This window comes from Mobula hypostoma, chromosome 16 (assembly GCF_963921235.1).
Source record: "Mobula hypostoma chromosome 16, sMobHyp1.1, whole genome shotgun sequence".
Classification (NCBI taxonomy): Eukaryota; Metazoa; Chordata; class Chondrichthyes; order Myliobatiformes; family Myliobatidae; genus Mobula; species Mobula hypostoma.
The window spans coordinates 69,489,347-69,633,525 of NC_086112.1; the positions used below are offsets into that span (position 1 = coordinate 69,489,347).

The window sequence follows — 144,179 nt, forward strand, 5'->3', positions numbered from 1 at the left end:
AGCCCTGTACTCAGCCTCATCTCCCTTGCTGATGCATCCAACTATGACAGAGTCATCCGAAAACTTCTGAAGATGACAAGACTCTGTGCAGTAGTTGAAGTCCGAGGTGTAAATGGTGAAGAGAAAGGGAGACAAGGTAGTCCCCTGTGGAGCCCCAGTGCTGCTGATCACTCTGTCGGACACACAGTGTTGCAAGCACACGTACTGTGGTCTGCCAGTCAGGTAATCAAGAATCCACGATACCAGGGAAGCATCCACCTGCATTGCTGTCAGCTTCTCCCCCAGCAGAGCAGGGCGGATGGTGTTGAACGCACTGGAAAAGTCAAAAAACATGACCCTCACAGTGCTTGCTGGCTTGTCCAAGTGGGTGTAGACATGGTTCAGCAGGAAGACGATGGCATCCTCAACTCTTAGTCGGGGCTGGTAGGCGAACTGGAGGGGATCTAACTGTGGCCTGACCATAGGCTGGAGCAGCTCCAGAACAAGTCTCTCCTGGGTCTTCATGACGTGGGAGGTCAATGCCACCGGTCTGTAGTCATTGAGGCCGCTGGGGCGCGGCGTCTTCGGCACAGGGATGAGGCAGGACGTCTTCCACAATACAGGAACCCTCCGGAGCCTCAGGCTCAGGTTGGATACATGGCAAAGTACTCCACATAGCTGAGGGGCACAGGCTTTGAGCACTCTGGTAGTGACACCATCCGGTCCTGCAGCCTTGCTTGGGTTGAGACGTTTCAGCTGTCTTCTCACCTGTTCAGCTGTGAAGCCCACCGTGGTGGTTTCGTGTGGGGAAGGGGTATAGTCATGAGAGCAGGGTGGGGGACTGTGAGGAGGGGTAGGAGGAGAGGGTGGAATATGTGTTGGTTGGGGGCCGACATCAGATGGCTCATGTGTGGGATGGACAAGGGCCACACTGTCAAATCTGTTAAAGAACAGGTTAAGTTCATTGGCCCTGTCCTCACTGATCAATGATTTGACTATGGAGCTCAATGCTGTGGGAGGAAGGAGAGGCAGAAGAATGTTTTAAATGGAAGGGAGAAGGATCCACTCTTTCTTCATCCTGAACTAAGTGGCAGCAAGGACTCTCACACTAACCATTCGACTTAAATATGGAGTTGAACTTCATCTAAGTCAACGTCTAGATATGACAAATTTATCTTGCTGAAAGAACTTAACACCAGCATTGGAAGGAAGAGCAGTGAGTGGGTCGGTGTGATGAGATTATATGGAGCAGGGCAGATGAAGAGTAATAGGATCCCTCTGGGGATAACTTTTGTAGAACAGTTTGCTCATCAGTACCAACAGTATTACACAAAATATCAAATACGATCGAGCAAGGATGAACTCACAATCCAGACGATGGCACCCAGGCAACCGCATTGTCATCTGCCATCAAGACAGCCACTTTGTCACAATTACCAACAGCATGTACAATGTAAAATTCTACAGAACAAGGGCTGTTAAGAAAACATTAAAGCTGCATATTGCTCCCACACAGCAAATTGCTCAAGATTAGCAGAGCTGCTTCTATCATCGAGAAACCTAGTAGACAACGCAGTGGCACAGCTATTACAAGTAAAGGTCATTACGGGTTCCAATGACCTCGGCACGTCCAAAGTGCTGATTGCGCAAACTCCAACTCCGACTCCAGCTTTCACCTCCAGGCCGGGTCTTGATGCACTGCCGCTGGAACCCACGTCTCCCCTTCCTCCACCACCATTCCACAATCCCGTCTCTCTCAGGTCACACCACCAGCTCTTGGGTCCTCGGAGACTCCATCTTCCTCTCACCCCACCATCCATGAACACCCCAAACCTCCCTTCTCCTCAGACACTACCAACCCCATTCCCCCCTCTGATCTCAGCTCTCCTCCGTGCCCTTCGCCTCTGACCTCCCCTCTCTGAGGCAGAACATTCTGTCCTCTGTAAGGGCTTCACCTTTGTCCCCCAGCGCCTACCTCTGTGTCTGTCGTGATGCAGAGCTCTTCTTCCACTGTCTCTGACTCCGAGGCCTATTTTGTTGGCGAGGACTCTCCACCCCGCACTAATGACCCCTTCTCCCATCTTCAACCCTCAACCCTTCTCCTCTTCCTGGGTATCCTACCCTGATCTTCTGCCTGCTTCATTGCCAATTGCCAATGGGACATTAATTGTCTAGACTTTAACACTCCTCTCTCCTATTCCAACCTCACTCCTTCCAAACGCTCTGCTCTCCACTCCCTCTGTACTAATCCTAACCTCACCATCAAACCCACAGATGAGGGGGCTGCTGTAGTAGTCTGGCATACTGACTTCTACCTTGCTGGTGCCCAGCGACAATTCTCAGACACACATCCTCTTACTTATCCTTCAAATAGGACCGCACTAAGGAACACCAGGCCATTGTCTCCCACACCATCACTAACCTTATCAACTCTGGGGATCATCCATCCACCGCCACCAACCTCATAGTTCTCACACCTGACACCTCCCGTTTTTACCTCCTACCCAAGATCAACCACCTGGCTTGTCTAGGTAGACCTATTGTTTCAGCTTGTTCCTGCCCCACTGAATTATCTGCATACTCCAACTCTGTTTTATTCCCCCCCCCCGCCCCAGTTCAGTCCCTTCCTACCTACGTCCATGACACTTCACACGCTCTGGATCTTTTCAATGATTTCTCTGCATAGTGGAACTTGTCCTCACTCTAAATAATTTCTCCTTTGGCTCCTCCCACTTCTATCAAACAGGAGATATAGCCATGGGCACTCACATGGGTCCCAGCTATGCCTGCCTGTTTGTGAGCTACATGGAACAGCCTATGTTCCAAGCCTACACTGGTGACTGTCCTGCACTTTTCCAATGCTACATCGATGACTGCACTGTTGCTGCCTCCTGCACCCATGCAGAACTCATCGACTTCATCCACTTTGCCTCCAATTTCCACCCTGCCCTCAAATTCACCTGGTCCATTTTCAACACCTCCCTCCCCTTTCTCGATCTCACTGTCTCTCTCTCCGGAAACAGCTTATCCACCGATGTCTATTACAGACCCAGAGACTCTCACAGCTAACTGGACTACACCTCCTTCATCCTGTTACTTGTAAAAACGCCATCCTCTTCTCTCAATTCCTCCATTTCTACCGCATCTGCTCTCAGGATGAGGCTTTTTATTCCAGATCGAAGGAGGTGTCCTCCTTCTTCAAAGAAAGGGGCTTCTCTTCCTCCACCATCAACACTGCCCTCAACTGCATCTCTTCCATTTCATGTATGTCTGCTCCCACCCTATCCTCCCACCACCCCGCCAGGGATAGGGTTCCTCTTGTCCTCACCTACCACCCACCAGGCTCCGCATCTAGCACATAATTCCCTGAAACTTCTGCCATCTCCAACGGGGTCCCGCCACCAAGTGCAGCTTCCCCCACCCCCCACTTCCTGCTTTCCACAGGGATTGTTCTCTATGTGGCCCCCTTGTCCATTCGTCCCTCCCCACTGATCTCCCTCCTGGCACTTATCCTGTAACACTTACTCCTACACTTCCTCCCTCACTACCATTCAGGCCATAAACGGATGTTCCAGGTGAGGCGACACTTCAACTGTGAGTCATATACTGTTTATTGTCATTTAGTAATGCATGCATTAAGAAATGATACAATGTTCCTCCAGAATGATATCACAGAAACACAAGACAGACCAAGACTAAAGAACTGACAAAAACCACATAATTGTAACATATAGTTACAACAGTGCAAAGCAAAACCGTAATTTGATAAAGAACAGACCATGGGCACGGTAAAGAAAAGTCTCAAGTCCCAACATTTCATTGCAATGGATGATGTTTAATATTGGCAATGTTTACAGGTTAGCCAGTTGTTAGTTTTTGGAGTTTGGCCTGTGCAGACTTCAGTCAGTGTGTGGTGTTTTTAAAGTCTTCTCTCTGTGGTAGTCCTGTTTGGCTGTCAGCCATTGGTGATTTCTAAGAACAATGTTTTTGTCACTGGGCATCAGGAGGTTTAGTTCATGATAGCACAGAAAGTTATTTGAGTTCAGTGCTGTCATTGTCACCGTCATGGCTATCCCTCGAGGTCGAGGATAACGGTCTTCATACTGTTGATCTACTTATGGGCTCTCAAGTGGCTTATGAGTCCAATCTTGGCTTTGAAAGTTCTTCTGCATTCAGGACAGGTAGTTCCAGTTGGCAAATCGGGCTTTGGTTGTTGTTGCCTCTCTTTCCATTTTCTTCTCTTTTCTTCTAATTCTTCACATCTGTTGGCTTCGAAAGTTGCTGTTCCTTCTCGGCTGATGGCTTGCAAGAGATTCCTGTCCTTGGCATTGGTTTCCCAATTGTTGATGTCGATGTTACATTTCTTCATGTTGGCTTTGAATCTCTTCTGTTGTCCGCCTTTTTACGTTTGCCTTCTTTAAGCTGGGAGTAGAAGATTTGTTTTGGTAGATGTTCATCTTTCATCTGAACAACATGACCGCTCCATCTTAGTTGGTTCTTGATGATGTAGGCTTCAGTGCTGTAGAGATGACTGTCACAGCTTCCTAGTGAGGGATGTCTACTGAGGTAGCATGCAACTGTATTTTACAGTTGTGTAGGCCAGGATATAAAATTGTCTCTGCTGTCCTGGGTGAGACTCACTGTTTGCGAATGAGCTTTACTCTTGTCTTGACTTAACTCCCATGTTGTAGAGATATTGTTGATAAGACAGTGTGTGGTCAAGAGTGAAGCCAAGGTATTTTGGTGTTAGGGTGAATGGCCAGAACTGTAAGTGCTTCCCTAGATTTCAGGTTATTCAGATGGATTAATTTGGTAGTGTTTGGTTAAGTTTCCATTTTCTACATTGGGTTTTCAAAGTATACTGAGTGATTTCATTCAATCCGGGAGGAGAAGATGGCAGTACGACAGCAGTGCGCGCGGTCTCTCCGGTGAATATTATCTGTAATCTGTCAAGTAGGGGACCGTGCACAAGTCTGATTTGATGGAGACGGACGTGAGGGTACGGAGGAACATCTGGAAAACTTCTGAAATGCCCGCTTCGCTGCAGCAGCTACTGTGTAGTAACCGGAACCTCCGGAGCAGAGGGCCCCGAATCCTTGGCTTTGCTTGTTTCAGCGGCTGGGGCTAGGTCGAAGGCGCTCGGCAGAGGATGGCGCTCGGGAGGCTGTACCGGAGGGGCTGGTCGGAGGCTCGAAGTTTTCGGACGGACGGACTCAGTGTTGGCTGTGGTCAGCTGCTTCCAAGGCATCGGCAAGTTGACGGTGCCTGGAGGTTTATGGCAGAGAGAGTTTCTCCCTTTTGCCGCCTGCTATTGGGGACTCGGGGCCTTTGAGACTATTTTTACCGTGCTCATAGTTTGTTCTTCATCAAATTATGATATTGCTTTGCACTGCTGTAACTATATGTTATAATTATGTGGTACTGTCAGTGTTAGTCTTTGGTTTGTCCTGTTTTCTGTGATATCACTCCAGAGAAACATTGTATCATTTCTTGATGCATGTATGCATTTCTATATGACAATAAAAGAGGACTGAGTGTTCTCATTATCTAATCTAATATTCTGGAATTCCTTTACTCGTCATCTTGTGTGAGGAGCCATGACTCTGGGTGTTTAAGTTGTCAATATCTAGTGCCAGGATTGATTTCATAACTGTGTGTGGGTGACTGATTTTATCTTCAGGATGCACAGAGATCAGACAGCTGCTGCTGATGGAATAAATTGGGTTGAGCATGGTAGGCAAATAATTTTGTTGGATTTCATAGATTATTTGTGTTTTATACTATGTCATAGACAGAGAACAAGTCAGTACATGTCGACTCTGTCCTCAGGACTTCCATCCTGATTGTGAGTGGTCAATGATGGAACCTAAAAAGCAAAACAAATTGCAGACACTGGAAATATGAAATTGAAGTAAATTGGGGCAGCCCAGCGAGATTCAGGAAAAAAACTCCTGTCAAGGTGAAAGTTGTGGTTGTAAGAGGTGACTCACCCAAGGCAGAAGATAGAGCAAAGAAGCACTTAGTCAGATGGTTTGAAATGTGTTGATTTTAATGGAAGGTGGATGCACTTAGAACGTGGATCAATACATGGAACTATGATGTTGTGGCCATGATAGAGACTTGGATGTCTCAGGAGCAGGAATGGTTGCTGAGTGTGCCAGGCTTTAGATGTTTCAAAAAGAACATAGAGGGAGGTAAAAGAGGTGGGGGAGTGGCATTGCTAATCAGGGATAGTATCACGGCTGCAGAAAAGGAGGAAGTCATGGAGGGATTGTCTACAGAGTCATTGTGGCTGGAAGTCAGAAACAGGAAGAAGGCAATAACTCTTCTGGGTGATTTTTATGTACAATAGTAACAGAGACATCGAGGAGCAGATAGAGAGGCAGATTCTGGAATGGTGCAATAATAATAGGGTTGTAGTGATGGGTGATTTTAACTTTCCGAATATTGACTAGCATCTCCTTAGAGGAAAGTCTTTAGATGGGGTGGAGTTTGTTAGGGGTGTTCAGGAAGGTTTCCTGACACAATATCCAGATTAGCCAACTAGAGGAGAGGCCATACTTGATCTGGCATTGGGAAATGAACCTGGTCAGGTGTCAGATCTCTTAGTGGGAGAGTATTTTGGAGGTATTGATCACAACTCTATCTCCTCTACCATAGCACTGGAGTGGGATAGGAGCAGACAATTTGGGAAAATATTTAATTGAGGTAGGGGGAAATATGATGCTATTAGGCAGGAACCTGGGAGCATAAATTAGGAGCAGATGTTCTCATCCTCCATCGCTCCAAAGACAAAAGGCCAAGTTCACTCAACCTATTCTCATAAGGCATGCTCTCCAATCCAGGCAACATCCTCATAAATCTCCTCTGCACTCTCTCTATAGTATCCACATCCTTCCTGTAGTGAGGTGACCAGAACTGAGCACAGTACTCCAAGTGGGGTCTGACTGGGGTCCTATATAGCTGTAACATTACCTCACGGCTCTTGAACTGAATCCCACAGTTGATGAAGGCCAACACACCATATGCCTTCTTAACAACGCTCAGCAGCTTTGAATGTCCTATGGACACGGATCCCAAGATCTCGCTGATCCTCTACACTGCCAAGAGTCTACAATTAATATTATATTCTGTCTTCAAATTTGACCTATCGAAATGAACCACTTCGGTTGAACTCCATCTACCACTTCTCAGCCTAGTTCTGCATTCTATTGATGTTCTGCTGTAATCTCTGACAACCCTCCAGACTATCCACAACACTTTTGCGTCATCAGCAAACTTACGATCCCACCCTTCTAGTTCCTCATGCAGGCCATTTATAAAAATCACAAAGAGGAGAGGTCCCAGAACAGATCCCTGCAGAACCCCCATGTAGAATTCGAACCATCCACAACTGCCCTTTGACTTCTGTGAGCAACTCAATTTTGGATCCACAAAAGCAAGGTCTTCTTAGATCCCATGTCTCATTTCTTTCTGAATGAGTCTCGCATGGGGAACCTTATCAAATGCCTTACTGAAATCCATATACACTACATCCACTGCTCTACCTTCATCAATATGTTTTGCTACATCCTCAAAGTATTCAATCAGGTTCGTAAGGCACGACCTGCAGTTGACAAAGCCATACTGACTATCCCTAATCAGATTATGTCTCTCCAAATGCTCATAAGTCCTGCCTTTCAGGATCTTCTCCAACAACTTGCCCACCATTGAAGTAAGACTCACTGGTCTATAATTTCTTGGGTTATCTCTACTCCCTTTCTTGAACAAGGGAACAACATTTACAGCCTTCCAATCCTCTGGTACTTCTTCCATCCCTATTGATGATGCAAAGATCAATGCCAGAGGCTCAGCAATCTCCTCCCTTGCTTCCCACAGTAGCCTAGTAGCTTGGGGTATATCTCATCTGCTCTAGGCAACTTATCTAACTTAATACCTTTCAAAAGCTCCGGCACATTCTGTTTCTTAATATTTATACACTCAAGGTTTTCAGTCGGCTGTAAGTCATCTCCACAGTTGCCAAGGTCTTTTTCACTGTTGAATACTGAAGGACAGTATTAATTAAGTACCTCCACTACCTCCTCTAGCTCCATGCACATGTTTCTGCTCTTACTCCTATTCTCACACGGGTCATCCCCTTGCTCTTCACATACTTGTAGAATGCCTTGGGGTTTTCCTTAATCCTGGACACCAAGGCCTTCTCATGGCCCCTTCTGGCTCTCCTAATTTCTCCACATTCTTAAGTTCCTTCCTGGCAACCTTGTCATTTTCTAGAACTCTATCAGTATCTGATTTCTTGAACTTCATAAGCTTTTCTTTTTTTTGCAACAAGACCTTCTACATCATTTGTACATCATGGTTCTTTTACCCTACCATCCTTTCCCTGCCTCAATGGAACATACCTATGCAGAATGCCATGCAAGTGTTCCGTGAACATTTGCCACATTTCTTCCATGAGAGATGACCTGATAAAGGTGTACAAGATGATGAGAGGCATTGATCATGTGGATAGCCAGAAGCTTTTTCCCAGTGCTGAAATAGCTAGCATGAGAGGGCACAGTTTTAAGGTGTTTGGAAGGAGGTACAAGGGGGATGTCAGAGGTAAGTTTTTCACACAGTGAGTGGTGGGTGTATGGAATGCACTGTCAGCGAAGGTGGTGGATGGTGGATACAATAAGGTCCTCTAAGAGACTTTTAGATAGGTACATGGAGTTTAGAAAAATAGAAGGATATGCGGTAGGAAATTCTAGGCAGTTTCTAGAGCAGGTTACATGGTTGGCACCACCATGTTAAGTGGAGGTGTTTACTGATCACTACATAATGTTCAATCTCACTCAGCAGAAGAAGAGGTCTATACTGAGCATGAACCAGGCAGCATTCAGACATAGGCAAATAAGTGACAAATAATATTTCCAACTGAAAAACTCCTGAGCATTTGCAACAGGAATGTGTCTGAGCACTGCCCTCGACGTTCAGCATTGATTTCCCTTCAATGAACAGCTCAGAGGTCAGCATTGACCACAATCTCAGCAGGATCAGCCACATAAATATCATGGCAACAAGAGAAGTCAGAGTTTGGTCTATTCTTTAGCAAATTATTTACGTCCTTGCATCACACAGCCTTTAGATCCACTTGAATGTACAAGCCAGGAGTGTGAAGGAATACTCCTCACTGACCTGGAAGAGTGCAGCACCAGCAACTCTTACAAAGGGTGAAGCTATCCAGGATAAAGCAATTCTCCCAAATGGATAAGAGTAATGGAGAACCAAAACATGGAAGGTGTAATAAAACCAATACATAAACAGAAAACACTGGACTAGTCAGCAGATCAGGAAAACAGAGGTTTGTTCTTCTCAGAGGATGGTGATTTTTTAAAATGTAAACTGAAAAGACTGGGTCCCATAAAATATTGAATTCATTAAGCTCTGATGGGTCAGAAATGTTCCATGATGCGACAAGAGATGCTGTTTTCTGTTCTCCCGCCAAACCTTATTAGTACATTTTAAGAGAACAAAGGCAGAGAATTCAGTGGGAATGGATGGAAATTAAGGTGACAGGCGAATGGAATTACAAGATCACACCTGCAGACTAAATGTAAGTGTTTTGCTTCTGCAATTTATTCTTGGCCAGGGAAGAATATGCTGCATGTTATCGTTATAAGAATAAGCAGACCTCATTTGGAACGGTAGCCAAGTCAACATGAAAGGATGCCTGTGACCCGGGTAAACTGTATCACTGGGTAGCTCCTTGTATTTGCACATTCCCACGTATGTCAGGCAGGAATCCCTTCCCTCCTTCTCTGGTGCTGTTAACTGAGTGAACTGTGCTTCCCTCCTTCCCCCTGATGTTTCTGCCCTCCTCTTTCAAGGATGCACGCTAAGTAAAATGACATGTGATGATCCTCTGTGCATTGGTTAGCATAACTATGAGAGGGAGCTGAGGGTGTGTGGAAGAAATTTGCTTAATTGTACCTGCAAGGAAATTGAGTGAGGGAGCATCATGTGGAATAGATATGACAAAACATTGACATGATGAGTTGGTGTTGTAAGTGTGCTGCCATCTTCAAGTACTTGACCTGGTACGGTTACTTAACTACTTTTTTCTTTAAATCTTTTTATTGAATAAGTATACAAAAAGGTAAGCCATATAGGCACTTAATACACTGTTAGAATATAATAAAATTACAGAAGATATTAATACAAAAAAAATACTACAAACAATGTAATTTAAACATAACGTACCAAGGTAACATAATAGTATACTAATTTATATATATATATCAATAGAGAAAAGGAAAAAAAAAACCCCCAAAAAAACCCACCGTGCAACTAACTAAAAGCAAAGCAAAGCAATGGGCTAACTTGAAACCAAACAGAGTTAAAAAACTTAAAATCACGTCCTCAATCCCGACCTCCATTAAAAACAGTAAAAAAAAACAAAAAAGGTATATATTACATTAAATGAAAATATTGAATAAAAGATCTCCAGGTCTGTTCAAATTTAAATGAGGAGTCATAAAGATTGCTTCTAATTTTCTCCAAATTCAAGCATAATATCGTCTGAGAAAACCAAAAAAAGGTAGATGGAGCATTGAGCTCTTTCCAATGTTGTAAGATACATCTTTTCGCCATTAAAGTAAGAAATGCAATCATTCTACGAAGGGGAAAGATTACTGGAAATTTTAGGTAGTCCAAAGATAGCAGTAATAGGGTGAGGAGGGATATCTATAGTCAATACCTTGGAGATAATATTAAAAATGTCTCTCCAAAAAGTTTCCAGAGTAGGGCAAGACCAAAACATATGAGTTAAAGAGGCTATCTGCCCTGGACATCTATCACAAAAAGGATTAATATGAGAATAAAAGCGCGCTAATTTATCTTTGGACATATGTGCTCTATGAACAACTTTAAATTGAATTAGGGAATGTTTAGCACAGATAGAGGAAGTATTGACTAATTGTAAAATCTGTCCCCAGTCATCCTCAGAAATGATAAACCCCAATTCCTGTTCCCAATATACCCTAATCTTATCAAATGGAGCTTTCCTAAGTTTCATAATAATATTATAAATCATAGCCGATGCACCTTTCTGACATGGATTAAGGTTAATTATAGTATCTAAAATGTATGTAGGAGGAAGCATTGGAAAGGAAGAAAGTATAGTACTTAGGAAATTTCTAACTTGTAGATATCTAAAAAAATGTATTCTTGATAAGTTATATTTATTAGATAATTGTTCAAAAGACATAAGGGAACCATCTAAAAATAAATCCAAAAACCGTGAAATACCCTTAGTCTTCCAAATTTGAAAAGCACGATCCGTAAAAGAGGGAGGAAAATATGTGTTACCTAAAATAGGAATCGCTAACCCAAATTGATTAAGATCAAAAAATTTTCTGAATTGAAACCAAATACGTAAGGTATATTTAACTATCGGGTTAGACACCTGTTTAAGGCGTTTCAAATCAAAAGGAAGAGAGGAACCTAAAATAGAGCCAAGCGTATAACCCTGAACAGATTGTAATTCCAATGCTACCCATTTAGGAATGGATAGTATATCCTGGTCAAGTAACCAGAATTTCATATGTCGAATATTAATTGCCCAATAATAAAATCTAAAGTTAGGTAATGCTAAGCCTCCATCTCTCTTAGCTTTCTGTAAATGTATTTCACCCAGTCTCGGGTTTTTATTTTGCCAAATAAATGAAGAAATTTTAGAGTCGACTTTGTCAAAAAAAGATTTTGGAACAAAGATTGGTAATGCCTGAAATATATATAAAAATTTTGGCAAAAGAAACATCTTAACTGCATTAATACGACCAATCAAAGTTAAATATAAAGGAAACCATTTAGATGAAAGTTGAATAATATGGTAAAAAGTTAATCTTAAATAAATCTTTGTATTTACAAGTAATTTTAATCCCAAGATATGAAAAATAGTTGAATAATATGGTAAAAAGTTAATCTTAAATAAATCCTTGTACTTACAAGTAATTTTAATCCCAAGATATGAAAAATAATTATTAATCAATTTAAATGAAAAGTTATGATATAAGGGAAGTTGTTTATTAATCGGGAAAAGTTCACTCTTACTAAGATTTAATTTATAACCTGAAAAAAGACCAAATTGTGCACTTAACTACTTTTAATACAGGTCGACCTTCACTAATCTGACTACCTGCAATTCGGTTCCTTTGATAATCTGGCACTGATTATGCTTAATGTGATCCTTCTGTAATTCGGCATTTTCACTAATCTGGCACTCCTCAGGTCCCAATGGTGCCGGATTAGTGAAGGTCGACCTGTACATGGAATCTAGGTGCGTGGAGCCAATTAAATTTGACATTAAATTTAATTCCCTGGAAATTCTCAAGCAACACAAATAAACTAAATTTTGCAACTAGATGTTCAAGCAGGCAGTTTGTTCATTCATTTCCAGTTTGGAATACATCTGTAGATTCATACCTTAGGTATTTCACTCCATAATACTGGCAGAACTTTGTAAAAGTTTGTGTGTTCATGCTCAGCTATAACATAATCTGAACTATGTAAAAGATGTGCATCAATTACACGAATAATTAATGAATTCTGACGGTTCAATCACCGGCAGGAACAGGCCACGGTGACAAGGTTTCTTGCAGGTCGGCGACGCTTGTTTAAAAGTCCAGAAGGGACAAACGGAGCGGCCAGTGGTGAGAGTAGGAGTGTCAGGCTTCTGCTCAGAAGTGGCGTTGGCTCTGGGTAAGCTTCTGCTGAGATTCCTTTTTTTGTCTCTTACTGTACCTAGTGTAGTAAATGGACATTGCGTGTTCTTCATGCCAGATGGTAGAGACCTGGGAGACCCAGAGTCTCCCAGGGAATTACATTTGCATGTAGTGCATCCAGCTGCAGCTCCATGAAGTCTGTGTTAGGGATCTAATTTCTGGATTGTTGCCCGTGCCACGTGCCAGTGAGGGTAGAAACAGGATGATTTAGGAAAGGCAGGCAGATGACAGGAAAAATATTGCAGCCAGGGTGAGTATCAGTGCATTAGGGATGTAGAATCAAAAATGGCAAAAAAATACAGTGCTCAAAGTGTTACATTTCAATGCACAAAGTATAAGGTGGATGATTTTGTTGCACTATTATAAATTGTCAAGTATGATGTTGTGGCCATCACTGAATCATGGCTGAAGGGTGGTTGTAGTTGAGAGCTGAATGTCCAAGGTTATATGTTGTACTGGAGAGACAGAAAGATAGGCAGAGGGGGTGCTGTAGCTCTGCTGGTAAAGAATGGCATCAAATCAGTAGAAAGATGTGACATAGGATTGAAAGATGTTGAATACTTGTGGGTTGAGTTACGAAACTGCAAAGGTAAAAGGACCACGATGGCAGTAATATACAGGCCTCCCAACAGTAGCTGGGATGAGGATCACAGATTTCTTTCCAATATTTTTATTAGTTTTTACATAGAAGAATACAGAGTACAAGAATATATAAAAGGTCAAAAAAGATTTTTAAAAACTACCAATTACATTATATCTATTCATAATAACAATCTCATTACCCCGCATTCTTGTAAGTTAATCACATAGTTATATTGAAGTACATTAATTTATTACAAAAAAAAGAATCTAACCCCTACCAAGACCAAAGCTGTTTATTAAGGAGAAAAAAAGGTAAAATACCTTCTCATATAATAAAAAATAATAATAGCCAACATCTGAATCTAAACAATGAATTGAAGGTTTTGAAAATAATTCAGAATAGGTCCCCACAATGTTTGAAAGTCTTGATGAGATTCAGAAATTGAACAACGAATCTTCTCTAAATCTAAGCATGACATAACATCACATAACCGTTGACATGAGTAGGAGGAAAAACATCTTTCCATTTAAACAAAAGCGCCCTCCTTGGTATAAGAGAGCTAAAAACCAAAATATGTAAATCAAATGTCTTCAGCTTGATGTCTTGTCCTGCAGCAATACCAAATAGGGCCGACAGAGGATTAGGCTTAAAATTGACTTTGAAAAGTAAAGAGAAAGTTTTAAAAACTTCTTTCCAATATTTTCAAGACTCGGACAAGTCCAAAACATATGAATTAATGAAACTTCTCCATTACTACATCTGTCACAGTAGGGAGATATATCCGAATAAAAACGAGATAGCTTATCCTTAGTCATATGAGCTCTATGTACCACCTTAAATTGTATGAGGGAATGGCAAGCACATAATGATGAAATATTAACCAGTTTAAAAATTTCATTCCAAGTTCCCTCAGATATTGATGCCTGTAAACCTTGTTCTCAGAGATTCTTAATTTTGTCGAAAGGAACGTTCCTCGTCTCCAGTAACGTGCCATAAATATTAGATATTGAACCATTATGAAAAGGCGTCAAATTAAAAATTACGTCTAGTAAGTTCTTATCGTAGCTTATAGGAAATGTGCATAACTGAGATTTTAGAAAGTCTCTGATTTGTAAATATCTAAAAAAGTGAGTTTTAGGTAAGCTATATTTAGCTGACAATTCCTCCAACAAACAAATCCCAAAAGCATTTAATATCCAACCTGTCCCATTCTTTAAAAACTAAATCAGTCATGGAGGGTTTAAAATGAAGTTAGAATAAATGGGACTTGAAAGGGAAAATCTCAATAAACCAAAGTGTTTTCTAAATTGTATCCAGATCCTCAGAGTATGTTTAACTATTAAATTATCAGTTAGTTTGCTTACAAATAAAGGAAGTGAGGATCCAAGAAGAGAAATAATAGAAAATTTATTAACAGAGTTAGCTTCTAAAGAAACCCATACCAGACAGTCTACACGATTAATATAATATAGCCAAAATGTAAGATATCATATATTAACTGCCCAGTAGTAAAACCTAAAATTAGGTAAGGCTAAACCTCCAGACTCTTTAGATATTTGAAGATGAGCTTTGTTTAATGGAGAACGTTTATTTTTCCACCTATAAAGGATAAAAAAGAATCAATAGAGTCAAAAAAGGATTTAGGAACAAAATCCAGTAAAGCCTGAAAAAGATATATAAATCTAGGTAGAATATTCATTTTAATAGAATTAATTTGTCCAATCAATGATATTGAAAGAGGTGACCAATTTAAGGATCACAGATTTCAACAGGAAATAGAAAAGTTGTGTCAAAAGGGCAATGCTCTGATAGTCATGGGAGACTTCAACATGCAGGTCGATTGGGAAAATGAGGTTGGATCAGCTATACTGGATTGGGTGTTATGTAATGAACCAGAGGTGATTAGGGAGCTTAAGGTAAAAGAATTCTTAGGAGATGGTGATCATGATATGACTGAATTCAATGTGAAATTTGATAGGGAGAAAGTAAAGTGTGATGTAGCAGTATTTCAGTGGAGTTAAGGGAATTGCAGTGGTATGAGAGAGGAGTTGGCCAAAGTAAACTGGAAGGAGATGCTGACAGGGGTGACAGCAGAGCAGCAATGGCGTGAGTTTCTGGGAAAAATGAGGAAGATGTAGGACAGATGTATTCCAAAAAATGAAGAAATACTCAAATGGCAAAATAGTACAACTGTGGCTGACAAGTGAAGTCAAAGATAATGTAAAAACAAAGGAGCGGGCATACAACAAAGCAAAAATTAGCAGGAATATAGAGGATTGGGAAGCTTTTAAAAGCCTAAAGAGAGTAACTAAAATAATTATTAGCAGGGAAAAGATGAAATATGAAAGCAAGATAGTAAACAATATCAAAGTAGATAGTAAAAGCTTTTACAAGTATGTAAAAAATAAAAGAGATAAGAGTTCTTATAGGACTGCTAGAAAATGAGGCTAGAGAAATAATAACAGGGGCCAAGGAGATGGCAGATGAACTGAATAAGTATTTTGCAACAGTCTTCATTGTGGAAGACACTAGCAGTGTTCCTGGTTTTGAAGGGTGTGAGGGAAGAGAAGTGAGTGCAGTTACTATACAAGAGAGATGATCCTCAAAAAGCTGAAGGACCTAAGGGTACATAAGTCACCCAGACCAGATCAGTTGCACCCTAGGGTTCTGAAAGAGGTAGCGGTAGTGATTGTAGAGGCTTTAGTAACAATCTTCCAAAAAAAAAATCACTGGACTCTGGCATGGTGCCAGAGGACTGAAAAATTGCAAATGTCATTCCACTCTTTAAGAAAGGAAGAAGGTAGCAGAAAGGGAATTATAGACCAGTTAGTCTGACCTCAGTGGTCGGAAAGATGTTGGAGTTAATTGTTAAGGATGAAGTTATGGAGTACTTGGTGACACAGGACAAGATAGCACAAAGTCAGTATTGTTTCCTTAAGGGAAAATCTTGCCTGACGAACCTGTTGGAATTCTTTGAGGAGATTACATGTAGGATAGATCAAGAGGATGCAATGGATGTTGTATATTTGGACTTACAGATGTCATAGTCCAGTCCGTTAACTACTCATTCCAGTTAATTTCCTTTTCCCTGTGTTCCACTGGGCTCCTTGATTAGGGCACCTGATCCTCATTCGAACAAGCAGCTTAAAGAATCCAGTTTTCACCTACTCGCTGCTGGTTTGTCACCATAGCCAGTGTTGCTATACTCGTCCCGCGGCAGCCAAGAATCGTGGACTCTAGTTGCTTCGGTGCCTGTCGCTGCTTAGTGAATTCAGTCATTTTCGTGTCCAGCTGAGTTGCCAGCTGTTTTGCCGTTACTCTGAGCTAAGATGCAAATTCTGTCATTTCATGTTCGGCTGAGATTTGCTGACCGATTGATGACAGTCTGAGCCGCCAGGAATAAGGGACCATCTTCCGAGCTGTCAAGAATAAGGGACCATCTTCCGAGCCACCAAGAATAAGGGATCATCTTCACGAGCTTCTCCGTGTCTTGATACAAATGGACTGTCATTGTTTGGTTTCTGTCATCTCATTTCCAGCTGAGTAAGTCCGGCTGTTTGCTGCTACTCCGAGTTGGGAATTCTGTCTCTTCATTTCCAGCTAAGTGATTGCCGGCCATTTGCCGCTTCATGGGCTACTCTGTGTCAAGATTCACATTGTCAGTCATTGGTTGTTTTAGTCGTCTCATTCCCAGCTGAGTAGGTCCAGCTGTTTGCTGCTACTCCGAGTCAGGAATTCTGTCTCTTCGTGTCTAGCTAAGGATTGCTAAGGAATGAATCATGTGTCTTTGTTTGGTGTTGTCATCTCCGTATTCCAGTTCTAGGCTCTGAGTCCCAGGTCCAAGTCAAGGCTCTGAGTCCAGTCAAGGCTTTGAGTCCAGTTCAGGCTCAGAGCCCAAGTCAAGTCCAAGTCCTGGTTCTGAGTTCCAAGTCAAGTCCAGGTCCTGGTTCCGAGTTCCAAGTCAAGTCCAGGTCCTGGTTCCGAGTTCCAAGTCAAGTCCAAGTCTGTTTCCGTGCCTGCGTCCTGCACTTGGGTTTGCTCCTGTCCAATGCCCCTTGTAACAACAGAAGGCCTTTGACAAGGTGCCACACATGAGGCTGGTTACCAAGTTAAGAGCCCATGGTATTACAGCAAAGTTACTGGCATGGTTAGAGCATTGGCTGATTGGTAGGAGGCAGTGAGTGAAAATAAAGGGATCCTTTTCTGATTGGCTGCAGTGACTAGTGATGTTCTGCAGGGGTTGGTGTTGGGACCGCTTCTTTTTATGCTGTATATCCATGTTTTAGATGATGGAGTAGATGGCTTTGCTGCCAAATTTGCAGATGGTATGAAGATTTGTTAAGGGACAGGTACACTGCAGAAGGACTTTGATGGATTAAAAGAAAAGGCAAGAGAGTGGCAAATGAAATACAATGTTGGAAAATGCATGGCCATGCACTTTGGCCGTAGAAATAAATGTGCAGACTATTTACTAAATGGGGAGAAAATCCAAAATTGTGAGATGCAAAGGACTTGGAAGTTCTTGTGCAGAATACCTTCAAGGTTAACTTGCAGGTAGAGTTGGTGTGAGGAAGGCAAATGCAATGTTAGCGTTCATTTCAAGAGGTCATGAATACAAGAGCAGGGATGTGATGCTGAGGCTTTATAAGGCACTGGTGAAGCCTCACCTGAGTATTGTGAACAGTTTTGTGTTTCTCCTTTAAGAAAAGATGTACTGGCATTGGAGAGGGTCCAGAGGTGGTTCACAAGGATGATTCCAGGAATTAAAGGGTTCTCATACAAGGAAAGTTGGATTGCTCTGGATCTGTACTTGTTGGAATTTAGAAGGATGGGGGGGGGATCTCATTGAAACCTTTCGAATGTTGAAAGGCCTAGACAGAGGAGATATGGAAAGGATGTTTCCCATGGTGGGGGAGTCTAGGACAAGAGGACACAACCTCAGGATAGAGGGGCGTCCATTTAAAACAGAGATGTGGAGAAATTTCTTTAGCCAGAGGGTGGTGAATTTATGGAATTTATTGCCACAGGCAGCTGTGGAAGCCAGGTCGTTGGGTGTATTGAAGGCAGAGCTTGATAGGTTCTTGTTTGGACATGGCATCAAAGGTGACGGGGAGAAGGCTGGGGAGTGGGGTTGAGGAGGAGAATGAAGGATCAGCCATGATTGAATGGCGGAGCAGACTCAATGGGCCAAATGGCCTCATTCTTCTCCTATGTCTTTTGTTCTACCAAAAATCAGCTGAAGTTACAACAGTGTAAAAGGGCCCCATATAACTGACTCCTCATATGTTCCTTTTGTGACCGGACACTTGTGCGCATCAGTACCACATCCAGATTCTAGTTGAGATTCCAGATGGGCTATAAATGGATCAAGAGTTGGTTTCAGAAAGTCCTTCTGCGTTTAAAATGCATGAAACACATGGTGCAGTTGAGATGCATGCTTGGGAAACAACAGAAGAAACTGCAGAAGATCTGTAGTGGGAACAGTTTTCAAAACAATCTCTTATTTTTCATCTCATTGTTTAAGCATTCTTGTTTCTTTTTCCCACTTGTACCTTCTGCATTTCACTGTCATTCTCATCCATCTCTTTCTCTACCTGCATCTAGCAATGCCAGAAGACTGATGCAACAAGGTCCCACGAACAGAACTGAGTTGACGATTAAGTAAATTTTGTTGTAATTGATGACGCTGGGTGAGGAACGAACGTTAGGAGAGGAGAACCCTCCCTGTTCTTAGATGCACATGGAGCAGCAGATGGAACCTTGCTGTAAAATCTCACCAAAAAATGACCTGGATTGTTTCTTTAAGATCTTGGAGTTGGAATAGAATCCCAACAAGTGAACTGAAAGATGAGAGTTAAACAATTCTTCAAGGTTGACTGTTGCACAGTGAGTTCTGGGTTTCCCAGTAGGACTCTGTTTGCTATAATGATGAGGACAACAAGATTTCAGGCTTGGAGTAAGGCTGAGCAGAAGAGCTTCTGCCTCCTACATGATTAGATCCTTACCCAATCTTCTCTGTACTTAATTTACTCATTTTTCCTACATAATCTTTCTTTTATTGGGTTAAGCAGCATTGGTGGAGGGACAGGAATTGTCCACATTTTGGGTCAAAACCCTGCATGGATGTAGTGTTTTGACTTGATGCACTGACAATTCTTTTCTCTCCACAGATGATGACTGTGAAATTCTTGAAATTTGCCTTATTTGGAGTTACCACATACTGAAATTCACAACCTTTGATATTTTAATTGTTCCAGATAATTGGTTTTATTCTCATTATATAGTATACTTAAAATCATGCTAAAAATATCTTTGAAACACATATTAACATATATTAAGATCACACTTTTCACATTTTGTCACATAAACAATACTGAAGGACATAAATTCATTAACCACAATAATAATGATTTACAGTAAAGAATGTACATCATTACTTCTCTGTTCATATTACATGAATTAAATATTGTAAGCTGTAAAAAAATCTAATCCTTTGGGTGGTAATAACTTTCAATACACACAACATTGCAAGTTAATGACCCCATTCAAATACATTTAAAATTGAAGTATTTTAGATTACGTTACAATTATGCTCCACATAGATTAATTAGTAAAATGAATTAGAAAAATCTGAAAAAAAAACTCAATATACCAAGCACACTCTGTGGAGAAACAACACTCGACTTCTCAAGTCTTTGTCCTTTTGTGAAGACTCTGAGATGTCATAGATTCAGAAAATAGCAAGTGAAACGGCAGTGCTGGGTGATAGGAGAAAGAATTGGAAGACTTATGTAATGCTTCTGTAAAGGACAGGAGATAATTGAATGGCAGAATAGAAGTGACAAGGGAAAATAAATACATCTGCACAACACCAAGCATTCAATGGTAGAATATGGGAATCAGAAACATGCAATATTAGTAAAGCAGGGCACAGATGTTCAGGATAGGGTCAACTAAACTGAACTTGAATTTGCCACTGTACAGATCTCATGAACAGTGAATATAGTGGGTCAGCTGAGGTGATGTCTCAGCAAGGTGTTGCCTCCAGTACCTTGATTTGGACCTTCCTACCACCCTGTTGTATTTATTCTGTTGAGTAATACAGATTTCTACATAACTCCACAGGTGCAGCATCAGAATCATAACTCTCACCTGCTCAAGGACTGATGAAGGCTAAGAATTTGCTGAGAAAGAAGTCAAAATTGCTAGCTTCATCTTAACATGAAGACCACCAACTCTCTGTGATGATGAAGCCTAGCATGAACTGAAATGATCAACATAAAATGGAGTGAATAGGCCATCCACCCTGAAAGAAAGAAATAATTTCAACAAAGTACTGGAAAATTGTTTGCTTCTGTCTAAATAGATAATAACAGTAAAACCACTGAACTATCCATCAGACTCCAAAAAGAACAATGACTGTCTCATGGTGTGACTGTCTGTAAAAAATAGAATTTTGCAAAGTTTGGAAGCTTCAGTTTAAATATATTCAGCGTGTGGTCACAAGGACATCAATGCTGCGCACAGCTGATTAGTATCAGCACCTCTGCATGTTGTGGGAATGGAAGGGGCGAGGATATGCAGAAGTGGACTGTGCTGAGGAGGTGATTAGTGTTTCTGATAACGTTCATTACTCTCATTTTACAACTAGGGAGAATTTTTGCCACACAGCTGGGGATGGTAGCCTTTGCTATTCAGAAAACTTGATTTTAGAGAACACTTTAGTTACTTATTGAGAAATCCACTAGCCATCTAATAAAGCATTTTTTTCCAACTTGCCATCTAATTGGGAACAATGAAACTTCAGCCTTTCAGGTTTTTATTGCTTTGATTTGCTTAGACAAACACATTGGGAAACAGAGACCACCCCCCCATGGACTTGAAAGTACAACAATCAAGTCGGAATGCACCTGACAGCATTGATATAAATTCTACATACCCATTTCCAAATGACAGTCTATATATTTAATTTCATGAACTACTGATCACATGACATGTTATGTGTTGAAAAGGAGTGGTCAGTAATATGTAATGTGATGGCTGATGTGCTCATTAGGGTTCAGTAGTGAATGGAATTTATTTCACTGAGATATGGATACCTTAAAGAAAGTACCGTAGAACAGAAGAGTCTGTACCTTTGTCAGTAAATTAGTTTGTGCAATAAACACAAGTCCAAATCTCAAAGTTGCTCATTTAAAAACTTGAATTTTAGGATACTAGCCTATAAAACCTGCTGAATAATGAAGACTTCTGACAGATTAGCATGATTAACCTGAAATCCTTACATAATAACAGGAGATGTAACTGCAGTTCCAACAACGTGCTTGAATCTCGACTACCTTAATGAAATAGGCTGGTAAGACATTGAGTTCCATTAAAAACCATTCATAAATGTAACAGTTCATAAAAACTGTTACGTCTCTGAGAAACCATAGATAGACAATATGTAGCTACTTTCTTTTGAAAACAAAATCTAATATCTTTGAAATGTTCATAAATTTGCAGCATGATACATAAAACTGCAAATACAACAATTATTGTCTTTGGCTTTTCTGTCTTCCATAAGCAATGATCAGATTTGTCCTGCTTTTATATAACATGATATGCTGTCATGATGACCCAGTTATGATGGGATAGGGAAAAGACAGTAATATAAGATCTTCTACAGCTTTGGGCATTATTTTGTATGGCCTTTTAAACCTTAACTGATTAAAGTTCAATGTCACTCAGTAATAAATAGAAACAAATTGTATGCTATCATGAATATCCTCATTTAAGATCTAATTCTAATATCTTGCACAGAATGGCTAAATATGCAGTGAGACTATTGGGTCATATTAAAAGTCATATGACTACAGGTCATATTAAAGATCTCTCAGTGCCTTAGGGAGCTGGCAATGTCTGTTAGTCACTATGAGCACTGAACAACTTCTGACTCTTATAGTTGCTGATGTGTCATCACTAACACTTTAATTAGCTGCTTTGTACAACAGACAAAATCCTCCTGTCTTCACTTCAGAAGGTCATTTTGAAATATTGGACTTACTACACAATTAATAAATGCTTTTTTTCCTTTTTTGATAACTTATTTCTTCTTTTTCTCTACTTCAAATGCTGTATGTTTTCTCTAAAATACACTTAAGGAACCACAAGCCTAGGGAACTTAGCAGAAAAACTTTCATTCTCCCATTAGTAAAGCTCAAATGGGGTGAATGAATCTAATAATTACTTGTGAAATGCAAAGATCAGTCTAGTAGACAATAAACTGTTGCACATATCACATTTCCATTTATACATTTACTCTTAAATATGTTTAATGAACAAGTAAAAACAATATAATTTTAAAAGCCAACATGTTTCTATTTTAACAAAAAAATACTGTATGTACAGTCTTGGTAGTGAGAGAACAGAAATAGCACATGACACACATCCACCTTTTACTGAGCACTCCACGAGGTATCCAGGATTCCTTGGCCCTGTTTTCTCGTTCCTTACTTTTTTTGGGTCAGGAAAAGAACAACTGTGAAATTTGACAGCACTTTACATTCTGTACTTTCAACCTCCTGGCTTCAGTTAATTACTTTCTAAGTATCGTTACTGCCCTTTTATTTGGGAAAGATGACAAAACTGTGGACAGCAGTTTGCCAGAAATAGTAAGTGCCCATCTAATCTACTTGTTGGTTGATAGCTTATTATTAATCAAGCTAACTCTTTATGCAGGTCTTTATGGAGTATTGGCTTGACAATTCTACACATGGGCTCAATCCCATTTCTAGTTGCTTTCCTAAAAATCCTGCACTTCCAAACAGCAATGGAGACCAATTTGCAGAATCAAGAATGAACCGTAGCAGTGCGGTTGTGCAGCAGGCTGGAATCAGCAGTGTGAAATGGAGCTCTGCTTGCTCCCTGTGGAGGCTATCAGAACTGGGCCCATGTCCTTACACAAATGATACCAATGTAGCAAAAGCTATGCTCACTTCTCCAGAATGAAATGGGATTGAACTCAAGACTATGAGTCTGAGGAAGGGAGAGTTCCACCAACTAAGCCAAAGTGACATTAGAGAAACTGCCTCCATGTTGAACAAAACCAACTGAGCAAGCCCAGGTGACTTATGAGACAATGCATTATGTTACTCTATAAGTATTCATCCAAAGATGTGTTCGTCTGGATGAAGGAGCTCGAACTTCTGGAAGTGTTTTTGGAATTATTTCAAGAGTGTCCATTGAAATTCATGTTTCGTAATTCCTTTTTCCTGTGTGCCTCGGCACCATCACTTTCAGATGTGTCAACCTCCACTGTCATGTTGGATTCCATGCGGGTGACTGTGTAAGCGCTGTTCTGTCGGGTGGGGTGAAATCTGTTCATTTCTAGTTCAAGTTCATCATAGTTGGAAAATTGAATGAAGGGACACCACTGGAAAGCTTTTTTGAACCCTGCTCGAAATCTGCAAGCACAGAAACAGTGAAAATAATGTAGCCGTTAATGCATTTTGAGCTTCGTGCTTAAAAATGTAATGATTGGTTACCAAAAAAGGCTATAGAACCAGACAATACCCCAGTGAGCTTCAAGCTGTTCCAGTTCAGTTATAACACTGGCATCTATCTGCCAATGTGAAAACCTGGCTAGGTAATGTCCTGCTCATAAAAACACAGAACAAATCCATTGCTAATACTGCACAATCCTTCTACTCTCATCATCATCAACAGTCATCAACACTTCCATCAAGCAATATTTACTCACCAGTAGTCTCTTCACTAATGCCCAGTTTGGCATTTTGCAGGTCCAACAGTTCAGACCTTATCCCCTCATTACTCATCTAAAAAGCTGAACTTCAGAGGTGAGTTGGGAAGGATTGCCCTTGTCATAGAGTGACAAAAAACTACAGCACAGAAACAGGCCCTTCAGTCCAACTAGTCCATGCCAAACCATTTCAACTGCCTAATTCATCGACCTGCACCATAACCGTAGCCCTCCATACTCCTACTATCCATGTTCCCATCCAAACTTCTCTTAAACATTGCAATTGAAATCATATCCACCACTTGTGCTGGCAGCTCGTTCCACACTCTTACCAACCTCTGAGTAAAGAAGTTCGCCCTTATAGTCCCCTTAAACATTTCTCCTTTCACCCTTAATCCATGACCTCTAGCCATTGTCTTACTCAACCTCAGAAGAAATACCCTATCTATACCACTCATAATTTTATATAGCTCTATCAAATCTCCCCTCAATATGTTCTAGGGAATGAAGTTCTAACCTATTCAATCTTTCCTTATAACTCAGGTCCTCCAGACCCAGCAACATCCTTGAAAAATTTCTCTGTATTCTTTCAATCTTATTTACATCTTTCCTGTAGGTAGGTGACCAAAACTAAATCAATATTCCAAATTAGGGCTCACTGTTTCAAGGATGTCTGTGGAGAGTAAGAATTTCAGGTTGTATACTGTATACATTCTCTGATATTAAATGGAACAATTAAACCAGTGTCTTATACAACTTCAACATAACATCCCAACTCCTGTAACAATACTTTGATTTATGAAGGCCAGGGTGTCAAAAGCTTTCTTTATGAACCTATCTACCTGTGATGACACATTCAATGAACTATGGATCTGTAATCCCAGATCCCTTTGTTCTAGCATAATCCTCAATATCCTAGCAATGTAAGACCTACCGCGATTGGTCTTAGCAAAGTGCAACACCTCACACATATCTACATTAAATTCCACCCGTTATTCTTCGATCCATTTTTACAGCTGGTCTAGATCCCGCTACAAACTTTAATAGTCTTCCTTGCTGTCCACTACACCACCAGTCTTGGTGTCATCCGCAAACTTGCTGATCCAGTTATAATAAGGGCATCCGTTAGTCTTGCAAGACCATGGATCTGTACCTGGAAAGTCTTCACTCTCCAGGGCACAGGCCTGGGCAAGGTTGTATGGAAGACTGGCAGTTGCCCATGCTGCAAGTCTCCCCTCTCCACGACACCGATGTTGTCCAAGGGAAGGGCATTAGGACCCATACAGCTTGGCACCAGTGTCATCGCAGAGCACTGTGTGATTAAGTGCCTTGCTCAAGGACACAACACATGTTTCCTTGGCTGGGGCTCGAACTCACGACCTTCAGATTGCTAGTCGAACGCCTTAACCACTTGGCCACATGCCCACTGATCCAGTTAAGCACGATTATTCAGATTGTTGATAGAGATGACAAACAACAATGGACCAAGCATCGATCCCTGTGGCACTCTACTGGTCACAGGCCTCCAATTAGAGGCAACCACCTACTACCACCATCTGGCTTCTGCTGCAATGCCAATATCTAATCCAATTTTCTACCTCAATGCCAAGTGACTGAACCTTCTTGACCAACCTCCCATACGGGACCTTGTCAAATGCCTTGCTGAAGTCCATGTAGACAACATCCACTGTCTCGCCTTCATCAAATTTCAATAGGTTTCATTAGGTTCAATCGGTACATTTAATGTCAGAGAATTGTATACAATATAATGCTTTAGTATTCACTATGGAAAAGGATCTTTGTGATTGTAGGGATGACTTACAATAGATTGAAAAGCTTGAGCATGTAGACATTAAGAAAGAGGATGTGCTGGAGCTTTTGGGAAGCATCAAGTTAGATATCTCTGGGACTGGATGAGATGTATCCGAAGCTACTGTGAGAGGCAAGGGAGAAGACTGCTGAGCCTCTGGCAATGATCTTTGCATCATCAATAGGGACGGGAGAGATTCCATAGGATTGGAGGGTTGCAGATGTTATTCCTTTATTCAAGAAAGGAAGTAGAGATAGCCCAGGAAATTATAGACCGGTGAGTCTTACTTCATTGGTTAGTAAGTTGATGGAAAAGATCTTGAGAGGCAGGATTTATGAACCTTTGGAGAAGCATAATATGATTAGGAATGGTCATCATGGCTTTGTCAAAGGCAGGTCGTGCCTTACAAGCCTGATTGAAGTTTTTGAGGATGTGACTAAACACGTTGATGAAGGTAGAGCAGTAGATGTAGTGTATATGGATCTCAGCAAGGCATTTGATAAGGTACCCCATGCAGGGTTTATTGAGAAAATAAGGAGGCATATGATCCAAGGGGACCTTGCTTTGTGGATCCAGAATTGGCTTGCCCACAGAAGGCAAAGAGTGGTTGCAGATGAGTCATATTCTGCATGGAGGTCAATTACCAGTGGAGTGCCTCAGGGATCTGTTCTGGGACCCCTTTTCTTGTGATTTTTGTAAATGACGTGGATGCGGAAGTGGAGGGATGGGTTAGTAAATTTGCTGATGACACAAAGGTTGTGGGTGTTGTGGATAGTGTGGAGGGCTATCAAAGGTTACAGCGGGACATTGATAGGATGCAAAACTGGGCTGAGAAGTGGCAGATAGAGTTCAACCCAGATAAGTGGGAGGTGGTTCATCTTGGTAGGTCAAAATGGTCAAAATAGAGGCTTTTTCCCAGGGCTGAAATGGCTAACATGAGAGGGCACAGTTTTAAGGTGCTTGAAAGTAGATACAGAGGAGATGTCAGGGGTAAGTTTTTTTTACGCAGAGAGTGGTGAGTGCGTGGAATAGGCTGCTGGCGAATGTGGTGAAGGAGGACACAATAGAGTCTTTTAAGAGACTCATGGATAGGTGCATGGAGCTTAGAAAAATAGAGGGCTATGGGTAACCCTAGGTAAGTCCTAAAGAAAGTAAATGTTCGGCATAGCATTGTGGGCTGACGGGCCTGTAATGTGCTGTAGGTTTGTTATGTTTCTATATGCCTTGAATTTTTTTTCCTGGTAACTTCATTGAAAAACTCTACAAGTCATAAGTAGAGTAGAGCAGGGGCTAAGCACACAGTCATGGGTGTACAGAGGGTCGAGCAGTGGGCTAAGCACACAGTGATGGGTGTACAGAGGGTCGAGCAGTGGGATAAGCACACAGTGATGGGTGTACAGAGGGTCGAGCAGTGGGATAAGCACACAGTGATGGGTGTACAGAGGGTCGAGCAGTGGGCTAAGCACACAGTGATGGGTGTACAGAGGGTCGAGCAGTGGGATAAGCACACAGTGATGGGTGTACAGAGGGTCGAGCAGTGGGATAAGCACACAGTGATGGGTGTACAGAGGGTCGAGCAGTGGGATAAGCACACAGTCATGGGTGTACAGAGGGTCGAGCAGTGGGATAAGCACACAGTGATGGGTGTACAGAGGGTCGAGCAGTGGGATAAGCACACAGTGATGGGTGTACAGAGGGTCGAGCAGTGGGATAAGCACACAGTGATGGGTGTACAGAGGGTCGAGCAGTGGGCTAAGCACACAGTCATGGGTGTACAGAGGGTCGAGCAGTGGGCTAAGCACACAGTGATGGGTGTACAGAGGGTCGAGCAGTGGGCTAAGCACACAGTGATGGGTGTACAGAGGGTCGAGCAGTGGGATAAGCACACAGTCATGGGTGTACAGAGGGTCGAGCAGTGGGATAAGCACACAGTGATGGGTGTACAGAGGGTCGAGCAGTGGGATAAGCACACAGTGATGGGTGTACAGAGGGTCGAGCAGTGGGCTAAGCACACAGTGATGGGTGTACAGAGGGTCGAGCAGTGGGATAAGCACACAGTGATGGGTGTACAGAGGGTCGAGCAGTGGGATAAGCACACAGTGATGGGTGTACAGAGGGTCGAGCAGTGGGATAAGCACACAGTGATGGGTGTACAGAGGGTCGAGCAGTGGGATAAGCACACAGTGATGGGTGTACAGAGGGTCGAGCAGTGGGATAAGCACACAGTGATGGGTGTACAGAGGGTCGAGCAGTGGGATAAGCACACAGTCATGGGTGTACAGAGGGTCGAGCAGTGGGATAAGCACACAGTGATGGGTGTACAGAGGGTCGAGCAGTGGGATAAGCACACAGTGATGGGTGTACAGAGGGTCGAGCAGTGGGATAAGCACACAGTGATGGGTGTACAGAGGGTCGAGCAGTGGGATAAGCACACAGTGATGGGTGTACAGAGGGTCGAGCAGTGGGATAAGCACACAGTGATGGGTGTACAGAGGGTCGAGCAGTGGGATAAGCACACAGTGATGGGTGTACAGAGGGTCGAGCAGTGGGCTAAGCACACAGTGATGGGTGTACAGAGGGTCGAGCAGTGGGATAAGCACACAGTGATGGGTGTACAGAGGGTCGAGCAGTGGGATAAGCACACAGTGATGGGTGTACAGAGGGTCGAGCAGTGGGCTAAGCACACAGTGATGGGTGTACAGAGGGTCGAGCAGTGGGATAAGCACACAGTGATGGGTGTACAGAGGGTCGAGCAGTGGGATAAGCACACAGTGATGGGTGTACAGAGGGTCGAGCAGTGGGATAAGCACACAGTGATGGGTGTACAGAGGGTCGAGCAGTGGGCTAAGCACACAGTCATGGGTGTACAGAGGGTCGAGCAGTGGGCTAAGCACACAGTGATGGGTGTACAGAGGGTCGAGCAGTGGGATAAGCACACAGTCATGGGTGTACAGAGGGTCGAGCAGTGGGATAAGCACACAGTGATGGGTGTACAGAGGGTCGAGCAGTGGGATAAGCACACAGTGATGGGTGTACAGAGGGTCGAGCAGTGGGCTAAGCACACAGTGATGGGTGTACAGAGGGTCGAGCAGTGGGATAAGCACACAGTGATGGGTGTACAGAGGGTCGAGCAGTGGGATAAGCACACAGTGATGGGTGTACAGAGGGTCGAGCAGTGGGATAAGCACACAGTGATGGGTGTACAGAGGGTCGAGCAGTGGGATAAGCACACAGTGATGGGTGTACAGAGGGTCGAGCAGTGGGATAAGCACACAGTGATGGGTGTACAGAGGGTCGAGCAGTGGGATAAGCACACAGTGATGGGTGTACAGAGGGTCGAGCAGTGGGCTAAGCACACAGTCATGGGTGTACAGAGGGTCGAGCAGTGGGATAAGCACACAGTGATGGGTGTACAGAGGGTCGAGCAGTGGGATAAGCACACAGTGATGGGTGTACAGAGGGTCGAGCAGTGGGATAAGCACACAGTCATGGGTGTACAGAGGGTCGAGCAGTGGGATAAGCACACAGTGATGGGTGTACAGAGGGTCGAGCAGTGGGATAAGCACACAGTGATGGGTGTACAGAGGGTCGAGCAGTGGGCTAAGCACACAGTGATGGGTGTACAGAGGGTCGAGCAGTGGGATAAGCACACAGTGATGGGTGTACAGAGGGTCGAGCAGTGGGCTAAGCACACAGTCATGGGTGTACAGAGGGTCGAGCAGTGGGATAAGCACACAGTGATGGGTGTACAGAGGGTCGAGCAGTGGGCTAAGCACACAGTCATGGGTGTACAGAGGGTCGAGCAGTGGGATAAGCACACAGTGATGGGTGTACAGAGGGTCGAGCAGTGGGATAAGCACACAGTGATGGGTGTACAGAGGGTCGAGCAGTGGGATAAGCACACAGTCATGGGTGTACAGAGGGTCGAGCAGTGGGATAAGCACACAGTCATGGGTGTACAGAGGGTCGAGCAGTGGGATAAGCACACAGTGATGGGTGTACAGAGGGTCGAGCAGTGGGCTAAGCACACAGTGATGGGTGTACAGAGGGTCGAGCAGTGGGATAAGCACACAGTCATGGGTGTACAGAGGGTCGAGCAGTGGGATAAGCACACAGTGATGGGTGTACAGAGGGTCGAGCAGTGGGATAAGCACACAGTGATGGGTGTACAGAGGGTCGAGCAGTGGGCTAAGCACACAGTGATGGGTGTACAGAGGGTCGAGCAGTGGGATAAGCACACAGTGATGGGTGTACAGAGGGTCGAGCAGTGGGATAAGCACACAGTGATGGGTGTACAGAGGGTCGAGCAGTGGGATAAGCACACAGTGATGGGTGTACAGAGGGTCGAGCAGTGGGATAAGCACACAGTGATGGGTGTACAGAGGGTCGAGCAGTGGGATAAGCACACAGTGATGGGTGTACAGAGGGTCGAGCAGTGGGCTAAGCACACAGTCATGGGTGTACAGAGGGTCGAGCAGTGGGATAAGCACACAGTCATGGGTGTACAGAGGGTCGAGCAGTGGGATAAGCACACAGTGATGGGTGTACAGAGGGTCGAGCAGTGGGATAAGCACACAGTCATGGGTGTACAGAGGGTCGAGCAGTGGGATAAGCACACAGTCATGGGTGTACAGAGGGTCGAGCAGTGGGATAAGCACACAGTGATGGGTGTACAGAGGGTCGAGCAGTGGGATAAGCACACAGTGATGGGTGTACAGAGGGTCGAGCAGTGGGATAAGCACACAGTGATGGGTGTACAGAGGGTCGAGCAGTGGGATAAGCACACAGTGATGGGTGTACAGAGGGTCGAGCAGTGGGATAAGCACACAGTGATGGGTGTACAGAGGGTCGAGCAGTGGGCTAAGCACACAGTGATGGGTGTACAGAGGGTCGAGCAGTGGGATAAGCACACAGTGATGGGTGTACAGAGGGTCGAGCAGTGGGCTAAGCACACAGTCATGGGTGTACAGAGGGTCGAGCAGTGGGATAAGCACACAGTGATGGGTGTACAGAGGGTCGAGCAGTGGGCTAAGCACACAGTCATGGGTGTACAGAGGGTCGAGCAGTGGGATAAGCACACAGTGATGGGTGTACAGAGGGTCGAGCAGTGGGCTAAGCACACAGTGATGGGTGTACAGAGGGTCGAGCAGTGGGATAAGCACACAGTGATGGGTGTACAGAGGGTCGAGCAGTGGGATAAGCACACAGTGATGGGTGTACAGAGGGTCGAGCAGTGGGATAAGCACACAGTGATGGGTGTACAGAGGGTCGAGCAGTGGGATAAGCACACAGTGATGGGTGTACAGAGGGTCGAGCAGTGGGATAAGCACACAGTGATGGGTGTACAGAGGGTCGAGCAGTGGGATAAGCACACAGTCATGGGTGTACAGAGGGTCGAGCAGTGGGATAAGCACACAGCCTTGTGGTGCACCTGTGCTGATGGAGATTGTGGTGGAGATGTTGGGTTGTGTAAGTGAGGAAATCAAAGATCCAGTTGCACGAGAATGTAGTGAGGCTTAGGGCTTGGAGTTTACTGATTAGTTTTGAAGGGATGGTGGTATTGAATGCCAAGCTATAGACGATAAAGAGCATCCTGATGTATGCACCTTCACTGTCCAGATGTTCTGGAGTCGAGTGAAGAGCCGATGAAATGGCATCTGCTGTTGACTTGTGATAGCAGGCAAACTGGAGCAGATCCAAGTGGGCTCTGAAGCAGGAGTTGAAATGTTCCACCACCAGCCTCAAAGCACTCCATCACAGTGGATGTACGTGCTACTGGACGATAGTCATTGAGGCAAGTTTAATTTATTATCCCCAGTTCAGATCAGTAGTTTCCTAGCCCTTTATATAGGCCAGAATTTCATGAGGCCTTTTGCTTGTTTTCTGTACCTTCCAGTAAGCCTCCTTGGATCTTTGTAGCTTCTCACCTTTCTTTGTTTTGGAAACACTCTTTTCTATTCCATTATTCTATTTAGGTCCAAAATGGATTACCTTGCTTTTGTTTGCAAAGAAATCTACTTGTAAGAGTTTTCTTTTTATCCTTTTGCTTAAATTACTGATAATTAAATGGGAAAATCTCTGGGAAATAGACTTCTGTGTGAACAAACGTAAGGCCATCTATTTTGTAATTTAATGCTTTCATCTATACTAGAGACAACATGTCAGCTCTTTGTGTTTGTGTACAGGTAGATATATGGTTTTCTCTCCCATGATCTGAATGAGTTATAAATGCAACAGTTCTGGATTTGACCAGGACTGACTTTGGTATGATGAGACAGAGATTATTCATGGTAAACAGGGCAAATCTGTTAATGGGTAAAATGATGGTGTAGTCATGGGAGATGTTCAAGAAAATACTTAATATGATAGGAAATCATTTTGAGCCCCTAAAGGGCAAGAACATTGCTTGAAATGGAAAACAATCACTGGTGACTAATGCTTTACATAAACCAAAATCAAGCATATAAAATGAAAAGAAAAAACTGGCACAATTCTGAGCATCAGGGAAGCAAAGAACAAGATAAAGGTAACAAAATTGATTGATCTACGAAAAGAGCAGGTAAATTTTGCAAAAGGTATTGAAATAATTGCAGAAGAGATCTTAAACTATTATTTACTGAGAAGGAAATGGTCAGGAGCAATGTAGGCACCTTAAAAACTAAAAAGTGATATTAAAAATGAAATTGTGAGTATAGCAGTGATCTTGAATAATCAATGTTACTAAGGGAAAGGACAGGATTCTCTACAATCTCAGGAAGCCAATATTGCGTGATGGATGGCATTTGCTACAATTTGTCACTAAAACATGACACAGGCCCTTAAAAAGATTCTACAACCTTTGGAGCTCTCTAATATTTCCAGTGTTATACTGAACATGATCAAACACTATATAAAAAGTTCACCACCCATTAGACTGATGGGTCCACCTAATATCCCATGTTATGTGGGTAATGAGTCAGATCATTAAATTCGACTCATTGCCAACATAACTTGTGATATGTAAGCTCGCTTCTCTTTCTGATATTGTAAAGAAAACCCTCTGGACCCTCAGCTATTAATCTGCTCAAACAAATCCTCAGCTTCTGTGCCACAGTTCCCACTAAACCATCGCATTCTGACATCCAGTACAGAACTCATCTTCACTGCCTTGTCCAAGGAATGCAGACCCAAACTACTTCCACAGGTTTGCTTCGTATTGGCACAACTGATTGGGTTATATCAAGCACTATTAGCCCTGCCATAATTCTGTACAACTTCAGGATTCACATGGAATTGGATATTCCTGCCTTCTTTTTTCAACTACAAAATCTTTCCTTGTCTCTTCAACATTCCCTTAACTGAAGGCAAACAATGTCATCTGGAGCCAAAGCTTCATAAACATGCTTTGACTTCCTTACTCCTGGAGTCATAGAGCTATAGGACCATAGTGCATTGAAATAAGCTCTTTACCCCACCAGGACTACGCTGACTATCAAGTGCCTATTAATGCTAATCCCATTCACCTACACATGGTCTGTACTCCTCTGTGTCTTGGCAATTCGAAGTGATCATATGCTGGCATTTATAGCGAGAGGATTCGAGTACAGGAGCAGGGAGGTACTACTGCAGTTGTACAAGGCCTTGGTGAGACCACACCTGGAGTATTGTGTGCAGTTTTGGTCCCCTAATCTGAGGAAAGACATCTTTGCCACAGAGGGAGTACAAAGAAGGTTCACCAGATTGATTCCTGGGATGGCAGGACTTTCATATGAAGAAAGACTGGATGAATTGGGCTTGTACTCGTTGGAATTTAGAAGATTGAGGGGGGATCTGATTGAAACGTATAAGATCCTAAAGGGATTGGACAGGCTAGATGCAGGAAGATTGTTCCCGATGTTGGGGAAGTCCAGAACGAGGGGTCACAGTTTGAGGATAGAGGGGAAGCCTTTTAGGACCGAGATTAGGAAAAACTTCTTCACACAGAGAGTGGTGAATCTGTGGAATTCTCTGCCACAGGAAACTGTTGAGGCCAGTTCATTGGCTATACTTAAGAGGGAGTTAGATATGGCCCTTGTGGCTACGGGGGTCAGGGGGTATGGAGGGAAGGCTGGGGCGGGGTTCTGAGTTGGATGATCAACCATGATCATAATAAATGGTGGTGCAGGCTCGAAGGGCCGAATGGCCTACTCCTGCACCTATTTTCTATGTTTCTATATTTCTATGCTTAAATATCGTGGGCATGCCACTTTCAAGAACATACGCGCATATACCTCGTTTGTTCTCTTTCTATGTCTCTTTGGGAATTGTGCCATATCATTGACAATATCACTCCTCCTTCTTAGCATTACTCAGCATTCTTCCAATCCATTTCACCACCCTATTGACATAGCCTTGAAGCCTTTTGCTATTCCCACTTTGGCTTTTTTTTGTTATGTTTGACCCAAAGGTGAAAATTTTAATTTAAATATTTGTGCCTTCATTAAGAACATCTGCTTGCTTTTCCATGACATTGTCCAGCTGCTGTTCATCTAGTGTTGACAACCACGTTTCACTTTCTTTTGTAACTCCCGTCTACCCATCACTTCTGTGCTCTCTGCAATAATAGTTTCTCATTAAGCAATCTAGCACTTCGTCCCTACCCACCCCACTTCTAAACTCCTCCAGGCGCGGAGACGTCCATTTCTCAATGTTTCGACTCAATGACTTTAAACGCTTATCATTGACTGAGGTGCAGTTTGCTGCTAAGGCCTTCAGTTTACAATTCAATTTCTATATCCGTCCATCACTCCCCATCTTACCCAAGCTTTTGTAAATCTGCTATGACACCTTTATAACAAATTTTGTTGAATAACACTCAGCAGAATGACTTAGGGTACAGTATTTTTGGTCTCATTATTACCTGCAGCTTAAATGTGAAGGTATTGTTTTGAGCAGTCTTCAAATTCATCACTAACCAATTAAAGCACCAGGGACTTGCTCACAAATCATTTGAATTTGAATGCTGAGCAGAGAGACATCTTCACCCTAGATGAGTTGACCTACCTGTTGTTGAGGCAGCAGTATATGACAGGGTTGTGCATGTTGGAACTCATTGCCAGTAAGAACACAGCCAAGAAAACTTGCTGTATGGGCTTCCATTGAGTCACATCTGGGTACTGTTTGGTGACAAGAAAGAAGATGTGGTAGGGAAGCCAGCAAATGGTGAAGGTGAAAACTACCACAATCATCATTTTAACAACCTATAGAAGAAAACAAATGAGCAGATGAATAACAATCAATGATGTCACCCATTCATTATTTCTAAACAGTGGCAAAGTGATGTAATACATTAAATACAGCTCTTTAGTACCTCAGGACATCACAAAGCACTTTACAGCTTTAGGAGTCACTCCTATTGTCAGAGAGAAGGAAACAGGAACAAATTTCACAGTCAGATCTCACAATAATACATAACAATAATCTCCAAAATACCCAGCAGAATTGAAACAGAGTTAGCAATTTAGATCAGTCACTTGGCATCAGGGCAGTCAAGCAATAACTGCATCAGGGCACCAATCGGTGTTACGGGTCATTTTACATCCAGCTCAGACTGCAGGTAGCACCATGATTTCTGCCACTTAAAACAAGTCCTGCACCAAACCTGATCTTTTTTCTTTTACAAGTTTTTTTAAATCTCCCCAAAAGCACCATGATAGCTTCTGTCATGACAAATACACAGAGCCTTTGACTACTGTGCTCTGAGTGACACACAAGCTGAAAACAAAATAAATATGCTGATTTGAAATGTGGTCATCGTTTAGAAATGGAATGAGGTAATGCAATGTTTAAGATAATCAGACAATGTGGGTCTGCTTTATGGGATTTCTTAAAGATATATATTCGATTTTCTGTGCTGACAGAGCAACAGCTGTACTATTGGAGCTGCTTGCATTAGGGAAGGATGAGGTTCTGAGGTTCTGCCCTCTCAAATACATCTCACAAACCAATGACAGAACAGGATACTCATTTGTTTTGGGTGATACTCATCACCGTGTGAACAATTCTAATGCTTAGGCAATCCAAGCAATAGTGCAATGTAAGTCATTGAAGCTTGCTGTACTGAAACTGATAGGCATGGCTCCTATGTTATTGCTAATAAGCACTTATGAAGTAGAAAGAGCTGTGTAACATCTGAAGTCCCTCAGAAGCATTGTAAGGAATTATTTATTTAAGGAATGCTTTATTTTCCATCCAATGGGGAAATTTCATTTCAAATATTGCACACACTCAACCTAACCAGAAAGCTGTTGCTACATTAACTCATACAAATCACCCCTCAGTTTGAAATGAATTCCGGTGAATAGAGGTCCTAGTGGACAGGGTTTTGTTCCAGTCTGTATGAACTTACCCATCTAGGGTTACTGGAATGGGCAGATCATATTGTGAGGAAAGATCGGAAAGACTAGGCTTGCATTTATTGAGTTTAGATAAGAGAAACTGATGGAAACACATGGGATATTGAGCGGTCTTGACAGGATATCTTGTAGGAGAATCTAGAACTAGAGGTCACTTCACTGTTCAAAATACGAAGTTGTCCATTTCGACAGGTGAATTTTTTTTCTCTCAGAGGGCAATGAGACTTTGGTACTTGCCTCCTGACAGGTCAGTGAAATAATCTGAATATTTGTAGGGAAAAGTCAGTACATACTAGATAAGAAAGGGAGGGAATTAAGGGGATGAGTTTACAATCAGATCAGCTCCGACTTTTTTTAAACAGAAGACCAGGGGAAGGGTCCCAGTATCCTACTCCTGTTTTTATCTCATAGGTTTGTATGTATCAGGCAATCAAAATATAGATTGAGGGAAGGCCAATGACCTCTTTACCTTTGGCCCAAATCACCTTACACTGCATCAGTTTGCACAGCAACCACTTGTGAAGTATCTGCAATGTCCAATTTCCTTACCAGATTGACCATGCTCTTAAGGTTTCAATCTGTAACTTGAGCATTACATCCATTCCAGCCTTCACCTGGGGCTTTACTCACCAACTCCTATGCTTGTTCCACTATAGGTTTCTTAATGAAACATGCGACCCTTGGTGATTTCAATGTTCTCCCTGGCCTCGTTAACCTTCCTGGATTCTCTGTGCCTAAGTGATTCTAATTTGAAATTCCCAAATTCACAATAATATCCCATCAGAACTCACCATTCCCCACATTCAATGCTCAACTCTAGACATCTCAAGAACTCTGGTTTGAGGTCCTGTGTTACTTCCCATCATTCTACTCCTCTGCCTGCATCAGCTGCCTATGCCCCACATTGAAATTCCAGTTCCATCAGGGATGATGCCATACCAGACCACCAGACTCAAAATAGTTACTTTCCCTAAGCAGTAATACTAATCAGCACCTCCACCCACTAACCCATGCCCGCACACCCCCAACCACCACTACTTTATCATTTCCTGTCAGTCACCTTATGTACAGACACTGTAGCCAATAATCCTGTGCCTAGTGTCAATTTATGGACAAACAAAAAATCTACGTATATAAGCTATCTTATGTATCTATATTTATTGTGATTTTTTTGAAAAATCTGTTCTTTATTGTGACATCAGATTGAGAAACAAGTATTTCATTCTCCTTTACACTTGTGTACTGAAAATTACATTTATCAATCTTGAATCGTGAATGAAGTGCCTCGAGACGCTGAATATAATGTTAAATGTCAGTGAAGTAAAATGGTGTAAATTACCTTCCATGTTTCCCTACAGTAGAGCAGTGACTCCACCGCATCAGCTGTGCTTCTGTGTCATTCAGCTGTCATTTTGACTAAGGATATCAACATCCAGATTAAGATCAAGTAAAGCTGTATATAAAACCCTAAAGTGTAGGAGTAAAATGGGGCTATTTGCCCTTCGACATATTTAAAGCAATGGTGAAATAGTGGAAAACAACACAGAAATTCAGCCAAGACCATTTTGGATATTCAAAGGCATGAGGATGTACTTTGCAGATCCATGCTTAACTTCAGATCTCAGATCTAATTATTTGAGATGTCAGGAGAAAGGTCACTGGTGGAGGGCTTCGGGCTTGGGTTATACTTTTGGTCTTCGTGTTAGAAAGATTGCAGACACAAAATTTTCAACGTCAGCATTGCGATAATATAAAATTTAATAATTATATCCAAGGATAATGGCTGTATGCTATAAGATCAAGTAATAAAATATGTCCACCTGTGTCTTATTCCAATGTGAAATTATTTGTCTCATCTTTAGGAACATTTCACACCATGTAAAGTTCAATGCTACATTAAATGTGACAAGTTCTGGCAGAGAAATGTAACATTATTTGCTTCAGAGCAGATCTTGTTATTACCTTTCGCTTAGCTTTGAGCTGCTCATGGTAGCTTTCTGATGTATCACCTGGAATTGCCCCGCCCCACAGCGTGATTCCAATGATGGCATACGTGATACCCATCACAACCAAAGGCAGCACGTATCCCAGGATCAACAAAGCAATTTGGTATCTATAAGTGAAAGTCAGATAATAAATAACACAAACTGATTACCAAAAGGACAGCAATTTCACATGAACGAATAACGCTCAGTGTATTTATACGAGTCACTTCTGGCAGTCTGACTATTGACCTACATGGCTACTCCGTCTAATTTCCTTAGCCATCTTACCTGTTGAAGTCATGTTGAATATTTAAAAGAAATAAGTTGTCTTCTTTCCTTCTTACTTACTATCATCTCCCTTTGACCTCCTTTCCCCTTGTCTCAGTGGGGTTTGAATCCTAGCCCAGACACTCTCTGCAGTCCTTCACTCTCATCGTGCTGACCGTTACCCTCAGGCTTGTGCTTATCCAAATGAACTCGAAATTCTTTCATGTCTTGCCCACCTTATTTAAGGTTTGCTGAATTTTGTATCCAACTCCACAGCTTTGATTCCCTGATATATTTTACACTGGTTCTCCACCTCTCGTGCTCTAACTTTGAATTTAATCATTCATTTACTGTCTTTATGTTATTTTTCCTACTAATACACTTCTTATTTTTGGTAAACCTCTGACAACATCATTGAGGCCCTTTGAAGTTCCTGCCTGGTGCCTGCATCTTGTCCCCACACTGTTCTCCCTGAAGTTAATATTACTTCAGTTGCCATGAATGGAAAAAGTTGTGCAAGACATTAAGAAACGGCAAACTTCAGCGGCCTGAGGCAATGTAAGGGTTCTCGTACAGTTAAGGTTCAAGATTCTCAACCAAAGCTATTGACAGGCTGAGGAACACCAGTCTCTCATGCTGCAGTAAGGACTATTCCTCCCTCTGATTTTTCTTTCTTTATCAGTGCTATAATGATTGAGCATATGCTAGCTAGAGATTAATAACCTACTGCAGGCTTCTGTTTAAAATATTCAGTTGTACTTGGTCTTTGCATATATCACTTATTTTTCTTGACTTGAGTTTAGAGAACTAAACAAAATTATTTGAGATGAAGGCAGAGGGGTGTCCATTAGGAAGTCTGTGGATCAAGTTACTCTCAAGAACCAGGGCACACAGAGAAGTTTAAAAATTCCTTCATTTTTTGATGTATTTTTTATCAGAGGAAATATCACACTGAGCTCCTCTTTGCATTCTCAAGTGAATATAAACAATCTCAGGAAAGTATTTCAAGGAAGAAATGGGGCACTTATTCCATTGTATACATGTTGACCAGGAACTCAACAAGCGACATACTAAATCAGATGACTGATCATAGGTGCCTCCTGCACTGCTCATATTGGTAGCTGTGCTGAAACATTACAATAATAAACAATTGGCTGTAAAGTGCTCTGTGTGTCAAACTGTTGCTGTGATGTATCTAGTGTGGTAGTGTAGTGAATAGCATTTGTCTCCCTCACTTTCAGCTTCCACTGCTGGCAAGCAGCCTCGCAAAAAGGAGAGCTGAATGTGCAAGTCTCTCCCTGCAAGTACACAGCCTCTCCAACAGCAAGCCTCATGTAGAGCCTCCTCGCTGGCAACACGGAAACTGAACTCGTTTTAGACTCAGGCTGAATTACAGAGGACAGGGAGGAGGTCTTGCCCCTGCACCCGTGGCACGCAAGCTCACCGGTGTGTGGACGTGCCCCGGTGCTCGTGAACCAGATCCCCAGCTACGGGTGAGTAGCCCCACTACCTTGTGGGCAGCCTTGGGAGAGGCGAAGGCTGAGGGAGTAAACCCAGACAGAAAGTCCAGAGCAGAGCCTCCAAGGCGGCTGGATGTCATTGAACATCCTTCCAGCAGCTCCTGCAACCAAGCTGGTGTCGAACGTATCGCTTTGCTTTCCTTTGGACTACGTCGGTGAGGCCGGAAGGGGGATCTTGATGACTGGGCATCTCAGGATCTCAATACCCTCCACCCAGGCTTCAGCTCTGGAGACGTCACTTCAGTGAAGCAGAGCCATTGTCGTTCAAGACTCACACATCAAAGTTGCTGGTGAACGCAGCAGGCCAGGCAGCATCTCTAGGAAGAGGTACAGTCGATGTTTTGGGCCGAGACCCTTTGTTAGGACTAACTTTGTTAGTCTTGGTCCGAAGCGTCGACTGTACCTCTTCCTAGAGATGCTGCCTGGCCTGCTGCGTTCACCAGTAACTTATATATGTGTTGCTTGAAATTCCAGCATCTGCAGATTTCCTCGTGTTTGTGTCGTTCAAGACTGACGGATGCCATCATCAAGCAATCAAAGTGCTCTACGAAAGACATCATATAAAAGTGCATATATCCTTTCTTTGAAAGTTAAAAGCTAAAAGCTACCTGCCCTCCATTTTAGGAGAGTATTTCCACTGGGTCCCATGATACCTGTTCTAGTAGAGCATCCTCTCTTATCCCTTTTGCCAATCAACTGTCCAGCTCTTGGCTCCTCCCTCCCCCTCCTGTCTTCTCCTATCATTTTGGATCTCCCCCTCCCACTTTCAAATCTCTTACTAGCTCTTCCTTCAGTTAGTCCTGACGAAGGGTCTCAGCCTGAAAGGTCGACTGTACCTCTTCCTAGAGATGCTGCCTAGCCTGCTGCGTTCACCAGCAACTTTGATGTGTGTTGCTTGATCTTCCATCGGAACTATTTAACACTTTGCTACCTTGCATTTCTCTGAACTACTGATATTTCAAAAACAATTCATGTTTAACATAAATAACAGTAACCTACTGATACACTGACTGATTAGAAAGAGTTGGCATAATTGTGGAATGCAGCACACAGCATGCAAAGCCCCTTGTGAACACTGGATGAGGAGGTCTATTATTTAAGGGAATAAAGTTTGCAAAAGAAACTCAAAGTTAATTTAAAAATTAAGAGATACTGGAGAATTCCTTCCAGTAGAGCTCACTAGGTCCCTATTTAATTAGTAGCATGTTTTGATGTTTCAATGTACATGTGACAAATAAAGCTAATCTTTACAGCTTTACCAAAAACTAACAGTGTTGATATAACAATGTTAATACTGTTGTTAGTCCTGATCTTGATGATTAACATAAATTCACTGAAAAGAAAGAAGATAGTTGTGTCTGGGATATGCCTTAATATACCTTCAGCAGTGTTCTAGGTTGAGGCCAAGGAACTGTGAGGATTCACTGCAGAAACAATTAAACTGGTAAATTGGAATTTTGAGGGAGGTGAATATCTCAAAGGATCCAACCTGCATGACTTTACCTGCAGGAAACATCAAACCTGCAAAATGGGACAGCCCTCTACAAATGGGAAAACTGCACCTAGAAATACTGGTGAGCAGCACCTGGAAAATCTGTGCAATGTCTTCAGACATAGGAATTTTTTGGTATGATGCTTTCAAAGATGCTCTATTATTTATATTACAGTATCTCTCAGCACAAATTTACCAGATTATGTTGTTGATTCAAAATAAAAGAATCACCAACAACTTCCTGCAATGAATAGTCTTGAAACCTACACTCATCTAGAGAACTGAGCTATCACAAACATTATCATCAATACTCAGGAATTTATAGACCTCAATGTGTAGCAAATGATTGATTTTGCCTTGGATTAAGGGTAGCACTCTTGCCTTTACAATGCAAGATCAAGCACTGCTCCAAGTATCTCAGTGCAGAACTTGACATCTAAGAGCAGTGCTGAGGGATTTCTACACAATCACATTGGACTGCAAAAGAGTGGCTAATGAAACTGGAATCTAGAACAAAACCAACCCAAAATCTGATTCACAGATGCTGCTGGACCACTGCTAAACTCCTCCAGCAGTTTTCTGCAACTTTGGACTAACTTACCAGACTATCTTGAGGATGTCAAGCATTATTGTAAAAAGAACAGGAGTTTTGGTTAATATGTAATTCTGGAGACGTTGAGACATTACTTTGCAAATAGCATTGTGACTTTTCAATATACCAACACTCCAAATGTATCACTGATCGAGCAAATCGATGTGGTGGGGTCCAGGCCCCGGAGCATTTTGAAGTGATTGAACCCGATGTCTGGATGACAATTCAGGCTCCAAGCCAGATTGAAAAGGTCAGGGTGTTGAGACGGGCTGGCTCAGTCTGCTGTTCTGCTCTGAATTAAGGGTTCGTGGGTTGACTCTCTTTGTGGACCTGTTCAGCACACTACTTGTTTGTATGATTTGTTTTTCTCCCCCTGCACATCGGGTGTTTGACAGTTTTCTTTTTTTAAAAAAGGATTCTTTTGTTTTGTTTCCTGGCTGCCTGTTAGGAGACAAACTCAAAGTTGCATAATGTATACATACTTTGATAATAAATGTACATTGGACCTTGATTGTAAAACACTTTGAAAGAAGGAAGCTTTAATTTATTGCTACTTTAACAACTCCAATTCACCCTAAAGTCTTCTACATTTTGAAACTTTAGTACTGCTGTAATGTAAGAAACAAGGCAGCTAATTAAGGGCTAAATGTTGATTAAATCATCAGAAATATCTTCCCTGATCTTTAAAATTCAATCCTTGAACTGCATTACATACACCTGTGTGTGGCTGGAGCCCCATCTTGATGTTTCACCCAACAGCTAGTTTCTTCAGCAGTATTATATTCAGTTAGTTACACCATGGGGTGACGGCCTAGATTTGTGCTTCTAGGTCAAATGAGAAAGAGTAACCAAAGATGAAGGTGAAAGTTTTCGTCTGCACATAAGGAATACATTTTCCCTCTGATCACTGAGGATGCACACACATGCTTAGTGAATCATTTTGAAGGCATTCAGCCAGCAAGCAGGAGTCTAAAACCAAACAGGGCAGTGGGTCAAATCGCTGAAGTACTGAGAGAGCTTGCTGAAATATTTGGGTCTGATCTTACATAAGCACACTTGTGAAAGTCATGACAAAGATCTCAGGTATGTGGGATTGGTATACATGGAGAGGTGGTAAATTGGATTAGACATTGGCTCAATGGAAGAAGACAAAGAGTGGTAGTAGATAATTGCTTCTCCGAGTGGAGGCCTGTGACTAGTGGTGTGCCACAGGGATCAGTGCTGGGTCCATTGTTATTTGTCATCTATATCAATGATCTGGATGATAATGTGGTAAACTGGATCAGCAAATTTGCTGATGATAAAAAGATTGGAGGTGTAGTAGACAGTGAGGAAGGTTTTCAGAGCCTGCAGAGGGACTTGGACCAGCTGGAAAAATGGGCTGAAAAATGGCAGATGGAGTTTAATACAGACAAGTGTAAGGTATTGCACGTTGGAAGGACAAACCAAGGTAGAACATACAGGGTTAATGGTAAGACACTGAGGAGTGCAGTGGAACAGAGGGATCTGGGAATACAGATACAAAATTCCCTAAAAGTGGCATCACAGGTAGATAGGGTCGTAAAGAGAGCTTTTGGTACATTGGCCTTTATTACTCAAAGTATTGAGTATAAGAGCTGGAATGTTATGATGAGGTTGTATAAGGCATTGGTGAGGCCGAATATGGAGTATTGTGTTCAGTTTTGGTCACCAAATTACAGGAAGGATATTAATAAGGTTGAAAGAGTGCAGAGAAGGTTTACAAGGATGTTGCCGGGACTTGAGAAACTCAGTTACAGAGAAAGGTTGAATAGGTTAGGACTTTATTCCCTGGAGCGTAGAAGAATGAGGGGAGATTTGATAGAGGTATATAAAATTATGATGGGTATAGACAGAGTGAATGCAAGCAGGCTTTTTCCACTGAGGCAAGGGGAGAAAAAAAACAGAGGACATGGGTTAAGGGTGAGGGGGGAAAAGTTTAAAGAGAACACTAGTGGGGGCTTCTTCACACAGAGAGTGGTGGGAGTATGGAATGAGCTGCCAGACGAGGTGGTAAATGCAGGTTCTTTTTTAACATTTAAGAATATATTGGACAGATACATGGATGGGAGGTGTATGGAGGGATATGGTCCGTGTGCAGGTCAGTGGGACTAGGCAGAAAATGGTTCGGCACAGCCAAGAAGGGCCAAAAGGCCTGTTTCTGTGCTGTAGTTTCTATGGTTCTATGGAAGTGCCTGAATTATTTTGATTCTGGTTACAGGTTCACTCCTAATCACACAGAACCAACTGTGAGGAGCTTTCTGTATCCATCCTTCTATTCTTCCCTGCAGCACTCTTTACCTGTCTTGTGCTTCTGTTCATCACTTTCTCCTCTAATATTTGATGGCAAGCATTCTTCCTCAGAGCAATGTAGCATCTCACCATAAGTTTCAAACTGGTTATTTCAGAAGCATGGTTCACTTCTAGAGTCAGAAATGCTTACAGTGTATGCAAATGTTTGGGCACCCATGGTCAAAATTTCTGTTACTGTGAATAGCTAAGCCAGTAAAAGATTAACTTTATGCCTTTTGGAAATCAGTTCAAGATGACACATTTCTTTAATATTTTAAGAAAACTTTTTTTATTTCCATCTTTTACAGTTTCAAAATAACAAAAAAGGAAAAGGGCCCGAAGCAAAAGTTAGAGCACCCTGCATGGCAGTACGTAGTAACACCCCCTTTGGCAAGTATCACAGCTTGTAAATGCTTTTTGTAGCCAGCTAAGAGTCTTTCAATTCTTGTTTGGGGGATTTTTGCCCATTCTTCCTTGCAAAAGGCTTCTAGTTCTGTGAGATTCTTGGGCCGTCTTGCATCTTGCATGCACTGCTCTTTTGAGGTCTATCCACAGATTTTCGATGATGTTTAGGTCAGGGGGCTGTGAGGGCCATGGCAAAACCTTCAGCTTGCACCTCTTGAGGTAGTCCATTGTGGATTTTGAGGTGTGTTTAGGATCACTATCCTGTTTTAGAAGCCATCCTCTTTTCATCTTCGGCTTTTTTACAGACAGTGTGATGTTTGCTTCCAGAATTTGCTGGTATTTAATTGAATTCATTCTTCCCTCTACAAGTAAATGTTTCCCGTGCCACTGGCTGCAACACAAAACCAAAGCATGATCGATCCATCCCCAAGCTTAACAGTTGGAGAGGGGTTCTTTTCATGAAACTCTGCACCCTTTTTTCTCCAAACATACCTTTGCTCATTACGGCCAGAAAGTTCTATTCAAAAGGTTCAAAGGAACATCTAAACAAGCCTGATGCATTTTGGAAACAAGTCCTGTGGACTGATGAAGTTAAAATAGAACTTTTTGGCCGCAATGAGCAAAGGTATGTTTGGAGAAAAAATGGTGCAGAATTTCATGAAAAGAACCCCTCTCCAACTGTTAAGCACGGGGGTTGATTGATCATGCTTTGGTTTTGTGTTGCAGCCAGCGGCATGGGGGACATTTACTGGTAGAGTGAAAAATGAATTCATTTAAATACCAGCAAATTCTGGAAGCAAACAACAAACCGTCTGTAAAAAAGCAGAAGATGAAAAGAAGATGGCTTCTACAACAGGATAATAAACCTAAATACACCTTAAAATCCACAATGGACTACCTCAAGAGGTGCAAGCTGAAGGTTTTGCCATGGGCCTCACAGTCCCCTGACCTAAACATCATCGAGAATCTGTGGCTCGACCTCAAAAGAGCAGTGCATGCAAGATGCAAGACGGCCCAAGAATCTTACAGAACTAGAAGCCTTTTGCAAGGAAGAATGTGTGAAAATCCCCCAAACAAGAATTGAAAGACACTTAGCTGGCTACAAAAAGTATTTACAAGCTGTGATACTTGCCAAAGGGGGTGTTTCTAAGTACTGCCATGCAGGGTGCCTAACTTTTGCTTCGGGCCCTTTTCCTTTTTTGTTATTTTGAAACTGTAAAAGATGGAAATAAAAAAGTTTTCTTGCTTAAAATATTAAAGAAATGTGTCATCTTTAACTTTATGCCTTTTGGAAATCAGGTCATCTTTTACTTGCGCCCACTGTATTATAGAACATCTTCAAACAACAGCATTGTTCAAGGATGTTCCTTACTGCACTATATAACCATATAACAATTACAGCATGGAAACAGGCCATCTCAGCCCTTTTAGTCCATGCCGAACTCTTACTCTCACCTAGTCCCACCGACCCGCACTCAGCCCATAACCCTCCATTCCTTTCCTGTCCATATAGTTGTCCAATTTAACTTTAAACAACATTGAATCTGCCTCAACCACTTCTGCTGGAAGCACGTTCCACACAGCTACCACTCTGAGTAAAGGACTTCCCCCACATGTTACCCCTAAACTTTTGCCCTTTAACTCTCAACTCATGTCCTCTTGTTTGAATCTCCCCCACTCTCAATGGAAAAAGCCTATCCACGTCAACTCTATCTATCCCCCTCATAATTTTAAATACCTCTATCAAGTCCCCCCTCAACCTTCTACACTCCAAAGAGTAAAGACCCAACTTGTTCAACCTTTCTCTGTAACTTAGGTGATGAAACCCAGGTAACATTCTAGTAAATCTTCTCTGTACTCTCTCTATTTTGTTGATATCTTTCCTATATTCGGTGACCAAAACTGTACACAATACTCCAAATTTGGCCTCACCAATGCCTTAAACAATTTCAACATTACATCCCAACTCCTATACTCAATGCTCTGATTTATAAAGGCCAGCATACCAAAAAGCTTTCTTCACCACCCTATCCACATGAGATTCCACCTTCAGGGAACTATGCACCATTATCCCTAGATCCCTCTGTTCTGCTGTATTCTTCAATGCCCTACCACTTACCACGTATGTCCTATTTTGATTAGTCCTACCAAAGTGTAGCAGCTCACATTTTTCAGCATTAAACTCCATCTGCCATCTTTCAGCCCACTCTTCTAACTGGCCTAAATCTCTCTGCAAGCTTTGAAAACCTACTTCATTATCCACAACTCCACCTATCTTAGTATCACCTGCATACTTACTCATCCAATTTACCACCCCATCATCCAGATCATTAATGTATATGACAAACAACATTGGACCCAGTACAGATCCCTGAGGCACACCACTAGTCACCGGCCTCCAATCTGACAAACAGTTATCCACCACTACTCTCTGGCATCTCCCATCCATTTTACTACTTCAATATTAATACCTAACGATTGAACCTTCCTAACTAACCTTCCATGTGGAACCTTGTCAAAGGCCTTACTGAAGTCCATATAGACAACATCCACTGCTTTACCCTCATTAACTTCCCTAGTAACCTCATCAAAAAATTCAATAAGATTTGTCAAACATGACCTTCTACGCACAAATCCATGTTGACTGTTCCTAATCAGTTCCAGGTAGCAGTGGCCCAAGATCCTAAATATTTATCTATGTCATGCCCAATTAGAAACATGCTCAGCATGACTCAGTTTAGCCTCCAACTTATAGATGACTAGAAGGCAATTATTAAAAAGGTACGTATCCTTCCATAAAAATTCTACACACGTATACAAAGTCAGTGTGATGACATTGTAGGATTAGAATTATACTTAGGGACATGATACCTTCTACCACAGGAGCTTCTGCCCATCCATCCCTGGTATCTATCTGCTCTCTTAGCAGAGTACTAGAACGGATGTCAAATTGTATGTGCCTCTCAATAATGGGACCTACTTACTTAGGTCAGCCTTTAGTAAATTTGCCATGCTTAGTAAAGTTGTCTCTGTGCCATGTGTCAACTGGTGTGGGGCTACAGGAAAGATCAGAAATTTAGGCCTTGCCAACAACAGCCCTAAGGAACCAATGATATTGATGACTTACACTTAGGAAAGGGAGCAAGTTTTAAATAAGTCTGCTGCTGAGTCTCTTGATACGAAGATAGATGGAGGGGAAGGTAGTATTGAGGAAGCAGGGAGTCTGCAGAAATACTTAAACAGGTTAGAAGACTGCACAAAGAAGTGGCAGATGGAATACACTGTCGGGAAGTATATGGTTATACACTTTGGTAGAAGGAATAAAAGTGTGGACTATTTTCAAAATGGGGACAAAGTTCAAAAAATGGAGGTGCAAAGTGATTTGGGAGTCCTTGTGCAGGATTCTCTTCAGGTTAACTTGCAGATTGAGTCAGTGGTGAGGAAGACAAATGCAATGTTAGTGTTCATTTTGAGAAGACTAGAATATAAAAGCAAGGATGCTATGCTGAGGCCTCACTTGGAGTATTGTGAACAGTTTTGGGCCTCTTATCTAAGAAAGGATGTGCTGACATTGGAGAGGGTTCAGAGGAGGTTTGTGAGAATGATTCCAGGAATGAAAGGGTTATTGTATGGGAAGCGATTGATGGTTCTGCATCTTTACTCACTGGAATTTAGAAGAATGGAAGGGGGTTGCGGGGGAGTCTCACTGAAACCTATTGAATGTTGAAAGGCCAAGATAGAGTGGATGTGGAGAAGGCGTTTCCTATAGTGGGGGAGCCTAGGACCAGAAGACACAATTTCAGAATAGAGGTACGTCCATTTAAAACAGAGATTGGGAGGAATTTCTTTAACCAAATGGTGGTAAATTTATGGATGTCTATGCCACAGGTGGCTGTGGAGGCCAGGTTATTGGATTTACTTAAGGCAGAGATTGATAGGTTCTTGATAATTCAGGGTGCGAAAGGTTATGGGGAGAAGACAGGAGAATAGAGCCTAGAGGGAAATGGATTAACCATGATCAAATGGTGGAGCAGACTAATTATGCTCTTATGGTCTTATAGATATAGCTTCCTATGTTCAGAAATAAATCTTTTTTGTTATTTTAATACATCTGTTAGGACATTAACATTGGTTATCCATTGGACTACTTCATGTATATATCTAGATGAATGTTTCTGATTGGAACCAAGCAAGTCATTTATCACACTGCTTGGTGCTGGCAAAATAACTTAAGGGAAATAAAATGGAGAAATATAGCATGTATGTTGTTACATAAAAGCAAATTGACAGAAAGACAACAGAAACCGAAACCTTAAATTGGTCATCCCAGACTTATGTCTCAAGGGTATCCAATGGGCCTTACAAAATGTACACAAGAGCTTTGGAAAAATGTAGTGGAAAAATGGGCATTGTAGTCAAGACCAACTTATTGGTCAGGTCTAGTTGTCCCGAGAGAAACCTTGAAGCACGGTAATCCTTGTGAAAGTGCTACCACAAAGCTGTTGGGAAGGGTCTTCTATGATGTTCACCCTGGAGAAGTGGAAGAATGACTAAATGTGCCCACACTGCAAAGGGCACCATGGTAGTGTAGCAGTTAACGCCATCACAACTTGGGGGATTACGGCGTTTGGAGTTCAATTCCAGCACCGTCTGTAAGGAGTTTGCAGAAGGAGTATGAATGTACGGGTTTTCTCCGGGTGCTTTAGTTTCCTCCCACTGGCTGGTAGATTAATTGGTCATTGTAAATTGTCCTGTGATTAGGCTAGTGTTATCTAGGTGGGTTGCTGGGCAGGGCAGAGGGCCTGATGCACGCTGTATCTCTAAATAAATAAATTAGAGTGTCTATTGGCCTGATCCATTGGCGAGACAAGATAGAGTTTTTATGGTAATATACTGATGTTGAGCCTGGCTAGTTGAACTGAAAATGTATTCTCTTCCTCATCATGTTTTTAATGATGATACTAAAAGTAAGTTCCAGCAGTCTTAGAACTTCTGGCATTCTATACTCGTGCAGAGATTAATGCCACTCACTCACTGTGTGATCCTAGATGTGCACATCATTTTCTCTTTGATTACTGCCTGCATGTTGTAAAGCAAAAGCTAATTCAATGCTGTTCTTATGGGAACCTCTGCTATAAAGATGGCTCACGCTTACATGAAATCTCCTGGCCAATTCAGTTGACAAAGAACACGTTTTGGCAGTTGCTTGATTTTGGAGTAATAGCACAGAGGGAATGCAAGAATGGTGGCCAGGCTCCAGATGCTTGCAATGATGACTTTCGTTACAGTTGATGACATTCTTGGTTGTAGAGGATGTATAATGGCCATGTACCTACAGGAGCAAAAATATAACCATTCTGTTACAAGCTTTCACCACAATTTTCCATATTACAGAGTTTATATTTATTCCATTCTCCGCAGTACTTTTAGTATGCCATTTAAATTCTCCTTTGAGCAACTATTCCATGGGGATAATCAGCATTTCCTGACTTTCTTCTTCATATAATTGAGCACAGAATTTTCCTTCAACAATTTCAAATAATCCTGCTTCTAAGAGTTTAAGAACCAGAAACCCTTCAAATCCATGTGACTAAATCGATGTTTCTCATGTGCAGAAACATCACAGTCTCTACCCCATATTCCTTGATTCCCTTAAAATCTAGTCATTTTGGTTATATCAGTAACTGAAATTCCACAGTGCTTTAGGGTAAAAGGAATCCAGAGTGAAATAAATCCAATAATACTGATGATATTTCTACTCTGTTCTCTGCTAATCAGTCTTCAACCAGACAACTACATTACCCCCTAAATAATTTTGTTTAATAATTTCATGTGACACTTTACCCGAGAATGCAAACACACCACAATAATTCACCCATAACTATTCTTCCAGTTAAAAACTCAAACATTTTAAATTCTTCTTCCATGGGTCCCTCTTCATGAATCCACCTCAACTCTGCTCCATCCCATTATCACTTCTTAATTATTCTAGAATTTCCCCGATTGGTATGTAGTTCCTGTTCCCCTCATATTGATCTTACTTGCCTGTGTGGAGTTTGCATGGTCTTCCAGTTTTCTTTACATGTCAAACACAGAGTTCACTTGACTTGTTTATGTGGAAGCCCCACTGTAAAATACCTCAAATGTGTACTGAGTGTTTGAATCAGGGAGTAACTCATGGGAACATAGAAAACAAAATGGGTTTTTAATAGAGGGTGGGTGGACGAAGCTGTTTCATACTGTGTGACTCTACTGTCCCATTACCCTTATTCCCTAAGCAATTACTCTCACACCTTTTTTTGTGTAACCTCTCCTTTTTTCCATCATGTCACTGGTCTTCCTTTTTCTCTCTCCTCTTCTTTTTCTTCCTGTTGCTTCTTAAAACTTCTCACTGATATTGCCAAACTGAGATGAAGAACGAGTCAACTGGAAACTTTTTCCACAGACGCTATCTGAGGTACTGAGCAAGTGCAGTATTGTGTTTTTTTTTTGAAATTCTGCTGGACTTATTTTCTCCTGCTTCAAATCATGTGAATTCTGACTAAGCAATTTTCACTGTTTTAATGTTGGTTCAGTCAATGCCCTCTCCACACCTGGAAACTGGATCAGAATTTTAATCCAGGAAGTCCTTCAGCACTGAGAATAAGCAAGTGCTTAGAGAATTGCTTAGAAGTGCAAGATCATGTGGTCACTGTTGCAGGCAAAAAGACCCAAGTGCTGCTGTTGCTGAGTAACCTCACTGAATTAGAGCCAGGAAAACATCGCTCCATCTTCTGTCTCATGTCACTTTGGACACAAGCAGTCACCTTCCAGCACCCCCAGTCCCCTCAATTGCAGACATCCTCAGGAAAATGTCAGAGGGAACAGAGATTAATAACACACAATTTTGTTCCCATCTTACTTTTCAGCTAGTGTACATGATTCCCTGCAATCACAACAGAGAAAAGTCAAATTTAATTAGCCTTCAAAATGATTTAATTACAGCAAAATTTGAATTAATGTTAATAACTCTTTATGGGTGATACAAGAAATTTCAAGTTGATCAGTTCATTAATAATCTCAAAATGTATTCCAAATTCAAGCAGGAGATATTTGCATTTCTAAACCATATTTGGTGACTTCAGCCAAAAGGGCATTACAACTAATAAAAGTAACTTCGAAGTGTACTCACTTTTCTTTCATGCAAGAAAACAGAAACCAATTTTCATAGACCAACGTCCCATGAAGTATCCCAGGAGTATTTTATTTCTTTGTTATTGGTTACTAGATAAATATTGTTAGACTATAGGAAGAATCTTCTGCTTTTTCAGCACTATGCCAAGAAATGACTTGTATTTACATAAAAAAAAACAGAATATGCCTAACATTTGCAGCAAAAGTCATTACCAATTTCTACCCACAAATTCACTTACAAACAGCTCAACCGTGCTGAACTAGATTCATTTCACACTCTTCCTCTAAAGTGTTATACACCAAGTCAAGGTCATTACCTCAGTACAACTTCCTATAAAGTGTTATACACCAAGTCAGAGTGATCATAACAGTAAACCTTCAGGCCAGAGTTAAAACAACTGAAGCAGCATTTTGTGTGTTGTCCTCGGATTTCCAGCATCTGCAGATTTTCTTGTTAGTGTTTTGAAAAGAGTCCACAATTCAGTTGTTCATATACAGTTACATAACTGTTTGAATGCTGACTGCCTACATAATAGCATCTGAAGAATTTTCCTTCGACAACTTCCTATTATAATGTTGGTGACACATGGATTCAATATGAGCTCAAGAATCAGAACCTAGATTTCTCCTCCACGGTGGCATTGTCTCAATACCGAATTGCCATCAATCAGCAGAGACATGTACTCTTCTAGTTGCCAAAGTACTACTAGAAGAAATCGTGGACAACTTTCTTCTGAACTTTAAAAAGGGCAAAATAAACTGGTCACTTTTATAGCGAACCTTCATATTTTATAATGATAAGTTAGCTTTCTGCTCACTCTCTGCGCCAGTGAGCAATCGACTTAGCTTTAGCAATACATGATAGATGTAGGATAGAAATTACAGGGAAACTTTACAAAAGCACTGTTGGTGCACGTTTCAAATGGCAGCTTATAGTAGTTATTCCATCCACTGAAAGCGAGAGTAAGTTTTAGTGCCACCACTGTAGCTGAGGAGGAAATATTAAACTTATTAAGCTTGAGGACGGTGAGGGAGAGGAATATTGGAAAAATCGTGGAGAGAACAAGATTATTTAAACAGGATGGGTCTATCTTCTTGGTACTAACAAACAATAGATTATGTTAACAATGAGGAACCGATTGTATAGGGGCTAATCATATGAGAGGCAATGTGATAAACGGCTTGTTTGGTACTCAGAGCAATGAGGAACTGATTGTATAGGATTGTTGTGTAAACTGCGGGAAAAGTGTCTGGAGACCGGCTGATCTTGTGTGATTGGATTTACAGTATAAACTGGAATTGTAACCTTGCGTTGGAGGAGACGTGCAGAACAGCTCCCTGAGAACTAACGAAATAGAGGTAGCAACTATCTTTATTCGTGTTCGATCAGTATGAAGTTCTCCCATAGAATCTGGCGACAAGGATGGAATCTCAACGAATTTATTATCATCAAGATCAGACCATGGTACCAACCCATGAGACTTGCTTGAAAGATAGAAGGCAAGACCGGGGTAGGGAGTGGAGCTGCCCATTCCGGCCTGTGACCACCATTGAATTCAGACTCAAAATAAGGCAGGGCTTGGGACGACTTCTTCTTCTTCTTCTTCGTTTCATGGCTGTTGGCAACTAGTTTTCAGTGCATTACCACCATCTGCTAGACTTGTGGTGTTCCAACTAAATATATCCTGGAGTTCTCTACTTTAGGCAACCTAGTTCAGCCTGCAGTTCTCTATTAGCCCCACTCTGTAGTTGCAATTCCTCGTGAATGCTTAATGCGCTCATTAGATAATGCTGCAAACTGCTATTCTTCCCTAATTATGTCACATGTTTTTGCGTAGTTGCATTACCTCAATTATATTGATTTCATCTACATCCCTTGTAAGACTAAAATCCTCTTGTTAAAGTATAGTAATTATCACACGTTATACTTTAAAAATTGCTGTTTTTCCAAGTCTATCTGCTTTTTCAGGTTTTCCTTTTCTCGGATCGTAGCCTGCAGTTGCTTACTGAGATCTCGGAGTTCTTCTTCATTTGCTTCCATATTTTCATTTCATAATCTGAATGTAGATAATTCACTTTGCAACAAATTCCTTTTCCTTTTGTATCCTTGTAATAATTTCCTCCATTTTCCAATCTCTTTCCAACTCACTGTTGTTCTTGTTGGATACTTCTATTTGTTGTTGGAGTTCTGCACATTTACCCTGGGTTTCAACCATAAAATCTGAGGATTTTCCTTAAGTTCTGAAACATTTCTTAAATTCTTGACCATTTGCGATAAATATACTGCCCATAAGATTCCATCTCCCCTGCCTGTGAACTGTTGGATCCTCCATTCAGCGTTTCTTTGATTTCTTCCCACCTAATCCCTTTACTACCAAGATACTTTTCTGCAAACTTGATGATAATTTTAATTTTCTCAGTTCTTTTGCTTGTTTGCGCTGAACAATTAATTGCATCCACCATAAAAAGCACGAACTCCTTTCTACTCATTAATAGTGTATCCTTATTTTTCATTTTACAAAACTCACAATTCACTGGCTTATTATTCCCTGTATTTGTTTGTTTGACAGCCTTTTTTTCACCAAATTCTTTCACTGCCTCTGCATAACTGATTCCTTGAGTTACTTTTACATACTGTATCTCAGCCGCCTTCTTGCTATAAATGCACCCTCGATAAGCTGCCTGTGTTTCTCGCCACAATTGCAGAATTTCAGCCTAGCTCCCGCTTCACATTTCCTATATTCGTGTTCTCCAGCACATCTCCCACATCTTTGTTTTCCTCTGCCGACTGCCACAATGTGCCCAAATTTCTGACGCTTATAGCATCTTAAAGGCGGTGGTATATATATCCTAACCACATAACACATATACCCTAAGTAAACATTAGTCGGCAATCTCTCTTCATCAAAGTTAATCATTACCGATAAACTATCACACTTTTTCCCGATTCTTGTAACTTTCAAACGCTTGGCCTCAATAATTTTTGTTCCTTTTATGTTCAGTTTAATCTCATCCTGTCACAATGGCAGGTATTGGGAGCAAGGGTGGACCCAAATGCAAGACACATCTTGTGAGGTTACTTAGATTTAGTTAATTGTTCGATACCAGGAGAGCAAGGCAGGAGCAGGAAATAGCGAACTGGACAAGGACTACGACTAGGCTGGAAACAAGGGTCTGGGCTTGGACTCAGAATCGGCTCCCAGAACTGGAGGAGACATGAAGAGGCTAGGGTATGGACTCCGAGCCAGAGACTGGGCAAGGACCCAGCACCTGGGTCTTGCCTCGAGCTCAGACCCCAGAACCAGGCAAGGACATAACATGGGCTAGGGAGAGGAGGAACATGGGAACACAGATCCTCGGTCTCAGGGAACAGATACATGGAACCATGGACACATACACAGAACACAGAGTCAGGACCCCTCCTTGGGTACAGGACATAGGGCCGGGACTCACACACAGAACAGAGAGCCGGGTCCCCTCCTTGGGTACAGGACATAGGGCCAGGAATCATAACCCTCTGCGGGGCAATGGCAAGACGGCCTGACTTACCCCACGGAGGCGAGGACAAGACATGACTCCCCGCGGGGCAACGGCAGGATGGCCAGATTTACCCCCACAGAGGTGAGGACCAGACAAGACAAGACATGACCCCTGGCAGAGCAACAGCAAGATGGCCTGATTTACTCCACGGAGGCGAGGACAAGACAAGACCAACATGAATGAACACCAGACAGTACCTATCTTGCTCCGGTGATGGAACTAGATCGAAGTGCAGGCGGGGGCTGCAGACAAGGGCTAGAGGCAAGAAGGGCAGAGAAGGGATTCAGACAAGGGGGTAGGACAGGAATCACAGACCACCAGGGCCAGGACTTGACTCAGAACTGGGAAGCCGCCAGGGACAGGACTTGACTTGGTCTCGAATGCCACCAGGGACAGTACTTGACTTGGTGCTCGAATGCCGCCAGGACCAGGACTTGACTTCGAACTTGAATGCTGCCGGAGCCAGGACTTGACTTGGAGCCTCCGAGTAGTGGCGAGCTCTTGACTCGGCCCGGGAACAGTAGACGGCGGTTCTTGATTCCCTCCGGCGGGTTAACTGATGGACCCACCTCGGTGAGGAAACTTCGCAGGCTCGCTTTGGCGAGGTAATTGGACAGGGTTGCTCCGGTGAGGAGAGGCGAATTACCGGCACTCACTTCGGCAGAGACAAAGCTTGCTCCGGCCAAATGACATCGGCACACCGTACCTGGGATGACTTTGCAAACGCTCCCACGCCGAACGGCTGAAAGCCGGAGACTATAAACTACCGGTTCAGCCGAGTGTTAATTGCCTCTAATCACCAAAGTCGAGGGAAACAGGAAAACAGGGAATCAACGGTCCGGATCGTAACATGAACAAGTTAAATTTAAGGGGACCCCAATCCGGACCATGACACATCCTTAGTAACTTTTGTTGGTATCCCCGAAATAACTCCTCTAGTCCACTTTCTATTGCTGGATATTGAGCGTTGTACTTCTTTGCCGTCTTATCACCTTACCTTGCTGAGCGCTGTCCCAACAAATCACTAATAGCGATCCATTTCGTAAAATCTTTGCTCCTTTAATGTCGCCTATAATTTTGTTGAGCATCTTCGTCAAACGAATCGGGTTCCAATCACCAAATGACGCCCCGTCTTCACTTAGTTTTATAATTGCTTTAATCTCATCTTCTTTCCATTGTTTTGCTGTCCTGTTTTGATCATCCGCTGACTGCTCAGGGTTTGATATCCCGTACCTCTGCTTTCTTTTCTTCCTCTTTCCATTCCGTTTTTCTTTCCCGCCAACCCCCATCTCTAGTTCACTTCCACTCTCACCAAAAACTTCCTTCAACAGCAAACAACAGGAATTCTGCAGATGCTGGAAATTCAAGCAACATACATCAAAGTTGCTGGTGAACGCAGCAGGCCAGGCAGCATCTATAGGAAGAAGCGCAGTCGACGTTTCAGTTAGTCCTGACGAAGGGTCTCGGCCTGAAACGTCGACTGTGCTTCTTCCTATAGATGCTGCCTGGCCTGCTGCGTTCACCAGCAACTTTGATGTATGTTACTTCCTTCAACAGCTTGGCTCTTTCCTTGATGTTCTCTCTCTCCGCCATTTTCCAGTCACAACTCGACTCTCTCTTTCCACAACCCTCAACTCTGGCCAGCACCGATCTAACTGTGTGTGTCTTCGCTCTTCGGCTTGAGAGTTCTGATTAAAAGACGGTATTAAAACGAAGGTAATTAAAACCTCCAGATTAGAACCTGTGCCACTGGCCAATGGAAAAGGGATATATAGAATATTATTTAGTACGTTTTAAGTGTTTACGTCCTTTGAGAGAATACTTAGCAGGTAATTAAGATGGGCAACAGGAACGGTAAACCCCGGAGAGGGAATCGGAAAAGCAATTCTGGGTCAACATTACATGCCAGGACTCGACCTGCTGGTCCCCAAACGACACACCCATGAACCGAACATCCAAAAGAAGACAGAAAAACATAGGAAGACGAAGCAGTTTTAGGAGACGCGTTGGTTCCCCCGGGGTCTCCCGCGGACAAGGTTTCGTTGGAAACGGGAGATAGCGGGTACTCTTTCTCGTGATCTCTACGGGTGGAGTTAAAGGGATTGGCTTTACGGCAGAGCCTTTGGTCTATAAAACAGATCAGTATTGGCGAAACGAAACAAACACTGGGGGCGGAAATCCTAATTGGGATTTAGTGTATATGATGTGGTGTTTTAACAAATAGGGAGAGGTGGCTAAATGATACCAACCTCCAAAGGTTAAACCCCAAAAAAGAGGAAGAACAAATTAAGCAAAATACCGAGGGGCCTCAGCTCCGGACTATATCCTCGGATAGCACCCCTCCCTCTTGTCTGGAACTTCCGGATGATATGGAAATATTGGACATGGCTCTTGGGGTGCCCCGGCATCGTGACCGCCAAAAGCAGCGGCAACAACCGCCGGTTCCCGGGAGGGGGAGGAGGAGGAGAGAGCGGGGATCGTGAAGGCACGACCCAGGGACTAATGGGGTAGAACCATCACAAACCGTGTCAAGAGAAGGACCTGTGACAAGATCACAACCACACTAGGACGTGGAGGTTAAACCGAACATGGGGGGGGGGGTGGTGGCGATTAGCTCAGACTCTCTCTTCCAGGCTCCTCGCATAATGGGGGGAATGTCCCGAGAGTTAAACCCTGCACCCCGGCTGAGGGCCCCATCATGATTAGCGAAGCCCTCAGTCCACTACCCAAACCAGTAGCCTTCAGTAGTTGCCTGGTCCAGACTTGCCAAATTTTTAGTTAATTATCTGGCGATGTCCAGGCATTGCTTAAGGTAGCCTATGGAACTTCCTGGCCAGGAGTTAGAGCAGATTTCCCAAGGACACAAGGGTACTGCCCCCCCCCCCCCACCGGGGAACGAGGAGAATTGTGATGGGCGTCCTGCTGGTGGAATGAATGATCGGCTGAACGGAGCAAAAAATGCCATTCTCGTAGCAGCCAGGTCTCACAGTGACTTTGGAGAAGTAACTAGATATCAGCAAGAGAAGGGGAAGACTATTGCTGATCGGTTTAAAGATATGTACGTGGGTATCTAGCGCAGGGCAGGAAACGACCCAATGATAGTGCAAACACTTATAAGTTGGCTCCAAGCAGAGATAGCACATCCTTTTAAATTGACCAATCTGGAGTGGCAAAATAAAAATTGGGAGAATGTCAGAACATTCCTCATTAATATGGATAGGAAGAGACTACTCACAAATCAAAGAGAAAAGGGACAGTATGTGCAGCAAAGAAGAGATTGTGATTCGAGAGAAGGGTCAAAGAGTTAGGCGGTGGGAAGAAAGGCTAACGAGTGCCCAACCAGACGGAGTGAAAGGGAAGAGACCCTGATAAAGACAAGAGAGGGGAATTAAGAGGAGCCTCCTTTATTATGCACGAACCATTTAATCGTTACCCCTTTAACCAACAATAGGGGGCCCGCTAGGGGACCCCATGTTAGACATAAAGTTAAAGTCTGTCCCAAGCCTTGTGGCCCATCAGGCCGGTGCTTAGACTTAGAGACAGATAATAGAAGAATACAAATCCTGATCGATTCCAGCACTACAGTATCGTCAGTACACCCTTCTGTGACACGAAAAGGCAGTAAAAGATTTACTGTAAGACTGTAGCCAAAGTTCCTATGATAGAACCCCTGTCCCAGCCGGTTGAAATAAAGACAGGGAGCAATTTGATTGATGAAAATTTTGTTACAGCTGAGAACTCACCTGTTAATTTGCTTGGACACCAAACTCTCTCTAAATTAAATGTACCTCATTGTAAATGTACCTCAGTGTAATTCATTGTACCTGCGAAGGATTGTATCTTGAAATCCCCGAAAGCAGACTGCCTGAACTCCACACTATGATGCTACAAAAAGCTGAACCAGCTGCTCTCTATAGCTGGCGTATTGTGGGAACTCTCTGGGGAAAATGGCTATGGCAGCAAATTGAAGCTGACATTAAAGGAGGGGAAATCCTGGACAATTTAATTGGAACTTATAAACTAGTAATGGCACTACATTGTACTGCGGCCTTCCGGGATCGAGATTCTAATGAAGATTATAGAAGCCAAACCAATCAACATGAAGGCAAGAGAGGCTAATATCCTTATAGTGTAGGGTAATTTTTGGCTTTGAGGGAATAGCGGCTGAGGTTCAGCTCAACAGAAAACAGGAGGAGCTCTTTCTCGAGGGCTCACATTCACTGCCGCATGTCTCACTGGCAGTGAAACCCCCTTTCCAGCCTAAAGATTTGGGAACTATGGTGAGACAGCTGCTGGAATAGAGAATGTCACCTAACCACAGAGGGGTGACTTATTATGGACCAGATACAGGGGTAATCACAGCAACTCTGTTCCATACCGACTGTGAATTCCATAGACAGAGACCCCCCCCCCCCGCACGCTAATTGAGCGATCCACAAGGTAATCGTGGGGTGGATCCAGTATTGTGGGCTCAGCATAAGTATCATGTAGGGTTAGTGGAATCCGTAGCTCCCCATCAGGTGACTCTTGAAACGTCCATCAGACAATGTTGCCGATCTCCAGGGACCGTCAGCGGCATTGAACCCGTCACAGAGACTCTTTTGCGACTAATTCAGAGCTCTTGCAATACACCGATATTACCCATCCCCAAGCCGGGTACACCAGGTGAGTGGCGGTGTGTTCAGGGATTGCGGGCGATAAATCAGATCACAAAACCCATTTCACCGGTGATTCCGGACACGAATGTGATACTGGCCTCTACCCCTTTCGGATTCCAGTTGGTATACGATGATTAATTTGCGCTCCGCCTTTGTCTCCGTACCACTGCATGAGGGCAGTCAGCATCAGTTTGCATTTGCATAAAATGAACAGCAATACACGTGGACAAGATTACCGCAGGGTTATACAGAAAGCCCGGCTGTCTACACAGCCGCTGTCCGGGGTGTTCTCGCACATTCACTACTGGCCGGAGGCAGCATGATTTTACAATATGCAGACGAGTTATTGTTGCCTCACAGACACTGACTGGTTGTAGAAAGACTCGCAGACGTTGCTGAATCATTTGGCCGCCAGAGGACACAGAGACTCCCTGTCAAAATTACAACTCTGCCAGCCTACAGTAACCTATCTGAGGAATGTACTGCATAAGGGAACCCGCCGATATGTGCCCGATTGTGTGACTGCCATTGCAGGCTCCCAGACCTGCAACCAAAAGCAGATGATGGCTTTCCTGGGAATGATAGATTACAGACATCCCACCTCTCCTGGAAGTTCCGGGAGTCTCCCGTATTTCGATAGTGGCTCCCTGATGCCCGGAAATTACATGCAATATCCCGGAAATAGATTTTTGTGAGAAAGAGCGGGAGAGGGAGAACGAGCATCCTGATTGGTCTCCCTTCGTGCTGAGAGTGGTCCCCATCCACCGGGCCGCGAGGAAACAATATGATTTGGCGATATGAGTCAGCTGCACCTTTCCTCATTCCCTGTCACGCACTGTTGGGCTTGAACGCACGCGAGGTCATTACCCGCGCGTCATCCATGTCAGCACAGGGAGAAGATCAACTCCTCGAGCTTGCAAATGACGGCGGGCTGAAAAGTATGTCTGACATAACATCTCTGCCGGCATTCTGGATCAAAGTCAAGGCTAAATATCCTGAGATAGCTATGTAAGCACTGAAACCGTTGCTTCCATTTCCAGCATCATATCGCTGCGAAGCAGAGTTGTCTGCAATGAATGCAACGAAAACTAAATTGCAGAATAGACTAAATTGCATAAGGAACCCCCTTCGAGTATCGCTGTCTCCCATCACCCCTCGATGGGACCGTCTTGTTGCAGGAAAACAAGCCCAGGGCTCCCACTGATTCAGCGATATTGGTGTGTTGCAGTGATCTTATATGTTCATACGGGGAAAATATGCGCTGTGTGTTTAATATCCAAATGTTGCTTAAAATGTTATGATGCTATTGATTTATCACCTATATTCCGGTCGTGATTAACACCACCCCCCGCCCACGGTCGGCCAGTCCGCAAGAATATTGTCAATATTAAACCGGTCTGCGGTGCAAAAAATGTTGGGGACCCCTGCTAAGTAGACCTATCAGTTTTCTGTGGGTGGGCTTTACAGTCGACCTAAAAAATAATGACAGTGTTGCTCGCTGCACTGTTTGCAACAGTGACTTTTCTATTGTTCATGGTGGGTTAAAATGTAAAAGACATGTTGAGGTGAGTTTAACAGGTGTCATTCGTTCATTAGCATAGCTAACGTTATTTAAGCTAGCTGGCTGGCTGCTAAGGAGCTACTCTATTGATGTCCGACGTAATGAGGCCAAACTCCCTGTAGACTTGCTTAAAGTTGTAATAGAATAAACATGATAATATAATATAATAGAAGCACATATTTTAATGTCACATTTTCTGCATATACCCAATTTGGTTTACAGATTAGACAAAATAACAAAATCAGTAAACAAAGTATTACATACAGCCTTGGAGGTCGATCGGGGAGGGGCGGGGGATATGGAGTTGCGGGGGGGGGGCGGGGTGCTACCTCCCTGAAATAGTGGTGATACCTCCCTGAAATGAGATTTTGCAGGGTGGGATGTCTGAGATTACTGCCGAGATTGGGTAGCTGAATGCCGTATCTATGACTCTGCCCTAGGAGTCACAGTAACCCAAGCTGGACCTGATACCATACAATGGGCTGAGGATATGGAGCAAGCTTACGAGGCAGTAACAGGTGCCCGAGTACCCCGCCATGGGATTGCCTGACAATAACCAGCCGTTCCGGCTGTATGTGAATGAAAAGGAGGGTTTCAAAGTGTAGTATTAACCCAAGAACATAGTGGCTTACGAAAACCAGTGGCACATTATTGCCTCCAGTGGTTGGAGGAACGCCAGGAAAAGTTTAAGGGCGGTGGCAGCGAGAGTGGTAATGGTTGAAAAGGCCGCACCGCTAATACCAGACCATGCCTGTACGGTACTGATACCTCATGTTGTAATGCTGCTCCTCAACTCATTGCGTCAGTGTGACCCATCCAGCATGCGAATCTCATTGAAAACCTGTTACCAGCACTGCAGTTGCCCAAACACATAGTTGTCGTTAAGTGTGACGCTGACACTAATGCCTCAGACTCCAAGACTAAAGGAGACGCTGTTGCTGGCACAGCTGCTGGAAATGCCGCTGATGTGGGGAAGTCTATGCTGGTACATATGGAGCTACAATGTACCCCTGTAACCCCTACCCCAAACCTGCAAGATCTAATTTCTACCCAAGATGGGACACCGGAAAAGGAGAAGGGAGTGTGGAAGAAAAAGCAGAGTTTTAGAGACTGGGGGGGTGGGGGGTGGGGGTGGGTGTGGAGGCATCAGGATAATCGCCCTGTGTGTTCTAGGAATCTCCTACAAGACCTTGTTTGTCTAGTACCTGGGAAAGGACATGTAGGAAAGGGAAGGGGGTATTGTACATCAAACACAACAGCAATGGTTTACAGTCATTGCGGGACAGACTGTGCGAAGCTGTGAGAATTTGCCAGAGAAACAATAGGAGTAAGCCGCCTGCTAAATTTGACCATTTGCCACCTACGGAGACTCCATTTGCTAAATTACAGATAGACTTTGTGCACATGCCTGTCAGTGGGTTTATAAATACCGATTAGTAATAGTGGACATGTTCTTCAAGTGGGTGGAGGCAATTCCTACTAGAAAAGATGATACTCCTATAAGACATTAATGAAATTATTCCCAGATTTGGGGTTCCATATACATTTAACAGTAACAGAGGAACATACTTTACAAGTAAATTAATTAAGGAATTGGGCCAGTTAGCATTTACCTGGAAACAACAGGAATTCTGCAGATGCTGGAAATTCAAGCAACACACATCAAAGTTGCTGGTGAACGCAGCAGGCCAGGCAGCATCTCTAGGAAGATGTGCAGTCGACGTTTCAGGCCGAGACCCTTCATCCTGACGATGGGTCTCGGCCTGAAACGTCGACTGCACCTCTTCCTAGAGATGCTGCCTGGCCTGCTGCGTTCACCATTTACCTGGGAATATCACTTTCCATATCAGCCCCAGTCCTCAGGACCAGTACGAAGAATGAATGGAGCATTATAAGATACATTGGTAAGGTATGTAGGGAAACTAGACTGAAATGGTCAGAGGTTCTTCCCATAACATTATACACTCTAAGAAATCAGGTGAGCCGGACAAATAAACTGACTCCCTTCGAGGTATTAATGGGAAGGCCGGTACCGATGGAGTCTCGGCTCCCTTTGACTCGTACACAAACGCCCTTGGTCTGGACTGGTGAGAAAACCATAGAAAGTGTTCAAACCTCAGGCGAAGCAATAAGAGCAGATCAAGGACGGGAATCTCAGCCGGGGAAGAAAACACTCTCCCCTTTAAACCTGGAGACTATGTATCTGTAAAGACGCTTAAGAAAGATTCTCTTTCTCCTGGGTGGAAAGGGCCCTGTCAGGTGATTCTGGGGATGAGGACTGCTGTGAATGTCCGGGGAAGCTGGACTGGATACACGGAACCAAGTGCAAGTTATCTTCTCCCGAAGAAGGGAAGAAGGAAAACTGAATAATGAAGAAATTACTTTTGTTGTGTGGACAATTGGGGTTTAATATGCTGGGGATAACCTATAATACTTACTTGGGCCTAGTTTACGAATATGTCACACGGACTATTGTAGTTAGTTGTTGGGTGTGTTTGGGGATTCCTATGCATGAAGCAGGAGGTGTAGCCTTGTGGCCAATTCTCTTCAATGAGAAGAAGCAAGAATGCTTCGATAAAATAACCAGCAGTTTTAAAAACTATTACCGGCCAGACAAAGGGAAGGAGTGGATACAGGAGGGAATAGATAATCAACAGAAGAACAAGGCTACATGGATGTCGATCGGATCGGTATTCTTTAAGGAAAGTGGCTTTGATAGATATAATTATACAGTAATTTAACGAATCATAATGTGCCTAGGTTGCAAGTAGCTACTCAAACAGTTGAAAAGTACTGGTGCCAGGAAAACAAGACAGGTTAGTTAATGGGAAGGAGTAGGTGCAGAGAAAGACTGATTTATGGCGGGGTATTCACAGCACCTCTGAAAGGTCCCCGCAGTTATTAAATGGCACATACTGGATATGTGGGGATTAAGCTTACCCCTGATTACCTCTCAACTGGACCGGATGCTGTTACCCTGGATTTGTCGTACGTCACTCTCATGAGTCATACCCCCTTACCCATCTGCGAGGGAGGAGGGCAATTACGGTTTCAGAAATGTTCTGGATGGTTATGTTTCCTATGTATGAGGCAGGCAAAGTGGCTCAAAAATTGACAGAACTTCAGCCCTCAAAGGTGGCTAATGACACTGCCTTAACCCCGGTGGGTACGCAATTCCAGATAAAAGAATTAGCCACTGAACTGTGGCTTTACAGAATCCTATGGTCCTAGATTTTGTGTTAGCTGAGAAAGGAGGCACTAGTGCCATCAAGGAACAGGAATGCTGTACTTCTATTCCTGACGAGTCTGAGAATATAATTAATCTATCAGGCCACATTAAGGAGAAAGTGGAAAAGATAATTCCCCAGGGTCTTGGAGTCACTGGGGAATATTCTTGGAGGATGGTGGGGATCGTTCTTACATTATGGGCTGATATTGGTGTTAATTGTAATAGTGATACTGGTAATCCGATGTACTGTGCCTTGATACTGAGGTCCCGACCCAGACCCATCAGGATGTTTCCTAAAATGAAACCAGAATAATTTGATCCTGAGAATGATGGAGATACTTGCTTAAACATGTGGCCCCTGCCCTCAGATTATGAAGCCCCATATCCGGACGATGAGGAGGAGTAGGGTTGATCTAGTGATCAAAAAGGAGGGGACTGTGGAGGAAAAATTAAGCTTGAGGACTGGGTGTTGGTAGAATTATGGGGAGAATATGATAAAAAAGAATAGGTCGGTCTGTCTTTGTACTAACAATAGATTATGTTGTACATGAGGAACTGATTGTATAGGTGCTAATTATCTGAGAGCCAATGTGATTAACAGATTTGAGCAACATGCACAAAATGCTGGAGGAACTCAGCTGAACAGGCAGCATCAATTTTGTGGGGGAGGGGAGTGAAGAAAAGTACAGTCAACATCTCGGGCCAGAACCCTTCGGCAGGACTGAAGTAAAGAAGCTGAGGAGTAGATTTAAAGGTGCGGAGAGGGGAGAGAGAAACACCAGGTGATAGGTAAAAGCAACACTCTCAACACGCTGGAGGAACCCAGCAGGTCGCGCAGCATCCGTGGAAATGATTGGTCGATGTTTCATCGTTTCCACGGATGCTGCCCGACCTGCTGGGTTCCTCCAGCATGTTGTGAATGTTGCTTTGACCCCAGCATCCGCAGAGTATTTTGTGTAGGTCATAGGTGAAATATGGAGGGGGAGGGACAAAGCAAAGAGCTGGGAAATTGATTGGTGAAAGAGACAGAAGTCCATGGAAGAAAGAAAAAGGAGTTGAGGAGCACCAGAGGGAGGTGATGGGCGGACAAGGAGATGAGGTGGGGGGGGGGAAGGGGATGGGAAATAGTGAAGGGGGAGGGGGTGGGGGTATTATTAGAAGTTAGAGAAATGGATGTTCATGCCATCAGGTTGGAGGCTGCCCAAAGAGAATATAAATTGGTGTTCCTCCAACCTAAGTGTGGCCTCATCACGACAGTGGAGGAGGCCATGGATGGGCATATCGGAATGGGAATGGGAAGTGGAATTAAAATGGGTGGCCACTGGGAGATCCCACTTGTTCTGGTGGATGGAGCGTAGATTCCCAGCGAAGCGTCTCCCAATCTATGTCGGGTCTCACCTTTGTACAGGAGGCCACATCGGGAGCACCGGACCTGAAAATGTGTAGCACTTGTTCTGTCTGCAAGGATAACTACCAGGAGGGAGTTCACTGGGGAGGGATGAATGGACAAGGGAGCTGCATAGGGAGCGATCCCTGTGGAAAGCAGAAAGTTTGTGGAGGGAGTTGTACTTGGTGGTGGGATCCCATTGGAGATGGCGGAAGTTTCAGAGAATTATGTGCTGGATGCGGAGGCTGGTGGGTGGTAGGTGAGGACAAGAGGAACCCTATCCCTGGTAGGGTGGTGGGAGGATGGAGTAAGAGCAGATGTACCTGAAATGGAAGAGATGTGGTTAAGGTATTGTTTGGGAACTGATTGTTTTGGTGCTAATGTGTAAATTGCAGAAACAGTGTCTGGAGACCGGCTGACCTAGTGAGATTAGATTTACTGTATACACTGAAATTGTAACTCTTGCATTGGACCAAGGATGTTGTGTGGAACGGCTCCCCTTGAATTCACGAAAGAAAGGCAGTAACTAGCCATGAGGTCTTTGCCTACTTTGTGTTTGAACGGTAAAAAATTCTCTAACACTGTCAATTATAATCATGAAAGTTTTCTCCTACCTTTTTTAAAATCTCCATTGTGTAGTCTTAAAGCTTACCCTCTTTCAGTCCTGATGTATATGCCAAGGTGTCTAGCTGGAGGGCAGACAGGAGCTCCAGTTTGCTGAAGCTGCTACGAAGTATTTCACATCAAATTGTTTACTTTGCTATTCTGCTAAATTCCATGATCTTCATTGAAGCCTTTTATACTTCTCCTTTTATCTGAATAGAAGTTTGGGTCCAATATCAATACTAAATATTTAATGTTATGCACCACAGATATTTTGATGGGGCTTTAGTCATAAAGGAAGAGTTATGAATCGTATGAACATATTAACAATATAATTTATTATTAATTGTCAACATATTGTGATCAAGGATGTGTGCAAGGATACTGTGACAATATTAAATAACTTAAATTCTTCAAAGGATTTCTTTTCAGCAGAGCTGTAAAAGCAATAGTGAAATTTCCACTGAAAAAGTATAATAATCTGGAATGTAAATAAGGGAAAGGAAGACCTTGGTGTCAAAACATTCAGACCAAAAAGATAGTCAAATCAATTAAGTTAGTGCCAGAGTGAGCTGAGCAACGTGGTACACACCAAACCCACTGTGAAGTTAAAAACAGGAAGGCTTACAACAATATTGCCTGAGGAGGAGGACCAGGAGAACTTGTTCACTTGTGAGCTGACTCATAAAGATAATGATGGACAGTGAACATTTGCAGTCTCCTTGAAATGGGGAAATTGAAGTGTTTTGCACAAAGGGGGAAAAGGCAGACAGTTGTCCTTCATACCAGTTTTGGCTTAACACCTCGACTAGCTCAAAAAGATGGAGGGCCAAGAGGAAGATCAGTGAGAGTAGCAGTTTACATCACACTTTATTGTGTTTTGTATTAATATATTGTATTGATCATGCTAAATTACATTTCTTTATAATCCAATAAGATCATTCCATTCGTTGACTTTTTGGGTCAGCGAATCCACAGCCACTTCCAGGACAGCGGCGATACGCGGCGCACGTGGAAGGGCATTCAGGACATCAGCAACTACAAGACAACATCACCTGCCTGCGCTGCTGATGCCTCCCTCCCAGATGCGTTGAATAACTGCTATGTTCGTTTTGAGGCAGAAAATGACATGGTGGCGAGGAAGACCACCCCTCCTCCAAACGACCAGGTACTGTGTCTTACTGTGGCCAATGTGAGGAGAACCCTGTGCAGGGTCAACCCACGGAAGGCTGCTGGACCAGACAATATTCCTGGCAGAGTGCTTACAGGATGTGCAGACCAGCTAGCTGAGATTCTCACTGACATCTTCAACATCTCCCTGAGCAGCGCCATCGTTCCTACGTGCTTCAAGGCTGCCACCATCATCCTCGTGCCGAAGAAGTCTTCAGTGTCCTGCCTCAACGACTACCGTCCTGTCGCACTCACATCCAACATCATGAAGTGTTTCAAGAGGCTCATCATGAGGCACATCAAGACCCTGCTGCCCCCCTCACTGGACCCCCTGCAGTTTGCGTACCGTCCCAACCGTTCAACAGACGACGCCATTGCCACCACCCTCCACCTGGCCCTAACCTACCTGGACAAAAAAGACACATACGTTCGAACGCTGTTCGTAGACTTCAGTTCAGCATTCAACACAATCATTCCTCGGAAACTGATTGGACAGCTGAGCCTACTGGGCCTGAACACCTCCCTCTGCAACTGGATCCTAGACTTCCTGACTGGGAGACCTCAGTCAGTCCGGATTGGAAGCAGCATCTCCAACACCATCACACTGAGCACGGGGGCCCCCCAGGGCTGTGTGCTCAGTCCACTGCTGTTCACTCTGCTGACCCACAACTGTGCTGCAACACACAGCTCGAACCACATCATCAAGTTCACTGATAACACGACCGTGGTGGGTCTCATCAGCAAGAACGATGAGTCAGCATACAGAGAGGAGGTGCAGTGGCTAACGGACTGGTGCAGAGCCAACAACCTGTCTCTGAATGTGAACAAAACAAAAGAGATGGTTGTTGACTTCAGGAGGACACGGAACGACCACTCTCCGCTGAACATTGACGACTCCTCCGTAGAGATCGTTAAGAGCATCAAATTTCTTGGTGTTCACCTGGCGGAGAATCTCACCTAGTCCCTCAACACAAGCACCATAGCAAAGAAGGCCCAGCAGCATCTCTACTTTCTGTGAAGGCTGAGAAAAGTTCATCTCCCACCCCCCGTCCTCACCACATTCTACAGAGATTGTATTGAGAGCATCCTGAGCAGCTGCATCACTGCCTGGTTCAGAAATTGGACCATCTTGGATCGCAAGACCCTGCAGCGGATAGTGAGGTCAGCTAAGAAGATCATTGGGGTCTCTCTTCTTGCCATTAGAGACATTTACGCCACACGCTGCATCCGTAAAGCAAACAGCATTATGAAGGACCTCATACAAACTCTTCTCCCTCCTGCCATCTGGCAAAAGGCACCAAAGTTTTTGGGCTCTCACAACCAGACTATGGAACAGTTTCTTCCCCCAAGCCATCAGACTCCTCAGTACCCAGAGCCTGGTCTGACACCAACCTACTACCCTCTACTGTGCATATTGTCTTGTTTATTATTTATTGTAATGCCTGCACTGTTTTGTGCACTTTATGCAGTCCTGGGTAGGTCCATAAGACCATAAGACAAAGGAGCAGAAGTAGGCTATTCGGCCCATCGAGTCTGCTCCGCCATTTTATCATGAGCTGATCCATTCTCCTATTTAGTCCCACTCCCTCGCCTTCTCACCATAACCTTTGATGCCCTGGCTACTCAGATACCTATCAATCTCTGCCTTAAATACACCCAATGACTTGGCCTTCACTGCTGCCCGTGGCAACAAATTCCATAGCTTCACCACCCTCTGACTAAAAAAATTTCTTCGCATTTCTGTTCAGAATGGGCGCCCTTCAATCCTTAAGTCATGCTCTCTTGTACTAGACTGCCCCATCATGGGAAACAACCTTGCCACATCCACTCTGTCCATGCCTTTTAACATTCAAAACATTTCTATGAGCTCTCCCCTCATTCTTCTAAACTCCAAGGAATATCGTCCAAGAGCGGACAAACGTTCCTCATATGTTAACCCTCTCATTCCCGGAATCATTCTAGTGAATCTTCTCTGTACCCTCTCCAACGTCAGCACATCCTTTCTTAAATAAGGAGACCAAAACTGCCCACAGTACTCCAAGTGAGGTCTCACCAGCGCCTTATAGAGCCTCAACATCACATCCCTGCTCCTATACTCTAATCCTCTAGAAATGAAATCCAACATTGCATTCGCCTTCTTCACCACTGACTCAACCTGGAGGTTAACTTTAAGGAAATCCTGTACGAGGACTCCCAAGTCCCGCTGCATCTCAGAACTTTGAATTCTTTCCCCATTTAAATAATAGTCTGCCCGTTTATTTTTTCTGCCAAAGTGCATAACCATACACTTTCCAACATTGTACTTCATTTGCCACTTCTCTGTCCATTCTTCCAATCTATCCATGTCTCTCTGCAGACACTCCATTTCCTCAGCACTACCAACCCCTCCACCTATCTTCGTATCGTCAGCAATCTTAGCCACAAAGCCATATATTCCATAATCCAAATCGTTGATGTACAATGTAAAAAGAAGCGGCCCCAACACGGACCCCTGTGGAACACCACTGGTAACTGGCAAACAACCAGAATAGGATCCCTTTTTTTTTTCTTTTTAAATCTTTTTATTGAGTAAGTATACAAAAAAGGTAAGCCATATAAACATTAATACAATGTTAAAGTATAATAAAATTCCAAAAGATAACAATGCCAAAAAGAAAATACTACAAACAATGTAATTTAAGCATAAGAAACCAAGATAACATAATAGTATACTAAATTTTATATATATCAATGGAAAAAAAGAAAAAAAAACCCCCCAAAAAAAAACCCACCGTGCAGCTAACTAAAAGCAAGGCAAAGCAATGGGCTAACTTGAAACCAAACAGAGTTAAACTTAAAATCACGTCCTCAATCCCGACCTCCATTAAAACAGTGAAAAAAAAACAAGAAGGGTAAATATTACATTAAATGAAAATATCGAATAAAAGGTCCCCAAATCTGTTCAAATTTAAATGAAGAATCATAAAGGTTACTTTGAATTTTCTCCAAATTCAAACATAAAATCGTCTGAGAAAACCAAAAAAAGGTAGTTGGAGCATTAAGCTCTTTCCAATGTTGTAAAATACATCTTTTCGCCATTAAAGTAAGAAATGCAATCATTCTACGGGCTGAAGGGGAAAGATTACTAGAAATTTTAGGTAGTCCAAAGATAGCAGTAATAGGGTGAGGAGAGATATCTATATTTAATACCTTAGAAATAATATTGAAAATATCTCTCCAAAAAGTTTCCAAAGTAGGGCAAGACCAAAGCATATGAGTTAAAGAGGCTATCTGCCCCGAACATCTATCACAGAAAGGATTAATATGCGAGTAAAAACGCGCTAACTTATCTTTGGACATATGTGCTCTATGAACCACTTTAAATTGAATTAGGGAATGTTTAGCACAAATAGAGGAAGTATTAACTAATTGTAAAATCTGCCCCCAATCATCCACAGAAATGGTAAGCCCCAATTCCTGTTCCCAATCTACCCTAATCTTATCAAATGGAGCTTTCCTAAGTTTCATAATAATATTATAAATCATAGCCGATGCACCTTTCTGACATGGATTAAGGTTAATTATCGAATCTAAAATATATATAGGAGGAAGCATTGGAAAGGAAGAAAGTATAGTACTTAGGAAATTTCTAACTTGTAAATATCTAAAAAAATGTATTCTTGATAAGTTATATTTATTAGATAATTGTTCAAAAGACATAAGGGAACCATCTAAAAAAAATCCAAAAACCGTAAAATACCCTTAGTCTTCCAAGTTTGAAAAGCGCGATCCGTAAAAGAGGGAGGAAAAAATATGTTACCTAAAATAGGAATCGCTAACCCGAATTGATTAAGATCAAAAAATTTTCTGAATTGAAACCAAATGCGCAAAGCATATTTAACTATCGGGTTAGAGACCTGCTTAAGGCGTTTCGAATCAAAAGGAAGAGAGGAACCTAAAATAGAACCAAGTGTATAACCCTGAACAGATTGTAATTCCAATGCTACCCATTTAGGAATAGATAGTATGTCCCGGTCAAGTAACCAAAATGTCATATGTCGAATATTAATAGCCCAATAATAAAATCTAAAGTTAGGTAATGCTAAATCTCCATCTCTCTTAGCTTTCTGTAAATGTATTTTACTCAGTCTCGGATTCTTATTCTGCCAAATAAATGAAGAAATTTTAGAGTCAACTTTATCAAAAAAAGATTTAGGAACGAAAATTGGTAATGCCTGAAACACATATAAAAATTTTGGCAAAAAAAACATCTTAACTGCATTAATACGACCAATCAAAGTTAAATATAAGTGAAACCATTTAGATGAAAGTTGAGTAATATGGTCTATTAATGGTAAAAAGTTAGTCTTAAATAAATCTTTATGTTTACAAGTAATTTTAATCCCAAGATATGAAAAGTAATTATTAATCAATTTAAATGGAAATTTATAATATAAGGGAAGATGTTTATTAATCGGAAAAAGTTCACTCTTACTAAGATTTAATTTATAACCTGAGAAAAGACCAAATTGTGCTAATAACTCTAAAACAGCAGGAATGGATCTCTCAGGATTAGAAATATATAAAAGTAAATCATCAGCATAGAGTGATAATTTATGGGACTTTAGTCCCCGAGTTATCCCAGTAATATTTGAAGATTCTTGAATAGCAATTGCAAGAGGTTCTAATGCAATATCAAATAATAGGGGACTAAGAGGACAGCCTTGTCGAGTACCACGAAAGAGAGGAAAAAAAGGTGAGTTTAAAGAGTTAGTACGAACCGAGGCTACAGGGGAGTGATATAACAGTTTAATCCAGGATATAAATTTCAAGCTAAAATTAAACATTTCAAGCACCTTAAATAAATAAGGCCATTCTACTCTATCAAAAGCTTTCTCGGCATCTAAAGAAATAACACACTCAGGAACATTTTGTGAGGGAGTATAAACGATCAACTTTCAACTTTCATCTTCAACATCTTAATTGCCTTTTTTAAATTATCTCCGTTGATCGGAGGCTGTGAATTGGTTGGTTTTAAATTTTCTGTGCCCTATTTGGGCAGAAAAGTTTACTTTTGGTTTCTTAATATGGCTGCTAAACTTTCTTTTTAACTGCGTCATTTCTTTCTTTTCCCAGGGGATTCTGGGTGGTTACTTCCCTTTTGTCATCTTAAATATTTCCTGTGCGGCCTTAAATTTTGTAGTTTTTTTAAAAATTTTATTCTGTTTTGCTTTTTATAATCACTTTATGTTAATAATCCTATTTTTTTTGTTGCTGTGTCTATTCATGAGTTTGAGGTTTATTGTGGTTTTTTTTAATATATATTTTCCGGCTTTTGTTCTGTTCTGTGTGTATTTTAATTGAGCTAACTTTTTTTTACTTATTTTTTTACTGTTTTACAATTAGCTGATCCTTTTCATATATATACCTTTTTTTTAGGGAGCGTATACCGGAAGTCATGGGGGTAGTTTTAGCGCTTGCTTCTTTCTGGCGGGTCTGCTTTAGATTTTGCCCTGGGGTCTTGGGGTGGCGGGTGGTGGGAGGGGCTTCACGTTTTAGTTTGTTTCTCTTTGGGCTATATACATTATTGAAGTATTGGTTGCGTCCTTTTCCCCGGTATCTTTTGTATGTTCTGTTTCCTCTCCGGGTTTGTGGGTCGCGCCTATTGTCAATCCTCCTTGTTGTGGGTTGACTTTAGGATTTATGGAGTCTATTATTAATTTTGTCTCCTGGAATACTAATGGTCTTAATCATCCTATTAAAAGGAAAAAAGTTTTTAAAGTGTTCCGGAGACTTAAAGCACAAATTTTATTTTTACAAGAGACCCATGTACGGAGGGGGGACAGACTACGTTTTTTCAAATTCTGGAAGGAACAACAATTTCATTCGAACTCCAATGCTAAGATTCGAGGCGTCTCTATTTTTATAGATTCCTCAGTTACTTTTATACAACAGGATATTATCTCTGATCCGAATGGTAGATTTTTATTGGTTAGTGGTTTACTATTTAATAAAAAAGTAGTTTTGGTTAATGTTTATGCTCCTAATATGGATTGTCCGGAATTTTATAAATCATTGTTTGATCAGTTTCCGAATTTGAACGAGTTTTCATTGATTTGGGGCGGAGATCTTAATACCTGTTTATCTCCAGCTTTGGACCGTTCGGCTCCTTTACGGACTTTACCTAATAAATCTGCAAATTTGATTAATTTTTTCCTTTCTGATTCTGGGTCGACGGACATTTGGCGTTTTCTGCATCCTCAGGAAAAAGATTTTTCCTTCTTTTCACATGTTCATCATTCCTATTCAAGAATTGATTATTTTTTCATTGATTCTCGTCTCATTCCTTCAGTGATTAAATGTGATTATGATTCTATAACCATTTCGGATCATGCTCCACTTAAGCTTTCTATTAAAATTATGGCCAATATACCAAACAATAGACAATGGCGTTTTAATTCGCTGTTGCTTCAGGACTCGGACTTTGTTAATTTTATGAATGAACAGATTGAGTTTTTTTTTACAATTAACCATACAGAAGATATTTCGGTTAACACTCTTTGGGACACTTTTAAAGCCTATATTCGGGGTCAGATTATTTCGTATTCCGTTGCTTTGAGGAAGAAACAGAAGCAGGAGGAGATGGCAATTGTGGACAAGATTAAAGAAATTGATAAGAAATATGTTATGGCTCCTTCTGAGGAGCTATACAAACAAAGAACTGAACTTCAAATGGAACACAGTTTACTACTCTCGTCCTCGATTGTAAACCAATTAAAGAAAACAAGAAGTGATTTTTATGTTCACAGTGATAAAATTGGCAAGCTGCTGGCTAATCAATTGAAATCTAATTATGTTAAATCTCAAATCAATCAGATTTATAACCAAAATGATCGATTGATATTGGATCATGTGGGGATTAATCAAACCTTTTGTGATTTTTATTCTTCTTTATATCAATCAGAGTCTCCTCGAGATTCTAAATATATGAATGATTTTTTAGATAAGTTAGACTTCCCTCAGATTTCACAGGATATGTCCTCTTTATTAGATACTTCCATTACAATGGATGAGATTAAGAATGTTATTTTTTCTATGAATCTGGGGAAAGCTCCTGGCCCTGATGGGTTTACCGTTGAATTTTATAAATGTTTTGCTTCTTTATTGATTCCTTGGCTCTATAAGGTTTTTGAGGCTTCTTTGAAACTTGGTAAACTTCCGGAATCCTTTAATAGAGCATCAATTTCTTTAATACTAAAGAAGGATAAAGACCCTGCTCAATGTGCATCTTATAGACCAATATCTTTATTAAATGTTGATTCTAAAGTTTTTTCTAAGTTATTAGCAAATAGACTAGAAAAAGTACTTCCTTCTATTATTTTGGAAGACCAAACGGGTTTTATTAAAGGTCGTTACTCTTTTTATAATATTCGTACATTGTTAAATATCGTTTATACTCCCTCACAAGGATCCCTTTATTCCCACTCTCTGTTTCCTGCCAATCAGCCAACGCTCTATCCACATATGTAACTTTCCCATAATTCCATGGGCTCTTATCTTGTTAAGTAGCCTCATGTGTGGCACCTTGTCAAAGGCCTTCTGAAAATCCAAATATACAACATCCGCTGCATCTCCCTTGTCTAGCCTACTGGTAATTTCCTCAAAAAATTGTAATAGGTTTGTCAGGCAGGATTTTCCTTTAAGGAATCCATGCTGAGTTCTGTCTATCTTGTCATATGCCTCCAGGTACTCTGTAACCTCATCCTTGACAATCGACTCCAACAACTTCCCAATCATCGATGTCAAGCTAACAGGTCTATAATTTCCTTTTTGCTTCCTTGCCCCCTTCCTTAAATAGCGGAGTGACATTTGCAATCTTCCAGTCTTCCGGAACCATGCCAGAATCTATCGACTTTTGAAAGATCATCGCTAATGCCTCTGCAATCTCCACAGCTACTTCCTTCAGAACACGAGGGTGCATTCCATCTGGTCCAGGAGATTCATCTACCTTTAGCCTATTCAGCTTCCTGAGTACTTTCTCTGTCGTAATTGTGACTGCGCACACTTCTCTTCCCTGCCACCCCTGAGTGTCCGGTATACTGCTGATGTCTTCTTCAGTGAAGACTGATGCAAAATACTCGTTCAGTTCCTCTGCCATCTCCTTATCTCCCATTACAATTTCTCCAGCACCATTTTCTATTGGTCCTATATCTACTCTCACCTGTCTTTTAGTCTTTATATACTTGAAAAAGCTTTTAGTATCAGGTCTGTAGTCTGGTGTAGTTTTGTGTTGTTTTTTTGCGTAGTTCAGTGTAGTTTTTGTATTGTTTCATGTAGCACCATGGTCCTGAAAAAACATTGCCTTTTTTTTACTGTGTACTATACCAGCAGTTATGGTCAAAATGACAATAAAAAGTGACTTGACTTGACTTGACTTGCAAGCTTTGGAAAAATACATATTTGACATCTATTGCATTAGCATCAGGTACAGCACAGCAGTTTCAAGTTTTGTTCCCCAATCAGCTCCAATAGCACAATCCTGCACACTCTTCCTTCTCCTTATTTCAGTTTTTTCTTGCTCTTTTAAAATACAATAAAGTATCCCAAGGGGTTCATAGGAGCATTACTAAACAAAATCTGCTACACATGAGGAGATGTTGGAGCAGGCCTGCCCCTCACCAGTGTGACAGTGGACAGACTTCCAGAATTCAGTGTGGCTGATTGTATGTTTGGAAATGTCTGAATGAAGACGGGCTGCAGCCACAGAATGATTGTAATAGTCATAGATCACTTTTTAATGTCTTTGTCAAGCAAACATTCGGCAACTCTTAACAATAAGAAGTTTATTTTTATAAACACAAGAAAGTCTGCAGATGCTGGAAATCCAAAGCAACACACTTAAAATGCTGGAGGAACTCAGCAGGTCAGGCAGCATCTATGGAAAAGAATTAACAATCAATGTATCAGGCTAAGACCTTTCTTCAGGGCTCATTTTATTTTTATACGTTTTGCATGCTTAACTAGACACTTTAAACCTAAGTAAGAACATAATGAAAACTCCCAGCAGCTGAAGTCTGCAATTTATTTTAATCATCTTCTGCATCTGCTTCTTGCATCATTTCAATAGACAGGCTTCTAGCCTGAAAGCTGTTTAAGTCAATAGAAGTTTGAACTGCTCCACTGCATTCAGAATCCATTGTCTGCAATGCAAGAGAAGACGATGCCAACATTAACTAAGGGCAAGGCAGCAATGCAAACTCATGGTGGAAAATGCAGACAAGTCCTGATGTTATGGCCAGTGTAGGAATGGAGTTTAAGGTATTGGAGGAAGTAATCAAAAACCATGTCTAAGTTAGTTCAAGGGCCAATGTAAACAACATAAATTCAGTCGACTCCATCTTGGGTACTGGCCTACCAAGTACCCAGGACATCTTCAAGGAGCAGTGTCTCAGAAAGGTAGCATCCGTTATTACTGACCTCCAGCGCCCAGGGCATGCCCTTTTCTCACTGTTACCATCAGGTAGGAGGTACAGAAGCCTGAAGGCACACACTCAGCGATTCAGGAACAGCTTCTTCCCCTCTGCCATCCGATTCCTAAATGGATTTTGAACCCTTGGAAACTACCTCACTTTTTAAAATATATATTACTTCTTTTTGCATGATTTTTAATCTATCCAATTAACATATACTCTTATTTATTTATTATTATTATATTTTGTTTTTTTTCCTTCTATATTATGCATTGCATTGAACTGCTGCTGCTGATTTTGACAAATTTCACAACACATGCCGGTGATAATAAATCTGACTCTGAGAATGAAAGAAGGGTAAGTAAGGTGGAATTTCATAATTTAGGGTGTTGATTGTTGAAAGCATACTGTTGTGTATAGAAAAATTGTATCTGATTAGCTCCAATTTATATACAGTACATAAATATTGGAAAACAGGATATCAGCCAGCAGAACACCGAAAGTGCAGAACTATGGATTAAGGATTATGGGATAGATGAACTGAACCAGGATAGACTTTATAGAGTTGATAGTAGAAGTTTAGTGACTGAGCAGATATGGTCATTGGAGGATTAAATACAACAATGTTGTGACAGCTTCAGACAGTCACCAGGGAGGAGGGTGGAGCTGGTGGCTGGGGAACAGGAATAAAGAAAATAATCTTATATTATTGTGAAGATTTTTGATGACTTAAGGATGCCTTAAATTGCTTTAAGTTTCTTTAAGTATTTTAGAAGTGTGCACATTGTAGTTTTACAGAAGAAATGTCATCCAATAATCTGTCCTGGTGATACTGGCTGAGGGATAGCTTTCAATTCAGTGTCATGAGTCTCTTACTTGAGGGCGGATAGAGCTTTGAAAGATGACATCTGGCGCTCACGTGTAAATCTAGATTTTATGTCAAAGTCTTTGGAATAGTGTTCAAATCCTTAATGCCCTGACTCAAAGCCAAGGCTGTAGCCCATTGAGACCTTGTCCAATACTATTCAACTGATAATCTGACCAAAAAGATCTGTAAGTGACATAAATATTCAGAGGGTCAGGCAAAATCTGTGAAGAGTTCAGTTCCAAAGAAAGGCTATCAAACTGAAACATTAACTCTATCTCTCTGAGTGCTTCTTTACTTTCCTGTAAATTCTGAGAGTTTCTTTACTGAATCTCAAGATAGTACATGGCAACGTATACAAATTGTACCTAGATAATGAATTTACTTTGACTTTCACTTTGCTTCTAGCATTTTCTTTCAAATTGCAGCATTTATAGGTTTCTGCTTGTAGATGATGTTTTGAAGGAAATGGTTAGTGAAGTAACTACTTGAGCAGAAGCTTGGGTTGGTAGTTAACACCAGAAATGCAAGTGATTTATAGACTGCAAACCCAGTGACTGTTTTGCGCATTCTTAGAGAATGAATAACAGTTAAAAATACAATTCTCACTGCCCTTAGGGAATTGTGCAGAAAAGAAAGAAAAGATGCAAATTGTAGATGAATTCAAACTATTTTACTGCCAGTGTTTTATGATGGGACCGTGGAGAAAGTCCAAGAGGAAATCATTTTGGAACCATTTGATTTAAAAAAAACATAAATTACTTTAAAGGAGCAAGGATTCTCAATAGGAGTGAAGATGTAGCATAACCTAGGTAATCACGCCTAGTAGAACAAAACATCACTCAGGACAAATAAAGAGCTAGGTGGTCAAATTTATCAGTTAATGGATCAGTGAATCAACTCTCCCCAACACGAGAGTTCAGAAATGCTGCTAACTGGAACACATGCTAGACAGTGCTATGGGGCTCACGCCCTATTTGTCTCATTTGTATGTGTTTATTGTTCACCCTCTGCTCAAGTGTTTCTATATTTGACTTGTGAATTACATCTGTTTCCCCATTAGCGTTAGCATTTAAAGAGCAAACTTTGCACAGACCTCTAAATTCCAGAAGCAGATGGTTCTAGAAGTTTGGACAAAGTACGATGTAAATTGGAATGATTTTCATTAATAAAAATCGGGTAATACAGTGGTGTTGCAGGTAATGCTCCAACAGCCTGGCTTCAATCCTGATTTGATACTGTCTGTGCCGAGTTTGTCCATTCATCTATTTATCTCCAATACCCAAAGCTATGCTGGTTAGTACATTGGTGTCTAGATGTATTACTCTTTATGTAATAAATTGCAGGAGTTTAATCTTTTTCAGATTTCCTTACAATATACAAAGCCATTCAGCCCATTGTTTACACCAGCTTTGAGATTAACTCCATCAATTTAGATTCCTTAGTCTAAATACACCAGCATACAACAGGGTGTTTGACTTCCTAACCAACAGACCTCAGGTAGTCAGAACGCACAACTGCTTCCCCTCTCCGTCATCCTCAACACGGGTGCCTCCCAGGGCTGTGTGCTGAGATCATGGCTGTACACTATGCTCACACATGAATGTACGGCCAAGTGCGAAGAATCTCATCGTCAAGTTCACCAATGACATCACAGCATGCCTCGAGAGGAAGAGCTTGAGGCCTGCTGCCAGGTATATAGCCTCCTCGCCAATGTCAACAAGACAAAGGGAATGGTTATTGACTGCAGGAAAATTCACACCTTGTTGCATTGGAGCCACAGCCGTGAAAACTGCAAATGGTTTTAAACTCCTGAGAGTGGACATCTCGCACGACTTCTCACAGTCCAAGAACATATTCTGCACAGTTAGAAAAGCTCACCAAAGCCTCTGCTTTCTGAGGAAGCTGAAGAAAGCTGAACTATGCACATCCATACTCGTGTCATTCTACAGATGCACAGTAGAGAGCATCTGAACAAGCTGTATCACTGCATGGTACGAAAACTGCACTGCGGCAGACAGGAAGGCTCAATAACAGGTGATCAACATTGCCCAATGCATCACTGGTACCAGCCTACACGCCATCATGGACATGTATACAGAAAGATCAGAATCAGCTTTATCATCACCGGCATGTGTCGTGAAATTTGTTAACTTAGCAGCAGAAGTTCAATGCAATACATAATCTAAAAGAAAAAAAACAAAATATAATAATAATAATAATATTAAATAAATAAGTAAGTCAATTACAGTATATGTTTATTGGATAGATTAAAAATCATGCAAAAAAAGAAGTATATATTAAAAAAGTGAGTTAGTGTCCAAAGCTTCAATGTCCATTTAGGAATCGGATGGCAGAGGGGAAGAAGTTGTTCTTGAATCGCTGAGTGTGTGCCTTCAGGCTTCTGTACCTCCTTCCTGATGGTAACTGTGAGAAAAGGGCGTGCCCTGGGTGCTGGAGGTCATTAGTAATGGACGTTGCCTTTCTGAGACACCGCTCCTTGAAGATGTCCTGGGTACTTTGAAGGTGTTGAAAAAGGGCCAGTAACATCCTGAAGGATCCCACCCACCCTGTTCATAGACTGCTTGTCCCATTCCCATCAGGAAGGAGACTAAATAGTATCCATGACGGGACCACCAGACTCAAAAACAGTTACTTTCCCCAAGTGGTAAGGCTGACCAACACCTCCACCCACTAGCCCACCTCTCCAACCCTACCACCACTGCTCTATCATTTCCTGTCACTCACCTTCTGTACAGACACTCCAAAGTCTAGCGACACTTTATCAATCTTTGCATGTAAGTTATCTTTTGTATTTATATTTATTGTTTCTTTATTATTGTGTTCCATATCATATTGCATTTTTTCCTGCGCTGCATTGGATCCAGAGTAACGATTATTTTGTTCTTCTTTACACTAGTGTACTGGAAATGACATTAAACAATCTTCAATTGTGAATCTTGAATCATGTTCCCCACATAGTACCCCTCACATACTCATCAGCTCCAGACACTCATCCACACACCAGGGACCATTTGAGCCACCAGTTCAATTTGAAACTACCAGTTACACAGCTTTGGCACGTGGGAGGACCCGTGAGGAAACTGGCGCGCATGGGGAAAGCTCCAGCTCAAACTGGAGGAAGATACAACTTCACACATACAGCACCCAAGTATCCTGCCTGGCTCTCCAAAGCTGCAGTCCATTGTATTTTTGTTCCTGTGAGGGAGGGCATATACTTGTGGACTGAACGGCTTATTCTATGTCATAAGGAAATGTAATAATCAATAAACCAATTTGTACGGAATCAAATGACCTTACTAATTAACTTTGGGGAGATGATAGTAGTGAATGCTGAGCTGTGGTCAATAAGGAGCATCCTGATGTATGCATTTTTGCTGCCCAGATGTTTTAGGGTTGAGAGAAGAGCCAATGAAATGGCATCTGCTGTGGACCTGTTGTGACAGTAGGCAAACTGGAGTGGATCCAAATCACTTCTCAGGCAGGAGTTGATATGTTTCATCACCAACCTCTCAAAACACTTCATCGCTGTGGATGTAAGTGCTACTGGATGATAGTCATTGAGGCAGCTCACCATGTTCTTCTTGGGTACCAGTGTACTTGAAGCCTATTTGAAGTAGGTGGGTACCTCAGACCACTGAAGTGAGAGATTAAAATCTCAGTTAACAGTTCAGCCAGATGATCAGCACTTGGCCAGGTACCCCACCTGGGCTGGATGCCTTTCCTGGGTGCTCCTCTTGAAGGCTGCTCGCACATCAGCCTCAGATTGAAACCACAGGATCATTGAGTGCTCTGGGAGTTGTGATGTTTTCTTCCTGTTTTGATGGTCAAAGCGAGCATAGAGGGCATTGAGCTAATCTGGAAGCAAAGCCCTGTATCCCCTTTGTAACTTGATTTATTATAAAAGGTGATAGTATAGAGACCTGTTTCAAAGATTGGAGTTTGAATTTATCCTGCGTGGCAGATAGACCATTAAGGAAGAAAGCATAAACAATAGTTTGTCCCAGAAAGACTTAACCCCTAATCATCCTTTCTGTCCTATACAGCCAAGTAAATGAGACGGTCAAAGAACTGGAAGGTCTTTAAAGAATACATTAGGATCAGCACAGATGGCTAAGCAAATATTTAAAATGGATTGTCAAAAAAAAACATGCCAGATCCTCAATATGATAAAAACAAGGCTTGTTTTACAAAAGCTTGAATGATTAATTGTTTGCTACTATCCTGAGCTAGTTGGATTACATTTTAGAGCTTGTGCACAGGAGATTAATAGTGCCGGGACTGCTTATTTTGGAGACTGAAGTAACATCTGAGGACTAGCGCAAATGCATCTTCAAATTCCTGGAAGCAAGTTGACAATCTAGATTATTACAGAGTAGGTAATCTAAACAAAGTGAGAAGTATGTGAGAAGAATTCTTTAAGCTGTATTTGATACAATGCTGAAGATGGGGCCCCAGACTCTGGATATGGAAGAATAGAAGTAGAGTCAATTGCTCAATATGTGTATGGGTGCATCTGCTGCCTCACTGCCCATCCCATCTACAGAACAGCTCAGAGTCCACAAGGACAAAGGAAGAACTTGACAAGCCTTTTTTAACTGAAGGCAGATTTAGGTAGGTGTAATGAGCATCATTTTTGATTTAATAAAACAGGCCCTATCGGCCCAGTGAGTCCATGACGCTCGATTACATCCACGTAACCATTAACCTCCTAACCCACAAGTCTGTGAAATACAGAAGGAAGCCAGAGAAAGCCCACACAGTCATGGAGAGAATGGACGAAGTCCTTACAGACAGTGGCAGAGTTGAACCTGGGTCACAACACTCTTCGTTACCGGTAATGGAAACAGAGATAGTGTAAGGGGCGTAGTAGTTCCAGCTCAGATCGAACTCTTTCTGGGCTCGTTGTCTATCATCATGCAAAGCAGCAGCTGTGACCACGGAACCTGCACCTTCCAACTAAACTCAATGGTAAAACAGTGACATTGCCTGGTAATTGTACACAGCAATCATCAGAAACATCAACGTTTCTAAAGGGACTGAAAGTCACACTTCTTTCCATTACCCAAGGGAAGAAAACTATTCAATGCAGGAGGGAAGGGAAATGCTAGAATATGAAGCAGAGTCCGTGTTTCAAGTGAGTGAATTTTACCCATCCGGATTCTAAGTCATATACAGCCCCAGCACTTCCCAATCACTTCTGTGCACATTTCTGCTTCTAACCTGGGGAGACGCAAGCCTCCATTCATTATTTCCACATATAGCATTCCATCTGCAATCTTGCTTGGAAGATGGAGTATTCTTGACCAAGCTCTTAAATCCTCACAATTTATATCTTCGGGTTTTCAAATGTCACCGCTAAAGTTAAATCAGAGGTCTGGTGAAGTTTAAAAATTTTCCTGGATATGATTGTTACAATATAATCAAAACTAGCAAAGAAAAGCCTATTTTAATTAGATATCAAATTTACACAGTTGAGCTTAAAATTAGGAAGGTATATTAGGAGTGGATAGAGCAAGACGTTTTAACTATACAACATGGAAACAGACACAAAGGTCCATGCCAACTAAGATGATGATGTGAATTGGTTTCATTTCCCTGTGCTTGGCCCATATCCCTTCATACTTTACCTACCTATCAATATAACTGAATGTCTTTTAAACATTCCAAATTTTTCTACCTCTACCAATTCCTCTGGCAGCTCATCACTCTCTGTGTGAAATGACTGTCATAGAAACATAGAAACATAGAAACTAGGTGCAGGAGTAGGCCATTCGGCCCTTCGAGCCTGTCCTTCATCTTCACCTTAAAACTTTCCCCTTCCACATTAGACCTACACCCTTTACTTTTCATCTCCCCTACCATGGGGAAAAAGGCTGACTACTCCACTTCTCTAAGCTATCGTGACATTATAAAACTCTATAATGTCCCACTTACGTCTCCAATACTCCAGAGAAAACAGTCTCAACCTATTCAGTCTCTCCTTAGTATTCATGCCCTATAGCAGGCAACATCCTTGTGAATCTTTACTGCATCCTTTCCAGTTTAACGACATCCTTCCTGCATCTGTGACCGCAATACTCCAAGTGTAACTATATCCCTGACCAATGAAGGCAAGTATACCAACCACTTTCTTCACCACCCCCCGTCTAACTGTGTCGCCACTTTCAGAGGACTGTGTCTCTGCTCTATAACACTCCACAGGGCCCTGCTATTTACTATCTCAATCATGACAAATTAACTGACAAAAATGCAATGGTTTACTCCTATCCATATTAAATTCCATCTGCTACTCCTTGTCCCACTTTCCCAGTTGAATCTAGACCCTTTGCCATCTTAGATAATCTTGTCACTGTCCCCTATACCACTATAATTTTGGTGTCATCTGCAAACTTATTAACCATGCCAATCCATTCTCATCCAAATAGTTAATACATGTGACAAACAAAAGTGAAGCCTGCACTGGTCCCTGTAGCGCACAAGTGGTCACAGGACTCCAATCTGAATAACCACCCTCTACTAATACTCTCTGCCTCCCTCCACCAAGCCTCCGTTTCTTGTATCCAATTGACCTGCTCACCTTGAACCTCAGGTGATCTAACCTTCCCGATTAGCCTCTTGTTCAGGACCTTATCAAAGGCCTTGCTGAAATCCAAATAGATGATGTCTCCCACCCTGTCTATTTTGATCCTCTTGGTCACCCCTTCAAAGTCTTGTTCAAATTTGTCAGACACCATTTATGACTCATAAAGCCATGCTGACTTCCCAGTCAATCCTTGCATTTCCAAATACAGGTGGTGTTGTGTATTCAATATTTTAATAATATTTGAGTGATCTCGTACATATTGGTTGATTAAACATTCTTGTTCATTTAAATAATTAATTCTGGGTTGTGTGTAATGTTACATTAATTGCCTATGTCATCACACTACCAATTGATAAGTGTGCTCATTGTTTAAAGTAAAGATGAAGCCAGACCCGCATTTTCAGACTCCAGTGTATCTCTGTATTAGTTTAATGTTTTGAAGTTACAAAACATAACTTTGGCAATGAGGACAGGATTTTTAAAACAAACCGTTTGAATACAGCGAGACATTCTAACTAACAAAAACAGCCTAGCACAGCCGAGCATGTGGAGAGACAGACTTCAGAAGGGAAGACACGATCAAATTTTTTAAAGCCTTAAAATGGAAGAATTCAGGATTCATAAAAAAATCAGAAATGCCTGGCTACTTTGGAAAGGTTGATGAGTTTGATTACACAATGAGTAATTGGCTCATGTATACTGAGCTTTTGGAACAGTATTTTGAAACAAGTGAAATAGCCAATGGGAAGCGAGTACCAATTTTTCTAAATTCATTGGGCTTAAAGGCATACAGTTTGCTTTGAAGTTTAACTGCTCCAACCAAACCATTAGAAATTAGCTTTGCTGCTATTGTACTGTAATATAGGAACACTTAGAACCAAAGCCAGTGTTGATTACAGAATGCTTTAGGTTCCATAAGTGGAATCGAAAAGAAGCGAAGTCCATTTCAGCATACATGGTTAAATTGAAGAGACATTCTGAGCAGTGTCAGTTCAGTAATGGTCTTAATGATACACTGAGAGATTGTTTAGTTTGTGGAATGTTACACAAAAACATTAAAAAATGGCTCCTAATTGAAGCACAACTTACGTTTCCAAGAGAAGTGGAAATCACTGTTTCAATGGAAATTGCAGATAGAGATGCAATTGAGTTGCAGTCTGGAATGAAAGTGACTATAAGCAGAAACTAGCCTGGCCAAACAAATTGTGTAACTATTGTGGCAGAGGCTCACATACACCAAATAAATGCAGATTTAAGGGCAAAACTTGCAGAAAATGCACCAAAGTGGGACACATACAAAGAGCATGTTGGGCAGACAAAAATAAATGGACTACGCAAGGAAGAAAAATTGCTAAAAAGTCAAGTTACAGTTTCAAAAAGAGCGCTAATCCGTGTACTGTTGATGAAAAATCAGATAATGATGAGAGTGACACAGTACTGTGTAGCCTTAAGATCTACAGTGTGAAAATTAGCAAGAACAAGCAATATGGCTTACAGCAGAGAGAACCACAAATTAATTAAAATTGAATTGGATACAGTTTCAGCTGTTTCAGTCATTCCACAAAATTAGCTTGAACAGCATTTCAAAGATACCAGTCTGAAGCCTGCAGATATCCAACATACTAAAGAAAAGGTAACTCCTGTGGGATCGTGCCAGTGAAATACAACATCCAACATGCCGCACTGAGTTTGAATGAGATAAAAAGAAGGACCAGCATTGTTGGGGAGTGATCGGCTGAGACAACTACAACTTGATTGGAGATCCATATACCATTTGCATGCCACATTCCCTGCAATGAAGCCAACTGAAAGTGAACTACGAAAGGTACTGGATGAGGTCACAACTGTCTCCATGCCAAACACCATGAGCCATTGCCCAACAGAGAGCAAATATTGTTAGTACCAGCCTCTGTGCCTCTGGTTGGAAAGCATGTTAGACCAAGGAAGGACCATATTGCTCAGAGGAAGCGTGAAAGTGATGAAAGCAGTGGTCCAGCTACAACAGTATTTGTCGGCAACATACCTGAGATAGCTTTGGATATGTTAATCAGGCAGTTACTTGCGAAATGTGGCTCAGGAAAGTTGCAAGTATTTGGCTTTTGTGAGTATAAAGAACGAGAATCTATTCTGCATGCATTAAGATTATTGCATGAACTTCAAGTGGGAGACAAGAAGCTGCTTGTAATAGTAAATTTAAAGACCAAAGACCAGCTGGATGAATGGAAGACCAAAAAGAAAAGAGTCAATAGAGATACGAAAACAGTACTTCTCAGAGGATGTTGTGGATGAGAAAACAGAAAGAAGAGGTTAGATCATAAGGGGAGCAATAGAAAGAATAATAATAAAAGAATACTCCAGTGAACTAAATGCACCTTTCCAAGATCAAGATGTACAAACTAGAAGAAGAAGAAGGAGGGAAGAGATGGAGGGAAAGAATGTAAATGATAAACAGAAAAGTGTGAAAGTGAAGAAATGTGAGAAAGAAAAAGAAAAGGATCGAAGTAGACTCAGAGAGAGAAAAGGAGAAGAAAGCTGGTGACCGCTGTCAGAACCGCTGCTTACAGTCGCAGAGTCAACTCCTACAACCATAGCCACAAGTCTCACCTGCCAAGCAGAGTGAACCTCCATGTCAGGAAAGACATTATCCCCCAAGAGTAAGAAATCCTCCACAGTGATTTAATGGGACAATTAAAAAAATTACTATGCAGTAGATGTCTGTATATAGTAATTGTACAATATAATATGTATAGAGTTCAAATCCATTCTACATTAACTTGGAGTTTATAGCTAAGCAGGGAGGAGTGTTGTGTATTTAATATTTCAATAATATTTGAGTAATATTATGTGTGTGTATATATATATATATACACACACACACACACATATATAGACATTCTTGTGCACATAAATAATTAGTTACAGGCTGTATGTAAAAATACTTTAATTGCATCTGTCACCAATCTACCATGTGATACGTGCATGACTCGCCATGCTGAAAGTAAAGGTGAAGCCAGACATGCAGTGTTGGACTCCTATGTTTCATTGAATTAATGTTTTGAAGTTACAAAATATAAAAGGTAGACCCTGTCTCTCAGAATCCCCTCCAGTAAGTTTCCCATCGCTGATGATGGGCTCACTGGCTTATAGTTCCCTGGCTTGTCCTTGCAGTACTTCTGAGATAAAGACACAACATAAACCACCCTCCAGTTTCCCAGTACTTCATTTGTGGCTAAAGATGATACACATATCTTCAACAGGGATCCAGCAATTTCTTCCCCATCATCTCACAATGTTTTGGGATGCACTTGGTCAGGCCCTGGGGATTTATCCACCTTTGTGCACTTCAACATTGCCAGAACCACCTCTTTTGTAATGTGGATATATTTCAACATCACTGTAGCCTTGTCTGAATTCTATGACCTTCTCTACTGATATACAATTAAGATCTTCTATGATTTCACCCACAGGTCACAATGATCTTTGAGAGATTCTATTTTCTTTCTATTTTACCCTTTTGCCTTTGTATGCTTATATGATTTCCTTTTACCTTATCTGTCAAAGCTATCCCAGGTCCTCTTTTCCCATCCTGATTTCCTGCTTCACTGCGCTCCTACATCCTTTATACTAGAGTCACAGAGAATTACAGCAGAGGCCTTTCAGCCAATCCAGTCCATACCAAAATATTATTTTGCCTAGTCCTATCATTCTGCACCTGGCCCATATCCCTCCATACCCCTCCCATTCATAAACTTATCCAACTTTACAAACGAACCTCATTATCATGTGGCACAGAGAGTAGCCCAGAATTCATTGGCCTGAAGCAATGCTTTTAGCCTTCTCCTTAAATCCTTACATACACTTTGCAGCGCCTCCTCCCTTTTGCAACCTATTTTGTTGGTACCAATGTGTCGAATGACCGATGATACTCCCCACTTTCAGAATGATCTGTAACCATTCAAAGACATCCTTGAGTATACCATTGTGAAGCCTCATTTGTGGCCACAGAATCTCCTGAAACCAAGGCTATCAAAACTCCCATCACTACAACTATCACATTGACTAAGGCTAGAACTTAATCTCTATGACTAAGGCTAGAAGTAAAGTTTGAGAAGTTAGAGGTATAACAAGTGTTGGCAGGAGAGTAGTTCAGGCAGTGTAGGCTGCTCCTGTGAGATGTGGGATGTCAGGGTAATTAACAGTCTCCCTGATGACTACATCTGCAGGAAGTGCAGCTGCTGCTGACAAATCACGGAACTGGAGGTGGAGCTAGAGGCACTCAAGACCAACTGGGAGGCTAATAACTTCATAGAAGAGACTTTTACTGAGGTGGTCATACCAAGATCGCAGTCTTCAGATGGTAATGGGTGTCCACCAGGAGAAGTAACAGGAGTAAGAAGTTAATTCTCTTTAGGAACAAGTTTTACCCTTTGAACATTGCTGAGGGATGACCTATCAGGGCACAGCAGCAGCAGCCAGGCCCATGGCATTGTGACCAGTTCTGATGCTCAGCAGGAAGGGTAAAATCAGGCACAGCAATAGTAGTAGGAAATAGAGTGTTGGGGGATGGACTGCAGATCTATAGCTGTAAAAGAGAAGCCGGGATGGTGTGTTCCCTCCCAAGTTCTAGGGTGCAGGATGTCTCAGAGTGGCTGTAGCAGATCTTAAAAGGAGGGTGAGTAACGAAAGGTCCTGGTGCACATTGGCATGAATGACATAGGTAAAAAATAGGGAAGAGGTCCTGAACAGTGAGTACAAAGGCGTTACAGAGGAAGCTGAAGAGTAGGACCTCCAAGGTAGTAATCACTGTCAGTCAAGGCATGAATATGATGAGAGTACAGATAATTAAGTGGTGTAGAGAGGATGTTTTCAGATTTCTGGATCATTGGGATGTTTTCTGGGGAGGTACGACCCGTAGAAAAAGGACAGTTTACAGCTGAATCCAAGGGGAACCAACATCCTTGCGGGAGGATTTGCTCGAGCTGTTGAGGAGGGTTTAAGCTAAGTTGGTGGGGGATGAGAACTGGGCAGTCGGTATACAAGATGGTGCAGTGTGTAGTGAGGCTGTGAGGAAGGTTAGGCAGGTGATAGGGCAGAACTGAGTAGCAGTGTAACATGGGGCCAAAGTTGTAAAAGGTGATGAATACAGTAATGTAGATGTTATATTTGAATGAATGCAGTGTAGAGGTAGATGATCTTGTAGCGCAGTTAGAGAATGTGGTTCATCACAAAGAGGATGTTGAAAGAAGATCATTGTTGGGAATTTAACATCCAAGGATACATCTTGCATGAAAGGGACGGTAGGCAGTGGGGGTGGGGTGGCTCTGATGGTAAAAACTGAAAATCTGGGATCAGAGATAAAGAATCCTTGTGAGTAGAGTCATGAAACTGCAAGGGTAAAAAGAACCTGATGGAAGTTATATACAGGATCCCAAACAGTAGCCAGGATATGGGATACTGTATAAATTCCAATAAGAAATAGAAAAGGCATGCAATGTGGGCAATGTTACGATACCCATGGGGGATTTCAATATACAGGTAGATTTGGAAAATCAGTTTGATGCCAGATCCCAAAAAAGGGAATTTGTAGAATGCCTATTAGATGACTTTTTAGAGCAGCTTGCAGCTGAGCCCATTAGAGGAAAGTTAATTATGGATTTGGTTTTGTGTAATGAACCAGATTTGATCAGGGAGTTTAAGGTAAAGGATCCTTTAGGAGACAGACATCATAATATGATAGAAATCACCCTGCAGTTCGAGAGGGAGAAGATAAAAATGATGTTTCCTATAGTGGGTGAGTCTAGGACCAATGGGCACAGCACCAGAGTAGAGGGATGTCCACTTAGAACAGAAATAAAAAGGGATTTCTTTAGCCAGAAGGTAGTGAATCTGTGGAATTCTTTGCCATGGATGGCTGTGGAGACCAAGTCACTGAGCATTTTTAAAGCAGAGGTTGATAGGTTCTTGATTAGTTAGAGTGTCAATGGTCACGGGGAGAAGGCAGGAGAATAGGGTAGAGAGGGTTAATAGATCAGCCATGATGGAATGGCAGAGCAAACTCGATGGGCCAAGTGGCCTAATTCTGCCCCTTTGTCTTATGGTCAATTATCCTGGTTGCCACACTCCCCGTTGTGCAGCAAAGCTAGTTACTGAGCCATAGGCCTGGCTGCCGATTTCCTCTGAAAGGTCCTCTCCTTCAGCAATTCCCAGATGATATACTGTACTTATTATTGAGGAAAGTGGCCACAGGGCAATTCTGCACTCCCGGCCCACCCTCGCTACCTTTCTTGGTGGTCACCCAACTACCTGCTGCCTGCACATTAGGTGTGGCCACCTTAATTCATGCCACTCAGTGTAGCTTGACACACGGCCCACAAGTATAGTTAGCTGGGACACTGGAAGTCTCTCTGATCTCCTACATCCTGCAGAGTTTGCCCTCTCTGCCTTTAATCACCAAGACTGCAGAGGGCAGTAAAAGACCTTAGCTTGCCACTGTTTAGCCTTCTTGCCAAAGATTTTGAAGACAAATCTTCAGCACTTACAACCAGGACACAGCATTTCCAGCCCTCGAAAGCCACTCTTACGGCAGACACTCCAGAGTTAGTAATACTGCAATGCCACCAATGTGCTTAATGAAGGCAATTTGGAAAATAAAGGGTGCATTCTATTTCAGGTAGCATACACGATGCTAGTTCTCTAGAGCCTAATTCAGTTCCTTGTAAGAATAGTATTTTTTTAAAAACTGTAAAGGAATTTGAGATTTTAATTCTCAAAATTAAAATCCAGGTTCTAATTCCACATTTGCCAAGAAGGAAAAGATTTAAAATCAATGTATTATGTATGAAATTGTTGGTTAGTAATAAAACAATTGATGGGTAAAGCCTGTTTAAACATTACCATAAATAAGACTTGGGATAGAGTAATGGGTAACAATTTGAACACAGTAGGTTTGTCAGTGAAAAAGTTCATTTTTAAAGAATCCTCAGCCTCTCTACCAAAATGTAAGAACTGTTGAAGTATAATAAGGGGCCATGTAATGTGAGTATATCAAATGACTGAGGTTGAACACCAACTCCAAATTACCCAAGTAAATGACATTGCTTACAAAGGAACATGAAAACTGCTAAAACTGTGGTAACAATGATGGCCCTGTAATCCATTGAGATCAATGAAGTTCATTACATTTAAGTTATTGCACCGGGTCCAAATGGCTTTATTCCTGATTACGTAAATATAATGGAATTTTCCCATACAGCCAGTTTGAAAAATTGGTTCAATTCAAACAAAGAAGGATCCCAACTCTTAAACTGTAATAAAATGGCCCATGTATCTCAAAATGGAAGATCCTATCAGTATATTGGCAATTGGTCTATTGCTACAGAATCTCTCTTGGATTTACAAAGGTCATGATCTCAAGACAAAGGCAATTTTCATCAAACTTAGACAAAACGGTTTAATTTAAGACACACAAAATGCTGGAGGAACTCAGCAGGTCAGGCAGCATCAATGGAAATGAATAAACAGCTGCTGTTTTGGCCCAAGATCCTTCTTCAGGAATGAAATGGAAGGCAGAAGATGCCAGAATTAAAAGATGGGGAGAGGGGAGGGAGGCTAGCTAGAAGTTGAAAGGTGAACTTTGCTCTTCACCCTGCCTATTCCTGTCATAACTTTGTATACTTTAGTCAGAAAGCCACATTCACCAGCTTCCACTGATCTAAGGTAAATATATCAATTTCTCCAGTCTCTTCTCATAATTGAAATGGTGTCCCTGGCAATATCCTGGTCAATTCTTTCTACAGCTTCCGTTGTGCAATCACATCCTTCCTATAGTGTAGTAACCAGAACGGTGTACAACAGTCCAGCTGTAGGTGAATCAAACATTTACACATTGCAAATTGCCTCCATTCTCTTATATACTCTGCCTCTCCTACTGAAGACAAATAGTGTATGTCGTCTTCATCAAATTTTCCACCTATGCTGCTTCATTCAGGAGCTACTGATTTGTACACTATTGTAACTTTACTCTGCAATTCTCTCTAGACTCCTGCCATATATGATAACCTTTGGCAGGCCATAACCTTGTTAGACCTGCAAAAATATATGACTTCGTACTTTTCCAAATTAAATTCCATCTGCCATTGGCCCACCCAATTTATTAAATGATCAATATCATTCTGTGATGCAAGATTATCCTCGTCATAACCAACAAACCTACTAACATTTGTGTCATTTGCAAATGTATTAATTATACCTCATATATTCATATCTAAATTATTACCATATACAACAAGTGCCCCAGCACTAATGCTTATGGTACACTACAGTTCACAACCACTGTCTGTCTTCTATTATCAACACAAATCTGGATCCAATTTGCCAATTTGCCTTAAATTGGAAAGCCAAAGGGATACTATCTACCTTTCTCTCTCCTGATAGTCACTCAATTACCCATGTCCCGTACATAGGCATAACTACCTCTTTGTATGTCCAGGAAATCAATCCGTCAGCCTCTGCAATGATCCAGAGTTCATCCAACTCCAACTCCAACTCCAGTTCCCTAACAGTCTGTAAGAAGCTCCAGCTGGATGCACTTCCTGCAGGTGTGGTTGTCAGAAATACTGGAGGTCTTACCACATCCCAGAAGAGGAGTATTCCACTATCCTGACTGTCATTCCCACTGCTCTTACTGTGCAATAAGAATAAAAAGAAAGAAACCTAGAATAAGAATAAAAAGAAAGGCAGCATCAATGGAAATGAATAAACAGTTGCTGTTATGGGCCAAGACTCTTCTTCAGGAATGAAATAGAAGGCAGAATTAAAAATAAAATTAAAATGGAAGGCAGAAATAAGAATAAAAAGAAAGAAAGAAGCCTCTCCTCACCAAAGCCTCTGCTGCAGACTTACACTAGCCCACTGCAACAATGACCTCTTGACTTAAACCTAACTACTCACTTTTGGCTCCTGCCAAGTACCTAATAAGCCAAATCATCTAAAGCTCTGCCAAAATTCCCAACACATGCTGCTCGCTTTTTAAAACTCCGTCTTAATCACCACATGTAACAACTCGCTTAACATCAAGCATCATCAAAAATCCTGACAGGTCCCACTCCCACTCACTTTAAATCTCATACTTACCCACCACAAGCAACGGCTCACCTGATCTCAAGCTCTGCTGAAGGTCGTCGGCGGAACTCATCAATTTCATCATCTTTGCCACCACCTTCCACCCTAATCTCAGATTTACCTGTACCAGCTTTGATCTCTCCCTCAACCCCTTACTGCTTTCCACAGTGACCACTCCTTTCATGGCTTCATTTCTCCTCATATCTCTTTCCCACTTCTACCCATCCACTGGCACTTTCTTCTGCAACCATAGGAGGTACCTCTTCACCTCCATCCAGGGACTAAACAGCCCTTCAAGGTGAAGCAGAGATTTAACAGCATCTGTCCCAAATTAATCTATTGTAGATGCTCACGATGTGGTCTCTACATTGGTGAAACCAACCGTAAGACTAGATGTCTATTTTGTGGAGCACCTGCGCACTTTCCTCAGCAGCCAACTCACGATTCTAGTTAGATGTCATTTCAATTCTTCGGCCAACTTCTGCAATGACTTGTCTGTCCTCTGCCTTCCCCATTTCTATGGAGTAACCTAGTGAAACTTGGAACATCATCTCATATTCGAATTTCAGGTAACTCACACCTTTGGTGCTCTCCTTCCACACAAACTCATCTGATCATCTAATTTTCTTCTTTGCTTGTTCACTGCTCCCAGTTACCTCTCTCCCTAGCCAGTTTCCATCCAGCCATCATCCCTTTCCAATCTGATTTCATTACTAGCCTCTGCCCCACCTCTCACTCGTTTTCTATATAGAGGCAATCTCTCCTCAGTCCTGATGCAAGGTCTTGACATAAAATATTAACTTACACCTTTTGCTCCCACAGATGGTGTTTGACATGCTGAATTTTTTCAGTCTTCTGTATTTTTGTTCCAAATTCTAACACCTACATTCTCTCTGCCTTGTTATTAAATATCTCTACCATGGTCTCAGCAATTTTCTCCTTTGCTTCCCATAGCATCAGGGATCCTATTTGGCCTTGGAGACTTAGCACTTTTATTCCCGCTGAGACATCTGAATTCAAATGAAGTTGTCAACTTCAATTGAAAAAAAAAGTCATTAAAAAATCTTAAGTGCATAATTATTTGCATTGCTTAATGCCATTTAGTGTTTTGATGAATGTAAGGAGGAATGGGATTCAAGAGGACATTGCTTCATGGATTCAGAATTGGCTTGCCCACAGAAGGCAAAGAGTTGTTGTAGACGGGTCATATTCTGCATGGTGACCAGTGGTGTGCCTCAGGGATCCCTTCTCTTCATGATTTTATAAATGACCTGGATGAGGAAGTGGATGGATGGGTTAGTACATTTGCTGATGGCACAAAGATTAGGAGTGTTGTGGATAATGTGGGGGGCTGTCAGAGGTTACAGCAGGACATCGATAGGATGCAAACCTGGGCTGAGAAGTGGCAAATAGAGTTCAAACCAGATAAGTGTGAGGTGGTTCATCTTGGTAGGTCAAATATGATGGTAGAATATAATATTAATGGTAAGACTCTTGGCAGCGCGGATGATCAGAGGAATCTTGGGGTCTGAGTCCATAGGACACTCAAAGCTGCTACGCAGGTTGACTGTGTGATTAAGAAGGCATACGTGCATTGGCTTTCATCAACCGTGGCATTGAGTTTAGGAGCAGAGAGGTAATGTTGCAGCTATATCGGACCCTGGTCAGACCCCACTTGGAATACTGTGCTCAGTTCTGGTCGCCTCACTACAGGAAGGATGTGAAAGCCATAGAAAGGGTGCAGAGGAGACTTACAAGGATGTTGCCTGGATTGGGGGGCATGCCTTATGAGAATTGATTGAATGAACTCGGCCTTTTCTCCTTGGAGCGATGGAGGATAAGCGGTGATCTGATAGAGGTATTTAAAATGAAGAAAAGCATTGATCGTGTGGATAGTCAGAGGCTTTTACCCAAGGCTGAAATGGCTAGCATGAGAGGGCACAGTTTTAAGGTGCTTGAAAGTAGGTACAGAGGAGATGTCGGGGTAAGTTTTTTTACGCAGAGAGTGGTGAGTGCGTAGAATGGGCTGCTGGTGATGGTAGTGGAGGCAGATACATTAGGGTCTTTTAAGAGACTCCTGGATAGGTACATGAAGCTTAGAAAAATAGAGGGCAATGGGTAACCTTGGGCAATTTCTAAAGTAAGGACATTCGGCACAGCATTGTGGGCTGAAGGGCCTGAATTGTGCTGTGTGTTTCTTAGAATTTTAATTAAAACTATTTAAAATTGTTTATTCCTTTCCCCCTGTATGAACTTTGTCTGTACTTTGTGCTGTTTCGGTGAAGCAGCCAGCATCCACCCTGGACATTCCCTCTTCGTCTATTTCCCATCGGGAAGAAGATACAAAAGCCTGAAAGCATATAACATCAAACTCAAGAACAGCTTCTATCGGACTCCTGAGAGGACTTCTTATATGATAAGATAGACTCTTGACCTCACAATCCACCTCATTATGACCTTGCACTTTATTATTTACCTGCTCCGCACTTACTCTCTGGGTTTTCACTTCGTTCTGTATTGCTACACCTTATTCTACCTAGGTGCACTGTATAATGATTTGATCTGTATGAAGAGTATGCAAGACAATCTTTTCATTGTATCTTGGTATGTGTGACAATAATAAACCAATACTAATACCAATAAATGGTTAAATGGCCCTTGACATTCAAAGGCTGTCCAAAATCTAATATGGGGTTGACAGTTGTCATTTGACTGGTAATCATTATTCAGTGCTCACAGATGACACTGAGAACACTTGGTCATAAGGAGTGTGGTCACAGAGCAGCACAGGCAGACACTGATGAATAGGTAGGATCAAACCTTTCTACTAAACTGTATACTCACTCTAATGTAATATGATTGCCCTTTATCCTGAGATAGCCCAATATTTTATCATTCACTTCTGTCATCTTAATCTCCCTTCAATACCCTTTCTCTAAATATCTTGTGTGTTACTGTCCATATTTACCAAATATTGGGATTTCTGGAGCTATGTTCTTTTCTCTCGTTATCCATCAATTTTACTCCAGGATACTTGTCATCAAAATTGTAGGACTGCTCTAAACTATTTTGCGATTTTGTGTATTTTTCCTTATTATGGACAAAACCAACTTGTGGATGTCTCCATGCATAACCTGAAAATAACCTATACGTGCAATAAGTGGGTTATGAGGAATGGCTGGAGAGGCTCAACTTGCACCTTCTGGAATTCAGAAGAGTGAGAAGTCATTTGATGGAGACAAGACCCTGAGAATGCCACATCTCAGAACTTCCTTTCAGCCATGGGAAAACTACATCTCAAGAGCTTTCTTCCAAGTTGCTCAGCACACTAATGTGAATAAAAGTACTTTATATACACAGATTTAAATTTTGACAAGTCCACTGGGTACAGTAACTGCAGCTTCACAGTATTGTAATGAATGGAGCTAATAACAGCAAATTAGCATCCCTGCCTAGATGCAGCGATACAAAATCATGATCATAGGGTAAATGACAAGATGTTTCCTTATGTAGTGATCATCCATAAATCATGTTTAAAAACAAGGCATCGACCGCTATAAGCAAATGAGGCCATTTCTTTTTCTGTGAGGATGCTTGTAAATCTTTGGACTATTTTACCCCAAAGAATGGTGAAGTCAGAATTTTTGGACAAAGGGTTAGGGTTATGGTTGGGGTTAGGCAGATGGGAATGCAATGCAGAATTGAGCTTCTGGTCAGATCAGCCACAATGATCCTTTTAAATGGAAGAGCAAAGCAGACTCGAAGGATCAACTGGACTACACTCTCCTAATTCTATGAAATCAAGCATGTTTTTAACTGGGTCACTAAGTGAAAATTATGATTAACAAATCATTGCTCACAAAAGCTGCTAGAATATATTTTAATTACAATTCTCTCCATTAAGTGTTCCAAAGAATTATTAAATGTGAAAAATATCACTGCAGTTTCTATGTTAATGTAATGTACATTACATTATTATTTTGCGGATAATATATGAAATGTTAATTAAAATTTGCCCTTCATGATTTTAGTCTGTGAATTCTTCACTCACGTTGGTTACTTCGTTGATGATGGAACCAAGAACCTGATGTCCAATAGCAATCAAATGTTATAAATGGGAAAGTGAATGAACTTTGTTTTATAGCTGAAGAAATAAATCCAGGGCAATATCAAGGCAGTTGTTTTATGAAAGTAGGATATACATATCTCAGTAGAGAAATACAGCAGGGGATTAACAAGGACATCTGTTACCTTGCTGTGAGTTTGGAAGCTGCACTTCCAGCGCCTTCCTCCTCCAAACACTTGCAGTAATGATATACAGATCTATGTATGGCAAAGATTTAAATCTTGTACCTTGACAGTTTTGAAGCACCAACTAAGTGGAAGCTGTTTTGCAACCAGTTATTTATGCTAAAGAATATTGTAGTTTGATGATCCATTTCCTTCTCTGCTGCTCTCAGTTAATGAAGTGGTATCATTTGCTAAAGTAATTGTTTTATTATATTGCAACATTGCTTCCTGCTTGGGAATTTCCTCCTGAGAGTCTTGCACAGATGTTGCATATTTTATGTCTATTCATTAGACACAAAATAAAGAATGCAAATATTATAGCTAATACATTTACTTGGCTGTATAAAATTTTAAAGTTAAGTTGTATCAACTAGCTGACAGTTGTTACACACAATTGTTCATAAATTGAGAGATTTTTTGCAATTTTTTGATTTGAAGTTGTGTCACCATTCCTTTTCAATATCAGTTTGTTGATTGTCACTAACATTACAAAGTCCAGAACCTACTACTGCTTTGTTTACTTTAAGTAAAATTACAGTAAAAGATACAGACTTTGTTCAGTGCATGATATACCATGTACAGGCAGGAGACGATGTCAGATATTGTTGTCACTGCAAGTCTGTATTGCATAATTTAACAGCCCAACCAGCCAAGCTGATAGTTAAACACAAAGCAGAATACTTCGAGGCAGGGTGGAAGAAGAAATTACTTGAAACCAGAACTAATCATGAGACACAAGCAACCAATATAATTATGACACTCCACCCATGTTTACTGATTGTTATCACAGTAGCTGCAGACCATCGGATGGACACTGTGCTTCTAATTGCAGAACAGATTTCTTTGAACACAGGGAAGGAATTGCTGGATTCTGTTCAAACACTGTAATACTGAGGCTAACAATATAGCGAGAAGAGTCCCAGAGCACTACAACAGGTCCTTTGCCCCTCTTGGTCCACGTCAACTGTCTGTACCTATCTATACTAACTTGCCGTCTGCACTTATCTATACTAACTTACCATCTATACTAACTTACCATCTCTATCTATCTATACTAACTTACTGTTTCTACCTATCCATACTAACTTACCGTCTCTACATATCTATACTAACTTACTGTTTCTACCTATCCATACTAACTTACCATCTCTACCTATCTATACTAACTTACTGTCTGTACCTAACTTAGCCTGACATGTTCATCACCACTCCCCGTTGTAATGACTCTGATGCCATGCTCTATCCCATCATGTTTCAAGTCCTCTTCAAGATACTTCTTAAATGTTGCAGCAATACCTGCCTCAACTAATCTCTCACAAAGATGTCAACCATTTTTCTCAAATCCCCTTTTGATTACTATCACTACATTTGTTTGTATCGGACAACTCTAAAATCTATCCATCTTCCTCAGCCATAGAAGCTCCAGTTGTTGCAATATTCACAGCCTTTTGAGGCGGGAGAACATATTCTGCTGACGTTTTTGGGTGAAGAGTGTTTTTATTATTCTCTCCATGGTAGTTTAGTGTCGTCTAAGATTATTTTGCTGTTTTAGGTTTCCTCAAATTAACTTCCTTGGATCACTGTATTTACTTTGCTTTCCCTACCAATTTAATTTCACCCCTGTCAACTCATCACTTGCTAAATTGGTTTCGTCTTTAATTACTAAAATATTCTTTCTCAAGTTAAATGTAATGTTCCAGATGGATGATTTTATTGTCAGATGATGATGCTGATGACGTTACAAAGGGTTGTAATATATTTGGTGGATTTTCCCATGAGTGTATTCATCAAATTACTTACATTTGCTCTCTTTACATTTTCTCTTGGTTCTTTAAGATTGTTCTAGCCGGGGCTAGTAGGAATAAGCTCACACTAACTATTAAATGTTTTCAATGGCGTGCATCTCAAATGGTCTCTGACAACCAGCTCCAGCTCCTGGCCTTCACATGTGGCTTAGCTACTAAGCCCACTGGAACCATTTCTACTGACAGGAGAAGCGGCAAAGACACGTTACTGATGCCAAAAGACCAGACACTTCGAGCAGATGGGGCTCTTCAACCATGGTTGGCAGCTCATCTAGGAGAAGGAAATCTCTGATCTTAAACCTCCGCTGCCTTGCAACTATACCCACTCACGGGGAAGGCTTCGGGAGTAAACACTTTAGAAAAATTTGGAGCTGGAGTCCCTAAGACAGTCCTACGTTGACTCCTGCGACGCTGCTGGTGCCAAACTGTACTGGTCTCTGCTGGTCCTTTGGATTCATTAGCTGCCTGGAAATGGGAAGCCTGCTACATGGACAACAGCTTGCTCTCTATATCATACTGCCCTGGCTTGCATATCGCGTAGATTGCTGGAACGTTATATCCCGAGGCCCTCAAGACATACCTTTCCCCTTCAGCATTCGGTTCCTTCCACAACTCTCTGTCTCAGTCTGATATCCACACTAATTCCTACTTCTCTCAGCAATTCCTTATACAACAGCAGGAGATACAATGGCCTCCATTCATGGAATGAAAGCTCTCCTTATTCCTGTGCTCAAAGTATGAAAAAAAACAAACATAAATTGAGTGACCACTTTGCAGAACATTTCTGTTTGGTCTGAAAGGGTGGCTCTGAGCTTCCAGCTGCTTTTCATTTGAATTCGCCATCTTGCTCCCATTCTGATCTGCTTTTGATCTCTTACACCATTCTGACAAGGCATAAAATAAGTCTGGGGAACAGCACCTAATCTTCCATCGAGACATATGATAGTCCTTGGTGCTTAACAAGAACTTCAATATTAAATAACTAGCCTTTCCAGTTTATGGCAGAACTGGAGAGTTGTAATACAGTACAAGGTTATCAGCTTCGAAATTTTTGCTCACTCCACTATTCTTTCCTGTTTACATTTCAGATAAGATCATCATCCAGTTTCCAGAAACCTCTCCAGATCACGTTTCCATTATGTTTTTATCCCCTTTTCCAAATAATGCAGTTTAGTTGCAACACATACAAAATGCTGGAGGAACTCAGCATGTTGCCTTCTCTTTCTCTCTCCAACACACACACACACACACACACACAGACACACACACACACACAGACTCTCTCTCTCACTCGCACTTTCTCACTCTCTCACACACACACTCTCTTGTTCTCTTTCTCTCTCACTCTTTCTCACACACACACTCCCTCTCACACAGTCTCGCATGTACTCTCTCACACACATACACACTCTCAATCTCTCTCACACACTCTCACTCACTCTCTCACACTCTGTCACTCTTTCTCACTCACACACACTCTGTCACTCTCTATCTCATTCTCTCTCTCTCTCTCTATTCTGCCTGTCTTTACATCCCCTAAATGTAGTGATTATGTTTGATGCCACCATTTCCTCTGGCAGTGAATCCAGATATCAACCACTCTCTGTACAAAAATCTTACTCCTCAATCCTTCTAAATCTCCTTCCTCTTTCTCTTAAAACTACTGCCACTTGTTTTTGATACCCACACTGGAGTAGAGGTGTGCGGGGTGTGTGTGTGTGTGTGTGTGGGGGGGGGGGGGGGGGGAGATTCTAATTATTGATTCTATCCACGCCTCTTGTAATTTTATATACCAAATGTCTATCAGGTTGCCCTTCAGCCCCGATCCTTCAGTGAAAACATACCTCTCCTTTCCCCATAACTAAAATCATTCAATCTAAGGAATATCCCGGTGACTCTGCCTTGCAATCTCTCCAATGCAATATCCTTTCTCTAACGTGGCACGCTGAACTGCACAAAATACTCCAAATGAAGCCATACCAGTGCTTAGTAAAGTTGTAAACTAACATCCCAAATTGTATGCCACACCTCTGGGCAAGCATGCCATATGCCTTCACCAGCCTATTGACTTGTGCTACCACTTTCAGGAAATGATGGACCCGGACTTACAGATGTAACTGGTCATTCCTCGGGGCTTTGCCATTTACTGTATATGTTCTATCTCTGTTTGACATTTCACCAAATGCAGCACCTCGCACTTATTGGCATTACGTTTCCCCTGTCAACTATTATTCTCTCTCGCAAACCTTGATTCGTGTACCTACCCACCTAAGGGAGAACTCCTGGCAGACAGCGCGGGCGGTCAGAACTAACCCTGGGTCACCGGCGCAGGAGGCGGCAGCTCTACCCAACCTCTTCCACTCGGGTCTGGTAAAAGTACTCACTTGCTGACGGATTGTAACTTGATCACAATTAGGGCTATCTAAGCGTGGTGAAAGGGCTGCGGATCGGGCAATACTTTAGGATGAAGTTTCAAAAACTTGTTGTCGAGATCACCGAGTTACAAGAATTTCCAACGACCCAACTGTCGTCGGTGTGTATCAGTCAGTGGCGGCGTCCGGATAACTGCAGAACCATCTGAGCTCCTTCTTCAGTAGCCCAGGAGGACTGGAATTTTAAATATACTTGCAGTGCTATTTTGGACACGTATGTGACCAAATACGATCTAATTTCGCCCTAGCAAATGCTTTGAGGACGATCTCGAACCACCCTCCCCACCCCTCACCCCCAACTACCCCCTTTGGTAGTCCTGGTTTGCCCCACCCATTCGCACGCTATGTACCCAGTACAGCAACAGGAACTGACCCCCGAGACATACCCTGAGGTCTTGCATCGAGAGGCTACTTTAGATCTTGAGGACATAACAAACTACCTCTATAACATGAAGGGGTGCCAGACCTGTGTGTCTGACGCTGGCTGGCGGGGTTACCTGTCCACAGCAATTGCTGTCATGGAATAGATGCTGGCGAACATGGCGGCGATGGGAAAGAAGTTGTGGAAGCGGCAGTAAGTCTCTCCGAAATACCAGTCGTTGTGAACGGCATAAATGAAATTGATCAAGGTGTTGAAGGCGGCCACAGAGGCGTCCGAGAAGGCGAGGTTGACCAGGAAATAATTGGTCACCGTCCGCATCCTCTTGTGAGCCAAGATGATCCAGATGACGACGAGGTTGCCGAAGACGGCTACTGCCACAACCGAGCCGTAGGTGATGGACCAGAGCGCGATCTGCCAGAAGGGCTGCTCGAATATATTAGTGTTGTTCCCATAGGTAGGTATCTCCGTGGAAGGTCCCTGCTGGGTGTATCCGCTGTCCTGGCTGCCGTTTCCCCAGAGTCCAGTGAAGTTCGGTGTCAGTGTTCCCATTCCAGCAGCGCCGTGCGCCCACCAATCTCCGGTGGTGCAAGGGGACGGGGACGACTTCCCTCTACTGCACTGAAGTGGAGCAGCTAGACTCCGGCAGCGCGGCAGCTCCCGGTTCTTTTAATCTCTGTGGGGAGGGGTGGGTTCTTCGTGGGTTGATGCAATCGAACAGTCAGAGAAGGGATAGGCTACGATCCACCGCAGCACACCCCCGACCGGTGCTGGGCAGGCACACCCAAACCCGGAGAAACCGGGCGAGCGCGGGGAGCGGGCAACTTTGCTGCCGCCAACCTGTTGCTCCGATTGAGCCGAATGAAAGGACTAAATGCAATCCCAGAAAGAGAGAACAGTTCTTAAATACAGACTCATCATCTCCTTGAGATGTTACAGGGTGGATCACAAACAGCCCGTGGAACTGGCACGCCGTCTGTCTTACTTCTCCATTCCAAGTCTCACATCGTATTGCCTCCGTCCACTAGATCACTTTGTTTTAAACAACAAATTGACAGTTGCTTAAATTTGGACGAATTCCTGCAGGGCTGGTTCGCCGGGATTCAAGACGTGATTTCAGGTTGAGCTGTGCAAACGGGAGTGGTGAAGGAACGGCGATCTTGACATCTACCACCATTCAGTCTCGCCCTTCACACAGGAATGTCATTACTCGAACCTGTCCCCTGAATTTGCTCCACCGCACAATACCCTCTGAACCTTCTCCTCCTACCCGTCTTTGCCCATTACCCCGCTCTGTATCGCAGTCCTGAAAGCTCCAACTTTTCCCGCAGACACACGGATGGAGAGGACACTGCGAGCTCACAACCTCCCTTTAAAAATACCCTTTTCTCACAATTCTCAACATTCATTTAAGATTGTTGTATAAGGACACACCGAGTTTGTGTTGATTGCCACGGAAGCAATCCCATTGGTCCCATTCTTTCACTCAGTTTACCATTAACCCACACTAAAGTAAGGGAGGGAACCTCCCTTCTTCCCCTCCCGTCTCCCTGCCTCCCCAAAGTAAATTACGTTCGTCAATTAACCGGTGTACTCATCTGTAGGATAAGGAAGGTATTGGAATTGAATTTATTTACATCTTACATTCGTTCCACAACGTGAGGGAGTAAAAATCTTTGCGTTATTACTCTGTTGCAATGTACAGACTTAAGAATTTAAAAGTCTTATGGCTTGTAGAAAGAAGCTGTCCCGTAGCCTGTTGATCCTGGCTTTAATGCTGCGCTACTGTTTTCCAGATGGAAGCAGCTGGAACAGTTTATGTTTGGGGTGACTGGTGTTCCCGATTATCTTCCAGGCTTCCTCTATTCAGCTGCTGCTGTAAGTGTTCTCAGTTCACATCCACAGATGCGCTGGGCTGTCTGTACCGCTCTCTGCAGTGCCCAGTGATCAAGGTTCGTGCAGTTCAGTTCCCGTACCAGGCGGTGATACAGCCAGTCAGGATGCTCTCAATTGTGCCCCCTTAGAAGCTCTTAAGAATTTGGAGGCGCATGCGGAATTTCTTCAGTCGCCTGAGGTAGAAGAGACACTGTTGTGTGCTTTTTTTTTGCCACACAGCCGGAGTGCACAGTCCAGGTGAGATCTTCGGTGATTTGTATACCGGGGAACTTGAAACTACTCGCCCTCTCAACTGCAGTCCCATTGATGTTGATCGGGCGAGCCCGTCTCCGTTCCTCCGGTAATCACGTAACGTGATACCTGATGAAGACTTATTTGGTCTGAGGGCAAAGATACCAAACCCAGACAGATCCATTATCAATCTCCACATTCCCACAGCTCTTTCAACCATCCTTCCTATCACGTATTCTTCTGGAAGAATTACATTCTTCTCCTAATGTTTCCTTCCCTGTGGTATTTACTCCATTGACAAGATGGTTCACACAAGTGCCTCCGCGATGTCTTCCTTCTTCCCAAACCATGCTTTGCTCTCCACTATCTCATCTATTTCTCACATTCCTATTTTAGGGAGTACCTGCATTCAGTCTACAGGGGCAAGTTAAAGCTTCCTGTTGCCTGCCATTTTGATCCTACATCTTACTACCACTTTGACATCCATCTGTGGCCATCTGCACTGTTCTAACAAAGCCAACATAAGCTTAAGCAATTGTACAGCAGATTCTGCCCAGGGACATTGTAACCTTCCTGACTCACTACTGAATTCTAAAACTTCAAATATCTTTCAATCTCTGTCTATTGTGCTACTCTACTGTGCCTACTGTCGTGTTTATTATTTATTGTAATGCTTGCACTGTTTTGTGCACTTTATGCAGTCCTGAGTAGGTCTGTAGTCTAGTGTAGTTTTTGTGTTGTTTGACATAGTTCAATGTAGTTTTTGTATTGTTTCATGTAGCACCATGGTCCTGGAAAACATTGTCTCATTTTTACTATGTTCTGCACCAGCAGTTAGAAACATAGAAACATAGAAACATAGAAAATAGGTGCAGGAGTAGGCCATTCGGCCCTTTGAGCCTGCACCACCATTTATTATGATCATGGCTGATCATCCAACTCAGAACCCTGTACCAGCCTTCCCTCCATACCCCCTGACCCCCGTAGCCACAAGGGCCATATCTAACTCCCTCTTAAATATAGCCAATGAACCAGCCTCAACTGTTTCCTGTGGCAGAGAATTCCACAGATTCACCACTTTCTGTGTGAAGAAGTTTTTCCTAATCTCAGTCCTAAAAGGCTTCCCCTTTATCCTCAAACTGTGACCCCTCATTCTGGTCTTCCTCAACATCGGGAACAATCTTCCTGCATCTAGCCTGTCCAATCCCTTTAGGATTTTATATGTTTCAATCAGATCCCCCCTCAATCTTCTAAATTCCAACGAGTACAAGCCTAGTTCATCCAGTCTTTCTTCATATGAAAGTCCTGCCATCCCAGGAATCAATCTGGTGAACCTTCTTTGTACTCCCTCTTTGGCAAGGATGTCTTTCCTCAGATTAGGGGACCAAAACTGCACACAATACTCCAGGTGTGGTCTCACCATGGCCTTGTACAACTGCAGTAGTACCTCCCTGCTCCTGTACTCGAATCCTCTCACTATAAATGCCAGCATACCATTCGCCTTTTTCACCACCTGCTGTACCTGCATGCCCACTTTCAATGACTGGTGTATAATGACACCCAGGTCTCGTTGCACCTCCCCTTTTCCTAATCGGCCACCATTCAGATAATAATCTGTTTTCCTATTTTTGCCACCAAAGTGGATAACTTCACATTTATCCACATTAAATTGCATCTGCCATGAATTTGCTCACTCACCCAACATATCCAAGTCACCCTGCATCCTCTTAGCATCCTCCTCACTGCTAACACTGCCGCCCAGCTTCGTGTCATCCGCAAACTTGGAGATGCTGCATTTAATTCCCTCATCCAAGTCATTAATATATATTGTAAACAACTGGGGTCCCAGCACTGAGCCTTGCAGTACCTCACTAGTCACTGCCTGCCATTCTGAAAAGGTCCCGTTTATTCCCACTCTTTGCTTCCTGTCTGCTAACCAATTCTCTATCCACATCAATACCTTACCCCCAATACCATGTGCTTTAAATTTGCACACTAATCTCCTGTGTGGGACCTTGTCAAAAGCCTTTTGAAAATCCAAATATACCACATCCACTGGTTCTCCCCTATCCACTCTACTAGTTACATCCTCAAAAAAATTCTATGAGATTCGTCAGACCTGATTTTCCTTTCACAAATCCATGCTGACTTTGTCCGATGATTTTACCACTTTCCAAATGTGCTGTTATCACATCTTTGATAACTGACTCCAGCAGTTTCCCCACCACCGACGTTAGGCTAACTGGTCTATAATTCTCCGGTTTCTCTCTCCCTCATTTTTTAAAAAGTGGGGTTACATTAGCCACCCTCCAATCCTCAGGAACTAGTCCAGAATCTAACGAGTTTTGAAAAATTATCACTAATGCATCCACTATTTCTTGGGCTACTTCCTTAAGCACTCTGGGATGCAGACCATCTGGCCCTGGGGATTTATCTGCCTTTAATCCCTTCAATTTACCTAACACTACTTCCCTACTAACATGTATTTCGCTCAGTTCCTCCATCTCACTGGACCCTCTGTCCCCTACTATTTCTGGAAGACTATTTATGTCCTCCTTAGTGAAGACAGAACCAAAGTAATTATTCAATTGGTTATGGTTGAAATGACAATAAAAAGTGACTTGACTTGATTTGACTATTAGAACTGGTCATTGTTGTTGCAAGTCACCCATCTGTAACATTGCTTACTGTTTCCAACGTGGAGTTTCCAACATTGCTGCCTCTCTCCCAGAGGAGCCAAATCATTTTTACGCTTGATTTAATGTCGCCAACACTGAGCCCCCAAGGAGAGCTGCTGACGCGACCCGCACCTTGGTCATCACTGAAGCTGAAGTACGCAGGTGTTTCCAACGAGTGGGCAGTCGCAAGGTTGCGGGACCGGATGGCATTCCAGAGCAAGTACTCAGAGTGTGCACAGCACAACTGGCAGGTGTGTTTGCTGACATGTTTAATCTCTCCCTCTCCCAGTGTAGAGTGCCCTCCTGCTTCAAAACATCTAACATTGTTCCTGTACCTAAAAAGACCAAGGTAACATGTCTGAACGACTGGTGCCCTGTCGCACTCACCTCAATAATAAGCAAATGCTTTGAGAGGCTGGTCAGGGGTTACATCTGCAGCTTGCTACCATCCACACAGGACCCCCCTACAATTCACCTACTGACACAACCAATCAACTGATGACACAATAGTCACAGCCCTACACACCATCCTTACACATCTGGAGAATCTGGAGATGTGAGAATGCTGTTCTTGGACTACAGTTCAGCATTCAACACCATAATTCCCACCAGGCTCGACAAGAAACTCAGAGCTCAGAGACATCATCCTTCACCCTGCCTTATGTAGCTGGATCCTGGACTTCCTGTCAGTTCACCGGCAGGTGGTAAGAATAGACTCCCTCACCTCTGCCCCTCTGACCCTCAACACAGGTCCCCCTCAGGGGGCTGTGTCAAAAGCCCCCTCCTGTACTCTCTGTATACCCATGACAGTGTCGCCATCCACAGCTCCAATCTGCTAATTAAATTAGCTGACAGCACTACACTGATTGGCATAATCTCAAATAATAATGAGGCAGCCTACAGAGAAGAAGTCACCACCCTGACACAGTAATGTCAAGAAAACAACCTCTCCCTCAACGTTGCAAAACCAAAGGAGCTGGTTTTGGATTACAGGAGGAATGGAGATGGGCTAACCCCTATTGACATCAATGGATCTGGGGTTGAGCGGGTGAATAGCTTCAAGTTCCTCGACATACACATCACCGAGGGCCTCACATGGTCTGTACATAGCGGCTGTGTGGTGAAAAAAAAAGCACAACAGCACCTCTTTCACCTCAGACGGTTGAAGAAGTTTGGTATGGGCCCCCAAATCCTAAGAACTTTCTACAGGGGCACAATTGAGAGCATCCTGACTGACTGCATCACTGCCTGGTATGGGAACTGTACTTCCCTCAATTGCAGGAACGTGCAGAGAGTGATGCAGACAGCCCAGCACATCTGTAGATGTGAACTTCCCACTATTCAGGACATCTACAAAGACAGGTGTGTAAAGAGGACCTGAAGGATCATTGGAGACATGAGTCACCCTGATCACAAACTGTTCCAGCTGCTACCATCCGGGAAACAGTACCGCAGCATAAAATCAAGGACAAACAGGCTCCGAGACAGTTTCTTCCACCAAACCATCAGACTGATTAATTCATGCTGATACAATTGTATTTCTATGTTATATTGACTGTCCTGTTGTACATACTGTTTATTATAAATTACTATAATTTGCACATTGCACTTCCAGATGGAGAAGTAACGTAAAGATTTTTCCTCCTCATGTATATGAAGGATGTAAGAAATAAAGTCAATTCAAATCACTCTGTTAGCAAAGAATAGAGTTGCAGCATATTTCTACAGCCCCGCATTTAGCAACTTTTATACTTCCTTGTTTGGGTTGTCACTCCCCAACTACCCTTATTTCATACTTCTTGTTCGTTTTCTCTTTTTCTAACTACCCCATTATCCCATTCACCGAAAAATATCTGCACCTTATTTCTGGCTTCACTACATCAGAGATATCCCCCTTATCCAATCCATCACATCCCAACCTCTTGAAATTTAAAACCAACTCATTTTTTTTTGTATTCCAGAGGTTTCTTGATTTGAAATATTTACTTTGTCTTACTTTCCACAGATGCTGCCTACCAAATGTTGCAGTGTTTTCCGTTTTCATGCCTAGAGCTTTATTTCTAACTAATCCAAACAGGGTGTTATTTATCTCAATTATTATTTGTGGGACTCTGACCCTTAGTTGTCTGCAATAACCGTTAAATGTCATGAACACATTTTAAAGATAGGTAATTAACTGTGATACACTTGGGAATTACCCAAGAAAATGATGAGGCTTTTAAAAAAATATTTAAGATTATTTCTTGCTAGAACTGCACAGAATTTGTTTATAGAAATTACATAGTATGTATTGTTACGTACCCCGTAACTGGGTTGCCAAACCAGCAGAAATGGATCACTCAGTTGGAGTCTGGAGTACTAGAACTAAGAAAGTTTTATTAAAGAAACAAGCAACAAAGTAATCGAAAGGATAATAAATGCAACAGTTCAGCAATGATAAACACACGTGCACAGAATTAAGATAACAGCATCAATCAAGCTCTATCGTTGTCTAGGGGTAAATGACCAAATTTCAAAGTGATTCAAAGTTCAGTCCAATTTAGTAGTTTAGTTCGCAGTAATCGTTGCCATGGCGATGGACAACGTGGGGAGAGATGAGAGAGAGAGAGAGAGAACGGGAACAACTGATCATTCAGACACAGCTTCACTCACAGACCGGCGATATGGCTCACAAGCAACTTTTGGGCAGGTCCTTGGTGATGTCACCTGAGGTCACCGACTGTGATCCCTCCTCCAGATGCGGTCGATCCTCTGCAGTGAACCCGGCACCCAGGCAAGGGCGGACACACACCGGGTTCCCGCTGATCGTACCTTTCCACCCTGTGCGTTGTCCGGTACTTCCCACCTACTCGTGAGAGGCGCACCGCTTCCAGGGTCTCGTTACCTCGGGTGTCGTGTGTGTCTTGCCTTAGCGAACCTGTCCCTTTTTATCCCCCTGCTGGGGTATCGCCTGTCCATCACTTCAAACAGTTGAGGGTTCAAAGGGGGAGCCGCTCCAGACAGCTTTCTACACATCTCCAGGTGCTGTTTCATTGTGTCCCTTATCTCTCTCTTGAAGACAGGTGGCAGACCAACTGCTGATCACACAGGACAGTTAACATCTTATCTATGTGTATTCGAAACACTTTCCCCCCTTTAAGGATTTTTACCGGGAGGTAAAAATTACAAACATGAATACATTATTTGATACACGCACAAATATACATCTTTACCAGCTATTTGGCTAACACAGCGAGTTTGAAGTTGTCAACACCTTGACAGACAGTCATCGCATTTTCTGTTCCTTTTACACGTGTTATTAATAAGCCCTTAGACCAGGCTCCAACTCAGCAAACTTCATAGTGGCCAGAAACACTGATGAATTGCGACCAATGTAACCTCTCATTTGGTTTTGTCCCGGACCACAATAACAAGGGTCGTCCCATTCCGACTCAGTTTTCTCTCGCAAGGGCTTAGTAGGAGGGGGACGGATATTGACCGCAGAGTTATTGCAAAACTTCCTGCAGTACCCCACCATCTCCAAGAGCCTTCTGAGGGCCCTCTTGTCTGTCGGGGTTGGGAGGTTAGCGATAGCCTGCACTGTAGCTTGCATCGCTGCCAGCTGCCCCTGTGTCAACACAATTCCCAGGTAAGTAACCCTCGTGTGGCCGAATTCATATTTTTCAAGGTTCACTATCAAGCTGGCTTCAGACAGCCGTATTAAATCGCCAATACACACCTCTGTGTTCATCAGCCCTTTAGTCACTGAATTACTCATTATATATGGCTGTTGTTTACTAGGCTCACCTATTGTAACAGACATCACCCAACGTCCCAGTTCTTTGCATTGCCTCGGGACAATCAAACACACGGGTGCGAGTCGTTTAATTACTTCTTCTAAAGATTCGCTTTGTTCGGGGATTAAGGGAGAGACCTTATCAGTAGACCTGGCCAAAACAATAGCCTTCTCCCATCTGACGGATCCCATCCTAATCTTTTCAAAATGGTTTTTTCCTCTTATCAGGGGGCCCCTAGCTTCATTGATTTCCACGCTAACACCGACTAGGTTTGTTAGCATATCAAAAGCCGGTGACCGTCTCAGTTCGCGTCGGTCATGATCAATAACATTCTTCCCCCTGGGCAGCCGGTAAATCTCTTTCATGATTCCACCAACTGTTTCCTCCAGCACCGCAAAATGTCCACCGGGGGTACCTCGTGGGCCATGTTAAAAACCTCATCCCCATAACTCTTTTGCACCACCCCCCATTCCTCATCTGCGGGTACTGTACTTGATTTCCCTTTTTTCCTTAGCACTTCCTCCTCCCCACAATAGCCTACTAGTTCCCTTGTTAAAGCTGTGTCAGAGAGAGCTGTCTCTGCCAAAACCATCAGCACCTCGTCTCACTCCTGCGTCTGCACAAATTCTTTCCTGGCTACTGCTACGTCTGTCCCAGCTCCCTCACTACCTCTTGTCTCACTACACCCCGTCTCATACAAGGTTGGCAGAAACGTTTCAGCTAAATTCACTAGCGCAGCTAAATTCACTACTGCAGCCCCATGATGAACCTGTGAGTCCATGGGCGGGGCCTCAATGCTGGCAGGCTGACCTGTCAATCTCACGACTGGGAACACGATTCCTCCGGCGATGTCATTACCAAGCAAGACTTCCACGTCTTTCATCGGTAATTCGGACCTCACCCCGATCGTGACTAGTCCAGAGACCAGGTTGCTTTGTAAGTGTATCTGGTGCAAAGGGACCGACTCTGTCCCTTCCCCAACACCTTTGACCTCTACCTCCCCAGTCTGGGTCTCTGAGATAAACTCTAATACACTCTTCAGTATTAGTGACTGACACGCTCCCGTGTCGCTCCAGATCCGCACTGGAACTGGTTTTAACCCCTCCTTCACTGACACCAATCCGGCCGAGATAAACGTCTCGCGCCCTTCCTGGACTTTGGCAGACCTGCCCTTCCCTAGCGGTTCGCTTAACAGCTCGATACAGCCATTCAAAATTGCCGTTTTTCCTTTTCCCGTCTCCTTCTCTGGGGCAAAGCACCTGGATGCAAAGTGTCCGACTTTCCCACAATTATAACAGACGACCCCAGGAGACTTCCTACCAGACTGCTCCCGGTCTACCTTATCCTTTTCAGTAGTCCCCGGCTTACTTTCTGACTTTTCCGGCGGACTCTCCCCACCATCCTGACTACCCTTCTGGTCGCCTTTACTCGGGGCAAACTTCATTTTATGCGTCAACGCATACTTAGCAGTTGCGGCTAACGTGGCTGCCTCTTTCTCATCGAGGTAGGGTCTCATACCCTCAGGGACACAAACTTTAAACTGCTCAATCAGGATCAGTTGTAGCAGTCTGTCATAATCCCCCTCTACCCCCTTTGAGGCGCACCAACGCTCACAATATCTCTGCATCTCACGGGCAAACTCCAAACACTGTTTCCTCGCATTCCGGAACCTCTGCCGGTATGCCTCCGGGACCAACTCATAAATCCTGAGGATGGCCTCTTTCACCATCTCATACCTCTGGGCATCTTCCGCGGACAAAGCTGAGTAAGCTTCTTGGGCTTTCCCTTTCAGTACACTCTGAAGTAACACAGCCCACTTATCCCTCGGCCAGTCCTGACTTATAGCCACTTTTTCGAAGTGGAGAAAGTACCGATCCACGTCGGTATCGTCAAATGGGGGAACCAGCCTAACCTCCTGGGTCGCCCGGAACCCTCCACCTTGGTTCGCTACGAGACCCTGCTCGGCCCTTACCTTTAACTTCTCCAGCTCAAATTCCTTTTCCCTCTGTTTCCCTCTCTCTTCTCGCTCCCATTGCCTCTCTTTCTCCTCTCGCTCCAACTGTCGTATCCGGAACTCGTGCTCGAGTCTCAGTTTTTCAAGCTGTACCTGTACTGCGTCTCCAGCAGGTTTTTCAATAGATACCACCCCCAGCTCGCCTTGGGGAAACACACCTTTAGATACATAGTGCTCTACAATAGCTCTGTGTATCTCCTCTCTCCTCATTGTCGACTTCACCTTAGCAAGATTCAACCGTTTGGCCATAGCTATCAATTCCGATTTCCTGGCATGCTCTAATGCCTCCAAGGTCGGCGCCTTTATAAATTCCTCAGCCTCCATTTCTGCTGTTTGTCTTTTCTTTCTTTCGGGAATTTTAACCCAATCAATTTACTCCGTCCCAAATTTAGCATTCAAAATCGCGGACGAGAACCCTACTTATGTTACGTACCCCGTAACTGGGTTGCCAAACCAGCAGAAATGGATCACTCAGTTGGAGTCTGGAGTACTAGAACTAAGAAAGTTTTATTAAAGAAACAAGCAACAAAGTAATCGAAAGGATAATAAATGCAACAGTTCAGCAATGATAAACACACGTGCACAGAATTAAGATAACAGCATCAATCAAGCTCTATCGTTGTCTGGGGGTAAATGACCAAATTTCAAAGTGATTCAAAGTTCAGTCCTATTTAGTAGTTCAGTTCGCAGTAATCGTTGCCATGGCGATGGACAACGTGGGGAGAGATGAGAGAGAGAGAGAGAGAGAACGGGAACAACTGATCATTCAGACACGGCTTCACTCACAGACCGGCGATATGGCTCACAAGCAACTTTTGGGCAGGTCTTGGTGATGTCACCTGAGGTCACCGACTGTGACCCCTCCTCCAGATGCGGTTGATCCTCTGCAGTGAACCCGGCACCCAGGCAAGGGCGGACACACACCGGGTTCCCGCTGATCGTACCTTTCCATCCTGTGCGTTGTCCGGTACTTCCCACCTACTCGTGAGAGGCGCACCGCTTCCAGGGTCTCGTTACCTCGGGTGTTGTGTGTGTCTTGCCTTAGCGAACCTGTCCCTTTTTATCCCCCTGCTGGGGTATCGCCTGTCCATCACTTCAAACAGTTCAGGGTTCAAAGGGGGAGCCGCTCCAGACAGCTCTCTCTACACATCTCCAGGTGCTGTTTCATTGTGTCCCTTATCTCTCTCTTGAAGACAGGTGGCAGACCAACTGCTGATCACACAGGACAGTTAACATCTTATCTATGTGTATTCGTCACAGTATTATTTTGCAGATATTTTTTATCCAATAAGAAAACATGAAATCACTGGGGTTCACAGAATCAAATCTATGCAGCAGAAAGATGTACAGGGTTGCTGTGAATTTACTGCATTTCCTTTCTTGATAATAATGATGTAGCTTCAGGAATTCAGTTCATGAATCATTGGCATGGTAGCATATTGGTTAGCACAACACTTTACAGTACCAGTGGCATGGACTCAATTCTCTGTAAGGAGTTTGTATGTTCTCCCCATGAAAATATGGGTTTCCTCTGGGTGCTCCAGATTCCTCCCACTGTTCAAAGAGATTAACTGGGAATTGCCCTGTGATTAGGCTAGTATTAATTGGGAGATTTTTGGGCGGTGCAGCTCGAAGGCCTGGAAGGCCTATTCCATGCTGTATCTCAATAAATAAATAAAAAAATAAATCATAAGATCTGCACTTTTTTATTTCCAGAAACAATTGCTAGAAGTAACTTATAAGAATTTGCTGACTAAATGAGGGAAGTACAGCAGTTTCATCAGTGGCTAATTTAATATGATCAAGAGCTGAAATAGTCTCAAAATATAACCAGAGAGTAGCCTGCAGGGGGAATTAGTATATTTGTTGAGTCTTTTCATTTTTTACACCCATTGACTTAAATCCTATGCCATGCAGCTGAACAAATTGCAACTCTATAGCAATGAAATAAACAGGTCTGGCCTCCCACTACTTGTCAATTTTTGGAAGAAGATTTGAATACTCATATTTTCTTATGACACAGAAGTAGGCCATGCGCCCATCAAGACCATGCTAGCTCTCAGAGAAGTCCTATTTCCTATATGCATATGTAGTTAGTTCATTCTTCAGTTATTGTTTGATTTAATCATATAATGTCCGGGGGGGGGAGGGGGTCATACAAAATGGATGTGAAGAATGTGTTTCCTCTTGTGGGAATATCTGGGACTTGCATCACTTTAAATGTAAGGAATCACCAATTTAAGACTGAGATGAGGCTTTTTTGCTCAGTTGTGAGAGACAAAGATCTATGGAAGCTGATGCTAAATATTTTTAAGGCACAATTAGAGAAATATTTGATAATAGATAATGCAACATCGAAGTCATGAACAGATTACTCATAATCTTATTAAACGAAACAGGGAGCAGGCTCACGCACCCTAGTGATGTAACCTTGCTCCATATTTGTTATGTTCATAAAGGGATAAATAAGGAAAAGCTTTTTCCAATCCTCTCTGCAATAATTTCATCACACAGAAGAACTGCAGTGCAGATCCCAGGGTTAATACTGAAAATGTTTACATTGCAAAGGCAGACTGCAGTCCTGTTTTGTGTTTCATTGAATGTAAACATAAGAAATATATCTACTTGAGGTGGCTATGATGACTAAACAGTAGAAACAAATGATTTCCGCTTTTGGAGGAGTACAGAACAAATGAACGTCATAGAAACAGTGAAGTAACTTAATTATGGGGTCAGGCACTCGTACCTTCATAATGTACTGAAAATCTGGAACACTTTCCCAGGGCTATTGAGCCTTGGTTAGCTGAAAATGTCAAAACCAAGGTTGACAGATCTTTGTTGGGCAAGGATTCTGAAATCCAATCCTTGTTGAGCATGATCATTGAACAGCCTTGCAGAATGTTCATTGACTCAGAATGGAATGGTGCTGTACAGTATTCTTTCCCTTCTGCACCTTGAAACCACGGCACAGTTCACCTTCCTTGCCTTCACTAAGAACGAGCCTTAATTGGGGCAAAGTCCCTTGACATCTTGTACTATGGCTTGATATTAATAACTTACATATGCCATAGTGGGTCTGATTCTTCCACGTTAACAGCTCACATGCACTGATGCTTCCCCTCATTCATGCCAGACATCAGCAATCATTCCACGGTCAAACTCACTTAGATCACTTTTCTTCCCTATTCTGAAGTTAGGTCTGAACAGCAACTGAACCTCTTGACCATGTCTGCATGTTTTTATGCCACATGATTGGCTGATTAGGTTTCTGCATGATGAGCAGGTGTACAGGTGTACCTAATAAAGTAGCCACTGATTGTACGTTGCTCGTAACAATGTACCTCTACATACATTTGTAAATCTCCCATCTCACAAACTGCTCATCTCTCACAATTTTCATGCATCAGAGTCACTAGAGTTATTTAGTAGTTAAACTAAAATAAGTAGTGCAAAGAAAAAAACAGAAATAAGAAAGTACTGAGTTACTGTTCATGGGTTCAACATCCATTTAGAAATCAGATGGCAGAAGGGAAGAAGATCTTCCTGAATTACTGAGTGTGTGCCTTCAGGCTTCTGTACCTCCTTCCTGATGGTAACAAAGAGAAGAGGGCATGCCCTGGTTGATGGGGGTCCTTATTGATGGACGCTGCCTTCCTAAGGCACTGTTCCTTAAAGATGTCTTGGATACTGCGGAGACTAGTATCAATGATGAAGATGACTAATTTTACAAGTTTCTGCAACTTTCTTCAATCTTGTGCAGTAGCATCCTCATACCAGACAATGACGCATGGTACATTTGTAAAAGATTTGAAGTGTTTTAGTTGATAAACCGTATCTCCTCAAACTCCTAATGAAATATAGCTGCTGTCTTGCCTTTTTTATAGCTGCATCTATATGTTGCATCCAGATTAGGTCCTCAGAGATGTTGACACCCAGAAATCTGAAATTTCTCACTCTCCCCACTTCTGATCCCTCTATGAAGATTGGTTTGTGTTTCCTCGCCTTACCCTTCCTGAAGCCCACAATCAGCTCTTTGGTATTGCTGACATTGAGTGCAAGATTGTTGGTGTGACACCACTTAACTAACTGGTATATCTTGCTCCTGTACACCCTTTCATCACCATCTGAAATTCTGCCAACAATGGTTGTATCATCAGCAAATTTAAAATGGTATTTGAGTGGTTCATAGTGTGACGAGAATACACATAAAATTAAGATGTTTGCTGGTCTAGGTTAGCATCAGTGACATCAGCAAGTGGTCTGCCACCTGCCCTCAGGGGAAGGAGAGATAAGGAACAATGGAGCAGCGTCTGGAGATGTGTAATGAAGGAACGGGGGAGAGAGAGCTGTCTGGAGCGGTTCCCCCCTTTGAACCTTGAACTGTTTGAAGTGATGGACAGGCGATGCCCCAGCAGGGGGATAAAAAGGGATCGGTTCGCTAAGGCAGGACACACGCCACCCGAGGTAATGAGACCCTGGAAGCGGTACACCTCTCACGAGTCGGTGGGAAGTATCAGACAACGGCCAGGGTGGAAAGGTACGATCAGCGGAAACCCGGTGTGTGTCCGCCCTTGCCTGGGTGCCGGGTTCACTGCAGAGGATCGACCGCATCTGGAGGAGGGGTCACAGTCGGTGACCTCAGGTGACATCACCAAGGACCTGCCCAAAAGCTGCTTGTGAGCCATATCGCCGGTCTGTGAGTGAAGCCGTGTCTGAATGATCAGTTGTTCCTGTTCTCTCTCTCTCTCCCCCCACGTTGTCCATCGCCATGGCAATGATTACTGCGAACTGAACTACTAAACTGGACTGAACTTTGAGTCACTTTGAAATTTGGTCATTTACCCCTAGACAACGATAGAGCTTGATTGATGCTGTTAACTTAATTCTGTGCACATGTGTGTTTATCATCGCTGAACTGTTGCATTTATTATCCTTTTGATTACTGTGTTGCTTGATTCTTTAATAAAACTTTCTTAGTTCTAGTAATCCAGACTCCAACTGAGTGATCCATTTCTGCTGGTTTGGCAACCCAGTTACAGGGTACGTAACAATAGCCACACAGTCATGGGTGTAGAGAGAACAGAGCAGTGGGCTAAGCACATATCCCTGTGGTATGCCACTGAGGCGGAAATGTTATTTCCAATCCGCACAAAGTGTGGTTGTCTGGTTTGGAAGTCAAAGATTCAGTTGCAGAGGAAGGTACCCAAGCCTAGATTCCGTAGCTTTCTGATTAGTACTTCACCATCTTGAAAGACAGCCTGGCGTTGGCCACCGAGACAGAGATCACAGGGTCACCAGATGCTGCAGGGATCCTCATAGCTGTGGTTTTACTCTCCCTTTCAAAATGAGCATAAAAGGCATTGGGCTTGTCTAAGTGTCAAGTATCACTGCCAGTCATTATGTTGGGTTTTGCTCTGTAGGAAGTAATTGCCTACAAACCCTGCCAGAGTTGAGGGGCATCCGATGTCGCCTCCAACCTTCCTTGGAATTGTTTCTTCACTCTTGAAATAGCCCTCTGCAAGTCATACCTGGTTTTTTTATACAGATCTATGTCCCTAGACTTGAATGCCACAGATCTAGCCCTCAGCAGATTATGAGCCTGCTGGTTCATCCATGGCATTTGGTTTAGGAATGTACCATAGGTGTTTGTAGGCTTACCGGTTTTAATGAAGTAGGTGACAACTGTGACCTACCTATCCAGACTCAAAGATGACTCCCTGAATACAGTCCAGTCCACTGTTTCAAAGCAGTCCTGTAGACGCTCCTGTGTCTCCCTGTTCCATACCTTTTTGCTCCTCACTACTGGTGCTGAGTCTTCAGTCTCTGCCTATAATCAGGGAGTAGAAGTACAGCCAGGTGATCAGACTTTCCAAAGTGTGGCTCTCTTTATCTTAGTGTAACTGTCACATTGGTGGGCGTTGATGGTGGACCCAAATGCAAGACACAGACACTGAAGTACTAGGATCAAGAAAGCAGGGGGAGTCAGGAGGAAACAACGCTGAACATGGACACAGGCCCTGGACGAGAAGGACACTGGGCCTGGGCTAGGAATAAGACTAGGAAAGCGGGACCAGGACAAGGAACTTGGAACTAGGAGCCTGGGCTAGGACTCTGAGCCAGAGAATGGACAGAGACCCGGAACCTGGGTCTTGTCTCGGGCTTGGACCCCGGATCTAGGCGAGGACAAGACATGGCTACAGGACTGGACGTGGAACTCCTGCACAGGATGAGGCACATGGACAGGATGAGAACACATTGCCTTGACTTGGACAGGATGAGGTTCTAGGACTTGGCTTGGACTAGACGAGGTTCTTGGAGATGGCTTGGACCAGACGAGGTTCTTGGACGTGGCTTGGACCAGACGAGGTTCTTGGATGTAGCTTGGACCAGACGAGGTTCTTGGACGTGGCTTGAACCAGACGAGCTTCTTGGACATGGCTTGGACCAGATGAGGTTCTTGGATGTGGCTTGGACTAGACGAGGGACTCCTGGACTGGATGAGGGAACTCCAGCACTGGGCTGGGCGAGGTACTCCAGGGCTGGGAGAGGTACTCCAGGGCAGGACCTGGCTCTTGGACTCGGCTTGGTTAGGCCCTTGGGAATGGAGCCGGGACTCCTTCTTGGAGCACAGGGCCGGGACCCTCCTAGAACGCAGAGCTGGGACCCCTTCTAGGATGCAGTGCCCGGATGACAGCTGAGGATACTTGCTGAGGTGACTGCCAAGGTTAACTGCCGAGGTAACTGTCAGGGATTCGGATGGGGAGGAGAAAGGAACAGTCCAGCAGGGAAACCTTGATTTGCAGAGGTATTTATGTGCCAGCCCAAAACGAGAATCAGGTGCCTCAATTAAGGGAAACAGCAAAACCCGGAATAAGGATCGATGAACCAGACCGTGAACCAGAATGTGGATTTCACGGACCAGACTATGATAGTAACAGTGGTCCAATGTATTATTTCCTCTGGCACCACAGGTGATTTGTTGATAATAATTATTTAGTGACTTTGTTAAGCTGGCCTGGTTAAAATCCCCCCAGAATGATGGTGAAGGCATCATAATGTGCTGTTTCCTCAGGCATGAAAGATCATTACATGGAGTTCATGGAGAGACTCTTCAGGAACAATCACCGGATCCCAGCAAACAAAAGGAGTATTTGACCAACTTCGGCGTTAACCACCTCCAGAAACCTACACAGTCTTTGATTCAAGTGCGCAGTTCAAAGGCATATCACTGAACAATGTGCTCTTGTGGGGTCCAAACCTCAATAGTACATGCTTGGAGTCCTCATGATTATCAGAACTGTGTCTATCGGAGAGATGGAAGACAGCTTCCCTGTGTGAGAGGATCATCGAGACTACCTTGTTTCACAACCACCAACTGGACTACAAGATTCTGGAGTACCGCATGAGGGTTCATGTATTTGGTAACTGCCCCTCACTAGCTCTGGCAATATATAGCCTTCAGAGGACACCTATTGAGGGAGAGAAGAGATTCAGGACTGAAGCACAATGGTATACAGAAGGACCTTTCTGTGTTAATGATGGTCTTAAATAATTTTCTAGTGCAGAAGAAACAGTCAGTGTGCTGAGAGCAGCACAAGACATGTTGACACAGTCCAATTTCAGATTGCACCCAACAGTGCTGAGGTCACACAATGTTTCTCGTCTGAAGATCTGGCCAAAAGTCTACAGAATCTTGATCTTTGACAAAATCTCCCTCTTATTTAGCAGTCTGATCCTTGGATGGAACTTCGTTACCAACACTCTTACTTTCCAGGTCACTGTTACCAAAAAACTTAACCCACGGTGGCGTAATATTGACTATCAATAGCTTACTTGACCCTGTTGGATTTGCTGCTTCAGTCAGTATCCAGGGACGCTTCACGTTAAGAGAGTTGACCTTGGACTCTTGTGGATGTGCTGTTCCACTCCCTATGGAGAAACATAAGCAAGGGCAGCAGGGTTCTTCCCTTCAGCACCTGGAACTTCAGATATGAAGATTGCAGGAACCTACACAATTCCGCTATCTACAACTCATGTTACGTACCCCGTAACTGGGTTGCCAAACCAGCAGAAATGGATCACTCAGTTGGAGTCTGGAGTACTAGAACTAAGAAAGTTTTATTAAAGAAACGAGCAACACAGTAATCGAAAGGATAATAAATGCAACAGTTCAGCGATGATAAACGCACATGTGCACAGAATTAAGATAACAGCATCAATCAAGCTCTATCGTTGTCTAGGGGTAAATGACCAAATTTCAAAATGACTCAAAGTTCAGTCCAGTTCAGTTCGCAGTAATCGTTGCCATGGCGAGGGACAACATGGGGGGAGAGAGACAGAATAGGAACAACTGATCATTCAGAACACTGCTTCACTCACAGACCAGCGAGATGGCTCACAAACAGCTTTTGGGCGGGTCCTTGGTGATGTCACCTGAGGTCACCGACTGTGACCCCTCCTCCAGATGCGGTCGATCCTCTGCAGTGAACCCGGCACCCAGGCAAGGGCGGACACACACCGGGTTCCCGCTGATCGTACCTTTCCACCCTTGTCGTTGTCTGGTACTTCTCACCCACTCGTGAGAGGCGCACCGCTTCCAGGGTCTCGTTACCTCGGGTGGCGTGTGTCCCTGTCTTAGCGAACCTGTCCCCTTTTTATCCCCCTGCTGGGGTATCGCCTGTCCATCACTTCAAACAGTTCAGGGTTCAAAGGGGGAGCCGCTCCAGACAGCTCTCTCTCCCACGTCCCTTCATTACACATCTCCAGACGCTGCTCCATTGTTCCTTATCTCTCCTTCCCCTGAGGGCAGGTGGCAGACCAACTGCTGATGCCACTGATGCTAGCCCAGGCCAGCAAACATCTTAATTTTATGTGTATTCTCGTAACACTCAAAACAAAGAAGTCTGCATCTTCTGTGATGCCTATTGTCATTGCTCATAGTTGTCTTACCCTGCACTGCTTGCTTTTGCTTCCTACCCAAGATCCACAAACCTGACCGTCTGATTAGGCCTAATGTCTTTACCTGCTCCTGCCCATTGATCTCGTGTCCTCATACCTTGACTCCATTCAATCTGCTTTGATTCAGTCCCTTCCCTCCTATATCTGCAACACTTCTAATGTTCTCGATCTCTTCAGTAACTTTCAATTCCCTGGCTTTGACCACCTCATTTTCACAATAAATGTCCAGTCCTGACTCAATTCTATCCCCCATCAAGAAGGCCTTAAAGCTCCTCGCTTCTTTCTGAATAAAATAACCAACTAGCTCCCTCTATCACCACTTTCTCTGTCTGGCAGAACTGGTCCTCACCATCAACAATTTTTTGTTTGGCTGCTCCCACTTTCTCCAGACTCGAAGGGTAGCCATGGGCATCCACTTGGGCCCCAGCTACTGTATGCTTTTTTGTTGACTACTTAGAACAGTCCATGTTCAAAGTCTTCCCTGGTAATGCTTCCTAACTCTTCCTCTGTTACACTGATGACTGTATTGGTGCTGCTTCATGCACCCATGCTGAGCTCGTCAATTTCATCAACTCTGCCTTCAACTTCCACCCTGCCCATAAATTCACTTGGTCCATTTCTGCCCCCTTCCTCACCTTTCTTAATCTCTTTGTCTCCATCTCTAGAGACAAACTATCGAGCGATACCTACTGATTCCCATGGCTATCTTGTCTCCTGTAAAAATGCTATTCCCTTTTCTTAGTTGCTTTGTCTCCTCTGCATCTGTTCCCAGTATATGGCTTTCCTTTCCATGACATCAGAGCTGGTCTCCTTCTTCAAAGTAAGGGGTTTCCCTTCCTCTACCATTGATGCTGCCCTCACCCACATTTCCTCCATTTCCCAAACATCCACTCTCACTCCACCTTTCTACCACCTTAACAGTGATAAGAGTTCCTCTTGTCCTTACCTATCACTCCACGAGACTCCACATCCAACAGATCATTCTCCGTAACTTCTGCCATCCCAAAGGAATCCTACCATCAAACATATCTTTACCTTCCCCTGCCCCCACTGTTTTCTGTAGGGATCACTCCCTCCTTGATTCACTTGTCCAATCATCCCTCCCCACTAATCTCCCTCCTGGTACTTAACCCTGCAAGTGATCTAAGTGATACACCTGTCCATTTACCCCCTCTCTGACCTCCATTCAGAGCCCCACACAGTCCTTTCAGGCGAGGCAACACTTCACCTGCGAAGTTGCTGGGCTCATCTATTATATGACATCCCCATGGCACCCTCCTCCTTCCCTTTCTCCTATGGTCTATTCTCCTCTCCTATCAGATTCTTTCCTTTCCAGCTCTTTACCTTTCCTACCCACCTGGCTTCACCTATCACCTTCGAGCTATCCTCCTTCCCCACCCCCCATCTTTCTATTTTGTTGTCTTTCCCAATCCTTTCCAATCCTGAGGAAGGGTCTCAGCCTGAAAAGTCTATACATTTCCATAGATGCTGGCTGACCCCGTTTCTCCAGCATTTTGTGTGTGTTGCTTGGACTTCCAGCATCTGAAGAATTTCTCATGTTTATGGTAACTGCAGCTAGCAGCAACTAGTTGAAGCTGGATGGTTCGATGGGCAAACAAGGACTGTAGGTGAGAGCTGGATTTAAATAGGCTGCAGGTGGTGAGTTGGAAATGAGTGGCAGGTGATGCCTATTAGTTGGGCGGAGGCTGGGAAGTGGCTGCATGTGTAGGCCTGATAGGACCCCCTTCCTACAGCCAGCCCCTGATGGCCCAGGAAAATCCTGATGGGTCCGGTGGAACTCCTCAATGAGTGGTGAAATTAAGATGTAACTTGATGGCAGCCAAGACCTCTCCTTTGGACCGTACCCTTCCCAGTCGACCAGGCACTGCACAGCCTGTCCATGATGACGTTAATCCATCAACCATTCAATTGTCTACACTGGACCGCCTTCCACCTGCTAGGCGCAAGTGGGTTGAATGGTCCATGGAGAATGGACTTGAGGCAGGACGTGTGGAAGGTAGGTGTGATCCTGAGGAATGGTAGCAGCTGGAGATGGTAAGTGAGTGGATTGACGTGATGGGTAATTTTGAAGGGGCTAATGAACTGGGGTGAGAGCTTGTGGTGTGCAGGAGCAATTCTCTGGAGGACAGCTAGACACAGTCCCCAGGCCATAGTAGTCAGGTTGGACATCGCAGGCAGTTGGCCTGGCAGCAGTAGGTGCAGTCAGTAGCTAGGAAGGACCTCCATGCCCTCTTTCACGCATTCACTCAGCAGCAAACCAGGGCCCTAGCGGATGGGAACTCCATCATTGGCTCCTCTGTGGGGAGCAACAGGGGTTGGTAGCCACAAAGCACTTTAATGCATAATGTATCCATGGCAGAAGAGGTATGTAGATTGTGGAAAAATTCTGCAAAGGCAATACTTCTTCAGTGCTGAAGGTTAGAGGCAGTGAATCATCACAGATAAATCCACACTTGCTGAATGGCTCTTTACGACTGGCCATTGATCTGCAGATAATAGCCTGAGTACAGGCTCACTGTGGTGTGGAGGAGGGAAGAGAAGGTTTGTCAGAAGTGGGAGACAAATTGTGGGCACCGGCCCAACACAGTGTCACAAGGGAAACCGTGGGGGTGAACTACATGTTGGAGAACCATGTTGGTGAACGATATGTTGGAGAACCATATTGGAGACCATGTTGGTGAACCATGTTGGTGAGCTACATGTTGGTGAACTATTTTGGTGAAACATGTTGGTGAACTACATGTTGGTGAAATACATGTTGGTGAACCATGTTGGTGAACCATGTTGGTGAACCATGTTGCTGAACTGCATTTTGGTGAACCATGTTCATGAACTACATGTTGGTGAGATAAATGTTGGAGAACCATGTTGGTGAACCATGCAGGTGAACCATATTGGTGAGTTACATATTGCTGAACCATGTTGGTGTACTACATGTAGTTTAATCATGTTGGTGAGCTACATGCTGGAGAACAATGCTGGTGAACTACATGTTGGTGAACCATGTTGGAGAACCATGTTGGTGAACCATGCAGGTGAACCATATTGGTGAGCTACATATTGGTGAACCATGTTGGTGAACTACATGTAGTTGAACCATGTTGGTGAGCTACATGCTGGAGAAATACACGTTGGAGAACCACTTTGGTGAACTACATGTTGGTGAACTACATGATGGAGAAACTTACTGGTGAACTACATGTTAGAAAACCATGTTGGTGAGGCACATCTTGGAGAACCATGTTGGTGAACAACATGTTGGTGAACCTTGTTGGTGAGCTACATGTTGGTGAACCATGTTGGTGAGTTACATGTTGGAGAACGGCATGTTGGAAAATTATGCTGGTGAGCTCCATGTTGGAGAACCATGCTGGTGAGAGAAATTTTGGAGAACCAAGTTGGTGAGATTCATGTTTGAGAACGATATTGGTGAGATTCATGTTGGAGAGCCATGTTGGTGAGATATATGGTGGAGAACCATGTTGGTGAGCTACGTGATAGAGAACCATTTTGGGGAACGACAGGTTGGAGAACCATGTTGGTGAACAACATGTTGGAGAATTATGTTGGTGAAGTACCTGCTGGTGAACCATGTTGGTGAGATATGTGTTGGTGAACTACATGTTGGAGAACCGTACTGGTGAGCTACATGTCGGTGAACCATGTTGGTGAGCTAGATGTGGGTGAACCATGATGGTGAGCTGAATGTTGGTGAACCATGCTGGTGAGATACATGTTGGAGAACTACACGTTGGAGAACCATTTTGGTGAACTACATGTTGGAGAATTACATGTTGGTGAACCATGTTGGTGAACTACCTCTTGGTGAACCATGTTGATTAGCTACATGTTGGAGAACCAATGTTCTTGAGCTACATGTTGGTGAGCTACATTTTGGTGAACTACGTTGGAGAACTAGATGTTGGTGAACTACATGTCGAGAACAAAGTTGGAAAACTACATGTTGGTGAACCATGTTGGAGAACTACATGTTAGAAAACCATGTTGGTGAGACACATGTTGGAGAATCATGTTGGTGAACTACATGTTGGTGAACCATGTTGGTGAGCTACATGTTGCTGAACCATGCTAGTGAGATACGTGTTGTAGACCCATGTTGGAGAACGATATGTTGGAAAGTTATGCTGGTGAGATAAATGTTGGAGAACCATGTTGGTGAGCTTCATGTTGGAGAACGATGTCGGTGAGATACATGTTGGAGAACCATGTTGGAGAGCCATGTTGGTGAGATACATGGTGGAGAACCATGTCGGTGAGCTACGTGATAGAGAACCATGTTGGGGAACTACATGTTGGAGAACCATGTTGGTGAACTACATGTTGGTGAACCATGTTGGAGAACTACATGCTTGAAAACCGTGTTGGTGAACTACCTGTTGGAGAACCATGTTAGTGAAGTTCAGGTTGATGAGCTCCATGTTGGTGAGATAAATGTTGGTGAACCATGTTGGAGAACTACATATTGGTGAACCATCGTGGTGAGCAACATATTGGTGAACAACGTTGCTGAGCTACATGTTGGTGAGATACATGTTGGAGAATTACATGTTAGAAAACAATGTTGGTGAGACACATGTTGGAGAACCATGTTGGTGACCTACATGTTGGTGAACCTTGTTGGTGAGCTACATGTTGGTGAACCATGTTGGTGAACCATGTTGGTGGTGTGGGTGGAGAATTGGTTAGCAGACAGGAAGCAAAGAGTGGGAATAAACGGGACCTTTTCAGAATTTCAGGCGGTGACTAGTGGGGTACCGCAATGCTCAGTGCTGGGACCCCAGTTGTTTACAATATATATTAATGACTTGGATGATGGAATTAAATGCAGCATCTCCAAGTTTGCGGATGACACGAAGCTGGGCGGCAGTGTTAGCAGTGAGGAGGATGCTAAGAGGATGCAGGGTGACTTGGATAGGTTGGGTGAGTGGGCAAACTCATGGCAGATGCAATTTAATATGGATAAATGTGAAGTTATCCACTTTGGTGGCAAAAATAGGAAAACAGATTATTATCTGAATGGTGGCCGATTAGGAAAAGGGGAGGTGCAACGAGACCTGGGTGTCATTATACACCAGTCATTGAAAGTGGGCATGCAGGTACAGCAGGCGGTGAAAAAGGCGAATGGTATGCTGGCATTTATAGCGAGAGGATTCGAGTACAGGAGCAGGGAGGTACTACTGCAGTTGTACAAGGCCTTGGTGAGACCACACCTGGAGTATTGTGTGCAGTTTTGGTCCCCCAATCTGAGGAAAGACATCTTTGCCATAGAGGGAGTACAAAGAAGGTTCACCAGATTGATTCCTGGGATGGCAGGACTTTCATATGAAGAAAGACTGGATGAACTGGGCTTGTACTCGTTGGAATTTAGAAGATTGAGGGGGGATGTGATTGAAACGTATAAGATCCTGAAGGGATTGGACAGGCTAGATGCAGGAAGATTGTTCCCGATGTTGGGTAAGTCCAGAACGAGGGGTCACAGTTTGAGGATAGAGGGGAAGCCTTTTAGGACCGAGATTAGGAAAAACTTCTTCACACAGAGAGTGGTGAATCTGTGGAATTCTCTGCCACAGCAAACTGTTGAGGCCAGTTCATTGGCTATGTTTAAGAGGGAGTTAGATATGGCCCTTGTGGCTACAGGGGTCAGGGGGTATGTAGGGAAGGCTGGGGTGGGGTTCTGAGTTGGATGATCAGCCATGATCATAATAAATGGCGGTGCAGGCTCGAAGGACCGAATGGCCTACTCCTGCACCTATTTTCTATGTTTCTATGTTTCTATGATGGTGAACTACATGTTGCTGAATCATGCTAGTGAGTTACATGTTGGAGAACCATTTTGGAGAACGGCATGTTGGAAAATTATGCTGGGGAGCTACATGTTGGAGAACAATGCTGGTGAGAGAAATGTTGGAGAACCATGTTGGTGAGATTTATGTTTGAGAACGATATTGGTGAGATACATGTTGGAGAGCCATGTTGGTGATATACATGGTGGAGAACCATGTTGGTGAGCTACGTGATAGAGAACCATGTTGGGGAACGACAGGTTGGAGAACCATGTTGGTGAACAACATGTTGTAGAAACAAGTTGGTGAAGTACCTGCTGGTGAACCATGTTGGTGAGATACATGTTGGTGAACTACATGTTGGGGAACCATACGCGTGAACTACATGTTAGAAAACCATGTTGGTGAGCTAGATGTGGGTGAACCATGTTGGTAAGCTAAACGTTGGTGAACCATGATGGTGAGATACATGTTGGAGAGCCATGTTGGTGAGATACATGGTGGAGAACCATGTTGGTGAGCTACGTGATAGAGAACCATGTTGGGGAACGACAGGTTGGAGAACCATGTTGGTGAACAACATGTTGGAGAAACAAGTTGGTGAAGTACCTGCTGGTGAACCATGTTGGTGAGATACATGTTGGTGAACTACATGTTGGAGAACCATACTGGTGAACTACATGTTAGAAAACCATGTTGGTGAGCTAGATGTGGGTGAACCATGTTGGTAAGCTAAACGCTGGTGAACCATGATGGTGAGATACATGTTGGAGAACTACACGTTGGAGAAACATTTTGGTGAACTACATGTTGGAGAATTACATGTTGGTGAACCATGTTGGTGAACTACCTCTTGGTGAACCATGTTGATGAGCTACATGTTGGTGAACCATGTTCTTGATCTACATGTTGGTGAGCTACATTTTGGAGAACTTCTTTGGAGAACTAGATGTTGGTGAACTACATGTCGGAGAACAAAGTTGGAAAACTACATGTTGGTGAACCATGTTGGAGAACTACATGTTAGAAAACCATGTTGGTTGGACACATGTTGGAGAATCATGTTGGTGAACTACATGTTGGTGAACCATGTTGGTGAGCTACATGTTGGTGAACCATGTTGGTGAACTACATGTTGGAGAACCATACTGGTGAACTACATGTTAGAAAACCATGTTGGTGAGCTAGATGTGAGTGAACCATGTTGGTAAGCTAAACGCTGGTGAACCATGATGGTGAGATACATGTTGGAGAACTACACGTTGGAGAAACATTTTGGTGAACTACATGTTGGAGAATTACATGTTGGTGAACCATGTTGGTGAACTACCTCTTGGTGAACCATGTTGATGAGCTACATGTTGGTGAACCATGTTCTTGATCTACATGTTGGTGAGCTACATTTTGGAGAACTTCTTTGGAGAACTAGATGTTGGTGAACTACATGTCGGAGAACAAAGTTGGAAAACTACATGTTGGTGAACCATGTTGGAGAACTACATGTTAGAAAACCATGTTGGTTGGACACATGTTGGAGAATCATGTTGGTGAACTACATGTTGGTGAGCTACATGTTGGTGAACCATGTTGGTGAACTACATGTTGGAGAGCCATGTTGGTGAACTACATGTTGCTGAACCATGCTAGTGAGATACGTGTTGGAGAACCATGTTGGTGAGCTTCATGTTGGAGAACGGTGCTGGTGAGATACATGTTGTAGAACCATGTTCGAGAGCCATGTTGGTGAGATACATGGTGGAGAACCATGTTGGTGAGCTACGTGATAGAGAACCATGTTGGGGAACGACAGGTTGGAGAACCATGTTGGTGAACAACATGTTGGAGAAACAAGTTGGTGAAGTACCTGCTGGTGAACCATGTTGGTGAGATACATGTTGGTGAACTACATGTTGGAGAACCATACTGGTGAACTACATGTTAGAAAACCATGTTGGTGAGCTAGATGTGAGTGAACCATGTTGGTAAGCTAAACGCTGGTGTACCATGATGGTGAGATACATGTTGGAGAACTACACGTTGGAGAAACATTTTGGTGAACTACATGTTGGAGAATTACATGTTGGTGAAGCATGTTGGTGAACTACCTCTTGGTGAACCATGTTGATGAGCTACATGTTGGTGAACCATGTTCTTGATCTACATGTTGGTGAACTACATGTCGGAGAACAAAGTTGGAAAACTACATGTTGGTGAACCATGTTGGAGAACTAAATGTTAGAAAACCATGTTGGTTGGACACATGTTGGAGAATCATGTTGGTGAACTACATGTTGGTGAACCATGTTGGTGAGCTACATGTTGGTAAACCATGTTGGTGAACTACATGTTGGAGAGCCATGTTGGTGAACTACATGTTGCTGAACCATGCTAGTGAGATACGTGTTGGAGAACCATGTTGGTGAGCTTCATGTTGGAGAACGGTGTTGGTGAGATACATGTTGTAGAACCATGTTCGAGAGCCATGTTGGTGAGATACATGGTGGAGAACCATGTCGGTGAGCTACGTGATAGAGAACAATGTTTGGGAACTACATGTTAGAAAACCATGTTGGTTGGACACATGTTGGAGAATCATGTTGGTGAACTACATGTTGGTGAACCATGTTGGTGAACTACATGTTGCTGAACCATGCTAGTGAGATACGTGTTGGAGAACCATGTTGGTGAACTACATGTTGGTGATCCATGTTGGAGAACTACATGCTGGAAAACCGTGTTGCTGAACTACATTTTGGAGAACCATGTTAGTGAGGTTCATGTTGATGAGCAACATGTTGGTGAGATAAATGTTGGTGAACCATGTTGGAGAACTACATGTTGGTGAGATGCATGTTGGAGAACCACATTGGTGAACTACATGTTGTAGAGCCATGTTGATGAGCTACATGTTGGTGAAACAAATTCTTGAGTTACATGTTGGTGAGCCACATTTTGGTGAACTACGTTGGAGAACTAGATGTTGGTGAACTACATGTCGGAGAACAAAGTTGGAAAACTACATGTTGGTGAACCAATTTGGAGAACTACATATTAGAAAACCATGTTGATGAGACACATGTTGGAAAACATGTTGGTGAACTACATGTTAGAGAGCCATGATGGTGAACTACATGTTGCTTAACCATGCTAGTGAGATACATGTTGGAGAACGGCATGTTGAAAAATTATGCTGGTGAACAACATGTTGGAGAACCATGTTGGTGAAGTACCTGCTGGTGAACCATGTTGGTGAACTAGATGTTGGAGAACCATACTGGTGATCTACATGTCGGTGAACGATGTTGGTGAGCTAGATGTGGGTGAACCATGTTGGTGAGCTAAATTTTGGTGAACCATGTTGGTGAGATATATGTTGGAGAATTGCACGTTGGTGAACCATGTTGGTGAACTACATGTTGGAGAACCATGTTGGTGAAGTACCTGCTGGTGAACCATGTTGGTGAGCCAAGTGATGGAGAAACATGTTGGGGAACCACAGGTTGGAGAACCATGTTGGTGAAGTACTTGCTGGTGAACCATGTTGGTGAGATATGTGTTGGTGACCTACATGTTGGAGAACGGTACTGGTGAGCTACATGTCGGTGAACCATGTTGGTGAGGCAGATGTGGGTTAACCATGTTGGTGAGCTAAACGTTGGTGAACCATGATGGTGAGATACATGTTGGAGAACTACTCGTTGGAGTACCATTTTGGTGAACTACATGTTGGAGAATTACATGTTGGTGAACCATGTTGGTGAACTACCTCTTGGTGAACCATGTTGATGAGCTATATGTTGGTGAACCATGTTGTTGAGCTACATGTTGGTGAGCTACATTTTCGTGAACTACTTTGGAGAACTAGATGTTGGTGAACTACATGTCGGAGAACAAAGTTGGAAAACTACATATTGGTGAACCATGTTGGAGAACTACATATTAGAAAACCATGTTGGTGCGATATATGTTGGAGAACTGCACGTTGGTGAACCATGTTGGTGAACTACATGTTGCTGAACCATGCTAGTGAGATACGTGCTGGAGAACCATGTTGGTGAGCTTCATGTTGGAGAACGATGTTGGTGAGATACATGTTGGATAACCATGTTGCAGAGCCATGTTGGTGAGATACATGGTGGAGAACCATGTCGGTGAGCTACGTGATAGAGAACCATGTTGGGGAACTACATGTTGGAGAACCACGTTGGTGAACTACATGTTGGAGAACCATGTTGGTGAACTACATGTTGGTGATCCATTTGGAGAACTTCATGCTGGAAAACCGTGTTGGTGAACTACATGTTGGAGAACCATGTTAGTGAGGTTCATGTTGATGAGTAACATATTGGTGAGATAAATGTTGGTGAACCATGTTGGAGAACTGCATTTTGGTGAACCATCGTGGTGAGCTGTATGTTGGTGAACAATGTTACTGAGCTACATGTTGGTGAGATGCATGTTGGAGAACCACATTGGTGAACTACTTGTTGGAGAGCCATGTTGATGAGCTACAGGCTGGTGAAACAAGTTCTTGAGTTACATGTTGGTGAGCCACATTTTGGTGAACTACGTTGGAGAACTAGATGTTGGTGAACTACATGTCGGTGAACAAAGTTGGAAAACTACATGTTGGTGAACCAATTTGGAGAACTACATATTAAAAAACCATGTTGGTGAGACACATGTTGGAAAACATGTTGGTGAACTACATGTTAGAGAGCCATGATGGTGAACTACATGTTGCTTAACCATGCTTGTGAGATACATGTTGGAGAACGGCATGTTGAAAAATTATGCTGGTGAACAACATGTTGGAGAACCATGTTGGTGTAGTACCTGCTGGTGAACCATGTTGGTGAACTACATGTTGGAGAACCATACTGGTGAACAACATGTTGGAGAACCATGTTGGTGAAGTACCTGCTGGTGAACCATGTTGGTGAACTACATGTTGGAGAACCATACTGGTGAGCTACATGTCGGTGAACCATGTTGGTGAGCTAGATGTGGGTGAACCATGTTGGTGAGCTAAATTTTGGTGAACCATGTTGGTGAGATATATGTTGGAGAATTGCACGTTGGTGAACCATGTTGGTGAACTACAGGTTGGAGAACCATGTTGGTGAAGTACTTGCTGGTGAACCATGTTGGTGAGATAAGTGTTGGTGATCTACATGTTGGAGAACGGTACTGGTGAGCTACATGTCGGTGAACCATGTTGGTGAGGTAGATGTGGGTGAACCATGTTGGTGAGCTAAACGTTGGTGACCCATGATGGTGAGATACATGTTGGAGAACTACTCGTTGGAGAACCATTTTGGTGAACTACATGTTGGAGAATTACATGTTGGTGAACCATGTTGGTGAACTACCTCTTGGTGAACCATGTTGATGAGCTACATGTTGGTGAACCATGTTGTTGAGCTACATGTTGGTGAGCTACATTTTCGTGAACTACTTTGGAGAACTAGATGTTGGTGAACAACATGTCGGAGAACAAAGTTGGAAAACTACATGTTGGTGAACCATGTTGGAGAACTACATATTAGAAAACCATGTTGGTGAGACACATGTTTGAAAACATGTTGGTGAACTACATGTTGGAGTGCCTTGATGGTGAACTACATGTTGCTGAACCATGCTAGTGAGATACATGTTGGAGAACGGCATGTTGAAAAATTATGCTGGTGAACAACATGTTGGAGAACCATGTTGGTGAAGTACCTGCTGGTGAACCATGTTTGGTGAGATACATGTTGGTGAACTACATGTTGGAGAACCATACTGGTGAGCTACATGTCGGTGAACCATGTTGGTGAGCTAGATGTGGGTGAACCATGTTGGTGAGCTAAATGTTGGTGAACCATGTTGGTGCGATATATGTTGGAGAACTGCACGTTGGTGAACCATGTTGGTGAACTACATGTTGGAAAATTACAAGTTAGAAAACCATGTTGTTGAGACACTTGTTGGAGAATCATGTTGGTGAACTACATGTCGGAGAGCCATGATGGTGAACTACATGTTGCTGAACCGTGCTAGTGAGATACGTGCTGGAGAACCATGTTGGTGAGCTTCATGTTGGAGAACGATGTTGGTGAGATACATGGTGGAGAACCATGTCGGTGAGCTACGTGATAGAGAACCATGTTGGGGAACTACATGTTGGAGAACCACGTTGGTGAACTACATGTTGGAGAACCATGTTGGTGAACTACATGTTGGTGATCCATTTGGAGAACTTCATGCTGGAAAACCGTGTTGGTGAACTACATGTTGGAGAACCATGTTAGTGAGGTTCATGTTGATGAGTAACATATTGGTGAGATAAATGTTGGTGAACCATGTTGGAGAACTGCATTTTGGTGAACCATCGTGGTGAGCTGTATGTTGGTGAACAATGTTACTGAGCTACATGTTGGTGAGATGCATGTTTTAGAACCACATTGGTGAACTACATGTTGGAGAGCCATGTTGATGAGCTACATGTTGGTGAAACAAGTTCTTGAGTTACATGTTGGTGAGCCACATTTTGGTGAACTACGTTGGAGAACTAGATGTTGGTGAACTACATGTCGGAGAACAAAGTTGGAAAACTACATGTTGGTGAACCAATTTGGAGAACTACATATTAGAAAACCATGTTGGTGAGACACATGTTGGAAAACATGTTGGTGAACTACATGTTGGAGAGCCGTGATGGTGAACTACACGTTGCTGAACCATGCTAGTGAGATACATGTTGGAGAACGGCATGTTGAAAAATTATGCTGGTGAAGAATATGTTTGAGAACCATGTTGGTGAGCTTCATGTTGCAGAGCCATGTTGGTGAGATACATGGTGGAGAACCATGTCGGTGAGCTACGTGATAGAGAACCATGTTGGGGAACTGCATGTTGGAGAAGCATGTTGGTGAACTACATGTTGGAGAACCATGTTGGTGAACTACATGTTGGTGAACCATGTTGGAGAACTACATGTTTGAAAACCGTGTTGGTGAACTACCTGTTGGAGAACCATGTTCGTGAGGTTCATGTTGATGAGCTACATGTTGGTGAGATAAATGTTGGTGAATAACATGCTGGAAAACCGTGTTGGTGAACTACATGTTGGAGAACCATGTTAATGAGGTTTGATGTTGATGAGCTGCATGTTGGTGAGATAGATGTTGGTGAACCATGTTGGAAAACTACATATTGGTGAACCATCGTGGTGAGCTACATATTGGTGAACAATGTTGCTGAGCTACATGTTGGTGAGATACATGTTGGAGAATTACATATTAGAAAACCATGTTGGTGAGACACATGTTGGAGAATCATGTTGGTGAACAACATGTTCGTGAACCTTGTTGGTGAGCTACATGTTGGTGAACCATGTTGGTGAACCATGTTATTGAACCATGTTGGTGAACTACATGTTAGAGAGCCATGATGGTGAACTACATGTTGTTGAACCATGCTAGTGAGTTACATGTTGGAGAAACATTTTGGAGAACGGCATGTTGGAAAATTATGCTGATGAGCTACATGTTGGAGAACCATGCTGGTGAGATTCATGTTGGAGAGCCATGTTGGTGAGATATATGGTGGAGAACCATGTTGGTGAGCGACGCGTTAGAGAGCCATGTTGGGGAACTACAGGTTGGAGAACCATGTTGGTGAACAGCATGTTGGAGAACCATGTTGGTGAAGTACCTGCTGGTGAACCATGTTGGTGAGATATGTGTTGGTGAACTACATGTTGGGGAACCGTACTGGTGAGCTACATGTCGATGAACCATTTTGGTGAGCTAGATGTGGGTGAACCATGTTGGTGAGCTAAATGTTGGTGAACCATGATGGTGAGATACATGTTGGAGAAATACACGTTGGAGAACCAGTTTGGTGAACTACATGTTGGAGAATTACATGTTGGTGAACAATGTTGGTGAACTACCTCTTGGTGAACCATATTGATGAGCTACATGTTGGTGAACCATGTTCTTGAGCTAAATGTTGGTGAGCTACATTTTGGTGAACAACTTTGGAGAACTAGATGTTGGTGAACTACATGTAGGAGAACAAAGTTGGAAAACTACATGTTCGTGAGACACATGTTGGAGAATCATGTTGGTGAACTACATGTTGGTGAAATGTGTTGGTGAGCTACCTGTTGGTGAACCATGTTGGTGAACTACATGTTGGAGAGCCATGTTGGTGAACTACATGTTGATGAACCATGCTAGTGAGATACGTGTTGGAGAACCATGTTGGAGAACGATATGTTGGAAAGTTATGCTGGTGAGATAAATGTTGGAGAACCATGTTGGTGAACTTCATGTTGGAGAACGATGTCGGTGAGATACATGTTGGAGAACCATGTTGGAGAGCCATGTTGGTGAGCTACATGTTGGAGAACCATGCTGGTGAGATTCATGTTGGAGAGCCATGTTGGTGAGATATATGGTGGAGAACCATGTTGGTGAGCGACGCGATAGAGAGCCATGTTGGGGAACTACAGGTTGGAGAACCATGTTGGTGAACAACATGTTGGAGAACCATGTTGGTGAAGTACCTGCTGGTGAACCATGTTGGTGAGATATGTCTTGGTGAACTACATGTTGGGGAACCGTACTGGTGAGCTACATGTCGATGAACCATTTTGGTGAGCTAGATGTGGGTGAACTACATGTAGGAGAACAAAGTTGGAAAACTACATGTTCGTGAGACACATGTTGGAGAATCATGTTGGTGAACTACATGTTGGTGAAATGTGTTGGTGAGCTACCTGTTGGTGAACCATGTTGGTGAACTACATGTTGGAGAGCCATGTTGGTGAACTACATGTTGATGAACCATGCTAGTGAGATACGTGTTGGAGAACCATGTTGGAGAACGATATGTTGGAAAGTTATGCTGGTGAGATAAATGTTGGAGAACCATGTTGGTGAACTTCATGTTGGAGAACGATGTCGGTGAGATACATGTTGGAGAACCATGTTGGAGAGCCATGTTGGTGAGCTACATGTTGGAGAACCATGCTGGTGAGATTCATGTTGGAGAGCCATGTTGGTGAGATATATGGTGGAGAACCATGTTGGTGAGCGACGCGATAGAGAGCCATGTTGGGGAACTACAGGTTGGAGAACCATGTTGGTGAACAACATGTTGGAGAACCATGTTGGTGAAGTACCTGCTGGTGAACCATGTTGGTGAGATATGTCTTGGTGAACTACATGTTGGGGAACCGTACTGGTGAGCTACATGTCGATGAACCATTTTGGTGAGCTAGATGTGGGTGAACCATGTTGGTGAGCTAAATGTTGGTGAACCATGATGGTGAGATACATGTTGGAGAAATACACGTTGGAGAACCACTTTGGTGAACTACATGTTGGAGAATTACATGTTGGTGAACAATGTTGGTGAACTACCTCTTGGTGAACCATGTTGATGAGCTACATGTTGGTGAACAAGTTTGGAGAACTAGATGTTGGTGAACTACATGTAGGAGAACAAAGTTTGGAAACTACATGTTGGTGAGACACATGTTGGAGAATCATGTTGGTGAACTACATGTTGGTGAACCGAATTGGTGAGCTACCTGTTGGTGAACCATGTTGGAGAACTACATGTTGGGGAGCCATGTTGGTGAACTACATGTTGATGAACCATGCTAGTGAGATACGTGTTGGAGAACCATGTTGGAGAACGATATGTTGGAAAGTTATGCTGGTGAGATAAATGTTGGAGAACCATGTTGGTGAGCTTCATGTTGGAGAACGATGTCGGTGAGATACATGTTGGAGAACCATGTTGGAGAGACATGTTGGTGAGTTACATGGTGGAGAACCATGTCGGTGAGCTACGTGATAGAGAACCATGTTGGGGAACTACATGTTAGAAAACCATGTTGGTTGGACACATGTTGGAGAATCATGTTGGTGAACCATGTTGGTGAGCTACATGTTGGTGAACCTTGTTGGTGAACTACATGTTGGAGAGCCATGTTGGTGAACTACATGTTGCTGAACCATGCTAGTGAGATACGTGTTGGAGAACCATGTTGGTGAGCTTCATGTTGGAGAACGGTGTTGGTGAGATACATGTTGTAGAACCATGTTGGAGAGCCATGTTGGTGAGATACATGGTGGAGAACCATGTCGGTGAGCTACGTGATAGAGAACCATGTTGGGGAACTACATGTTGGAGAACCACGTTGGTGAACTACATGTTGGAGAACCATGTTGGTGAACTACATGTTGGTGATCCATGTTGGAGAACTACATGCTGGAAAACCGTGTTGGTGAACTACATGTTGGAGAACCATGTTAGTGAGGTTCATGTTGATGAGCAACATGTTGGTGAGATAAATGTTGGTGAACCATGTTGGAGAACTACATGTTGGTGAGATGCATGTTGGAGAACCACATTGGTGAACTACATGTTGTAGAGCCATGTTGATGAGGTACATGTTTGTGAAACAAATTCTTGAGCTACATGTTGGTGAGCTACATTTTGGTGAACTACGTTGGAGAACTAGATGTTGGTGAACTACATGTCGGAGAACAAAGTTGGAAAACTACATGTTGGTGAACCAATTTGGAGAACTACATATTAAAAAACCATGTTGGTGAGACACATGTTGGAAAACATGTTGGTGAACTACATGTTAGAGAGCCATGATGGTGAACTACATGTTGCTTAACCATGCTAGTGAGATACATGTTGGAGAACGGCATGTTGAAAAATTATGCTGGTGAACAACATGTTGGAGAACCATGTTGGTGAAGTACCTGCTGGTGAACCATGTTGGTGAACTACATGTTGGAGAACCATACTGGTGAGCTACATGTCGGTGAACCATGTTGGTGAGCTAGATGTGGGTGAACCATGTTGGTGAGCTAAATTTTGGTGAACCATGTTGGTGAGATATATGTTGGAGAATTGCACGTTGGTGAACCATGTTGGTGAACTACAGGTTGGAGAACCATGTTGGTGATGTACCTGCTGGTGAACCATGTTGGTGAGCTAAGTGATGGAGAACCATGTTGGGGAACTACAGGTTGGAAAACCATGTTGGTGAAGTACTTGCTGATGAACCATGTTGGTGAGATATGTGTTGGTGAACTACATGTTGGAGAACGGTACTGGTGAGCTGCATGTCGGTGAACCATGTTGGTGAGGTAGATGTGGGTGAACCATGTTGGTGAGCTAAACGTTGGTGAACCATGATGGTGAGATACATGTTGGAGAACTACACGTTGGAGAAGCATTTTGGTGAACTACATGTTGGAGAATTACATGTTGGTGAACCATGTTGGTGAACTACCTCTTGGTGAACCATGTTGGTGAGCTACATTTTCGTGAACTACTTTGGAGAACTAGATGTTGGTGAACTACATGTCGGAGAACAAAGTTGGAAAACTACATGTAGGTGAACCATGTTGGAGAACTACATATTAGAAAACCATGTTGGTGAGACACATGTTGGAAAACATGTTGGTGAACTACATGTTGGAGAGCCGTGATGGTGAACTACATGTTGCTGAACCATGCTAGTGAGATACATGTTGGAGAACGGCATGTTGAAAAATTATGCTGGTGAACAGCATGTTGGAGAACCATGTTGGTGAAGTACCTGCTGGTGAACCATGTTTGGTGAGATACATGTTGGTGAACTACATGTTGGAGAACCATACTGGTGAGCTACATGTCGGTGAACCATGTTGGTGAGCTAGATGTGGGTGAACCATGTTGGTGAGCTAAATGTTGGTGAACCATGTTGGTGCGATATATGTTGGAGAACTGCAAGTTGGTGAACCATGTTGGTGAACTACATGTTGGAGAATTACAAGTTAGAAAACCATGTTGGTGAGACACTTGTTGGAGAATCATGTTGGTGAACTACATGTCGGAGAGCCATGATGGTGAACTACATGTTGCTGAACCATGTTGGTGAACTACATGTTGGAGAGCCATGTTGGTGAACTACATGTTGCTGAACCATGCTAGTGAGATACGTGCTGGAGAACCATGTTGGTGAGCTTCATGTTGGAGAATGATGTTGGTGAGATACATGTTGGATAACCATGTTGCAGAGCCATGTTGGTGAGATACATGGTGGAGAACCATGTCGGTGAGCTACGTGATAGAGAACCATGTTGGAGAACTACATGTTGGAGAACCACGTTGGTGAACTACATGTTGGAGAACCATGTTGGTGAGGTTCATGTTGATGAGTAACATATTGGTGAGATAAATGTTGGTGAACCACGTTGGAGAACTGCATTTTGGTGAACCATCGTGGTGAGCTGTATGTTGGTGAACAATGTTACTGAGCTACATGTTGGTGAGATGCATGTTGGAGAACCACATTGGTGAACTACATGTTGGAGAGCATGTTGATGAGCTACATGTTGGTGAAACAAGTTCTTGAGTTACATGTTGGTGAGCCACATTTTGGTTAACTACGTTGGAGAACTAGATGTTGGTGAACTACATGTCGGAGAACAAAGTTGGAAAACTACATGTTGGTGAACCAATTTGGAGAACTACATATTAAAAAACCATGTTGGTGAGACACATGTTGGAAAACATGTTGGTGAACTACATGTTAGAGAGCCATGATGGTGAACTACATGTTGCTTAACCATGCTAGTGAGATACATGTTGGAGAACGGCATGTTGAAAAATTATGCTGGTGAACAACATGTTGGAGAACCATGTTGGTGAAGTACCTGCTGGTGAACCATGTTGGTGAACTACATGTTGGAGAACCATACTGGTGTGCTACATGTCGGTGAACCATGTTGGTGAGCTAGATGTGGGTGAACCATGTTGGTGAGCTAAATTTTGGTGAACCATGTTGGTGAGATATATGTTGGAGAATTGCACGTTGGTGAACCATGTTGGTGAACTACAGGTTGGAGAACCATGTTGGTGAAGTACCTGCTGGTGAACCATGTTGGTGAGCTAAGTGATGGAGAACCATGTTGGGGAACTACAGGTTGGAAAACCATGTTGGTGAAGTACTTGCTGGTGAACCATGTTGGTGAGATATGTGTTGGTAAACTACATGTTGGAGAACGGTACTGGTGAGCTGCATGTCGGTGAACCATGTTGGTGAGGTAGATGTGGGTGAACCATGTTGGTGAGCTAAACGTTGGTGAACCATGATGGTGAGATACATGTTGGAGAACTACACGTTGGAGAAGCATTTTGGTGAACTACATGTTGGAGAATTACATGTTGGTGAACCATGTTGGTGAACTACCTCTTGGTGAACCATGTTGATGAGCTACATGTTGGTGAACCATGTTGTTGAGCTACATGTTGGTGAGCTACATTTTCGTGAACTACTTTCGAGAACTAGATGTTGGTGAACTACATGTCGGAGAACAAAGTTGGAAAACTACATGTAGGTGAACCATGTTGGAGAACTACATATTAGAAAACCATGTTGGTGAGACACATGTTGGAAAACATGTTGGTGAACTACATGTTGGAGAGCCGTGATGGTGAACTACATGTTGCTGAACCATGCTAGTGAGATACATGTTGGAGAACGGCATGTTGAAAAATTATGCTGGTGAACAACATGTTGGAGAACCATGTTGGTGAAGTACCTGCTGGTGAACCATGTTTGGTGAGATACATGTTGGTGAACTACATGTTGGAGAACCATACTGGTGAGCTACATGTCGGTGAACCATGTTGGTGAGCTAGATGTGGGTGAACCATGTTGGTGAGCTAAATGTTGTCGAACCATGTTGGTGAGATACATGTTGGAGAACTACACGTTGGTGAACCATGTTGGTGAACTACATGTTGGAGAATTACATGTTAGAAAACCATGTTGGTGAGACACTTGTTGGAGAATCATGTTGGTGAACTACATGTTGGTGAACCATGTTGGTGAGCTACATGTTGGTGAACCATGTTGGTGAACTACATGTTGGAGAGCCATGTTGGTGAACTACATGTTGCTGAACCATGCTAGTGAGATACGTGCTGGAGAACCATGTTGGTGAGCTTCATGTTGGAGAACGATGTTGGTGAGATACATGTTGGATAACCATGTTGCAGAGCCATGTTGGTGAGATACATGGTGGAGAACCATGTCGGTGAGCTACGTGATAGGAAACGTGTTGGGGAACTACATGTTGGAGAACCACGTTGGTGAACTACATGTTTGAGAACCATGTTGGTGAACTACATGTTGGTGATCCAATTTGGAGAACTACATATTAGAAAACCATGTTGGTGAGACACATGTTGGAAAACATGTTGGTGAACTACATGTTGGAGAGCCGTGATGGTGAACTACATGTTGCTGAACCATGCTAGTGAGATACATGTTGGAGAATGGCATGTTGGAAAGTTATGCTGGTGAGTTAAATGTTGGAGAACCATGTTGGAGAGCCATGTTGGTGAGATACATGGTGGAGAACCATGTCGGTGAGCTACGTGATAGAGAACCATGTTGGGCAACTGCATGTTGGAGAAGCATGTTGGTGAACTACATGTTGGAGAACCATGTTGGTGAACTACATGTTGGTGAACCATGTTGGAGAACTACATGTTTGAAAACCGTGTTGGTGAACTACCTGTTGGAGAACCATGTTCGTGAGGTTCATGTTGATGAGCTACATGTTGGTCAGATAAATGTTGGTGAATAACATGCTGGAAAACCGTGTTGGTGAACTACATGTTGGAGAACCATGTTAATGAGGTTTGATGTTGATGAGCTGCATGTTGGTGAGATAGATGTTCGTGAACCATGTTGGAGAACTACATATTGGTGAACCATCGTGGTGAGCTACATATTGGTGAACAATGTTGCTGAGCTACATGTTTGTGAACCATGTTGGAGAACTACATATTAGAAAACCATGTTGGTGAGACACATGTTGGAGAATCATGTTGGTGAACAACATGTTCGTGAACCTTGTTGGTGAGCTACATGTTGGTGAACCATGTTGGTGAACCATGTTATTGAACCATGTTGGTGAACTACATGTTAGAGAGCCATGATGGTGAACTACATGTTGTTGAACCATGCTAGTGAGTTACATGTTGGAGAACCATTTTGGAGAACGGCATGTTGGAAAATTATGCTGATGAGCTACATGTTGGAGAACCATGCTGGTGAGATTCATGTTGGAGAGCCATGTTGGTGAGATATATGGTGGAGAACCATGTTGGTGAGCGACGCGTTAGAAAGCCATGTTGGGGAACTACAGGTTGGAGAACCATGTTGGTGAACAACATGTTGGAGAACCATGTTGGTGAAGTACCTGCTGGTGAACCATGTTGGTGAGATATGTGTTGGTGAACTACATGTTGGGGAACCGTACTGGTGAGCTACATGTCGATGAACCATTTTGGTGAGCTAGATGTGGGTGAACCATGTTGGTGAGCTAAATGTTGGTGAACCATGATGGTGAGATACATGTTGGAGAACTACATATTGGTGAACCATCGTGGTGAGCTACATGTCGGAGAATTACCTGTTGGTGAACCATGTTGGTGAACTACCTCTTGGTGAACCATATTGATGATCTACATGTTGGTGAACCATGTCCTTGAGCTACATGTTGGTGAGCTACATTTTGGCGAACAACTTTGGAGAACTAGATGTTGGTGAACTACATGTAGGAGAACAAAGTTGGAAAACTACATGTTGGTGAGACACATGTTGGAGAATCATGTTGGTGAACTACATGTT

The 144,179-nt window shown here is 42.9% G+C and overlaps 1 protein-coding gene across 1 annotated transcript; it reads right to left on the reverse strand.

Moving 5' to 3' along the window:
• Positions 1 to 19,596: 19,596 nt before the first annotated feature.
• On the reverse strand, positions 19,597 to 103,928 carry LOC134357477 (neuromedin-K receptor-like). The gene is made up of 5 exons (XM_063069095.1): positions 103,208 to 103,928; positions 49,977 to 50,153; positions 38,213 to 38,363; positions 34,899 to 35,095; positions 19,597 to 23,771 (listed from the first exon to the last, which is right to left on the reverse strand). Exons 1-5 carry the CDS (start codon positions 103,639 to 103,641, stop codon positions 23,537 to 23,539), a joined length of 1,194 nt encoding a protein of 397 aa, XP_062925165.1. The 5' UTR covers positions 103,642 to 103,928; the 3' UTR covers positions 19,597 to 23,536.
• Between the last annotated feature and the right edge of the window lie 40,251 nt (positions 103,929 to 144,179).

What these genes read in the sequence shown, in the direction of transcription:
- LOC134357477 (XM_063069095.1), bottom strand. Translation starts at nt 103,641, where the DNA reads ATGGGAACACTGACACCGAACTTCACTGGACTCTGGGGAAACGGCAGC. An exon ending in ACAGCAATTGCTGTGGACAG is followed by an intron (nt 50,154 to 103,207) that starts GTAACCCCGCCA and finishes TTGCTCCTGTAG; the next exon opens with GTACATGGCCATTATACATC. An exon ending in AGCTCAAAGCTAAGCGAAAG is followed by an intron (nt 35,096 to 38,212) that starts GTAATAACAAGA and finishes TTTCTTCTATAG; the next exon opens with GTTGTTAAAATGATGATTGT.